Source organism: Pseudopipra pipra, chromosome 1, assembly GCF_036250125.1.
Source record: "Pseudopipra pipra isolate bDixPip1 chromosome 1, bDixPip1.hap1, whole genome shotgun sequence".
NCBI lineage: Eukaryota > Metazoa > Chordata > Aves > Passeriformes > Pipridae > Pseudopipra > Pseudopipra pipra.
This window is the reverse complement of record NC_087549.1, coordinates 81,385,456-81,529,634: the sequence shown is the minus strand read 5'-3', so window position 1 is coordinate 81,529,634 and position 144,179 is coordinate 81,385,456.

Genomic DNA, 144,179 nt, shown 5'->3' with positions numbered 1-144,179 from the left:
CTTCTCATAAAAATTCTGATATTTTCTTCTTGTAAATGTACCAGATGTTGAATCATCTAAGTAGGAGGTTTAACATTATTTATTTAGATCACTTGTCTGTCATTATATTCCCTTATGCTGTACAAGTTTGGAAGTAATAAATAAGTGTTACAAGAAAACAGAGTTTTTCTGAGAAAAGCAACTTCATACTATCCTTGTTCAAATCTTTTACAAAAACACAATAGAATTAAGGGTAGGGCTTTTTTTTAAAGACATACAAATGCCTAAAAAATAACAGATGTATATAGATAGTGCAATTGGATGAAGATGTCTGCTTTTTTTCTGGGATGTTTTTCTATGGCATTTCAGATTAAATGAGTTGATCAAAAGTTTCCGTATCTTAGAATAAAGATTACTGAAAAAAACAAGAGAAACAAAAACCTGTGCATCACTGAGAAAGAAATCTCAGCCACACAAGGTGCGAGGAGATTGCAGGGGCAAGAACAAAGGCTTGTGTTTCTCTGATCTGTGTCAGAAGACTTAGCAATTTTTTTAAGAAAATAGTCATAGACTAGATAATATTTGGAAAAGAATAAGACTATAAGAAAAACTAAATGATGGGGAAAAAGCGAGATATGATTGCTAAAAGAAATTACCTGTCTTTGAACCAAGTTATCACCCTAAATGTTACGATCTTAATAAAATTATAAATTGTTTATTAAAACAATTTTATGTGATAAACTGTGAAAACTGCTTTCCAGTCATTCATTCTTTCACTACTTCTGAGGGGTTATTTCTCATACTGGAGGGTGAGAGTGTGGAGGGGTGGGGGAAGGAGAACACAAACACCATTCCTTTTGTGTTTGACCAGGTTTCTTATTAAATGGAAAATTCAGGATTGGTCTTACTAATTCATCTATAATAATTACTCTACAGGAAATGACAACAGTGAGATTTCCAACAAGGAAAAAAATAAGAAAGGTTTAAATGACAAGGCATGTTTAGAAGAAGATTGACCTAATATTCTAATAAGCACTATTGCCCCAAGATAAAGATGAAAAAAAGACACTTTAAAGATGAGCTCAGCTTTGGGGGGGAAAAAAAAAGGAAAAAAACATTCTGCAGTTTGCACTCAGTCTTTTATGGTCTGTCTTCTAATTTATACAGTGTGAGTTAAAGTTACAAGCATAAATAGGGCATATAATATACCTTTTACAGAACATATCAGAGTTCTCAGGAAAGTAGATTTAAGGCTTATACAAAGATACACAGTAATCTATTTCTGAAATAGTATTCGGTTTCCTTCTTAAAGGCAAATAAAAAAAAAGTAAACAGATATTCTGGAAATGAAAAAGGAGCTTCTCCATTTCCTGAGAAATAGTGTCAGCTGAATGCAAAACTCTCTGCAGAACATAGTAAAACTTAATGTCAGAGCCCCGAATGACACTTGTTGGATGTTCTACACGTACTCTAGAAATATATTTCCCAAATACGACGGTAATGTCAGAAGAGTTTGCCCAGCTAAATATGGTAGTACAGCAGGTATATTGAACCAGATAGGTGCTACAATGAAGCATAAAGAAAACTTCTATGAGAGGAAAATGAGGCGAATCCTGAAAACTTAGAATGATAAAAAGTTGATTGCTATGCTCAGTTTTATGTGGAACTCAGCAGTTCTTAAGGTTATGGACAGTGTGGACCCACAAAGGCTGCTTGCATTTCAATACTCTAAAAAAAATTGTGCATCACAACCTATAATGTACTAATAAAATCTTTTTGCCATCTCTCCCCAGTAGAAATTAATCATCTTATCTGAACATCTAGTATTCATATTGAATTTAATGAATTTCTTATTACATTTATTGAAATATATCTGCAATTCTCTTTCTCACTCTTTCAAACACTACCTCAGAGATATTGGGGTTGAAGGTTTTCTAGAAGTTATATTGGTGTTGTTTTGAATGAACAAGAACGGGTCTTGAATTTCCTTCTGCTAGCCCCAGTAAGCTTCACATAAATATATCAGTCATATATTTGGTTTATAAATTTTATAGTTAGTAGCACTAATTTATTTTTTCTTAATGTTGGTAAGATCTTCCCAGAAATATTGTTTGTGTCTGATTTGTTGATGTCATTCATTGGGGTGTGATCCTGAAGAACTCCATGAGAAAAAATCCTATTAAAATATATGCAACCATTTATGTTATTACGAATCACTCTTTTACTAAGTACTTATCTAATGGGAAGCTTACAGGGTAAGACCAAATCCGCATGAAAAGTTTTTCAGGTAAATATAGAAAATAAAGAACTGAAAATGTTCATTCATGGAAAATGTGAAGCTGCTAATTAACCTATGTAATTAAAGACTGCACAAAGAGCTCTAAATTTGTCACTGAAAAGTCCTTGATTCTCAAAATGAAAAAAAAAAGATTTACCAAACTGTAGATATGTCAATTCTAAAAACATTAGTATTTTACAAATAGATTCTGTTTCCTTTAACTAACCCATGTTCTGATGACAGCACACCGTGGTGTCCATATGCTCTATTTTGACAATAAATAAGGTACTAACTCTTCTTGCTTGTAGTATTATGGCAGATGCTACCCTTCTCATGCATTCTCATGCTGTCTTCAGGGTTTTTTTGTTGTGTTTTTTTTTTTTTATTTGCCTTCAAGCACATATTTTTTCCTTTTTTTTTTTTTAATCAGAAAACTGTGGTTTGAATACATAAATCAGATAAGGAAGACGTAAGGGGCAGGGGAAGGGAAGGGGAAAAGGAGGAAGATAAAATGGATAAGGAAAGTGGAAAGGGTAAGGGAAAGCAAACAGGAAGGATGATGATGACTTAAGGCAAACAAAAATTAATTCCTTAAGCAAGGAATCTCTGTTCTCACTGTAACGCTAACAACCTCTGTAATCTGATGAATACATCTAACAGTGTTTTTTCATGGAAATAAATCAATTTTAAATAACCTTTTGGCCACACTAGAGAATGTGTAAATTTGAAAACCTCCTTGACCATTGTATACTATTTCTGTATTTTCTTCCTAGTACCGCTGGAAAGCCTAATGACATGTGACTCAGTCATTTTGAGGTTTTGGTGGCTTCCTTAAAAATCAAGACTCCTAGGTTTTTGTTTAAAATGTGTCTTTTATAATATGCATAACACTTACGGTTCTCAAGTGTGAAAGCCTTCTTGATCAGAAGAACTGAGGAAGACATGAACTTGGACAAACAAAAGAGATATATGAAAAGATGACAGTGAGGAATGACAAGAAGATAATGAAACATCAGTAATGGTTGATTCAGACACTGGATCACTGACAAAGCTCACTGAAGGCAAGTATAATCTTTCCATTCATTTAAAGGAACTTTTTATGGTGTCCAGGGAAAAAAGGAAAAATGACAATAAAATACAATGTCTGGGAAAAGTACGGTTATATTAACAAATATTGACCAGAAAATTATAAAACTTTTTATAAGAATAGAAAAAAAAAGTTGCAAGCAACACATGCACACTAGCGCTTGTAAAAATTGTTCTAAAATCCTTACTGCTTATTCCATCATTTCATCTGTACCAGTACAATCAATAATAATTGCATTTGGAGTAATATAAGCATATCTTAGCAATGTGGTCACTTCTATAACCATGTTAACCAGAAAATTGCTACTTATCTCATAGAAAGACTGGAAATCCTTTTTTTTTTCTTTTTTTTTTTTAATCCATTAGGCATTAAAATCAAAGAAAAAATCTTCTTAATATCTAGAAAGAAAACATAGAGGAAAAGGTGGAAGAATAGAAACTTAAAATATAATGAAGGGGACATATTCAGAAAAAATTCATTTTATTTTGATACTTCCAGTGGCTTGTTCATTGTGGTTTCTAGAATTTTGCACAATGGTTTGGACTTTCAGAAGAAAAGGAGGAGAAAAAAAAGAAAGCATTAAAAATCTTTTTGTTGCAGTCTTATTTTTAAAATATTATTCACAGATTTTAAACTTTTGTTTATGACAAAGACACCTCTAGAAACAAGTTGCCCATTTTGTTAAATTTGTAATAGACAGATAATATAACTTTAAATTTGTATATGAATGATACCTACCTATAAACCCATAGTGATATCTTATGGAAGAATTAACATTGCAGGAGGTAATGGCAATATTTCTATCACCAAACATATCACACAGCTCTAAATTCCACGGGGACTTCATGAAAAAAGGAATGAAGGGCAATAATACAAAATTGTCCAAATAACGACAGGTGTGTTATACTTTGGTCCCAAGGTGTGATTCCCACCATATGGTCTATATCCTTGTAAAGGGATTTTTTTCCCTCCAGGAGTGCTCCTGAGTGCTAGATGTGGGCAGAACTGGTCTGAAGGCTGACTTCTGGCTGATCAGGTGAGGTAGGTTTTGAGGACAGTCACAGGGTTACGACACAGACAAATGGATGGGGATGGGGCTCCCTGGGGCAAACAGTCACCCCACTGATGGTGCACAGAAGCTTCCATGAATTTGGGATAGCCAGAAAAACAAGGGCTGCCCACACTCCAGAGCCACTTCTACAGGCATCCTATTTTTGCCATGCATCTGAACCACCTCCAAGGATAGAGCAACATCAAAACAGAAGTACATCTATAACACTATAAAGTAGGTAAATTTTAGTTGGTGTCTGTGCAGATGAAGTTATTAAAGAAGCAGTAATAAACAGGTAAAAATATCTCATCCTGAACCTATTGGTACTGTTCCGTGGGAAGGCATCATCAGAGACATCCATGCCCTTTGGAAACTGAGACAGTGTCTAGACTCAGCACAGTAACAAGACAGTAATTCAAATGGCAAAATACAGAATGCTTCTCCTGTAATGCTGTTGAAATCAATTAAAAAATGCAGATCAATAACATTAAATTAAATTGCTTAGGGATTATTTAGAGGCTCCTCTTTTCCCAGCGGTCACATTTTTAAGGACTGTCACAAATTGTTCCAAGTATTAGAAGCATCAACTAGTCAAAACAAATTTATTATTTGCAAATAAAAATGTGCTAAAGTAACAGCTAAGTGCAAGCAATATTAATTCATGTTCTGACAGCTGTATAGCTAAAAGATGAATAGAACTTGTTCTCTTTTTCCCTCTGGTCCCAGCCTGCCTTCTATGTAGAACATTCTCGAAAACTTGGAGCACTTGGGCAGTCTTTGATTTTTCTCAAGGTCTCCAGTGAAATCAAGCTTTGTTATGCTGTCAGAAGTGCTGTAAGAGGTTACTGTAGCCTAATATCTGACCTCTGGCTTGTTGGGTTTTGTTTTGTTTTTTTTTTTTTTAATTTTATTTTAGTCTTTCTAACTGTTGTAGTCACTTGTATTGCAGTTCCTTCCTTCTCCTTATTCTTGGCAGATTGTTTTCCCTACTTATCTGAATCTATGCTTCTGCAGTGCTGCCAACTGTTGTTATTCTTATTATAATAAATATAGGCACTATGGAGTATTTTAGAATCTGTGTTATGAAAGGTTGATACAAGCTGTCAAATTTTCTTCATAATGGATATCATCCTCCACTAATTAAAAAAAGTGCTACTACCTGCTTTTATTTTCCATTGTACTAACACAATTCATGACTATATGCAAAATTATTCTTCCTCTTTGACCCAAGGCAGGAGGGAGAGGAGAATACAGACTAGATACTAGTTCTCTAAGAGTTAGAGACAAGCACTGCTGATGCTGCAGGTGAGTGCGTAAGAGGAGGAGGAGGAATGATATCCAAAACATGACGGACGGTAAGCATTGCCAATAGAATTTCTAAAGGAAGAAATATTGGAATTTTTTGCATCCATGTTTAAGATAAGACTTCTCCTTTAAGATATTTCGTATGTGCTTAGATTCAGAAGTTTTTCTTAAAAGAAAACCTGCAGAAAGTAAAGGCTCTCAAAGTAATTATTTTAGAAAATTTCATGATTTTTTACTAACTACAAGGCTCACGATAGTTTAGGTTTCCATTTTGGATAACCTGTGATTGATGCTAATGGCACTATTTCAATTCTCTAAAGTTAAGCAGCATTTGTACGAGACAGAGATAAATGAATCGAACAATTTTGAACCAGAACCACTGCAAGAGGAGCAAATAGCTTTTAACAGAAGATAACTCCTGCAGTTACTATTTATGAACCAAGATTAGATATAATTCAATCTTATTCCAGTGTCTTGGCACTTCTGATGGCAGGTCCCTCACTCTGGTTCAGATTTCCAGGGGAGTTACCTAGAGGAAAAAGTGCTCCTTCGGCTTCTCATAAGAATTCCTGAACTGTATGTTTTGCCCCTTATCTGGTTACTCTTTCTTCTTCAAGTGTCAACACGCATTACAAATACATTAATTAGAAAGTTATTCTTCTAACTTGAAACTCCTTTTACAATTCACATTGAGACATGATACTATTAACGTAATTACATTTCTACCACTCTAAAATCTCCATTGTACCATATGTTCTGGTGCAGAAAACATTTAATGTACAACACTATCCCCTGGTATTCAGTCTTCCTGTTTCCTTCTAAAGAGCCTGGTAGCATTCTCAGTATCTATACAAGACCTGCTTCAAAGGGTGCCCTCTGAAGTTACATACAGTTTTGTATCTGTGAATATCTCCTGTTTTTTGTAAAACCTTCCAGCTAATTCAACTGTTCTTTCAATAAAGCTTTTCAAACCAAGAAAGTACAGTGTATAGCTCTAAAGTTTTCAGGTGCTTTTTAAGACACCTGTTTGGTTTTGTTGTTTTGTTTTTTCTTTAGAGAGCCTCTGGCTTCAGTTAGGGATGTAGGCCAGCTAAACATTTCACATAGGTATATGCAAATACTTCCTGTCATGAATGCAGGTAAGGCATTCTAAGCGCAGGAAACATAATCCAAATCACAGAAATTCAGATCATTACATTAGGGATTAATAATTATATGTATCATAACAAAGTACTGATAAACTTCTAAATTAGGAGACTAGCCCAGCTACACTGAAAAGCTAACTCTCCTTTTTAAATTTCTTAAGTGCAATATCCTGCCTGTGGCATCTGATACAATAAAATCTAAAACAGGACTCCAATCTGACAGAGCTCTTTTTTTTCCCTTGCTTTTTACAAGCATTTTGTTTTTGTATAAAAGTTAAATGACTTGGGAAAACCATTCTTGCACTTTTGTTTTCTTACCATTTGCCATTTCCTTTTCCTTTTTACAGTTCTTTCTTTAGTCTTTGTAAACAGTATTCGTCAGTATACTCCCCAGATTTTGAGCAGGTTGGATGCCACTAAGCAGCATCACCTTGTCAGAGCTGAAAGGGCTCCCAAGCCATAACATGTTGGATGGTTGGTAAACATAAAACACCAACCTCACTCCACTCTGTAGGCTGTTTCTCACACTACTGCTGTTCACTCAGTCAACCTGCAGGGAGTAATTCAGGGTGAGTACAACTGACAAAGGCTGTGAAAGTAGATGGAAACCCTTTTACCAGGCTGATATTTTTTGTTATTATTACTGTATTTATTATTTCTTTCCTCTCTGCTTTAACAAAACAAGATACTTCCCTTCCCCTACAGCACTGTTAGTCAAAAACAGTAAGGTGAAGGCAAATCAAGTAAAGGTCAGTCCTGTTAACCAGAGAAAAGCCTCAGGTCACTCGCTACCATGATCATAATTATGCAGAGTACCTTTGCGCTAGTTAAAGGTTAAATGACTGGAAAGAAGGTGGATAAATGTGCTGAAAAACAAGGCAACGGAAAGAAATGTAATCTTTTCAGAAGGTTAGAGATGAGACATGGCATGGTTTGTTGTATGAGTGCACAGTAACACAGGGTTGGAGAGCCTTAGAATGCAGCGCAGAAATTGTCCCAACAGTTCTGAAGTAGGACACAACTACTGAGATGCAGAGAAGAAATTAATTCTAAAAAAAAAAAAAAGGAGATTAATGAGTCTTAATATATTAGCACACCAGTCAATTAGACTTGCTAAACTTTATTAGCCAGTGAAAGCATGTTTTCTTTCATATATATGCCTAGAGGACAGATTCTTCCTGGAACTTTATTAAAAGAAGAAGGCTACACTGAATCAAAAATATATGGATTTCCTAAAGCAACAGCTGAGGGGACCGTGAGTTGTCGCCCCATACACAGAAATACAAACAACCTGTTTCGTATTAATATAATCTAATATGTAGATACCCTCCCAAACATGCAAAGGTTTTAGGAGTACTGGATTCCCACACACACAGCAACCCTCACAGAATAACTGTGCGGTTTACTAAAAGTACTGTGTGGGAGAGGGTTATTGTTTGGTTTGGGCTTTGGCGTTATTTTACATTGGGGGGAGATTTTTTTTTTTTAATTCTGTTTCTGCTTCAGTGGAAAAAGGAAAACCTTATGCAATGGCTTCTTTAAGCACAAACATGCCTTCTTTTAACTGCATGCTAATCTTTGTCATGCCTTTGCCACACAACAGACCTTTGTGCTAGAGCAGATTCCTAGTGGGCCAAGGAACATATATGCATCATTTATTTAATCATCTACATGTATTTGTGTGCTAAGAAACCCACCTGACTAGTATCCTCAAATGCCCATGTCATGACAAACAAACTAAAAAGTCTTAATAAAGCTAAACCTACCTAAGGTACAGTGATGCAAATAATCAGAGCCATCACTAGCAAAACAAATACTTCCATAACTTTTCTTCCTGCGCTAGAAGTATTAGGTATACTTGAGATGAGTTGGAACATTAAATTTGGAGATGAAAAATGAAAGATATGGTTTACATAAATTTTTCTCTGCTTTAGTGAAGTGTGAGGAAGTTTAGAGCTGGCTTCCCACCAAATCTCCAAAACTCAGCAAAAGCCTTTTCCCTAACTCCCCCTTTAGGCAAGGAAAAAAACTATAGAAACTGAGAGAAATCGAAACTAACCGAATTATATCAAATGTATATATATTTACAGATATTTGCAATTATATATACAATTTGAATATATTGTACACACAACAGGGAGCTCCTAAGGGGAAAAAAAGGAAAAGGGAGGGGAAAAAACAGGGACAAAAAAACCCAAAACAAATATCTTTCAAATATACACCGTTAATAGAGAACTAAACGAATTAAATACTTCCCTGAACGAGACAGCAGAACTGCACGAAGCACCAACCAACTCCCCATGCCCCCCGGAGGGACCGGAGATAACGGCAGGTCTAAGCAGACAGGTCTGGGCCCATACAAGCAAAGACTGTCTGCGGAGAGACCTGTCACCTTCAACCATCGGAAGAGAGAAGAGCGCGAGCTCTCTTATCTGTGCCTTATTTATATGTTGTGTTACTCTAAAGGATGATATGGAATACTTCCTTAGACTTCTGACCCCCGTTGCTAAGGAAGGCCTAAGAAATCCAAAAGCCAACCCACTACAAAGTGACAATGATAAAGATTTTATCTGTGGAGGGAAAGGAGGGGAGCTATGGAGCTGCTGAAAGCAGCCGAAAGAATCAGATCATAGTCAGCATCTTTGGAGGAATCTCTTCCTACCAGAGCTGAGTAAACAAAGGCTGAGGTGTTGCAGAGAAGAATTCAAGTTCACTTTTCTTCAGTCACCTCTTCTGTTTAACATTTTGCCATTCCCCATTTCGTCACAACTACTTTCTGCATCCCCATATGCTGACCAAGCCATCCCTTCCCAAACATATTCTGTGCTTGGCTTCCAAAAGTCCTTTCCCTGATCAGTACGGCAATGGACCCTTCTCCTCCCTGTCTTCCTGATCTTGTAATAAAACTTAATTATGCTTAAATTGAAGGCAAATCTGTATCTTTAGGTCTATACACAAGCAGTCTAGAATCATACACTTTTAAAGCAGAGAATTTGTGTAGGCAACTTGCACCTGAAAAAATCCCTTTAGGATGAGGCTTCATCTCATTTTTTCTTCTTTTCTTGCAATCCAGAAATTCTGTAGTACTATTGCGGTGATACCTTGTTAAATAGACTGTTGTTCCTCAGAAGTGGAAGAGACAATGTTTTCCTGGTCCTGTTTTCTCCAGGTGATTCAGTTTTATCCTGTCACATCTACCTACGTCTTTAAGTGTAATGTAGACTTGGCATCTATTAAACTGTGATGTGTTTACCCAGTGAATGGCTAACACTCGTAAAGAATGACTACTTGATTAAGTTTATGATGTAGACATGAATTCAGTGTTAGCAGGATGGACATAAAACATTCTATGTAGGTCACCAAAGAGCCATCTGGAGAAATTAAGCCTTTTGATTACTTATCAGCTGTATCACTCTAGGAGAATAGAGTTAAATTATTTTTCCATCTTTAATGGAAATTTATTTTTTTTTACAGAAAAGCATTTAAAACCTGTAATACATAAATTATCAGGGCTACTTTCAGGACATTTTAATTTACTTATAATTTAAATGTAACAATTAAAAAAAAATTAAACCTCTAACTGGTCCTCTTGAGATTTGCATAAACCTGTTAAACACATAAACTGTCTCTCAAATGAATGCTTTACTTTTAAGTTTCTCTTATCCTTCCCTTTTTAAAGTATAGCTCAATCCTGTAGGGAAAAAGAAGTCTCCAAAATTCCTGCATTGTTTTTGAAGATCATTTTAAAAGAGGTTAAGTACTGTTCATCCCTGATAATAAAAATACAGAGCCACTGTTTAAAATGAAATTCAAAATTTTTCAAAAGTAGTTTCAGAGGCTAGTATAAAGGTAGCTTTTCCTTTCTCTCCAAATATGAATATTCCTCTCTTTCTCCCTTCCATAGAGTTGAGGGTTAAGAGTAAGAAGGAAAGGAATGGGTAAGATAAACCAACACTGGCCTGATATGCAGGACTGTCAATGTTTAATCCTGGATTCGTGACAGGTTTAAGTTTTAGTATTTCATGAGCCACATGACTTCAAATGGATGCTTTATCACATTAGAAAGAGGAGAGCCTTCCCTTACTGCGAGAGATGGCAATCCTTCCTAGTCTGGTAGCCTGGAAGATATTTGGTCATAAAATCTTGACACCAGAAAGTAATCTTAGGCAATATTTAGAGGTTTGCACAGATTGTTGTTTAAAACTTTTCTGTCCCTCTCACCCTGTAGAGTTCAATTCAAGGCTCATTTTTGGTCTAGAACAAATAAAAGAATAGCCATAAGATTAAAAAATTTTTAATACAATTCTGATGACATATGCGTCAGAAGAAAATGAACCACAATGAAAATATAGAGGGCTTATTAACATTTATGTTGCTTCATCTTTCGTCTTTGGAATAATGCTGACTTAACACATATCTCAAGGTATACATGAACAAAACCAAGCACATATGCCTAAAAATTATATGCCTCCAGCCACCAGCAGTCAGAAACCATACCTCATGAGAGAGTCAGACTTGAAAGACCTACATTTCAGTTCAAAATTCATTGGGCAACATTTAAAAAATATTAAGATTTCGCATCTCATGCTCAAAAGTTAAAAAAGAAAAGTATCCTAGGAAGAAAAGACAGGGAAATAAATGTGGTAGCAAGAAAAGAGACGAGAGATGAGCAGAAGCAGAGCACAGAGGAAACCAAAACATCCTTTTACTTGTTGACTGGAATTTGTTCTGGAAGCACAAGAAAACATCTAATATGAACCCTTTTGATTTTGTTTTAGCAGTGTTGCTTTCTATCTGGCAAGAAAACTCATCTGTACAGGAAGTCTTCTTTTTAAAAAATGAGGATAACCAGATAGGAACACTAATGACTTTAAATTAAATTTCTGATTAAACAAGAAGCACGAGATACTTCATGGCAAAGTATATTTTATTAAAATAATTTTATTAAAATATGAAACACACACACAAAAAAAGATATTTAGGAAAGTGTTTTCTCAGCCAGAGCAATATATATGATTCTATGATTCTAGCTGCTTCTTTGAAACTGGTTGCTAAAATTGCAGAACAGCTTACAGTACAAATAGTATATATGCATGAAATAATTGATTTGTCCAAACTTGCCAATTTTAGACATTACTCACAAATTAACATTAAAATTCACATGATTCAAGTATTTGTTTCGATAAGAGCACTAACTATTAAATAATAGCCTGACCTTTAGGAAAAATTACATTCAATACCAAAAATTAAAGCCCAGGTCTCAAGATTCAGTCACTAATCTCTATAAAAGGGCACAAAGAAAGCAGAACGAAAGAAAATCCCTTGAAGTCATATTCTCTCATTCTCTTTCAACTATTCTGTGTTTCTGTCCCTAACATTTAATTTTATTTCATTACATGTAGCAAGACTGATTTTCCAACAAACCATTTTGATTCTGCTCATTCATTTTGCCCCCTCTTTGACCATTACCTTTTTATATCCTGAGGTATTTTGTAACAGAATTAATTTTAATTTACTTTGTTTTATTAAGCCAAGATTTTCCAATGTTTCAAGTGTAAGAGAGATGAAATGGTGCTACTTTATCTTCTGAGGTCCAGACATCCAGCAGAACACTCACATTTTTAATAGTGCTGTGTGAAAATAAGATGTTTTTTGGTATGGCATGATATGAATTTTTTAATTGCATTAAATTTTACTTTTTCTAACAATATTTTTTAACATTTCAATCAGTTTAATTTTCTCCTTTGCTCCACTGAAAGGTAATCATAAGAATTTTCAGGGAAGAAAAAACCTTCTTCCACCTGAAAATTCTCATGATGAAAATATCAGAGTAGAACTAAAGTTCTTAATCAATTAGAATCTATTGAGATTTTGATTGTTTTGGTTTTACTTTTTTTAGTTGATAAATTGTGGGAACGATAATATAGAGACAAAAAGAGAATGTATTAATCCTAGATTCCTGTATTACTTTGATAATATGTACCTTAGTTTAGTTTGGTTTGGGGTTTTTTTATGTTGACTGTGTTATATGATACATCACCAGCTCAATTTATTGACATCTTTGTTCTTCTATAAAGATCAGAGGAAGGGAAAAGGAAAGCTCTCATTTCTCTTTACCACCTTTTCTGCAGGTTCACTCTATTCTAGTAAAGACAAGTTTAACTTTGCACCTGGTGACTGTCGGCAAAAGGCCCCAGGCAAGTATGTGCAACAGTCACTCAACAGGAAAATAACCAAACACTTTGAGCAATAAGATCATCAGAGGAACAACAAGGAAGATTGTGATTAGCAACAGCTCTGGTTATCTGTCTGCTATGTGCATTGGTGCCTTATATATCTAATAAAAAGAAGGTGTTAAAAGATTTAAGATAAATTATAAAATAAGAGTATGATTTAATAAGCATAACATACACTTAGAGAAATTATTCAAGTTAAAGTGATTTCATATTAAATGATGTGAATTGTTTGGAAAGGATAGTGTTGTAAAAGAGAAGCTATTCCTTTTTATATCAAGGATGTAACTGTTCACTCTGAAGTCCAATATGCAGAGGAAGTTAGAACTGAAGAAAGTCTGGCTAATATTAGAAAGAGAGCTATCAATATGCTGGAGATGTACTGTAAACCTTGAAACTGGAATCAACTGAACAAGACTTACAAATGATTTCCAGTACAGGATAGTACAGTCATAGAATCATAGAAACATAGAATGGTTTGGGTTGAAAGGGACCTTAAAGATCATCCTAGTTCCAACCTCCATGCTGTGGGCAGGGACGTCTTTCATTAGACCAGGTTACTCAGGGCCTCATCCAACCTGGTCTTGAACTCTTGCAGGGATGGTATGGGCCCTGAAGGATTAAATGAGCCTGCACACACAGAGTTCGATTTGGGGACTTGTCCACTGTCGCTTCTCGGTGTTCCCCTTTTATTCATATTCTCTCACAAACAGCACCTGGTGTTTTTCTTTTAGTCAACCAAAATTCCCAGGATCATCTCAAATCAGTGCCCTGATCCCACACATTCACACTCCCATCATGTGGTGGTTGTGTTCAGCCATGAGAGAAAAACACACGCTTATTATGAAGGCTCGTTACAATGGTTTTCCACTTTGAGGAATAACATTCTCTCTCTCAAAGCACTTAGTCAAGGTTGATCCTCCCTTTGGATTCTGATTAACTAAATGAAGGTGCAGACTAACTCAGCTTGTTCCCACAGGATGGGACATCCTAGCTTCTCTGGGTAATCTGTTCCAGTGCTTAACCACCTTCTGAGTAAAGAATTTCTTCCTAACATCTAATCTAAGCCTGTTCTCTTTCAGCTATAACCATTGCCCCTTGTCCTGTTATTATATTTGTGAATATGGAGGACCCTTCTGCTGTTGGACTACTGAGAGTTGAAGAACAATTGGTACCGCATTGGTGCACCGTGAACAATACCATACCAGCTGGGACTCTGTGGCCCCCATCCATGAGGTGATTCATGAACTAGAGATCCAGGGGGTGCTTGGAAAGACTTTTTCACCCTTTAATAATCCCATATGGCCCGTGTGTAAGTCCAATAGAGAGTGGAGACTGACAGCAGATTTTTATGACCTGAATGAAGTCACACCACCACAGAGTGCTGCTGTTGCAGATATGCTGGAAATTCAGTACCAACGGGAGTCCAAGGCAGAAAAGTGGTGCCACTGTTGACATTGCTAATGTGTTCTTCTTCATTCTTTTAGCAGCAGAGTTCAGGCCACAGCATGCTTTCACTTGGGGGGATGTTGAGTACACCTGGAACCAACTGACCCATGAGTGAAACATAGACCAGCTATTTGTCATAGACTGATCTGGACTGCACTGGAAAAGGGTGAGGTTCCAGAATACTTGCAATACTTTAATGACATCATTGTATAGGGCAACAGAGCAGAGGAAGTTTTTGAGAAAGGGGAGAAGATACTCCCCCTGAAGACCTGTTTTACCATAAGACAAAGTAAGGTCAAGGGGCCTGCCCAGGAAATTCAGTTTTTAGGAGTTAAATGGCAAGATGGACATTATCAGATTCCAATGGATGTCGTCAACAAAACAGCAGCTATGTCCACACCAACCAGCTAACACTAGAGGCTCTACCAATCGAGCTGGCCCCACTCAATCAAAACCTCCACATACTGTAGAAGGGGATAAAGTCCCCGTGGTGCATATGAGGAATGTCTTAGGGAAGACAGTTTGGATTAGTCCTCCCTTGAGCAAAGGCAAACACATCTGTGGGATTATTTTTGCTCAAGGAGGTGGGAGCACTTGGTGGGTGATGCAGAGGCATGAGGAAACACGACATGTACCTGAAGGGGATTTGAGTTTTGACTGAGAACAGTCTGTAATGTTGAATTCTATAATACTGGTTGCTGAATGACACTGCCACTGTATGTCATGACTACCATGGGCAATGAGTACAGATTACTTCAGGTACAGCAGTTGTGAGTTCCTGATGCAGCTTGCAACCACTCTATAGCACACTAGCCCTCCTGCTACAGAAGATAGAACCCAGAGCCATGGACTAAATGAACTCAACAGACAACTTGGAGGGATGGCCATTGGCTACGGAAATGATACCTGTGCTTGTGTATATTTTTATATATATGTAAATGTATATAGTTGAAAGGTATAGGGTCTGGGTATGATGTAAATGGTACAGAATAAGGAGTGGACAATGTCCAGTTTCCACCCCAGACAGAGCTAATTTTTTACAGTAGCAATGAGGGGGCTTGCGTAGGACATGGAGGTTGTTCCATACCAGCTCACATCATTGGTGGGGGTGGCGAAAAGGGACTCTTCTGGGGAGAAGGGATTCCTTCTGGTCAAGAAAACATGGCAGAGGGAGCCTTCCAGTATTGTCTATTATTAGTTTGTTTGGTTTTTTTTTCTGTGTGAATAATTTCTTGTACACTCTGTCACCAGTATTGTTGATGTTACTATCTGTTTTCTTGTCTCATTGCTGTTTCAGGTAAACTGTTCTTATTTCAACCTCTTTGCCTTTTGTGCCTCCAATTCTCAAGTCAATCCCTCCACAGTGGTAAGGTGGACAGGAAAAGGGGGGAGTGAGAGAGAGCATTGTGTGCTTTTGGAGAGCCTCAGTGGGTGCACTGAATTAGACAATATCATTCCTAAACCATGACACCTTGACAAGAAGTCTCAGACAGATCAAAAAGCTTAAAACTGCCTGAGTCATTCTCCTCTTGTTAAAGGAAATTTAGCTACAGAGATGTCCGTGGAAAAACAAAATAAAGGAGAAATGTTATCTAGCAAGTTCTTGTTACTCATCAGTGATGACTTTTTGATACAAAACTCAGATAAACCAATCTAGGTGTGGTTGTCACAAATCAGTTGGAAGAAGCTAGTCAAGAAGATAAAGATGAGAAGGAAGATGGAGAGGGAAGAGTCCTTTGGATAGGCGTGGAAATAGAGAGAACATAGGTGAAAATAATAATCTGGAAATGTAAAGAGTGTGGGACAACTGGTTATACTGCTGAAGAGGAGCTGAATGTTACAGTATGTCACAAAATTGAGAAGGCATCAAGAAAGTGGTGCTATAACAAAAGGCAGAAAAGGCAATACTTAAATACACAAGCAAAGGTGTTATTACCCAGGAAATCCAAAAAGCAATTCATCTACTACACAAGTTTGTAAGATATTGGTCACTGCACTCAGCCTTGGGACAGAAGATAATCTAGAGTACTAGAAGAGGAATAAGAATAAACACATGGTTAGAAAGTGTGACATAGGTATAAAGGGAAGAAAAGCCACAACTATTTGATCTCAAAACAGTAGACTGAAGAGCATGAGGAAAAGCCATCATAACAATTTTCATATGCATTATAAGCTCCTGCAAACAAGGGAGTCCTCTGTGACCTTCCTGAATAGCCCTCTATGAATGAGTGATTCCATGTCTGTGATGAGTAGAATAAGACTTGGGATTCAACCACAGCAAAGGTCATTCAGGTTAGATCAAACAAAATCTTCACAGCAACAAACCACCAGTATGGATTTCCCAGAAATATAACGACTATGTTAGACGAACACATCTGAAATGACAGAGATATATTTGGTTTTAGCTGGCGCAGGGGATGGACAGTGTTACTATTAAGTTATTCTCAGATCTGTATTTTTGTGACTTTTATGGATTGACAGAGATTTCAAATGGAATAAAACTGACTACTATATACATAAAATCTTAATAGATATAGCAAATCTCACTGAACAAAATCTCACCATTTTCCAAATGTTTGTATAACAACTATAGGTCTACAAGGTGCATGTAGTTCAAATAGCTTGGCTGAATCAAAAGACAACCAAGAAATAGAGGCAATTTTGGGAATGCAACCAATGAATATTTCAATTGTAGAAATACATAATAAACTTATGAGACAGAGAGTCTCCTCTAGGGTAAACTATACCTACACAGAAAGGGAATCATGCTGCTCAGGATTATTGAATTACATGGCCTCTGCACCTTTAAACAGGTTTAAAGATGGAATTGCTCTTTGGAAGCTTTTCTACAGATCCCATCGTGCACTGACTTGTTGGCTGTGACTGAGTCTTCATTTTTGCTGCAGTGGAAGCCATAATTCGCTATCACTATGTGCAGTCACTGGTTCCTTGCATCAGTGAACAAGAGAGCAGTCAGGGAAGAAAATGTGACTTCAAAAACACTAAGGGGTTTGAAGTGCCCTGACTTCTTCTACTATTTGTTCTGATGATGTGTTGCCTTGGGAATGCATGAAAGCAATAAACAGTTTCTTTCTCACTCCTGTGATCTGCTTGACACAAAGAGCACTGATTAGCTATCAGGGAGCTATGAATCATATCCCAGTTCTGTTGATCAGTTACTATTCGCCTTAGGGGGAGGCAAGGTGTCACAGAAGTGCTAAGGTACACAAGAAACTTATGACCTGCCCATTCAAACTGCAATATTCCGTCCCTCTCCTATGCCCTGCTTTTGAAACATTCCCTATGCAGGATTCATGGAGTTGGTTCCATCAGCTGTAGAAGTGATAGCTTTTCCACAGGGAGGATGCTTTGGGTTTGCTCCTTTCTGACCCAATTATGCTGTTTGAAGGTAACCGATATGGCTGTATGTGTCTAAAATGTACCCACTGAGCTTCTAACAAACCTTCAAGGACTCTGAGCAGTCAAGGTCTGCTGCTAATGGTTTCAATAGGTAATAGGTCCTCCGTTTTCCTGACGCTTAAAGAAGGGAGAAGGACAGTGAGTGACACTGAAAGAGGATAAATGTTGGTGCAGGAGAAAGTAGATTCACTGCTCTTAAATGGGAAGTGACAGGCCACGGATAGAGGGAAAAGATGTAAAGCGGTCCTAAACCTGGACCCAGCTGCTGCAACTGGCGACATGGGAACACCCTGCTCCAGAAGCAGCTTTGCTAAAAAAAAAAAAAAGAAAAAATGATGGCATAAGGACAGGAGTTCATGGGTACATACTAATAGTTAACAGAGTTAAAGGTGTTATAAGTGCTACAATGTTAACTGTTACCACTGTTTCTTCTGTTATGTGGTGCGTCTCTGAAAATCTCTTATTCAACATTGGTATATGCTTTTGTGAAACACCAAATATCTGAAGCAAAGCAGCTGGGGCATTGTATTTGTTGTGTTTAAACTTAAAAATGTTTTAATAATTTACTAATTAAGTCATAATAAATTGAAGAGTAAGTGAGAAGAATAGAGGACCAATGACATTTTTCATATAATACTCAAGTCCTTTGTACTTAATACTTCGGTTTGTTCTAACTTTTTCTTTATCCCTGCTGTCACCAACATGCATTTTAAAAGCTTGCATGGGATTTATTCTTTTTGTTTCCATGGCAACAATAAGACTGATCCCTCAGATATGGAAATCTCCATTTATTCTAAAAATTGTTTCCTGGCAGAATTTCCTTGGATCTGAATCCTGCAATTGAATATACAGGAATTTTATCCTTACATATATCATGTATATTGTATGTAGTCAAGGACAGAGATATTTGGCTTGCTTCCTAGGCTATTAATTGTACTAGCTGATGGTTTTGTTGCACTTCAATTTCTATCTGGAATTAGGAGTTAACTATTTTGCTGGCCTTTGAACTCATATAACCACATTTTTGGCTGTGAAGCTTATGACATATCTGTTTCCAGAAAAATAAATGCAAATTTCGTTACTCTAACAGAGAAAAGCAAGAGCACATCTGCTATTTAGTGTATTTGACCATTTTATTTGAATGATGATAGACTTTGCATAGAATTGTATCTCTGGGTTTGTGGATTCATCTTCCAATCAGTTATTCAAAAAGTTACAGATGATATTTTTACTATATTTATGTTGGGACCCATTTTATTTTACAAAGCCTTCAATTAATTTTGAAAATCAATAGGTAAAAAAAAAAAAAATCCCTTTGCCTTGCTTGCTAAATGTTCTTATCCTTGATTAAATTTGAAATCAGATAGGTTTGCCTGAAAGCATGAGACAGACATCTGAGTAGAAGTGAAATTAGAGAAGAAATAAATGCTTCTGAGTTTGTGACTACAGTGAGATAAATAACAGAACTAGGGGTGAAGAAAGAGAAGTTCTGTGATGGTGTCTTCAGTGCTTCCCATGGTTAGCAGCTTTGGCTTTTTTTTTTCTATTCACTCTGTACCCTTTCAACCCTTGACACAGTAATAGGTTAAGCTATGAAATGTCACTTATTTACATGGGGGTAAAATATTCAAATGGCTTGCTAAAGGAGCTTAAAGCACTATAATTAACCCATCACAAAATATAATACACCAAAAATGCTTTTTGAAGTTTAATCTACTAATGACACAGCATGCATTAACATTTTCCCCATTTTTTATGTATCATACATCAGTGGTTAGATAAACACTCTGATTGTCATCACTATTATGTCACTTTGAGAGTCCAAGTTGATAACTGCCATTAATCACAATCTCAGCAGCACGGCACTTTGAACGTATCTACCACAGTGCTGACAGCAGTGACCAATAAGGGACATAATTTGTTCTGGTTAATATAAAAAGATGTACTTTGTTGCTTTATATCCACATACTGTTTCAAGCACAGAGAACCTCCAAAAGCCATGAATATTAGGGAGGTTGTTTGTATGCTTTGTACTCAGGATAGTTTTTTTCCCTTAGGAGAAAAAGTACAAATTTATAATGATTAAACTGAGAGTGGCTTTGTTCATGCTCATTCATATTGTATCAACTATGATAAAAGCCCTCTGAGGCCATGTAGTTTCTGACTGAGAGTCAGAGGGAGATAAGCTGTTGCAGAAAAAATAAGCTGTGCACTATCAAATAGTTAGGAAAAAATATCAGTAGTGGGAATATCACCATCAGAAAGAATTTTGGTCCTGATTTAGCAATTTTCACAATATTCTGGCTAACATTGAAACAACAACTAAACATAAATTTCTGAACAAAAGAAAAAATCAACATAAATAATATCAAGCTTCATGATTTTGGAAGCTTCTCTGTCATTTTTTTTCTTTTTTGAGAGGGAAAGGGAGGAACAAGCATCTTTGAACACTGCCCTGATATTCCTGATTTTATAGATTACCTATGCAGATGTTCTGAGCTATTAGATCTGCCATGATTTATCTATAAGAAAGTGTGAGTTCATTTACATGTATTTTGGTAGTTACCTGAATATCCATATACGCAGCATAATTCCCTTAACATATACCAAATTCAATATATATTTAAAATATATTTTTTTCTTGTTCTCTAGCCACTTCAACAGTTCTGATGGAACATTGTCCATTAATATGTCACTGAGGAAGTTACAAACCAAAGCAACTAGACTCATATTTGTCGTATTAACACCATTAGTCAACCATTATTAATATCATTAAAAAAATTAGGGGAGGGGGGAAGATGGAGGGGAAGATGAAATAAAAAGTAAACTCTATTATGACTTTATACATGTTGTTAAAGATATTCCAAATGTAACTTATTTAAGAATTATTACATTTAATACTAAAACTTTATATTTTATAGATATAAATTATCATTCATTTGACCACAGTGTTGATTTAAGATTAATGTTGCTGCACACAGTGTGAGAACTAAACAAAGAAAGTATAAGACAAATTTGCAGGGTTCAGTGTCTTATGGAATTAATTTATGGGATGTAGAAAAAGGCTGAAGAAATAAGTGAAATCAAAAGCTGTTGTCATTGAAGATGTTTAAAATTGAAATATATATCACTATGAATAGAAGCTGACTTAGCCGATATTCAGTCTTCTTATTTTTAGAAAGGATATTAATTTTTTAATTTTTAATCTTTACAGCCATTCTTCTCCAATTTAAGTGACCAACCTTCTTCATAGTTCATTAAAGTGGAACTTTTTATTGTCTTTTGAATGGACCATACTTTTGCCCTAACATAAAACAATAACAATTTTCATAGCCTATGATACTGAGAAGGACAGACTAGATTAGCTAAAGGTCTCTTTCAACCTTAAAGCCTTCTTAGGTAGTAACTTTTTGCTGGAAATGTCATAACAATCCTGTCTGATTACATGATATTAAATTAAATTATATGCTTATTGAAAGCTAATTTGTTTCTTAAAAAGTACAACTAAATGAAAAATATTGCATTAAAAAATATGAGGAAATTTTTAAGCCCTCTCTCTTAGCCCCTCAGGTTTTTAGGTACTATTAGTGACTGTGTTTCTTGAAGGCATATGCTATGGGATATATTTCGTACATGAATCAACTCCCCAAGTGAAGGAAGATATGTAGTTTCTTTACTGAAACAGTTTCTTGGTAAACTTTTCTGATTTCTGATTTTGTGTGTGGGTTTTTTTTGAGGGGGGCTTATTTATTTATTTATTTGGGGGTGGAGCTTTTGTATTCTTGTCATATGGTGTTTTCATTCAAATTCATATCTAGATATCCATTTGTTTGGTAAGATGGGTAAAGTTAGAAAATAACCACAGCTATACATCTCATCTGAGGAGAAAGTGCTAAAATATGTAACAATTCTTAGCTTCTAGGACAGTGTGGTCTAGTGTTAAGTTTCAATTCCTTCATAAGATGACTATTTCCTCCTTGCACAAAATGAGGTCATGCCAATTGTGATGTCTGGCCTGGAGGTAGTGTTTTTCATTCTCCTTAGTGGCAGATGTGTCAATTGGTGGTGATAAAAGCAAGACCATTAATTCAATTCCAAAGAGACTACATGGTAACAACCACTTTTTATATTTCTGTGCTCTTCTTCTGTCTTACCACCTTGCACTAGTTTCTTTTATTCAAGAGCTGATCTTGTAGAAACACTGAGTCAACCTTGAAGTAAATCACATGGCTGCACACTGCAGTATGAAGGCAGCCTTACATGGCACATCCCCAGGCCTCCTGAAGGTTACATATAAATTTTAAAAATTGTTCAGTATTTGCTCCTTGTGAGTAGCCTAATAATAGGATATTCAGGATCCTGTTACAGAGGATCTACTTTTATGAGGAGACTGAAACCATTTTTAACATACTTGTCCTTTAAATGGATGTGGTAGGATATGCTAATCAGTCAGATCAAACACTATGAAGAGGATCATGAAAGGAGAACGGATATTTACCTTTATCTGCTCATTGGATGGATCATCCTAGCAGTGCCATTCTGTTTCATTTTCTTGTCCAGGAATGAATCCCAGTTGTACCAGAAGCAGATAATTAGGTAAATGCATGTAAAATAAATATGAAATAATATCTTCTATGAGTATATAACTTTCATACAGTAAGAAAGGAAGACATTTAACTTCCATATATGAACATTCTGCAGCTGAAATCTTCTCTGCATGCATCAAACTTACTTTTTGAGCTGTGAATTCAGTGATCCTACAACTGAAGACAAAAGTATGGGTTCCAAATCAGGAGTGAATAGTTCGTTCTCTGCCTCTTGCCACTATAGCACAAATTATGCTCTTGGAAAGCAAAAGTAGATCAAATAGAAGGTATTTTATAGATACATTTTCTCCTGTTTTCTCCTGCATTTAAAATAATATTAACTTTTCATTTTTAATTTTGCAATGATCTGAATTATAAAGTAGAAAACATGATATAAAAGGTTAAATAGGTATTGCTCCATTTGTCTTCAGCTTAGAATGCCTCCTGCTTCCATTTTTCAAAAAATTTCCCTTTACACAGAGTTGGATAATTCCTAAATTATTTAAATTAAAGTTCAGGCCCTCATAAATGTGATATTTAAAGTACAGAGTGGGGAAAAACAAAACACAACTCCCCATAAAACTCTCAGAGCAACAAAAGCCTCTTAGATACTGAAATTCTGATTCAGTGTAAAAATATAGTAATTTTATCCTGATGCTCTCTAAAAACTGTAGGTCAAGGAACAGTGAGATTGCCTCATACAAAATCATAAGAAAAATAACACTTTCAAATTTTGCCAAACCATAATGATTTTTGGAAAGCTTTCTGCTTGCATTTGTTTTGACAGCTTTTGAAATAATCACATAGTTGTGATTATGACAGTATTGGGATGTGTGTGGGGGGGTATCCTAATAAAGATATTTATTATAAACATTATTAGTTTTAATCTAAGTTTGTCTACATTCAAAGACATTTAGATGTCTCATGTAAGACTATTTCTAACTTCACTAAAGACACACAATCACCTTCAAGTCCATTCTGTTATGCTGGGTAATTAAGCACAAATATTTGATGTTGGGTTTATTTTAATCCAAATCAATTTACATGTCTGAATTGTCAATGTCAAAAAGTGAAAAATATCTTCAGCCTGTCATTCCCCTTCTCTCTAACCTGAGTGCTGGCAGATTTAGGGAAATCCCCTATCAGTAAAGTCTTGGATTATATAATTGTGTCTCAGGTATTTCTATGCTATCCAGTTTTCTGCACCTTTGGATGCTCTCTCAGAAAAATCCACATTCAAAGGGTGTCTTATAATGTCTTAGGTCATGTCTAAAACCTCTTAGTGTTTCATAAAGATCAAATTAAAAAGTGACATTTTCTAACTTCTTCATTCTCTGTGCGGAAGATTGTTTGAGGGCATCTTAGCCAAAGTAGAGGATTTGGCTCACAGATTTCAAACTCTTTGAGCATTTTGATTCTAAATATTACTATTGGTTTAAATCACGTTGCTTAGAAAGGTGAAGTTTCAATGTACAGTAGGGTTTTCTAGGTGAACATTGTCATTGCCTCTGTGAAAATCCAAAGGGTCGTTTGGTTTTATTTGACTTGATCAGTGCTGTGCATTTGCTTGTCTACTACTCACGCACTGAAAAACAAAACCCTAAATGAAACTTTGTGTGGAAAGCACCAGAATTTAAGATCACATACTGAACTATACTGTTGGAAATTCTATCTATCAAGTGATACACTTCAACTCCCCCCTCTCAGCCACTATTCTTAATATATAGGATCCTCTGCAGCAAAACTTATGATTTTTCAGTGAAACGACATTCCTGTATGGTCATTTCCCCCTAGCCCTAGCAACCTGTTTCTCAAACATTGTATGGTGTTTCACCTTTGAAATAACACATGCTGCAAAGGAATTGAAAAGAACAGGTTTTTGTGTTTCAGCTGCTGCCAACCAACTGCCTATTTTTGATTCTGTAGAGTGTGGTAGATAAAAAGATTATATACCATGTTTTTATTTCTTCCCCTTGAAGTAATCACCATCTGGTAAAAAATGATAGAAACACTTCTGTTTTAAGCAAAGCAGAATACTAGTTTTACTTGAGCTTATTTTGAGATCCAAAGTCTGGATAGGGCTGATAGGGCTGTTGCAAATCATCAAAAATTTAAAAAGTAATCACTAACTCCTCAATTTACCATATATAATAGAAAACATTGTTAAATGAATGAACTTCATTGGCTAGTGTTCTTCTTGGGGCACATATGGGTATTTCTGTACTTCTCAAGTCTCCCTCATTTATGGATGTCTAAGGAGTAAATTACAATCTATGTTACTAATAATGTAGACAACAGAAAGAATAACTTGAAAATGAAAGGTTCAACTATGTCTTTCACTACAGAAATAAGGTATATGAAGCAACCTACATTAATTAACACATTATATATATATATAAGTTTCTACATATATGTATAGAAAAATAGACAATGAATTTCAGATCCCACATTTTCATAAGGTAAAGATAGAAACCAGTGAAGTTATGCATTTTCACCTTTACACATTCACAGACAGTATTATTGCACATATCTTGAGAGCCGAACAAAATTATTCGTTATATCTGAAGGACAAAATAAGCTATTCCTCTACATACACATCTCTCCACAGAAGTTATCTGTGGAAAAAAAAAATCAAATAACTTTTTTCTAAAAACTGCAGAGGAGAAAGTCTATGATATCAACTCTGTCAAGTGACAATAAGTTAAAATACGTTCCTACTTTACTAAAGGATAATGCTATCGCTGCAGCACTCTCAGTCAGAGTAAGATGATTCATCCCATGTATCCTGGAGCATTAGTAGTGAACATCACATGAACAATTCTTCTAGCACTTCAAGTTTTACAACTTATGTTCAAAACTGATGCAAATTTAGCAACAAATACCAGCATTCTGTCTTGAATATCCTTCTATTCTGGGCAGTTATACAGTGACTGATTCTGACCAATATATAATTGCATTGAATACAAATACAAATGTAAAGCTTAAAGAAAGCATAGATGAAAAGACTCATTTTACACAGTGTTGTCCCATCGCAGACTTTATATAATGTCAACGTGACTTATCTTCTTCATCTTGATGCTACTTAGTCTTACAGACATCTATTTTAAAAAAAAGCCCTGATGGAGTAATTAAATTCACCTGACATGTCACCTCTCAAGAAAAAGGCTAATATGTTTCGCTTTCATTGGTAATGAACATGTACTTACAATCCCTACATGCTAATATTAACACAGATGCTTCATTGTATTCGTTCCTCTAAAATAAAGTTCCTGCAAAACTCCAAAATTTACTCCTTCTTTTTCTGAGGCACTGAGATACACACAGAGGCCACATTAAAGCAACAGTATAAAGTAAGATTTCTTCTCCAACCCAGAAACAAAGATAGTTGAGCAAAGGTGCTTTTACAGAAGACTGACAGGAGAGATTGTGGTGTGAAACAGACACATTTCTGATTTCAAACCTTTTTTTTTTCCTGTGGTATCTTGCTCTAGTTGACTAAAGAATGTTTTAACTAGATTTTAAATTACTGTAATTTTCTGTCTTTAAGGGATTTTGGACAGTACGGGGTTTCTATCAAGTCCATCATGGTTAAAGAAATTAAAAGTTAGAGTCCAGAGAAAAGTAGTATCCCTTGTCCCCACGATTCTGTTTAGCACAGTACAGAGTAACAGCAAAAGCTGTCACTGGAGGGCCAAGGCATAACTTTCCAGCTTACTCCCTTTACATTAAAAAACCCCAACCAAGCAACCAACCAAACAAAAAAATAACCCCAACCACACTAATCTGACCACAAAATGTCAAAAAGACTCATAGAGAGCATGGGAACAGAATCAATTCCCATCAGTCACAGAAGGGAAGGTCAAAACAGATGTGTGAATGCAGGTCTTCCTGGCCCTGGGGTTAGCAACACCACTGCAGGAGAAGCCATCCTCTCTGCAAGAAACATCGTGTAATGTTGATTGAACATCTACACTGTAGAACACCTGCATTTTATAGTGTACCATGACAGATTTTTTCACCTGACTTTTATCACAAAAGCTTGATTTTGAAGCCTTTGTTCCCTTTATTATTTGCTTTTTGATTAAACATCACCCATTGTTATATATTCTGAGAAATGGTGGCCCTGCAGTGGTTGTAAATCAATAGCAAGATGTGGAGGAATAGGAAGGGAAAGGGAGAAAAAGAAAAGTTTCCTATAGTTAAGTGAGAAAGAAAGTTAATAAAAATAGGTCAGGCAATTTCAGCCCTTTTTCATATGAAACAAATGGGCTAATCTTAAGTAGGAGTCACACTTTAGGATCTTCAGTGTATCTGAGGCTCATCAGGAAGTGGCATATAAGTAGCAATATAAAAATCCTTTTTCATTGATATCAGGAAGTTTGCAGGATAATAGATTATCCTGCAAAGAATTTGTCTTACATCTGACTTTTACCTAGGATTGAATAAATATTGCTGGGTCATGTACTCAGCAATGATTAAGCTGAAGAAGCATATATGAAGATATCAGATTTTTTTGTAGAACTGTAATCTAAGTGGATGAAAAAAGAAAAGAGAAGGTGAGAGATTTTTTTTTCAACTCAAAGGACAAGCACTTTAATTGTGTACTTCCTAGAAGCAGAACCTTCCATAATGTAATGAAATTATGTTTGAAGTAACTCACTTACAAAGTCTACAAATTGAAGTCGTACTGAAACTCCTACTTATCTGTCTGCTGTAATTAAACTCATCATGCAATTGTTAAAAAAAAATAAAGAAAGTATTTGAAATACAGAAGGAGAAGAAACTTTCAGATTCAGGCAGATAAATAGAAGACATTCACAGTGTACAAAGTTACAATTCAGGAAAGATTTTGCTAGTTCTATTTGGATCACAACTATAGCAACTGTAGCATGTGTCACTGCCTCTAATAGTATATGGGTTTAATCAGAGCACATAGGATGCCAGATGGGACTGGGGGAAGCTGTCAGCAGAAGGAAACTATGCTCTCTGATTTTTGCATTCCTGTGCAAAAAGCCACTATTGTCAATTGTTTTTATCTGTAAAACCAATGCTTTTGTTATAAATCTTGGCATGATATGGGATTACAAAGCCAGCAAGCACCAGATGGCTGAAGAGATTCAGGCCAGATCTAGAGCTTCCTGCCAGCCCTGTTTCAGCAATCAGGACTATGTAGTAATACGTTCCATGTTCAATATGTCTGGGTGAGCAGATGCTCCTCACGTGTAGACACAGTAAATACACTGCCAAAACTGTAGCATGACTGTTAGTACAGCTGCCTGATGAAGGTAAGAAAGAAGATTATTTGGACCAGTGCAAAGCACAACATTGTTGGAGTAGATAAAAGTTGTAATCTGCTATGCCAGTTTTGACTGAGTTAGTAGCTGGTATAGGATGTTTTGTATTTGTGACCAAAAGATTGCTGATAACATAGGGATATTTTGATTATCTCTGATTTGTGCTTACACAGTGTCAAGGACTTTTCTGTTTCTCATCTCATCCCACCAGCAAAGAGACAGTGGGTATACAAGGAGTTGGGAGGGGACACAGCTGGGACAGCTGATCCCAACTTACCAAAGGGATATTCCAGACCATATAGCATCATATTATCATGCAAAGCTGGAGGAACTAGAAGGAAGGAGGCGGCATGTTCAGAGTCGTGGTGTTTGTCTTACCAAGTCACTGCTACTCATGATGGAGCCCTGCTTTCCTAGAGATGGCTGGACACCTATTGCCCATGGGAATTGCTGAGTGAATTCCTTATTTTGCTTTGCCTGTTTGTGTGGTTTTGCTTTACCTGTTAAACTGTCTTTATCTCAACCCACAAGTTTTCTCATTCTTACTTTTCTGATTCTCTCCCCCATCTTGACATGGGGGGAGTGAGCGAGTGCGAGGCTATGTGGGGCTTAGTTGTTGGCTGGGCTTAAACCATGATATCTGCGATCAAAAATTAGCCTTAACATAGGCATTGCTTTGCATGGTAATGAATATCAACACCATGTCAAAACTACTTTAGCATTCATTAAGCAGCTGCTAATATGAAATTATGTCTTCACTCAAACAGAAGAAGAAATTACATTGACCACTGAGAGAGCCGGCTTTTCCCCAAGACTAAGGGCCAAAAGAAAGATTAAAACCACTCCATGGTGAGCCCACCCACAATCTTGTGAGCATTTTCTTCAAGAACATGAAATTGAAGTTACCTAAATCCTTTTAAGGCTCTTTTGCCTCATCTACTTACATGCAAATAAGTTGAAATGAAATGTTTCTATTGCCCTTTTTGTGTTCTTGTGGTTCTTGATTCCATGATCTGTGAGGATAACAGATTATTTCTCTTTAATAGAAACAAAAATAAAAAGTCACTTCTCTGAGAGTCAGGTTGTTGTGCTATGTAACTACATAGTTCTTGACCAATGATAAACACCAGCACAGTGAGCTCCTGTTTATCTGCAATATGAAGTCCACCCTGTAGCTGAAAATTTCTGAGGAACTTCAGCTTTTCCTTGCTCTTTCCTTGTCTTCTTCACAGAACCCCATTTATGCCCTTGTAGATTGCTGTTAGGAAATCTTGTGGGAAAGGTACAATGAGGGTAGAGAAGATAAAGGGAGAAAAAGTACTGAGTACCAACTAGAAGCATCAGCCATGAGACTTGAAATGATTCTTTACTTTTGTGTTTGTTTATTAGAATCATAGAATATTCAAGTTGGAAAGGACCCATAAGGAACATTGAATCCATGTTCCTTACAAGACTACATTAAACCGTAGAACTAAGAGCACCATCCATACACTCCTTCAACTCTGGCAGGTTTGGGATCATGACTATTTCCCTGGAGACCCTGCTCCAGTGAATATACACCCTCTCCATGAAGAACCTTTTCCCAGTATTCAATCTGAGCTTCCCCTGACACAGCTTAATTCCATTTCCCTATGTCCTATCACTGGTCACCAGACAGAGATCAACACCTCCCTTTTCACTGCCCTTCTCGAGGAAGGTGTTGACTGTGATGAGTCACCACTCAGCCTTCTCTTCTTCAAGCTAAACAAGCCAAGTGTCCTCATCTGCTCCTCCTAAATCTTTCTCCATCTTGGTCCTCCTCCTCTAGATACAACCTGATAGTGTGATGTCCTTCTTATATTTTGGAACCCAAAACTGCATACAGAATTTGAGGTCAGGCCCCACCAGTGCAGTGTATAGTGGGGCAATCACCTCCCTCAGTCAGCCAATGATACTGTGCTTGATGCACCCCAGGACATGGTTGACTGTTTTGGCTACCAAGGCCTACTTTTGACTCATATTCATCTTGCCATTTACCAGGACCCACAGATCTCTTTCTGCAGGGCTGGTTTCTATCCTCTTGTCCCTCAGTTTGTATGTACAATAGAGGTTTCCCTGTCCCAGGCGGAAAAGCCAGAACTAGCTCTTATTAAATTTCATACAGTTGGTGAATGCCCTGCTCTTCAGTCTATCCAAATCTCTCTGTAACATCTCTCTACTCTGAATGGAGTTAACAGCTCCTCTTATTTTAGCATCATCAATGAACTTACTTAAGGTACATGCACCCAGATAATAGATAAAAATATTAAAGAACTTTGGCCCCAAAACTGAGTTTTGAAGAATACCATTTGTATCTGGCTGCCAGTCTGACGTAATGCCATTTAGCATCTTTCTTTGAGCCTGGATCCATCAACCAATTGCTCACCTAATGTATTATGGACATCAAACACATTTAAGCGACACATCCAACTAACAACAAGCTGTTTGTTTCAGAGGTTTCTGAACTGAGCAGGCAGAAAGAGGGGAGGCTGTTTCATGTCCCCAGATATAGTCAGAAGTAATACTGAGTGCAAAATTTGATAGATACAGGCACACTGTATCCAATATGCACAAATATACAGAGCTGGCAGCAAAAATTAAGACAGAAAAAAACCATCATACAAATACAGAAGGCAAAAACCAACTAATCCCCTTTTGTGGCCATTCAGGATTAAGGTCCATTAGTAAGAAACATATACATTTATAATGTGTGAGTATCCATATTATATATTTGTATATGTCCTACCTACTAAGAAGAGTAGCTGTCCCAAACCACTCAACTTGTCTAGCAGTTGCTTCTTCTAGCAGCTGACTCTCAGACCACATCACTGTCCCTGCTATTCAGCACAGATTTACGGCCACTCCAATAACTGGCTCCCAAGTGACTCATCCTGCTCTCTGAGTATCCCAACTTGATCCTGGCTGGTGATCATGTGCTGTCATACATACACACATAATGTGCACATACTCTGGTCGCTGCAGCCACTAACACCACAGACAGACAGGCCCTGGGCTTCTGAGCGCTGGTCCCATGACTGTTGCCAGTATTTATACACCTGTACACACACATGCACAACAATAGAGAGTCTCACAGTCAGGAAAAGAGCTAGAAATGGCAGTTAAAAAGAAAACAGGATGGACTATGTTTATCAGGCATAGAGCACATCCAGACCAAGATACTGCTCACCTGTTTATACATCACCAGCCTCTTTCGTAATTTTATGCCTTTGCCCCATGCTTGCTCCTGGCCAAACACTCTGACTTTTCTTGCTTGTGATTCTTCCTAATGTGACACCTGGACACTGATGTCTATGGATTTTTTGGAATTTTAGCTTTTTGTAGATTTTAGAAGTAGCTGTATTATATCCCTTACCCTTAGCACAGTAGTTTACATATTTACCTGTGGTGGTTTGAGACCACCACAAAAATCCAAAATCCAATTTCCAGGCTTCCCCCACCCCTTCCCAATATCTTATCTCAACACCAAAGAGAAATTTTCAGGTAGACATGTCCATGGGGGAAAGGGGAAGTATATACATTTATTTTACACAAATAAATACTATACAAGCTAAAAACAACTATATATATATTGTTACACATTTCTATCAGTCCCTTTAAGACTCTCCCTTTAGCTTTAGTTCAGGAAAAGCCCTTAGGCTGATAGGTAACGCAGTCTTTCTCTCGTGGGAGTGTTCAGGGAACCGGAACACTCCCCCCCCACCAACCTCCAGCTGTTTGCTGAAATCCTTTCTTCCTCACGAAGTCCAAGAAGATAGCTCTGAGTCTGTCCTCCCTGGTTCTGTGTCAGTCTCCGCTGTGTCATTCTCTCTCTCACTCTCACACCTCGGTTCGTAGGCTGCTGCAGTGTAGTCAGCTTATCAAACATCCTCCAAGTCAGTTTTCAGCTGCCCCCAGTCAAACCTCTGTAGGGCACCCACTGAGCCTCTCTCTGGCCTGTCTCCAATTTCGCCTGGGGTTTTCTCCCTGGCGCCGAGCTGCTTTCATTATCAGCCTGTCTTCTTTGGCTCAGCTTCAAAATACTAAGCCTTGCATCCACTCCGACTAACAGTGAGAGGGAAAAGCCCCCGCTCAGCTTTTGCTACAGGTGTTCGGTCCAGTTACGAACTCTGGTCCAGTTACGAACTCCCGAGCTCTGCAGTCGGGCTGGAAAGGAGGGGGGGGAAAGAGGGCCTGGCCTCCTCACAAGGAGCTTGGCTCTCTCTCTCCCTCTTACCTTCAGGTGTTGTGAATCCCTTCCTTCACAACACACACTCACTCCAACGCTGCCTCCAACCCTGGCTTAGGCAGAGTTGTGGGATGCAGGGCCCTCCTTCCCCGCCAGAGGGGGAAGAAGGAGGCCCTGCCACTCCTGGCCTTCTAGACCCACACACAGCAGCAGACACAGACTGATTGCCAACAAATTCCACCGATTGTGTTTATATGATTTTTCAGCAGGAGCGAACAAGACAAACGGTGATGGGCCCTCCAGGGAAAACTGCCCTGGCACCCAATCACCTCTGGGCCTCCCCGCTTCCAGGGGAAGCAATCTCAAACTATGACATTACTCAACACTGTTACCCCATTCCATATCACTCCCTCAAAATTCCATTAGCTTGTTTAGACTTCCCTCAAGGTAGGCCTTCATTCTGTTTAACAACATCTACACCCTGGCTTGAACAACAAGATACCACACAGGCAAAGCGACCTTCAAACCCAGAACTTTGGAGAAGCTCCAAGGACTGGACATGCTGTGATGAAGAGGAAGATCAGGAAGAGGGGGAGATGATATACTATCCCAGAGCCCCCTGCCTCAACTTCCAGAGGGGTGTGCCAGGGGAGGATCTGGGAGGTGGATAGATCTGGGATTGGTTGGAATAATACCTTAAATTGTGGAATCCCGTGGACACGGGAGGCTCATCATATGTATTCCTGTGGACCTCAGGCCTGAAATTAAAGGACCTACTCTCTTTATCTTATACAGTAAATTGGCCCGGAATCTCTTTTTCTGCGGTCTCTTAAGGCAACACACTATTGCTGAGGCTCTCCTAGGACAAATCTAAGAGGATCTAGGGCTCATGTCCCTTATTGGAGATCTCCCGCTTGTCACTGTGCCTCTGTGCTCCTTTCTGTGTCAGGATGTAACTTAAATCACATAAAGACACTTTTTAAACTTAAAAAATACAGGTTTGTGACTATAGTGATGGTTTAGCAAGTCCAGACTAAGACATGTCATAATCCTATAATCATTTTAAAGAACTTATCATGTTGCCTGTGTCTCCAAGCTGTTTAACAAAGCTACTATCTTTTGTTACCACTAGCTTTAGCCACACTTGGTAGGAGATGTGGAGATACTGTGGAAACACCAGATATACTCTTTACCTAAAACCAGTGTAATACATTGAATTTCATACAGAAACACACTTGGACATGTATATGCTAATCTCCTTCAATAAACAACTGAAATGTTTAAGACAATATTTCTCTTGTGCATTACATAATAGTACAAGGAATAGCACTGTTTCAGTAACAAGTTCAGAAGGGAAAAAAGTCAGAAAATCTTATTGGGTTCTCTTTGCAACTAAGAATTAAGCTGTGAGGGTCTCCACTCATTCTTATCTCCTGCAAAAAAGTGGAGATGATATACTATCCCAGTGATGCTTTAATAAAAAAGGTAGCAAGTATGCATATATTCCATTTAATTCATCATCTTCTTTCCACCAGAATATAATTCAGGAGGATGAATGTCCTGTTCTAGTCAAATGAAATATCATTTACAAAGCTTCTTATGTACCTTATCTCAAGGGACGAGGCTCTTGCAAGGAGAGGCTTTCCGTTGATTAAGCCTTAGAATATTTAAGGACAAAGACAAATGCATTTCATGTATAATTTGCATTACCAAGACTCAGAGAAAATCCAGAGTCTTATGTGGCTTAGCTAATACCTAATGCAAACAAATTTTAAAATTTTCATTTAATTATGTGATTATTCCATACTAGGAATTAAAAATTCCTAGTAAACTAGACTAAAAGATGTGATTGGTGTCTTGTTCTTATACTTTAAACAATCCATGTATGTTCAAACATTTCATACTATAAAGTATGAGGAAGCATTTGAGGCAATAGCACAGCACAATGTATGAGGAAACATTTAAGGCAATAGCACTGCACAATGTAGGTGAGACATAAGCCAAAGATTGTAATCCTGATTCCACTGACACCTTCACGTCCAAAAGATCTGAAGCTTCACCCAGAGCATTCAAGAGTGACAGAAGGTCTTTAGCATATGCTTTTCAAAGTATCATATGCAAGTCATCACCACACTGTCATGTCCTTGGTTATCTTTTTTTTTAAACAGGTCCCACTTATGAAGACTACCAAAAGGTAATGGAGAGGAAATAGCTCCCAAATGTTTAATGAAATCTCTCTTTCGTGGCCCTGGAGACCTCTAGGCTTTCCAACAAGGCAGTGGCATTCCAATGGCAGAACATTTCAGAGAATACAGGGACCCTGCTATGACACATCACCCTTCCTGTGGGCCCCATGCATATCAGAAAGCCTACATATAAACAGCTAATTACAGAGTCATGCCCAGATATCTCCACTGTTCATCTTTACTGCTTCTCAAAGTTCCCACTAGCTAGCCTCAAATCTGACTTCCTCTCATTTTACAGAGGTACAGCATTTTTTTATTAAAAAGCCTTGACTGGGCTACATGTTTGCATAAAATAAGTGTCATCCAGATGTCATCCATCCTATTTCCTTCAGGAAAAAAAATGTTAAATAAATAATTATCGTCAGTGTTGTGTAGCCTCAGGGAAATATCTCCCATAGTTTCTCATTGAATTTGGCTTCTTTCTAGTTAATTGGAAGAAAAATAAGTGTCTAATACGTTTTTTAGCAACAAAAGTGGCTTTACATTTCAAGAAGTTCATACAGCATGTGATTACACTCCTATTTAATTAAGATTATTTTCCCATTAGGGAAAGGATAAAGCATAGAATGTCACCATGATTCAGAAAAATAAGTGCATCAAACTCATACATATGGATCCTAGAGCAACATTAATGAATCTTTACAATTTTTTTGAGAACCTTAGTGCTACTGGACTAATAGCACCTTGTTTAATCTGTAGTTCTGGAAGTCAATGGACCAGTGACAATTTCTACCAGCTGGGAACATGGTGCACTGTGTTCAAATTATTGCTTTCCATATCTAAACTACTGCCAAAATATATCTATCAAGAGCTTATGAAATGGTTTCAGATGATTACTACCACTCACAAATATTTTTAGGCAAAACTAACAAAAAGGCAATGTGACAATCATTGTTTGTTCATGTTAAAGAAATAAAAATTCTTTCTGTCTAATCTGTCTTTTAGGGAAATATTCTCAATTTCTATAAATCATTACAAATGCTGGTTAAGATGTATTATTTATGCCCTTTCATTTCTGCTTGGGCAATTTTGAGTTCAATTGTCCTTGATTTTCTTAATCTCACACATCAGCTTTTCTCAAAGACTTTTTTTTTTTTTTTTAATAATGGTACACTTGTGTCGTGATCATCATGTTGAAAAAATGGGCCAAAATATGACACTGATCAAAAATGCATTCCATGTTCAGGCAATCTCAGTGAATGAGAAAATTTTCAGCTGAACTGATGCTTACTTATATATCAGGAGATGTTTCTAATGCAGAACATCAACAAAGAGAATTGGAGAAGATGACGACAATCACAGATTACACTCTACAGCTTCATACAGAAGGCATTGCTGGTTCCATCGGCAGCAGGTTGAGAAAATTAAAGAGAAAGAATTGAAAACTGTAGCTTTATGTGCATCTTAAAAACTTTACAGTGGAATAAGTCGCATGACACAGTAGGAGAGCTTTGTAATAAGTACAATTTTTCAAAGAAATTCTGGTCTTAGCCTTAAAAACATTTGTATGTGTATCAGGTAAACACTGCCTATATCTATAATAACAAATTAAATTATGATGAGTCTTTTTCTATACATAGGAACCCAATCATTTAAGTTGCTAAAATAGTTCCTACCATTGTGTTGGCATAAACTGTCCCAAAAAATGCCCAAGCATGTTTAGAGAATTATCACATACTTTCATGCATTTTGTTTGCAGACATTTCTTACCTGTGAGTACCTTCTTTTGGATAGTTTATTGGGATGAACATGGGCTATTACCTGTCAGTTCATCTCAGGAAATGGCTGCTAGCATATTACATTTAATAATATGGTCATACACTCTATATTTCCTAATTTGTTCTTTTTCTTTCATCCTCAATTCGTCAGGGAGTAATCAAATGATCAACCTGTGTGTGTGTACCTGTAACATCCTATGATTTTCCACCAAATTCAAATTAATTATCTGAATGGCAAGTAAATCCCTACAAGTTTAATGAAAACTGAAAAAATCAGTAGAGAGGTAGGACATAAAAGTGCCCCCTTTTAAGTAAATATCAGCATAAGAGTTTACCCATCAGCGACAATGGAGAATCTGAATAACAGATCACCTTTAAGAAACACATTCATGTCAAATTTGGCTTCTTTTTCCTTTCTGCGTGCTGAAATGTTCATTGATTATTTGTTTCGGTATCTTTGAAAGAAGTAGATTTAGACTCTCTAATGTTTAATTCCCCATTTCATTCTCTCTCTCTATTCTTACCACCTCCAGGCATTTCCATCTCTCACACTGTTCAGGATTATTTCCAAATCAAGACATTCTTTGAAATTCCAAGGGAATGGCATTTGAGGGAGCTATAAGCTAATAACTAAGCTCTTGTGTAGATGGTCCTGTGGTAATTTAAGGGAAACTGGCAATGGCTGAGTCATGATTTACCCTTAAGCCAAATGGCACTGGTAGTCTCTGTTCTGTTCCAAACAAAGGGACTCAAATCTGATAGTCTGGGCATCCTAGTTCACAAATTATTCTTTATGGATTTTCTCTCATATCACAGAATCATAGCATGGTTTGGGTTGAAAAGAACCTTAAACTTCATCTAGTTCCAACCACCCTGCCATATCAGTACAACATCCCCTTTCACTATAAACCAAGTTGCTCAAAGCCCCATGCATACTCAGGGTCTATGAATGATGGAATCACATATAGAATGAATAAATAGAAAAGATAGCAAAAGGCAATCAACTTCATTTTGCTGTCCTAACTTCACCTATGTTGATCCTGAGAGACATTTATCTGATCTATTCTTAGAGATCTTCAGGAACAGAGGCTGCACAACCTGCTATTCACCTTTCTATCACCAGTGTTGAGTAACTTCTGAAATGCTTTCTGAAGTGAACGTCCACATTGCACTGTGTATCCTGGAGAATCTTATTGTTTCTGTCTTTCAATTATTAGCTCCTCAGAACTGAGTAACTGATTTTACTGGATATATTCTGTCTAAAGGATATTATAAATATCCTTAAAGGATATTATAAGTATCCTTTAAAGTTAGTAATAATGGGACAGTCATTATATTGTTATAAGTCCTGAGTAACTCCTGTAAATTTGCAATCAGAGAGCCATAGAATCTTTAAGGTTGGAAAAGATCTTTAAGATTACCAAGTCTAATCATCAACCTAGCACCATCAACATGTTTACTAATAAATCACATCCTCAAGTGCCATACTACCACATTTTTTGAACACTTCCAGGGATGGTGACTTTACCACTTCCCTGCTTAGTCTGTTTCAATAATTTACAACCCTTTTCAAGAAGAAATTTTCCCTAATATCAAACCTTCAGGGGAGTTTTAGGAGCTTCCCTAAACCTCCCCTGCTGCAACTTGAGGCCGTTTCCTCTTATCCTGTCACTCGTTACCTGGGAGTAGGAACTGACACTCGCCTCACCCCAGCTTCCTTTCAGGTAGTTGTAGAGAGCAATAAGGTCCTTCCTCAGATTCTTTTTCTCAAGGTTAAACAACCTCAGCTCCTTCAAATGCTCCTCATAAGGTCTGTGCTCCAGACCCTTCACCAACTTCATCGCCCTTCTCTGAACATAATCTGGCACCTCAATGTTCTTTTTGTAGTGAGGGGGTGGAACTGTTATAATGATTTACAAAGGTATAAATGAGAAAATATAGTGGCCTGAAGCTCTTGAATATCAAATTCCTTTCTATGCAACTACTTGAATGCATGTTAAGAAAACATGTCAAGAAGTTATAATTGCTATCAAAGTGCTGGTTTTTACCTAATTTACCTCGCTTTAGCTATTTGCTGTGAATGTGTTATCTATGGGCCCTTAGAAAAAGAAATTAGAAATGCAGATACGAAGCAGCGCAACACTCACATTTTGAGGAAAAAATACATTCAAACTGCATTTACTTTAGCCTCTGTGGGACGTTGAGATACTTGTCAAAGCCCAACAAGCTTACTGAGCTTCAATGATTCATAGGATTTAAATTAATTGCTCTGGGGAAAATCAAGTGTGCAGGAGACCCCACATGTCCCACCATCTAATTAAACGGATCTTTCTTCTTGATCATCCTCATGTGAATATGTAATAAGCCATCAGACCAGAATCATTTTGTTTACATATCATCTGCCAGTCAGGAAGATCAATGAGAGCAAGCACTTTATATTTATCTGTTGAATATGTTGCATATCATCTAACAGATTTCTTTATGAAGACTTGGATCTTCATACGCAGGCTGAGAAGCCTGGAGCAATTCTGAATTCTCTTAAGATACCATTTTCAACAGGGAGATAGATGCCCAAGTTAAAATACTCTAGGAAGATTAATTTTTGGACATAATAAACTGTTATATTCCATAGAATTATTATTGGTGTAGTCATGCTTCTTTCCAGAATTAGATATCATAAAAAATATTGCTTTATGCACATCCATACATGTAATAAAACCTTTATCTTTAGCACTATATTTTTAAACATGATACTATCAACGTCAGCTGTTTAACTAAGTGAAAGCAGACTATTCTCCAGCCAAATGAGATAAAGTAAAGTCATTTTACAGTGCCAGGGCAGTAGGATCTGTTCTGAAACAGCACTGCAGTAAAAAATTTTATTAATTTCATAAGTCAGACCTATATACATTAGCATATTTCTCTGTGTTTGAAAACTGTGGCTTTAAACTATTTAGAAAAAAATAGTTTGGGATAGGTCAGGAAGATAACAAATCTAATGCAGAATTTCATAAATTTCTAATTTTTTATTACTTTCTTATTTTTGATGAATCACTGTACATGGAGCTATGAACAGCTAATATTATTTGTTTTTGATTGCTTCTCCAACTGCCTTCCTATTTCAGCTTATTAGTTCAACTTTATTTCTGATTTTATCACCATCAACAGACTTTAAGCTGGTTTTTGATACTCTCCCCTGCTTTTTATATTCCCCTTTTCATATAAACAGGAGTTTTTCTCTTTCCCTGAACAGCCAAAATTTTCTCAAAGGCATGGAAATCCAACAAGTGAGGCCTCTTTTGAAGAAACTACAAAGGATTATATGAAGTATGAATGATACTAATTAGATCCTGTAACTTTAAAACAGTTTGAAAATTCGTGAACTTCTAAAGGCAAAATAATCTTTCTTCCTAGTTTGGCTTTTAACCCTCAGTGATTACTCTTTATTCTCTGCCTGAAACCAAAGAAATAAGTTCAGATGAATATACACATTATTTAGCATTTTTACTGGGGAGAAGTGCCAGCACTTTGATGTACACTATTGTTAAATTCTTTGCTTTGCTTTAGAAAATGTGACTTTTACACCAAACCTCTATTCCTGCTCTATATATCTTGCCTTGTTTCAGCATAGAGACTCAGCTAAACCATAGAATTTTTTCATTAGTAAAGAAATTTCTTTTAAGGGTACCTTATATTAATATCATTCAATAAAACAGGAGTTAAACTTACACATTTTTTCATACAAAACCAAAAGTATTTGTTCTCATCTTCTACTGGAAAGAGGAATTCTCTGACCTACACTAGACAGACCAGACTGGATGATCAATGTTCCCTTTAAAATACCTGTGCATTTGAGAAGACAGCTGAACTCAAGATATCAAAAGGCAAGGAAATGGTACAAATTAAAAGAGGAAAAATTTAGGTTAGATATTAGGAAGAAATTTTTTACTGTGAGTTTGGTGAGACACTGGAACAGGTTGTCTAGGGATGTTGTGGATTCCTTGTCCCTGACAGTGTACAAGGTCAGGTTGGTTAAGGCCTTAAGTAACCTGGCCTAGTGGCAGATGTCCCTGCACGTGGCAGGGTAGGTTGGGACAGATGATCTTTAGGATCCATTCCAACCTTTTAACATTCTATGATTCTATGAGTCTATGAAATATGTAGAATTAATACTTATATTAAAAATAATAGCACATATAGTCCATCAATGCTTTACAGCAGTCAGCATGAAGCAACGAGTCTTGGTGTCCTTTGGTGTCTTTCTGTTTATCTTCAGAGACTGATCCAGTTTACAGGATCAATCCAGTGACAGGCATTTATGGGCAAAAATGCACAGTAAGGAGATTCAGGAAAAATTTCCCCAAAATAAGAAATATTATATGACCATTTATGAAATTCTACATTATATCTATCTTCCTGACCTATCCCAAAAGCCTTTTATTTCTTTTTTAAATAGTTTAAAGCCACAATTTTCAAACACAGGCAAATATGCAATCTTTTTTTCCTGAATATCTTAACTGCACATTTTTCCCCATAGGTGCCTGTCCATTAAACTGGATCACACTCTGAAGATATATGGAAAGGTGCCAAGACCCATTGCTTCGTGCTGACTGCTGCCAAGCATTGATTGAATATAATTACTTTTCTCCTTCAAGTTAGATTTCTGACATCTTCCTAACAGTTTGCTCACTTAGTGCCACTTCAGAATCTGTATGACAAAAATGCATAAGCTCAAATACTTTTCTAAGTGTGTTTCTATTTCATGCTGCAGCCAAAAGGGAGTGAACAACAAAAGAAAAAGCAGCATTACCACAGCACTACTCACACCATATCTGAGCTGATAAAACCTGCTGAAAAAATGTACAACCTTCATACAATAACATATAGGACTATTTTTTCCAACCCAAAATTTTTAGCATCTGCTAAAAGTACGTAATGTAAATCATACTCTTGGATTTCAATGTTGGAAGATGTTTTTGGTAGCTCTGAGTTTCAGCTGCAGAGCCATTTATTTCTTGACTCTTAAATTTAGTCTCAACTGTGCCTCCTTTAGTGACTTCTTGCTGCTGTGACATTTTGAGTAAAATTTAACTTACTCTCAGCTCACTTCTTTTGATTTGGAACCTTCTCATATTACCTACCTATCTGATTGATTGGGTCAAAGTATCATCATTTTGCCTTTGCTATTCCAGTCCTCATTTGCTGATCTGAAGGAGCCTTCCAAAATCCCTATTTCACTAGCAGTCTCCTTGTGCATGAATCGTACTGGAGAAAGTTTTCCTTCTTCAAACGATTCCTAAGAGCATTGACCTGTGCTGAGTCCTATAAACTTCTGATTAACCTTCCTTTCAGATTTCCATTTTACTGTAGGCTTTTTTGGTGTCTCCATATTGGACCTGGCCTTTTGTGCTTACAGATTTGATCCGAGCAAGCGTGATATTACAATATGACCCCCACAAAGGACAATATTTAACAACAGTATTGATTTATACAAAAGAATTTTCATTCATTTTTTTTAATAACTTACTCAAGCTAGCAAAAATCAGAACAAGTATTTCTGTCTTTCTTACTCAATGTTTCTTCTAGGTACAGTTATCAAGATACACCATCATGACTTTGGCATTCTCAAACAAGCCAGACGTTCCATCTCCCTGCACCTGAGCTAGAAATGCCAAAAGGGTCACTGGCTCGTTCGTCTACTTCATGTTCATGATGAAGGTGAACACCATGAGGGGAAAAAAAAAAAATGGCCACACAGCATAAGTTCAGCTTAGTAAAAATTCATGGGAGAATAGGCATTTGCCTACATTTCCTGAACTGTGACTCAGATTTAAGGCCTAACAGGAGCCAGTCAGCAGCACTATAAAAACAGCATGCCCTGAAGAAACCTTGAAATAGAATTCAGTAAATAAGAATGTTGAAAATGAAACAGTTAAAGCAATTGAAATGTGTCAGTAAACCAGAAAACAATTGACACTAGGCTTAGAACATCTTATTATGCATGATCATATCCCAAATAACAAAATTAATTTTACACATCATGCTACTGCGTTTAAGTCAGTTACTGGTTGGTAGGTAGGAGGAACTGATTTAATGTGCACAGATTATTTCACAGATGTTTACTTAAGGGTTTTTTTCATCCTCCTGCTACCAGCTACTCTCAGACAGAATATTGGCTGTGGGTTAGATCCAGTAGGGCAATTCTTATGGCCTAATTTAACAAACATTAATTTATAAATGCATTGGATTTTTATTTACAGAAATTGAGATTAAATATTTATTTAAAGTTTTACAATAACTTTGCCATGGAGGAAAGTGAGGAATATTAAATAATGGCATGTAGCACGAAACTTTTAATTTACAACTCTAATCTAACTGAATACTATTTTTTCATTTAATTTCAGAATTATGTGAGTATAAAAAATCAACTTTGAGCTCACACAGTTTGTTTTAGAAGTGGAAAATATATATCCAGAGAACTCAGTGAAATGGTATCTCATTGTGTAGATACTCTACAAGCAAAGAAGACAGTCTCTGACCCAAATAGAAATATACACTACAGATGGAGGAGAAAATATGACTGCAAGTTATTTAGTACTATTATTTAAGTAAAAGTCTTGCCAACAGACTGCTAATCTTCCTTGAATAAATTTGTTTAATACTCATATTACTAGAGGGGATTAATCATATACTTTACAAGCTGCCTCTATAAAACACTGTTGTACACTTTCTCTATTCAGATATCTTCCAGCTCCCTCTTATAGTGCAAAAGCATGAATGAAAGGATCCTAATTACATAGTTATCACAGCTATGGAAATAATTGACTCTTTGCTTTATGCTGATGTCCCAGCTAGGGGGACAGAGATGGAAGAAATACTAATGGCATGTGTTGGGGCCACCAACCTGGTTTAAGTTTATTATGGCCATTTCCAGCTCTTGAGGGCAGGTTTCCCTCCCAAAGCAGTTACACCTGTGCAGCCCTGGGTATCTGTCAGATAGGATTTGACTGGTTATGCACTTAGAACCTACAAACCAGATGAAGTCTGACATTCACTGGTCTAGTTATAGGGTCCAACTATAGGTTCTGAGAGGTCCCTTGATCACCTGCATTTTTGATTCTAAGTCACGACTTTCCCAGAGATAGTACTAAAGGATCTTGAGTTTCGGTAACTGTTATGGGAAGATCTGTCTAAAGTTGTGATTCTTTGGGAAAATAGAGTCAAGATTCAGTGTATAAATGGTGAAGGGGATAATTCAAAAGAGATTTCTGATATCTGGAGTTTCTCATTGTGATGTAAACTAATCTATATACATTAAAATAATTAAATACAGAATAAAACTAAGTGATAATATATTATCGACATTGCAATAATAAGTACAACCCTTTATTACTGATGAGTCTAGCATCACTCTTTGTGATATTTTGTGTATGTAGAAAACAGAAGAGTCTTTATCTCTATATATTTTCCTGTCTGAGGAGAAAGATAACATAAGTTTGTTTTCTATAATATGTAGAATTTTGCTGGGTATATATATGCATAATCCTGTGATCTCAACTTTTTAGAGTGCCTTGAAAGTTCCGTTATATTATTTCAGTATTAATTGCAGTATTTCAATTAAATTTGATACTGAAGAACAAAAAGTTTATATAATTTGGTGATATTGATCTGGTAATTTTATTTCTGGTTTTAATCATTGTCAGCATATGACTGCCTTTATTATTTTCAATACAGGGAACAAGCTACTACAGTAGACCATGAATCAGAGTGCGCATCTAAGCACAACTAGAATGTTGTCTAATGTTTTGGCCAGAAATGCATAAAAATTAGTAACATTGGGCTCTCAGAGTTATTCCTCTCCCTTAAATGTTTATGTATGTTCAGATATATAAAACATATATATAGATATATATAGAGATGTATATATATACATATATAGATATATAAAACATGTTTAGGCATATAAACATATACTTATATATATATCTACACTTATATATGCAAAAAATCTATACATGTAGTTATATGTAAGTGTATATATAGTTATATATATGTACACTTATATATAACTGTATATATATGATACTTTCAAAAAATACACAATCCTGAATACACTGAGGACATTTCAGATTTGAAGATGTCATTTGGAAAGTTACCGGTAAATACCCAGATGTTACCTTCAATAAGAATTCAGGCATTAGTGGCAGTCTCTGACAAGATTACAGGTACTGAGGTTTCAATGGAAAAAATAAGACACATCAAACAGCTTTGTCCTATCATAATCTGCTTGTTTGTCTCCTTAATTTAGTCTAGCTGTTGCACTATATCTAAGATACAAAAATATAAATAAATAAATTCAAACTTAACCTGTGTTGAATTTAGGAAGATTTTGGATCATTCTGCTGGCCTAATGAATACTTTCTGTTGTAAAAATTTGAATTATGGAAATACTTAGTGGAAGATTAAATAAAAAAAAAATAAAGGCTTGTGTTTGGAGTGTATAACAGAGGATGAACACCCTTCACATTTAGAAGAGAAAAAAAATACTTAAAAGATATGATTGTCATACATTCTGCAACTCTGTAGGACTTCTACCTCGTGATAGATGTGTAGCCCTTCTGAAAATCAGAAAATAAGGGAAACCTGGTGTGTGTAAATTTGGGCTTTTGTGGGTTTTTTATAGTTTAATTTTGAAACGATACACAACATCCTTTGAATTATCAGAAGTCAGCTAAAAAAATCCACTGCCCTTTATCTCAGCCTTTCCTCCCTTTCATTCTAATGCTTTGATAAATCAGACTCATTTAGAGACCAGTGGGAAAAGTGGAATTCATGAGGACATCTCTTTATTTACAATCCCACATCTTCACACCCTGGCAGCTCAGTGCCATTCTTCAGAAATAAGACAGCAAAGAACAGATTGATTTTCTTTTTTAATTGCATCCCTGCCAAGACCCTATTGGCAGGAAAACAGAGGTATGGACCCAGGGTTTTTTAGATGCACTGATACAAGGCTATTTGTCAGAGATCAAATCTCCAGTGAACAGCTTGCTGCATCTTTTATTTCCAAGACTGTGATAATAACATAAAATTGATGTTGCATTGGTGTGCACTGAGACAGCAAAGAAAATTGCAAAGATATTTAGAAAAGTACAGCAAAGGACAGAAGGAGAAGAGGAAGGAAAGCTGATGTTTTTAAATAGCTTAAAGACAAATGTGTAATACTTTTCAAAATATAGTGCTGAACAATATGCTTTATCAGGCACAATGTAGCAAAACTAATTTGTGAACAGCTATACTGTTGATTTGTTTCTTCTAAAAGTTTAACTTTCTGTCTGTAGAATGGGATTTCAAGACATTAATGAAACTCTTCACACAGAGAAACATGGTAAAAAAAATGGTTTTCTAGATTTCAAGTAAGATGTTGCCATCTTTACCTAGGTGAAAAAAATCTACCAGCAAGAGTTGTTTTGGAGGGGATGAATGACTAGGGCCTCTAATTCTTGACAAAGTTTTCAAATAGAAAAGAATATTTTTAAGTTTCTTAAGTATTATTATAATAGTTAGAGCATCTTGTCAATCTTGAGAGCACTAGAAAGCCAAATGCCATGTTCCCTGGTTGCTAGCATTTATGAAACATGTAATTCCTCTCAGGTATATTTCATCTCTCTTTTCTCCCTTCCATCTCCTGCCCTTTTAGAAAATGGAGACAACTGAAACTCTCACTTTCTAAAGTATGTTATAACTACTATGCCATATTTCTAGACCACTAGACTTCCCTCTCATCTACTTTGAAATTGTGCTGCTGCTAGTTCACAATACTAATCTCAATGAGTCAGAGAAAAGCAAGCCTGGAAAAGCATCACTACTGTTCCCAACTTCAACTGAATTGCTACAAATGCAATTACAAATCTCTAGTCATGTTATTGTATTCAATACCCATGGTAGGTTTCTGTACATCAGGAAGAAGCAGAGGGACTGTAGCCCAGATGTAAAGAGCCAAAGGCAATAAGAAGTCTCATACCTCATCTCTTTTTCTGCCTACTCTACACTCTTCCTTTTGTCCAGCTTTCATTCTACAAGTGCCACTTGATGCCTAGTGTGTACTAGAAAATGCTTATTTTGATACCTGTACCTTAAGACAACAAAAATAGGACCATCTCCTAGTTAAGGGACTTGCTGTTTTTCTGAAGGAAAGATTTTATATTGCAAAAGTAAGATTTTCCATTGTGTTGGGTTCGAGTGACCAGGATTTGGTAGCAGAGGGGCTACAGTAATGGCTTCTTTGAGAAGCTGCCGGAAGTTTCCCCATGTCTGACAGAGCCAATGCCAGCCAGCTCCAGGATGGACCCATCGCTGGCCAAGGTTGAGCCAAATAATGATGGTAGTAAAGCCCCTTGGAAAACAGATTTAAGAAGGAAAAAAAGCTATTGCACAGAAGTAATTATGGCCAGAGAAGAGCAGAACGAGCATATGTGAGGAACAGCTCTGCATACACCAAGGTCAGTGGAGAAGGAGGGAGAGGAGGTGCTCCAGGCTCTGGGGCTGAAGTTCCCCTTTAGCCTATGGTGAAGCAGGCTGAGCCCCTGGAGCCCATGGAGGTCCACGGGGGAGCAGACATTCACATGCATCCCATGAAGGAGCACCGTTCTGGAGCAGGCGAATGCCTAAAAAATGTGTGTGACCCTGTGGGAAGCATGCGCTGGAGCACAACTTGAAGAACCCTGGAGAGAGGAGCCCACACTACAGCAGGTTTCCTGCTAGGACTTGTGACCCTCTGGGGGACCCATGCGGGAACAGTGTGTGTGAAGAACTGCACTCTGTGAAAGAGATTTCATTGGAGCAGTTAAAGAACTCCAGCCTGTGGGAAGAACTCTTGTTGAGGAAGTTTGTGGAGGCCTGTCTCCTGTGGGAGGGACCCCACGGTGGAGCAGAGGAAGGACTCCTCTCCTTGAGGAGGAAGCAGTATCAGAAGCAACCTGTGATGAACTGACCATAACTCCTATTGCCCCACATGGAAGGAAGAGGTAGAGAACTGGGAATAAAGTTCAGCCCAGAAAAGAGGGAGAAGTGGGGTGAAGGTATTTTAAATATTTATTTGAGATTTGTTTTACTTCTCATTGTCCTGGTCTGATTTTGATTGGTAATAAATTCAATTAGTTTTCCTCAGCTGAGTCTGTTTTGCCTGTGACAGTAACTGGTGAGTGATCTCTTCCTAGCCCTTATCTCAACTCATGAGCCTTTTGTTATATTTTCTATCTGCTGTCCAGTTGTGGAGGGAAGTGATAGAGTAGCTTTGGTGGCCAGCCAGGGTCAAGCCACCTCACCCACTAAATGTATGCACTAATACCAACCAGGTGTGCAAATGCAGGTGCACACGCACACAAACCACACATTGTCATAACTGGCGAATCAATACGGGCAGATGTATTTTCTCAGTCCCCTTCTATAATCATGAGGACCACTGAAGCAAGGAAGGGGACAATAGAACACAAAAAATATTCAGGAACTGTCATCTAGCACCTTGAGAGCTTTCACATGCTTACATAAGCAATTAAAACGTGTGACAGCATTGCAGATATGATCCCTTCAACTTATAAAAATAAATCAAAAGACAGATGAGTATTTGACCTCAAATACTTCAAAGATAAATTAAAAAGACAAACTCAGAATATTTAAAAAAAACCCACTAAAAATGCTATTAGAAAGGGGTCTGCATGACCTCAAGATTTTGAAAGATACCTGTAATTCACTTTAGTCCAAAAAGTTGTCTTTCGGGGGGGGTATGTTTTTCTGGTTTTCTTTTTTTTTTTTTTTTTGTGAAAGCATAATGAGTCCTTGTGATTTTGTTTTACAATACTGTCATTAAAATTCATGAAAATGCAGACAACAGGTGCCAAATGTCACCCATATTTTTTCACAATCTCTTTACTTCAATGTGATGCAAAGTCAAAACCATAGCATATATGATCCAGTTAATAGCGGTCCTGCATAACAAAGCTGACAACTTATCGGTGGATCATGAGTCCCAGAGTGGAAACACAATCCTCTATGAGTTTTCTGACTACAGAAAAAAGCTCTTCAGAAATACCAAAGTATGCTTTAGCATTTACCCACTTATATCCTTCTTTTTGTTCTGGAACAAGGGTTTTCTGATTTTTTAAAATATATTTCTTCCTCTTACTCAGCTTCAGTTAAATTTCATTGCTGCAGACAAATTGTCAGGTCATTCAAGTAGTGAAAGAACCATGCTGGATTCAAGATCTAGCTATTTGCTCAGGGAGCCTGTCATCACTGATACAAGCCTGAAAAGATAAGGCGCCCATATCAGATTGAAACAATCTAGGGAATCAGATTTAAATATAAGTGTACAAAATAAATTGATTAACTCTGACTAAATAAAGATTTTATATTACTCTGATTATTTATCTATTTTGATAGGCAATTAAGTAGAGAAACCCCAATAAAGAAAAATAAGGACAAGAAGATGGTTACCTAATGAGTAAGAACTTTTTTTTTTTTTTTTGTCATACAGTGGAAATAAAATCAACTTGCTTTTCACACAAAATTAGATTTTCTAAAATGAGAGCTACACTCAGTATTTCAATTCTTGTCAAAAGCATGGCTTTCAGAAATGTTTGCATTATATTCAGTGCATCAAGAAGCTCTATTTAAAAAAACAAACCAAACAAACAAAAAAAAAGCTTTGTAAAAAAGGTAACCAAAATGATTGTCCCAATTTTAACCTAGATCTGATTTGGTGAAGTACCTGAATATTGTCTTAAAATCAGTGTCTGGAAAGTAATGTATTTCAAAATAAAATTAATACTGAATTCCACTGAGGATAGGAAGAAATTCTTTGTTCTAGTGGTGTACTTCACTGTTCAGCATAAATGAAAGTAAACCAAAACTGAGTCTCAGCTGGAATATCTTCAAATACTACATTTCTTAGTTCAGATGAGCAAATGTTTTAGTTTTACCATATTCTCTGACATATCTTGGGTAGGTCAGAGCACTATTTATAAGACAGTAGAACATAAAAGAGATTCAGAAACATCTTAATGCAAAGAAAACATATTCTCACCTTCATAATCAGGCTTTGTAAATTTAGATTTGTAGAGATTTCTTTAAAGAGGAGTCTGTTGAGCCACATTAAGAGATATCTATGAGTGAGACAGCCATGAATGTTCTCATTTTCTCTCATTTCCAATAAAAGAACATCTAGTTACCACAAATCATTGCTTTATATTGTAGACAAACTCTCTTCACCGCAGGATCTCAGAGTTTGTGAAATGTGTTACTTTTCACCTGGACATATTGTAGTATCATCTTTCTCCTTCAGCTGACATTGACCTAATAACAGTAATCCATGATCCCAAAGCAAATTTGAGTGGAAAAACTGTCCTTGTCTAGAACTATTTTCTCTGTTGGTCCACAAAACATACTTATGGCAAACTGTGATTAATAAGCACAAAAACTGACAAATAATTAGCATTTAGAGTTTGAGGTTTATAAAATTGATTCCTTTGAAGTATAAATGTTTTTTTTAACTTATTAATTTTCTATCCCTCTAGAGATTTTGGAAACTATGTAGGTGTCTCAGACATTGCTGTAGAACTGTGGCACCCACCTTCACAGACATTAACTGACAGTCTCATCTTCAACTTCATTAGCAAAACTTTATTGTGGTAGCTCTGCAGACCTCATAATTCAACAAAGGAAATTGTAAGATAACAGTTACATTCCATATTGATTTTGATGAGAATTGGATCAGACCTTGACTGTCTGGTAGTTAAAGTCTCATTCTCATTACATACTTTGTACCTGGAGCTCAGTTAGTTTCCTTCCTTTATTGACTTACAGAGGCTCTCACAGACTGTTTAAACATGAGTCAGCAAATATGTCACAATAAGGTACTTTTCACAATGCTTTTTTTGGCAGACATAAATCATAATGTTTAATGTTCCATACCCTTTTTATTTTAATTTTAAGTTTAAAATCTTATGCTTCCTAGGTAATACATCACAATTGTATTAAGAACTGATTCAAAGTCTACTGTGGTCACTAAGATGCTTTCCATTTATTTCATTAGTATCTGAAATGGGTTCCTAATCCCAGGTTCTGTGTAATCTTCTTTTTTTTGTGAACAGGCTTTCGAGGTCTCACTTACAAGAACTTTTAAACATGAATATGAGGTAAATGCATTAAAAAGGAGATTGAGATGCATTGATACAAACTGGACATGAAATTACATCTAAAGAAAAGTATTGTGGAAAGCATATTCATGAATGCTGGGAAAAAAAAAATCTGCATTTATTTGAAAATGCACTAATGTAATTTTTCCCTGAAGGCTTTTTTCTTTTTTAAAGCTTAGTAAATCTGAGCTATAACCTATTTTTGAAAGGACTTTAAACAGTTAAAAGTCCTGAATAGCATAATTATCAGAGTTGAAAGTGTGTTTAATCCCTTTTTTTTATGAATGAAGTGGGCTTGATGGATTTCCTTTGATTAAGCTCTCCAAATGGCTCAGACAATATAAATATTTTGTGAACCTTTCCTCTATTATGTTCTTCAGCAGGTAAATTGGGTCACTAAATGTTTCCAGAGCTATTACACAGAGAAAAAAATTTTGCAGCCAGTTTATTATCTCTTTATATCAGATTATATTCCCTTCTCCACCAAGATGAACTGACCTCAAGGATCCTTCTTATTAATGGAAACATCACAAAGATAATGAGAAATGTTATTTTGATGACATAACCTGGAAGAAAAAAAAATCCAAATGTAGATCTGAAAGTGGAAAAGGGAGACTAAAAATTACTAGGTAATTGAAAAAAAAATCAAAATGATTTTTTATATTTTTGGACAATGCTTGTGTGTGCCCACGAAAATGAGCATGAGCATCATTTTTTTCAGCATTCAACCTATTTGGCCAGGTGGAATTTGATGCCAGGAGGTCTACAGATACTGTTATAGAAATATTTTGTACCAGCTGTGTACTCAATAAGTAGCCAACACAAAACTTTACTTTTGGATTTGTCATATACTGTGAAAGATCTTTGACTACAGCCAAAGTTATTTCCCTGATTCTTTATTTTTTTTTTTAATTTATTTAAATCTGAAGAATTTAATTTTTAAACAGACACTGGTTTTGTAATCCAGTGGTTGGCTTGGGGTTAAAGTGTATACCTATGATTCAAGTGCACTCAGTAGGTACTAAAGCTAAGAATTAAATTATAAATGCATATATTTGAATAGAAACTATCTATAATAAAGAACATCAACTTCTTTATTTAGATTAAAAATATTTTAATGATAAAATACAACAGGCAAGGTATATATCTCAAGCATTTTAGGACCACTTAAAAAATCAATTAGTGTGTACCATCACGGGATTAGCAATTATGTGAAAATGAGTAAGCAAAAAACTATTTTAAAGAAAATCTTAGATGGTAATACAGAAGAAGGAATAATTTCTAGCAGATTATATGTTAGATAATGAAATTTCTTTTTCTTTTTGTATAACTTGTGAGCAAATCACAGTTTTCCCTACTAAATTGTTAATTCAAATGTATTCAACAAACGTCTTTTTAATTTTTTTCTCTTTACAGATCGTACATCTTCAAGATGCACCCGTTGATTGTGATTGACCCAATAAATCCAAGTAAATTGCTTTTTTTTTCACTGACCGAATATCCCCACAAGACATTTTCTCTGAGATAGTAAAATTCTGGGAAAATCTTCAGATAAATATAAGCTCTTAGAGTTGCATTTAAATGAATAGCACTGGCATAGTATATATATATATATATATAGATCATCTGGCCTTTGACTTTCAAAGGCACATGTATGCTTTTGGAAAACTTGCTTTCTAATATATTCCTGGAAATTAAACACCAAAATAAATCTATGTATGGAAAAATTACTTCATTATACTATTTAAATAGCATTTGAGAGTTTTTTTCTCTCTCTTAATGAGTATTGTAGAATTTTCTCTTTTTCAAGAATATATTTTAAATTTTGTCTTGACTATCAGTAAGAAGAAAATAATAGCAAAACCTCATATATCTAGTGTGTGATTTCCTTTTTATTTATGACACTTCAATAGCAAAAACACCAGGAAGAGAGAATGAAGGAAGGATGGCACCTATATGTTCTTTATTCAACCACCAAAGATAACCAGTAACTTGATAAACTATTTAATTCTAATTATATTTTTCTCCATTATACCACAGAGAAAAATGTTTTAAAGACAATTAAAATCAATGTATGATTGTTCATAATTAAATATTACTTTCTTCTTGAAAAAAGTCATCTCAGAGGCACATTAGTCAATCAACAACAACAACATATAAATGGATTAGTAACCCTTACAATCAAAGGCGCCTACTATAATGAAGATAAATACATTACAGATACCTATTTTATTAGATTCTTCTCATATGTTACTGAATTCACAGTAACTCACTACTTTTATCTTGACAGAAGCTGCGGCCTGATTTATTTGACTTGTTAAACACTGACATTTGATGTGCAATTTATATCTGCTAAACGTGCTTGAAAAGCACAGGCCCATGTCCTGGACTATGCATAGAGCAACCATTTTGTACAGCAGAAAAAATGCTGTAAGGGACAAATGAAGAAATCACAGGTAAACATTATGAATTTAGCCTTTAATAACTTTTCTTCTTTATACTTTTTTTTTCATCAAGATCAATATAGTTATGAAAAACATGCAGAATGGCATTCATATCAAACACAAGGTAATGTTCTGTTTTTTTAATAAAATGTGAAGGCATATCTTCAACCTACTTCATTTTCTATGTTATTGCCACTAGAAAAAGCATTTAATATTACTTTTCCTCAAGCAATTATTGCAAGAGGAACTATGTTTTTCATTATAAAGAATTTACTGTCCATCCATCTCTGTGAGTCCTAGACTGGCAGGTCAGTTTTTCTTCTTAGTTAGCACACTACGTTATAAATGGCACATCTGACAGACATTTAGCAGAACTACATCCAGCCCACCTCACCTTCCCAGGTGCCTCTGTATGACAAGTATGAGTCTCTGGAGGGAGAAGGCTCATCAATGGATGATGTGGATGACTGTCCATCTATACCAGAGGTGTTGCAAGATTAGCTCGACATCACAACCACTCCTTTCTGAGGGGAACAGAGGGTCCAATATTTCTGACAGACCCACCTCTTAGGGAAGTCTGATGACTTCCTGGGGCCCAGGTTAAGGATATTACTGGGAAATTTCCCAGCCTGGTACAGTCTTATGACTTTTATGCATTACATTATTCCATGTGAGTGGCGATGAAGGTGCAATGTGAAGTCCAAGGGCCATCAAAAGAGACTTTAGGGGCTTGGAATGGCTGGTAAGGAAATCTGGAGAACAGGTTATTTTTGACTCTGTCCTTTTAGTTGCAGACAGAGACATTGGAAGAAATAAATGAGCATGGTGTTGGGGAACGAAGGACTGAGTGGGAGGAATTTCAAAGATGGAGAGAAATCTACAGCCCCGAATGACATCCTTTACACCAAATAAGACATTCTCACACTGGATTCTACTGTACACCGGAAATGACACTTATAATGGACTGGACAGTTATTCTCAGTTGTTCTCTAGTTGATGTTGTATTGTTATGATGTTGTTTGTACCCCAGTTGTTGTTTTAAATTTTTCACCCTCCATATTGTCTTCTCCCTTCCCTCAGAGTTTTCCCGCCTTTTTCCCCTGTTTTCCCGCTCCTCTGCCTGCTATTGGCCAGAGTTTGCTGCAGTGCAGAGGTAGCTTCCATTGGCTCTTTCCCTAGTTACGCCCAAACTCCTCCCCTCCTTACCCGAACATCCAATCACCTTTTCCCCTGAAGTTGTCAATCCCAAGCTCCTCCCCAGTTCTGGATCCTTCCCTAGTCCAACCCTATATAAGTCCCTGAATCCCTTAATAAATTGGCATTGCACCCCGAGACCGTCTACTGTCCTTCGAACCCCTTTCGCAGTGCCCGATCCCGTTACCTTTCCCCCACGGGTCGAGGCAAGTGGCGCCCAACGTGGGGCACAGTAGAGGTCTCTCGTATCGAGAGAACTCCTGCGCCTTCGCTGGACTCAAGGATCCTCAGGAGCGAGGATTTCTCCGCCGACCCTCCCCTGCACAGCGGACGACTACGGGCATCTCCTGCTGCCGCGTGGGTCGCGCACCGGACAGGTGAGCTGCGGGGGACATTCCCTACACCTGCACCCCACACCTTCCCCAGCAACAAATTTAAACAAAAAGGGAGGAATTACACCAGAGAGTGTCGAGGAACCTAATTAACACCATGGGACTCACACTCTCCACCTCCCAAAAGTATGTTTACAGACGCCTCAAAGACTTTGTAATTGAGCACGGTCACCCTTTAGACAAAAAGTCAGCAAAAGCCCTCGCTAAATGGCTTGACCGCCACGGCCATCACGTCAATGATAACACCACGTTTGACAAGTGGCAAGCCATAGGTTTCGAACTCTGGCGAGAGAGCGGCAGGGGTGACCGGCTCGCGAAAGAGGCGCTTATCGCCTGGAGGCTTATTCTGATGGTGCTACAGCACCAGATGATGAATAAGAACGACAGCAGTAACACCAAAGAAGCTGTTTCCTCCAAGTTTACTGAAGAAAAGAAATCACACACGGACACGGAAAAAGACTCTAAATATACGGACACGGACACTTGCACCACAGATAAGGACACCGGGAGAGGGAAGAAGAACATCGGACATCACACTCAAGATGGCGGGAGGGATTCGGACAGTGATTCGCGAGATGGCGGGAGGGCAAGAAGAAGGGACTCGCGGCGTTCGCGAAATGGCGTCGAGGAGGCGGGGCCCCGGGGAGCGCGGGAAAGATCTAGGCGGGAAAAGCGGAGGCGGGCTCTTGTAGTTCCACCCACTGCGCCGTCTCCGCCCCCGTATCGGAGCCCCTCCCCGGACACGCCTCCCTCTACGCCATCTTCCGCCACTCCAGACTCCTCCCCCGATCGATCCCCCTCCCGGAAGTCGCGCGGTGCAGTGGGCGGGGCCAAGGCGAAGGCCAAGAGGGACATCCGCCAAGATGGCCGCGCCCATAAGGCCCGGGCCACCGGGGCCTACTCCGCCCGCCGACACCCCACCTCAGATTATTACTGGCCACCATACTCCCCGGACGAGACACCAGACGCTCCAGACATCTGGAGCGAGTTCCGAGAGAAAGCCGCATCCGCTAGGGATGCGGAATTCCTAAAGGCCTTCCCTGTATATTATGAGGAAGGAAAACCACCGGAGTGGCGCCCCATCTCATACCCCATGCTTAAAGATATCAAAAAAGCTATAGTGGAGTATGGGTTGGGTGCGCCCTTCACCATCGGTCTAATGGAGTCATTCTTTCTAGCTTATACTTTGATACCTTTTGACATCCGGGGAGTGATGGGAGGGCTGCTCACGACGGTACAGGCCTCAGCATTCGAATCGGAGTGGAAGAAACGTATTGTAACCTGGGTGAACGATAAGATGGAGAGGCGAGGTATTCCCCCGAGGCAGGCAGTAGACATGCTTTATGGTGAGGGCGACTACACGCGCAGAGGGGATCAAGCTCGATTGGACCCAAAATTATTAGATAAATCAAAAGAATTGGCCTTAGACGCCCTGAAGAAGGTGGCCGATGCATATGTACCGACCCCCTCCTTCACGATGATCGACCAAGGCGTCAAAGAACCTTTTACCGATTTCATAACCAGGCTTAAAGAGGCTATTGCCAGGCAGGTACCTCAAAAAGAGTGCCAAGAAATTTTATTTAAAAAATTAGTTATCGAAAAGGCCAACGAGGACTGCCAAAGAGCATTAAAGCTCTTAAAAGATCCCACTCTGCTTGACATGATTGAGGCGTGTAAGAATATCGGGTCGAACTCCCATAAGGCACGTCTAATGGCTGCCGCATTTTCAGGACCAAATCATTGTTTTGAATGCGGGGACAAAGGGCATTTCAAAAAACATTGCCCTAAGTTATCACAGTCAACGCCCAACCTACCTAATACCCTCTGTCGTAGGTGTGGGAAGGGACGGCACTGGACCTCCAGTTGCCGGTCCCTAACCAACATTAATGGCGAGCCTCTCCCGTCGCGTCGTTCACCCCGGCTACAAAAAAGGGTTACGTTTTCGTCCATGCCGGACCTCCGGTCGGGTGAGTGTGGGCCGTCGGGAAACGGGGAGCTGAGCGCTCGGGGGAGCGCGATGACACCAAATGCCCCCCATGTGCGCTCCATCCTGCGCCAGTCATCACGCCCAGCTACCCCGTAACTCGGCGGCCGCTCCCTGACCCGGTCCCCATAGCGAAACAGTGTATTCCACTCCCTTGGGTAATCCTGTCCGTCGTACATCCTTCCCTTCACTTAAGCTCGTACGAGCAGCTCGCCAGGGTCGAGCCGTCGACCGCAGTCGACCCTGACGCTACTTACCTCATAACCTCACATCTTTCGGCAGTGGATAAGGGAATATTAGTAGTGCCTTCACTCCTGACCGGACTTACAAACACTAACATCGCTGTTTGTCTCTGTGTTCACACTCCCCCAGTACAACTAGAGGAACACTCTCCCGTGGCCAAGATGGTGTCCATGGATGACCTGCTGCGCGTGCTGTCTGCAGATGAGGAGCGGAGAAGAGAAGACAACAAAGAAGTGTTATGGTCGACTACAGTCGAATCTTCTCGCCCTCTTCTAACATGTTTAATTTACTATTCACAGCCCAGACGCCCGCAGCGGGTCAAGGTGGAAGGCCTCTTGGACACGGGAGCTGATGTAACTATAATCGCCTCTAAGGACTGGCCGCACGGATGGCCCGCGACAACGGCCTACGTGCAAGTCAGCGGCGTGGGGGGAACACAATATCCGGTCCGGAGTAAAGAGGTACTAACTGTCTATGGGCCGGAGGGCAGACCAGCGTCCCTCCAACCTTATATCTTGAATATTCCAATCACGTTGTGGGGACGGGACGCGATGGGGCAGTGGGAGCTCTCCTTGAGAACCCTGTCCCCAGACCAAAATTTTTAGGAGGGGTCACTGAAGTGAAGCAGCTCCCCAAACTGAGCTGGAAGACCGATGTGCCAGTTTGGGTGGATCAGTGGCCCCTACCATGCAAAAAGCTGCAAATTCTCAACGATTTAGTAGATCAAGAATTGGCCAAAGGACACCTGGAGTCTTCCACCAGTCCCTGGAACACTCCAGTGTTTGTCATACAAAAAACCTCAGGTGCCTGGAGATTTCTTCAGGACCTGAGAAAAGTGAATGAAGTCCTGGAACCAATGGGAGCCCTCCAGCAGGGAATGCCGTCACCATCCATGCTCCCTGCTGAATGGCCCCTAGTGGTTATTGATATCAAGGACTGCTTCTTTCAAATTTATTTAAATTCGGCTGATTCGGCGCGATTTGCTTTCTCAGTCCCAGCTATCAACGTTTGTGAACCCCATCGCAGGTTTCAGTGGAAGGTGCTTCCCCAGGGGATGAAAAATTCCCCAACACTCTGCCAGATGTTTGTGGCAGAAGTGTTGCGTCCGATTCGACAACAATATCCACAATCAATCATCTTCCATTATATGGATGATGTTTTGATTTGTGCCAAATCCCAATTGGCTGTCGACAGAACACTAAATTCAACCATCTTGGCATTAAAAAATAACGGATTGGAGATATCCCCTGAAAAAGTTCAAAGGGAATCACCTTGGAGGTATCTTGGACTCAGAATCACAGAAAAAACGATTCGGCCTCAATCTGTTGAAATTAACAAAAGAGTCCAAACATTAAACGACCTCCAAAAACTACTGGGCGCGATCAATTGGATCCGGCCTGTGCTGGGGATCACAACCGGAGATTTGCACCCACTATTTGAGCTGCTTCGCGGAGACGCTGACCTGTCCTCCCCCCGCCATCTAACACCAGAGGCAGTCAGTACCTTATCCATTGTCGAAAGAAAAATAACAGAGAGACAATCGTATAGGAAGATGGAGGGACTGCCATCTTCCTTAATAATTCTAAGAGAACAGCGACAACCATTTGGCCTTCTCGGCCAATTTACTGACGGTCTGAAAGACTTCTGTCTGTGGGAGTGGATGTTCCTCCAGCACCAATTCGGAAAGACGATCACCACCGTCGCAGAGATGATTAGTAAAGTAATATTTAAAGGCCGCACTAGATGCCTAGAGCTCAGCGGTGAGGAACCAGATTTTATCTACCTCCCGCTGACCTCTGAGCATCTAGATCAACTGCTGCAAACCTCTGTCGATTTTCAAATTGCTATCGAAAGCTACCCGGGGAAAATTCAGATACATCTCCCGGCGTGCCCATTTATTCAGCGATTAATCCAAATTCCATTAAAATTAAAAATTGTACAATCAGACTTACCTATAAAAGATGCTAAAACGGTATTTACCGATGGCTCAGGGAGAACCGGCAATGCAGTAATAATTTGGCGCGAAAATAACAATTGGCAGTATGATATCCATAAAGTAGAAGGTTCTCCCCAAATCGTCGAGCTTTCAGCAGTTGTGCGAGCCTTCCAAATTTTCTGTGGTGAACCAATCAACATTGTTTCCGATTCGGCATACGTTGTTGGTGTGGTCAAACGTATCGAAAATTCTTATTTGAAAGAAGTATCTAATCAGAGTTTATTTAAATTATTAACCAAATTATTGTTCTTAATCCAAAACAGGCAATTCGGCTTCTTCGTTGTCCACACCAGGTCACACACCACTCTACCCGGTCCTGTGGCGGAGGGAAACCAACTTGCCGACCATCTGGCAGGTATGGTGGTTACTCCCAATTTATACCAGCAAGCCAAAATATCCCACGAATTCTTCCATCAGAATGCACGATCGCTAATGAAACAATTTGGCCTTAAATTATCTCAAGCCAGGGAAATTTTGAAAACGTGCCCTGATTGTCAGGTTATCACGCCTGTCACCCCGGAGGGGACCAACCCAAGGGGGCTCTCAGCGCTGGAAATCTGGCAATCAGATGTAACGCACATCCCTGAATTTGGAAAACTAAAATATGTGCATGTGTCCATCGATACTTTTTCGAAGATGGTCGTAGCCACCGCGCATACTGGTGAGAAGAGCCGTGATGTCAAAAAGCACTTTCTGTCCGCATTCGCGAGGATGGGTGTCCCGAAACAGGTGAAAACAGACAACGGACCCTCCTACGTGTCTGCGGACACGAAACGGTTCTTCGAGCAGTGGGGAGTACACCATACCACTGGGATCCCTCACAATCCCACAGGACAAGGTATAGTGGAGCGGGCCCACCAAAACATAAAAAATTTGCTTAAAAAACAAAAGAGGGGGAGTATTGGCCTCTCCCCCCAAGAAAAACTAGATAAAATCATGTATGTTTTAAATTTTTTGAATTTGCTGGAAGAACAAGAAACTCACTCAGACAGAAGTCCCATAGACCGGCACTTCGGATCAAGTGCAGTTAACTCATCCTCCCAAAAAGCTAAGATCATGTACCGGGACCCGCTGACAGAGACATGGGCGGGCCCTTTCCCCTTGATAACGTGGGGGAAGGGCTACGCTTGTATTTCAGGTCCCGACGGACCAAAGTGGGTCCCGGCGAGGAGAGTCAAAATCCATCGCGAGTGAGCTACGCAGACAACATGCATCTGTTGCGCTCCATCATCATCGTCGGCACAGTCATCCTGAAGCTCGTCCCTCTCCGCGATACGTCACCTCTGCGAGAGTGGATGAGCCAACCAGGAGAAAACCTATGGGTAACGCTGGCTAAGGCTACCGGCACGGACACCTTATGCCTAGCCTTAGCCAGTGCTGGTAGTCCATTTCGTACGTGCCTAGTTGGAGTTCCCATTACCCCTGCGGAATGGGGCTCCTTTGTTACCCAAACAAGAAATAAAGGGGTGGGCCCACTCAGTTCCCCCAACCTCGCCCAGACGATATCAGCCCTCACTTTTATTGACATTCCTTTTGAAGAAATTGATTTATTAGGTTCGCTCCCAACCACCGCGTGTGTTATATTTCATCGCTATACCCAACCTGTTTTGTTTACCCCCCATAATGTGACAGCCAACAACCCCCTGTATCGCGAGTCCACTTCGCCGTGGTGCAATGGGTCAATGGTAACAACCATCCCTACAGAGCATGTTCCTCGGAACATGAAGCTCCCAAAGGGATATTTCCTATTGTGCGGGGATCGGGCGTGGCCGGGAATTAGGGCCTACCCCGAGGGAGGGCCCTGCACAATAGGAAAGTTGGCCCTGTTTAACCCGGCGAAGTTCCACTTGCAAAATCAATTCGTATTCCCCAAGAACAGAGTTAGAAAATCCCTTTCCTTTTCTATGGGAACGCCCCTTCGTTTCCCCGGGTCCAAATCTATTGCCCCAAAAGTCAAGTCTGAACCCCAAGTGATTAATGCACCAATTCGGCTCCAAAATTCCCTCCCTGCACCCCATGTGAATGTTGGAAAGCCTCAATATTGGCCCACTCCTCTGCCCTTCCCAGAAGATTGTGATTCCAACATTCACATATGGTCCAGGGTGAAGAATTTCTGGGCGTCCTTCCCTATCCCTGGGATAGGGACAGCACACGCCCTCTCTTTGCTAACGCACCTTGGTTGTTGGCTCACCAAGGAGGCGAATGCGACCACCCAAGCAATTGAGGGCCTGCTAGCGGACACCCAGAAATTGAAAGAGGTAAGTTTACAAAATCGAGCCGCCATCGATTTCCTCCTCCTGGCGCACGGTCACGGGTGCCAGGAGTTTGAGGGCATGTGTTGCATGAATTTCTCGGACCATGCCGAGTCAATCCACCAAAGTATTGACCGATTGAAGGGCCTGGTCCGAGAAATTCGTCAAGACAAGGGCGGAGGACTCGATGACCTCTTTGATTGGCTACAGCTACCAAATTTACCTAGTTGGACCCGGAAATTAATTATTTTATGTCTTATTGCTCTTTTTGGTTTAACCTCGTTATGTGTTATTTTACCTTGTTTAATCGTATTTCTGAGGAAAACACTGATATCGTCTGTGACCGCCAACATCGTTGCCGCTTCTCAAACAAACAAAGAAGGGGGAGATGTTGGGGAACGAAGGACTGAGTGGGAGGAATTTCAAAGATGGAGAGAAATCTACAGCCCCGAATGACATCCTTTACACCAAATAAGACATTCTCACACTGGATTCTACTGTACACCGGAAATGACACTTATAATGGACTGGACAGTTATTCTCAGTTGTTCTCTAGTTGATGTTGTATTGTTATGATGTTGTTTGTACCCCAGTTGTTGTTTTAAATTTTTCACCCTCCATATTGTCTTCTCCCTTCCCTCAGAGTTTTCCCGCCTTTTTCCCCTGTTTTCCCGCTCCTCTGCCTGCTATTGGCCAGAGTTTGCTGCAGTGCAGAGGTAGCTTCCATTGGCTCTTTCCCTAGTTACGCCCAAACTCCTCCCCTCCTTACCCGAACATCCAATCACCTTTTCCCCTGAAGTTGTCAATCCCAAGCTCCTCCCCAGTTCTGGATCCTTCCCTAGTCCAACCCTATATAAGTCCCTGAATCCCTTAATAAATTGGCATTGCACCCCGAGACCGTCTACTGTCCTTCGAACCCCTTTCGCAGTGCCCGATCCCGTTACCTTTCCCCCACGGGTCGAGGCAGCATGGGCTATTAATGCATGGCTTGGTGGCTGGTGTCACTGCCACAGATGTGGATTTTTTGATAATGGGACGGCCTACACAGCACCAAGCCTGCTTATGTCAGATGGGATTTACCTTCCTCAAAGCAGGAAGAGGGTCTTTGCTCACAAGCTAGTGGGGTTCATTAACAGAGCTTTAAACTAGACCTGAAGGGAGTGGCAGATAGTATCAGGCTTGCTTGTGACAAGCTGTGGAATCAGAAGCCAAGGTTAGAGGGACGTAGTGCTAGCAAGGGCTCTCAACCTATTGCTCTGAGATATGTTGGGTACACTGCAGTACTTGAAGTCCTACAGAGATGAACCAGGGGCTCCTGAGGTAGTAGGAGACAACCAGTGAAACCACACGAACACCAGTGAAATACCACAAAGAAATTAAGGTGTGCTTCCCTAAGAAAGTGACGCATCCATCAGCCTAGCTGAAGTGCCCCTACACCAATGCACATAGCAAACAGGAGGAGTTGGAAGGCACTGTTCTGCTAGAAAGCTGCCATTATTGAAACTTGGCCTTACTATTTTTGAAACTTGGTAGGATGAATCCCATGAATGGAGTGTGGTTGTCAATGGTTGCAGGCTGTTCAGAAGGGATAGGAGAAGAAGGAGAGGTGAAGGGGTTGCCCTCTACATCAGCAAATGGACAGTGTGAAGAGCTGTCTCTGAAGAACAGCTGTGAGAAGGTTGAAAGCCTGTGAGTAAGAATCAGAGCCTAAGGCAACAAAGGGAACCTTGTAGCTCCTGATCAAGCAGACCCTATTGATGAAGTCTGTTTGCTCCAGCTACAGGAGGCACTGCACTCGTAGGCTCTCATCTGGCTGGGGGACTTCAGCCACCCCAACATCTGCTAGGAAAGTAGCACAACGAGCTGTAGGAAATCCAGAAGATCCTTGAAGTGCATTGTGGATCACTTCTTAAGCCAGATAATAGACAACCCTACCAGAGGGGATGCGTACTGTACCTGATGATCACCAACACAAGCGAGCTAATCAGTGACGTCAAGACTGGAGGCAGCCTAAGCTGAAGTGGTCATGCTCTTTTGGAGTTTGTAGCCCTGAGACTTATGGATCATGTGAAGAGTAAAATCAGGACCCTAAATTTTACAAAACAGTAATTCCACCTGTTGGAGAAGTCAGTAAATAAGGACACTGGGAAACTGCCCTCAGGGATAAGGGAGCAGAACAGAGTTGGTGTATCCTTAAGGATGCTTTTCATAGAGTGCAAGAGCTCTTGGTGGTCATGTGTAAAAAATAAGGAAAGGAAAGCAAGAGACCAGTGTGCCTGGGTCAAGGCCTGCTGGTCAGACTAAAAGGCAGGAAGGAAAAGCACAGGCAGTGGAAGTAGGGACAGGTATCCTAGGAAGAATATAACGCTGCTGAACAGTGTCTAGGAATGGGGTCAGGAAAGACAAAGTGCAGCTGGAGCTGAACTTGGCAAGACATACAAAGGAAGTCTTCTACAGGTATATCAGATAGAAAAGGAAGGTCAAAGAAAGCGTACTCTTTGATGAACATGACTATCAAACTGATAACAATGGATGAGGAGAAGGCTGAAGAAGTACCAATAATTTTCTACCTCAGTCGTCACTGGCAACCTCTCTTCCCACATCTTTCGAGTGAATGGACCTCAAGGCAGAGACTAACAGAGACCTTCCACAGTACGAGAAGATCACCTGAGGAATCTGAAGTTACATGTCTATGGAACCTCACAAGATGCATCCCAGAGTCCTGAGGGAATTGGCTGATGCAGTTGTCAAGCCACTCTCCATGATAATTAAAAACTTGTGGTAGTCAGGTGAAGTCCCAGGTGACTGGAAAAAGGGAAACACTGTACCCATTTTTTAAAAGGGTAGAAAGGAGGCCCCTGGGAACTACTGACCTATTAGCCTCAGCTCTGTGCCTGGAAAGATCATGCAACAGATGCTCCTAGAAGCCATGCTAAGGTACGTGGAGGACAGGGAGGTGATTTGAAATAGCTTGGTTCCACCAAGGGCAAGTCCTGCCTGACCAACCCAGTGGCCTTCTGAGATAAAGTGTCTACATCAGTGGACAAGGAAAGAACTACAGATGTTACCTATATGGACTTCTGTAAGGCCTATGACACAGTCCCCAAAAACATCTTTCTCTAAACTGAAGAAATACAGACTTGATGCATGGACAGTTTGGTGGATGAGGAAGCAGCTGGGTTTTTGCATCCAGACTAGTGATCAGCTGCTCAGTATCCAAATGGAGATCTGTGACAAGTGATTTCCTTCAGGGGTCCATACTGGGACCAGTACTGTTTAATACCTTTTTCAAAAACTTAGAGAGATCAAGTGTGTTCTCAGAACGTTTGCAGACGACAACAAGATGCGTGGTGCAATTGACATGCCTAAAGAATGGGACACCATCTGGAGGGACCTGGGCCTGGAGACTTTAGAAGTGGACCTTTGTGAGGGTATAAAATGATCAGAGGGATTGAACACCTTTGCTATAAGGAAAGACTGAGAGAATTTGAGATTGTTCAGCCTGGAGAAGAGAAGGTTCTGCAGCCTTTCAGTATTTACAGGGGACCTATAAGAAAGATGGTGACAAACTTTTTAGTAGGGCCTGTTGCAATGGGACAAGAAGTAATGGCTTTAAACTGAAAGGGAGTAAATGTTCACTAGATATAAGGAAAAAAAATTATGATGGTGGTGATGCAACACTGGCACAGGTTTCATAGAGAGGTGGTAGAAACATTCAAGGTCATGTTTGACAGGGCTCTGAGCAACCTGATCTAGCTATCTCTGTTCCTTGCAGAGGGTTGGACTAGATGAACTTTCCAGGTCCCTTCCAACCCAATCTATTCTATGATCAGGTGATTTTTTTTATAGTCTACTCTTTACTTTGTGGGCTTTTTTTCTTTTTAATTCTCAGAATTGTTTTCCAGATTTACACATGAAATTCTGCCTTCATTGAACCTATTGACAAAAAATTTCATGTTTTTTTAAACTCCTAACTTTAAAACATTTGGGTAAATAAAACAAATTAAATGAAACAAAAGTTTTGCCATTTGTCATTGAAATGTTGATGAAAATCTGCTTTTAACACACTGTTGAGCAGATATAACGTTGAGATATTTCACAGAGATACCTCTGCCTCTACATCTTATAGTATTGTTCAAAAGAATTGTTTATTTACTTAATTTTACTTAATTACCGAAAAGATATTTATGGAAAATAGTTCAAAGAAAAATCGTCCCATAGTTTACAACTTTCTGATCTTGAAATAAATGTGGCTTTTAGAGAATGAGAAGTGATTGGGCCTCTTTCAGGGAATTGTACAAATCAGTTTGAAAAGGGTACAAAATTGCCTCAGAGAGATATATGTCTCTATCAACTTATGCACCATATTACCTTATTTCACTGTCCTGAAATTAAAGAGTAATCATCTCACTTTTGTCACCTTGACACCACTCAGTAACTTCCACTTTTTCTTATGAGCAATACTCTTTCCAAAATACCACCAAGTTCCTTACCATGTTTGTCATGTCTGTCAGGGAGACTAGTAAGTACTGAACATTAGCATTCCTTGGATAAATTTGTAAATCCTTCTACCCAGGGTTCTCCTAGGCCTTTCTTTGTATCATGACTATTTTACCCTTTTAAAACAAAAATAAAAACTACTCTCACAGAGCTTTGCCTAATTGTAAAGAGAGAATTGTAAACTGTTGGTATAAAATTATTCTGTTTGTTAAATTTAAACACAAAATGCCTTTTTTTTTTTTTAAATTTTGTTTCAACCTTAACACATCTGTTTAGGTACTATTTAGTCACTTCCTTTAACGTTCAGTGATTCATCATTTAAAAAGTTATCCTACTAATTCATAAGTTCATGAAAGCCCCTTAAGATCTGTATTGTTCAGTCATTCTATGAAAAGTACATTAATAAATTTATTGATTCAAGTTTAGCACTTAGCTAAAGGACATTTTATAGCGCTGACAATATTTCAATAGGTCAATAAAATAAAGAAATACAGGGTAAGTCAGTCAATAACTTCAGTAATATCAATTTGTTTGCATGCCAAAGCTTCAAATCAATCAAACATGCATGCAAATAGCTCTATTAAATTTAATCTGGATTGAGAAGATACTTAAGCATATAATGAAAATTGAAGCTCTTCTTTAATTATCTGCATAAAGTGCATCACCATCAGCATAAAAAATACAGTTAATGGTCTTTTTGTAACAATTAACTGTTTAACCAATGGTAATAATACTAAATTTTTTTTAAGATTTAAGGTCCTGATACAGCCAAGTACCTAACTCCTTGTCTAACTTCAAGCAGAAGCATAGCCTGGTTTAAGAAAATACAGTAAGCTATGTAGTGTTAAAAAAATGAATGCTAAAAAACTCACTGAAATATACCTCATATAATGAAGGAATACACGTTCTTTCCTATAATTATGTATCTTGTCAATATTCCTATAATTATGTATCTTGTCAATATGTGAAATTTAGAAGACAAATATTTAACCACTACCTGAATGTAGACTTCAATCCTTCAGGTATATCTATTAGTTCAAACCTGTACCACTGGAAACCTAGCAGAGAAGAACTTTTTAACAAGCATTTAGGTGGGGAGAGGGCAGGAAAGGTGGAAGAGAGGAAGAAAAAGTAAGATAAAGAAAGAACACAGGTCTACACCCTTTATTCCATTATCTGGTGGTAGCCTGACTAGATTTTGATTTAGTATAATTTTCATTCACATTTTGAAGTGCAGTTTCCTGTTTACACTGACTGTGTAAATCTAGAGTGGCTACTTATTTCTATCCTGACAACTATTAACTAGTTCTTGTAGTTAGATGGACTTCATGATACCTTGCCTTGCATATACACTGTAACAACTGCAGGATCAGAAAGAAAAATCCTGAGCAAAAGGGTCTGTTGAGCTATAGATTAATCCAGGATTTCAGTACCTAAGAAGTGGGGAAACTACTTGCATGAATCACCTGAATCTCTAATGTGCATGTGCTCACAAAAAATTTACAAAATATTTTGAAGATGGGAAATTGGCTTTCTAATTCCAACTTATTGAAATTTTAAGTGCATACATATAATTAAATATTTATTGGATTGAAAACAGTCTCATGTAAAGAGAATTACCCTAGCTTTGTAGTAGAAGGAGAGACCTGAGTTACACTCCCTTTTCCAAGGAATGCTTACGGTTTTCATATTAAAGAACTTCATATTAAGGTATTATTGAAGTAAAGGAATAGAGTGCAATTCTTATTATTTTTTTCTTACCAGAAGGCAATACAGTCATACTTATTATCTTTCTAATTCAATGAATATTTAATTATTTCATGCAAAGCTGAAAACTTCAACAAGAATATGGCCATCCTTATTGTATTCCATATCCATAAGTACTTGACTATTCTACTCAGCTGTTGCACTGAAGGAAAAGATATCCATAGAGATGCCCACAAAAGATGTGAGTGGTGCTTCACTCTTTCATGTTTGGAAAAATATTTTACCAACTGGATTTTAGTACAAAAGCATGTGATATTGCAGTCTTGTCTTACATTTTTTGTAAAACAAATACTAGATCTCAGCAGAATTTAATCCACATAACTCCCATGGAGAAAAGTGCTTCTTTCCAAAAGGGTGTGCTATTTTGTGGGAAATATGTAAATACAATACATAGATAAAACAGAAAATATGCTCTAGTCTTCACCAATTTCAATTGGTGACTTCTTTCTAACCAAATATTTTGTGATTCCATTCAAACTCTTTCTTTGCCTTTTTATTTATTTCTCTGGATAAGATGGAAAGGATATAGTTTCCTCAAAGCACTACAAGATCCAAACTCTGCATAAAGTGCTGTGTAACTTGACTTTTGCCATTCTGTCCTCTTCCTTATAGCACAAAAGACGTTTCTTTCAATAATAATAATATCAAACATTTACTGTCCTCATAAGCTCCACATTCAATTTCTCAGTAGTTGAGCTTACACTGCAGATGTAAGGTACTCTATAATGTACCTCAAACCCCTGCCTTCCAGGTGCACACTGCGAGTTTCTTAACTGGATGTGCCCCTGCTTGTCCTGGTTATTGGGGAAGGATATCTAGATTCAGAGAAGAGATTTGATTCTGACTTGTCTCTGTAATAACCTCTAGGATCTACTAATAAAGCTACTTAAATAAAAAGGCACAAAGAAATGGCAAGAAAGAAGAAAAGAGATGAGTTGAAGAAGTGCAACTGTTAATAGTTATGGAACTGATAAGAATTGTCAGAAGTGCAGCAGCTTACTGGAATAGATTCATAAGAAAAATTACATCTGTTAATGAGGATTACCAGTGCCACTCAGAAAGGCAATGAACAGACAGGATCTCTTTCGCCTGCATATTTTCAAGAAGAGATTTACCGTTATACTACTGAGGAGAAAAAAAAAAAGTGAGTTAGTTATAAGACTACAGTACATGAAAAATATGCCACATGTTACACTAAAGGTGCTTAAAGATAATCATGTTCATGTCACTGTTTCAATGACCTAACATGGAGGAAAACCACTACACTGCATAGTCTCCATGACAAAAGCAAAGCTGAACAAAGTATGTGATGCTTCAGAAACCACAAAGCAGTGTACATCAGCCAGGAGGTGACATATAACGTTTGATATAATGGATTGGATTGTGAGCACAGTGAATGTCTTCCTAGAAATGGAGACATGTGGGTGACTAGCCTTTAAGATATTTGTGCTGAACCATAATACATCATGAAGTCTTCTAATTTTTCTCAGTGTTAACTGATGGATTACTAAAACAGAAATTTCCTTGTGTGATGATCACCATTTCATGAGGATAAAAGCTATGGTCTTATTGTTCTCATAAAATTGTGTCTACATTTAAAAAACCACAATTGTTCCATTCTACATATGAAAATATGGATCCAGGATTAAGTTCCAAGTGACATGTCAACAGCATCACTTTCAAATCTCTCTAATTTAGAAAGAGAAAGAAAAAGAAAAAAGGTGGAGCACCTTGGTTAGCACACCTAATCAAGCTTAATTTGATTTTTTTTTCTATTCTGGATAACTACCAATGTCCTATATTTGGTATAAACAGCACTACTGAATTGGACCATAGCAAACATTAAATGGCTTTAAGCCAGAGAAATCACACATTTATTACAACTTTTTCACATTTTTTATTCATAGAAATTGGAAAACTTATAATCATTTGGGATGTTAGGTTAGTTGTATTCAGTTCTCTTGCTACTGAAAGGATATAGTGTGATATGAAACATCTCCTAAAGCTTTTATTCAGTATACAGACTAAATGAAGTGCAATTTTGTGATAATTACCTTTAATAATACAAGCTACATAAATTTTCAATATCAGTACACCATACTTCAGTATCTGAAGTTTTGATGACAAATTAGATCTACTTTTAATATGTTTTAGTCTGTAAGATCAAAAGAGGACTCTCTGGTATATCTGAAAGTTCAGGTTTCTATGCTTACTTATGTATGAGCATCTTCAAGACTGATTGCAGCAGTGGAAAAAAAATCAGATATAATGACAGTATAACTGGTGACCTAAATTTTATCTTTGCAGCAAGATATGCCCTAACTGATTATTCCTGAACTAAATCATAGCTAATATCTGTCTTCCATGCCACAAAAATGTTAACACTTAACACTGCTTTGATGTTCTTACATGAGTAAGAGTTCATTAAATATTTACTTAAATTGTTTTCCTCTGCATTCTAAATTTTTGAGGATGTTACATTTCCTGGATCCCAAACTATCTTCTAATAAAAGTAAAAGGTCTTCAAACTTATCTTTCTATACAGTTTAGAAATTGTTCACCACAGAACAGCTCCTGCTTACGACAGACTCATTTTTAATGACATGTTGGTAAAAAATTATGGATGTTAAAAGACTGGAAAACTAGGAGACTTCACAAATGCCACTACCATAAGAGACCTCACTAGTGGCTCAGATGAAAGAAATGGGATTCAGTGCTCAACAGTTTAGCTTTCTGTGTTCACTCTCCACTCCCACAGGTACAGGGGCTGAAAGTTGGTTTTGTCCTCTTCTTTTGCTTACATCAGACTAGTCTCCATTTACCTTTGGAGAAGTAACAACAAGTGACAGCCTAGGAGCCTGTTTAAAATACGGATCATATTCTCATTTCTAGCTGTTAATTATATATATTAAAACTTATCTAGCAAACTTTCTCAGTACTGCTAGCAAAAAACAGAAGACTTGTGCTTTATTTTACATCCACTCATTTATTAGAGTATCTGATTCTTAGACATGATTGTCTTTCTGGGGACATTTAAACATTTGACATTTAAAACATCAATTTAATTTCAAACATTACCTATATTAAATTTAATTCAAGATAAGACAATTCTCCTAACTATATTCTAGTGTTTTTATGAGCATCAGTAAAAGGTAAAAGTATCTAAGGTGAAGTTGTAATTTACCTCCATCTCATGTAAACCTGTTGGATGCCTGATTTGCACTAATTTCTTGGGGAAAAAAGGCCAATCAAACAGTTAGCTGACATTAAAGGAAAAGCAGATAATTCAAGTTACAATTTATGAGATGTGACCTAGAAGCCACGTAAGCAATAAACTTAGATCCATTAAGGCAACTTTTTTCCCATAACTGATATTCATAAAATAAGAATTTTGGCTAGTATTTTAAACACACCTAAAGACTTAGGGACCCAGATCACAGTGAAATACTTCATCTCGAATATAATGAGATTTAAATCCCTCAGGCTGTTTTGGAGAGCTTAATCTTGACGTTTTATCTTAAACTAGAGTAATTGAATATATAATACATGTTGCCTGAAGACATGATAGTGCTCACTCTAGTTAATAAAGGTCTTCAGCCTAAAAAAAAAGTACATGGATTATTTAAGGACCAGAGGATTGTTATCTTTCCTTACTGTATGTTAGAAATATGCATTAAACTTCAACTGGTTCTGTGCTTCAAGTATAAAATTTTAAGAGGTTTATCCAAATATTGACAAAGTCCTTCACATAAAATTGAAATGCTACAACATTTCTGGGGGGAAAGGTGGATTCTGATTAGAAAAAAAAACCTGTTTGCTTGCAAAGCATGCCACTTATCATACTTATCATACACAGATGGAGATTCATCATTTTCAAACAAAAATAAAATATAGCCTGTATCCAGACTGACTGAACTCTTGAGAGGGAATCCTTTAACCAAGAGTTTAATTTTGTTAAAAGTATTTCTTTATCTCCTGAATTATATTTTACTTTTGTGATCAAAAAGAAATTTCAAATTTCTTGGGCAAAACTAACTACCAAAATGAAAAGCAAAACTCCTAGCAGTTTATTTAGCAATTTAGTCCCTAGAATTCAGTTTCACAAGAACCATTCATTTTTGTAATGCCCCTCAGCCCCAACTCAACTCTTTTTGCTTTTACCAACACTTGTATAAACTCTACAAGACGTTTAGGAAAATGTTTATACTTTGGTTTGAATCACAGGCAGGTGCAGGACTGTTCAAGGACACGAGGAAATTAGCACGCAGAAATGCATAGTATGATCGGGGGAAAATAAGACTCAGAGAACACTTATGTTGTCAGTAATAACTTGGCCTATTAGCACGAAAACTTTTTTGTCCTGTTAATTCTATACCAAGTTGTTTGTCTTTTGTGCTATTTTCTAATCTAGACAATCATGTTAAAAATTATTAACCAGGAATAAGTCTGCTAGGTTGCTTTGTCACTATCTGTCTCCTCCTAGAGTGGTGTGTCATAATATATACCTTGGGGATTGATTCTCTTCTATAGAATCATAGAATCATAGAATGATTTGGTTTGGAAGGGACCTTAAAGACCATCTAGTTCCAATTCCCCTGCCGTGAACAGGGACACCTTCCACTAGACCAGGTTGCTTAGGGCTCCACCCAATCTGGCCTAGAAGACTTCTAGGAAACGGACATCCACAACTTTTCTGAGAAACTTGTTCCAGTGTCTTGCCACCCTCAGAGTAAAGTTCTTCCTAATATCTAATCCAAATCCTCTCACAGTAAAGTTCTTCCTAATATCAAATGCAAACTCTCTCACAGTAAATTTCTTCCTAATATCTAATCCAAACCCTCTTCCAGTTTAAATCCATTCCCCCTTGTCCTATCACTTATAGGACACTTACGTGGCTTTTGACAAAATCCCACACTGACAACATCAACTTTGTGGATAATGAACTCCAAGCTGGCTTTTCAGTCTCATAGTGAAATACAGTAATCCTAGGGTTATTTCTGATGGGTTTCTTGTTTGTTTGTTTGTTTTGCTAAATTGATGTATCTGCAATAGTGTTTCATTAGAATTTACAGTATGCTTTTGAAATGAACCCCATTAATAATACCTACTGTGTTTTAAACCATTTTATAGAGAAGTCTTGGTCCATACAACCTGTTGAATTTATTATTCTTTCATCCTTCTGGATGAAACTAAACAATACAACAAGGTTTAGGAGATACCCTAATGTAAGCCACCTGTTAGTGGGTGTTAATCCCATGGTACCAGACTGGAGGTAGAAAAAAAGAAGAAAAAACCCCCCAACATGTAGATTAATGTAAAAATGGTGAGTCCTCAGCACTGCCTGGTTTTCTCTAAAAACATTTTGTGTCATACTCCCTAGTTACTGCTTCACTTAGATCTATTAATTCCATAGATGAGCTATCATGCTGAGTAATGTTCACATCACATACTTAAGAAAGTGGAGAAAAGAAAAAAAGAAATTTAATCTAGAAAAATTGATAAATTCACAATTACAAAAAATCAGAATCATTGTTGCAAAGGAAAAGCATCAATACGAAGAAACAATTAAGGCAGATGTAAAACCAATCTGTGATGCACAGTTTATAAAAGTATCTTAACAGAAGAAAATGCCTCCATGTAACAGTATTCTCTGTTTTTCATCAGTATAGAGAAAATTCTTGTTTGGAAGTAAAGATAATTCTCTAGATCAAAATCTCCTAACATTGCTTCAGTCTTTTTTTCCATATTTCTGCCTACTTAAAGACCAGGGAACTTTCTTGGCAAATTACTCTTATTTTATTTTTTTTGTTTTGAAACAACATTTTTAGCAAATTGGGTTGTGACGACAGAAATATTACAGAACAGCAGCAAATCTTGAAGAGTTTGATCATAGCAAAGACTGGTCTTGAATACTGCGTTTACCAGTATGGAACCTGGATGAGAAGGACAGAAAGATATGTGATCAAATCAGTCAGTATGCACATGCATGTGCATGGTAGTAGTTGTGTCATATTTAATGATGAATGTACAGACTGCCCAAGGATTTCTAAGAAAATCTCTTCAGCTTTCCTGTTGCTACCCTGTTGAGGTCTGTGATTCTTAGAAAGAATGCATGAACACTGAAACAGCATGGAAAATGATAAAAAACCCACAAGAAGGCATTTGACAGAGTGAAGAGAACTGTTAACCAAGACTGCACTACAGAAAAACTGCTATAATAAGAATGGGAGAACGCTTCAGCAGAGTACTGAAGCACAGCGAGAAGCCCATGTTGCTTAGACCCTTGATATCTAAAGAGGAGAAAACACTCAGCTGTTAGAGGAGCTTCTGCCTGTGGATTTTTTTGAAATGGAACTATTCCACAATTAAAGGAGGTGGATAAGCACTTTCATAATGAGCTATTAGAAAACCTTTAATGACACTTTTTAGAAGTGCTGTTGATGACTTTACATCTGCTATGACACATGACACTTCAAGGCGTAAGAACAAGGAGAGTAAGACAACTGAACAGTCAAAAAGGATGCCACATATATAAAGACACAGCCCCTCAAGTAACACATAGATGCTTACCAACTTTTATAAAAGTCTTTGAATCTTTGTCTCGAAATCTGAAGACAATTTAACTGTATTCAGGAGTGGAATAGTGTGGGCTGGGAAAAGAATTAAAAATTGCATTTCAGGATTTATCAGATCACAAGAAGGAAGACACACAAAAGATCATTACCCTTTTAAAGTATGATAGGAAGAAATGGATTTATGCAAGTCTGAATTTTGCTTAAATAAACATTGATGTAACCCCAGAAGATTTTAAAGTTAGTTTCACAAGCTGGATAAAGTCTGTATATCTGGGATCAGGTTGGCTGAAACCTAAGCACAGACTAAGCAACTAATGGTGATGTTTGACAGCTCAGTTGCCATATATAGAGATTATAATTAGGTGTGGTAAATGGAAAGTGACTGATTAAAGAACAAGAACCTACAACCCATTGAAATTCCAGACCTGATAATGAAAAAGGGCAACATCATATTGAGTGGTGTTGCATAGCTACTGTAATGCCACATTTCTTGAGATGGTGAATATTTCTAAAATACTCAGGAAATGAAAGAAATATTTTCCAAGTGTCTGATGTGAGAGAAAAAAGGCATATAGTATATCACCATAGAAAGTGTAAATCTGAGTACCAGGTATTATCTACTGGTCACTCAGAGAGCAACAGGAAGGGCAGTCAGCATAAAGATGCCTGATACTGATGGCTTAAGCAAAATGGAAAATAGACAGTAGCAAGTTGGTGATATCAACTATACATTATTCCAGAGTCCAGAGAGTAGGGTAATAAGTAAAGATATAAAGATGAAAACCTTGTTTTCTGTTTGGAGAAAAAGCTGTCAGGCTAAATTAACTTTATAAGTTTTAAACAAGAGTTTTAAAGCTCTTGTACTGTATTGACAGCCCTTTAAAGGGTTAACCTTTGCACATCACACTGTCAGAGGGTTGGTTGTTGGTGTCATTTGTGCAGTCCCATTTGCCAGTACTTTCCTTCTTCCATTCTCTGGATTTTTATCTTGCTCAGTTGAAGTCTGTCAGTCAGCAAACATGCTAGGACTGAAACTACCTTTTGTACCACACGGTTACTCTGTCTTTGAAACACTTGGCAGAGTGCTAGCTTATACTTGAGCAAGGTTTAGAACTTCCACACCATACATCACAAGTACAACTTACCCTTCATTTTACTTATATCAGTTTGAGTAATAAATCACAGCTCCTTTACTGAGACAGAACTCAAGACCATTTTCTCATTTAATAGCTTTCATCCGTATGATGTTCTATATAATGGATATCACAGTACACTAATGAGTTTGCCAGCATTATCAGCAGATGTATCATCATTTACATAGTTTCTTTTTATCCCTGGATTGACTGTATGAATGTATTAGTTTTATAATTTCTCTTCACTTATAAAGGTAAAAAATCATGGTTTGTTAAAAATATTTTGAAACTTTAATATAACAATGTTCTTAGTGTACAGTTACTATTATGTTTTCGCATTAGGAGTGATATATAGAATACTCACTACTTGTCTAAGGAGAATGTAAACATACACAAAATTGTTTAATTTTAAAAATAAAATTCAGAACTGATCTACAGAATATAGGACGACTTCTATTTTATTCACAGATAGCAATGACCATGTCAGTAATGCATTATTAAAAATTATAGATTGAATCTATAGTATTTTTTTATAATTATCTGATGTTTCTGTAAGGGTAGAGCACAAGATTTTTTTAATGAAAATGTAAGAAATACATCAACGTATTTTAAATACAGAGAAACAAAGAAAGAAGATGGAAGACAGATCTTTTGTAGCAGACCTTCAGACAAGTTTGCTTGATTTTTTAAATGAAAAAAAAACAAACAAAAAGTTTATGAGGATTTGCAACATACTTTCATTACTGTAAATCTTTTGCTTAAAATTGCTATCAAAACTAGCATTAAAGATGGTATGCTTTCACTGGCATAACCTGAGTGAAGACTAGAACTAAATGATCTGTGAGCCAAAATTCTTCAATACTCGCTGAAAACATCCTGTAAGAACTACAAAACAAATGATTTTAAGCATTGGTGCTCTTGCGAGGTACCTTGATAATGTTTTGAGGTTTTGTGTAAAACTTTGATTTCCACATTAAACATAAAGACAGTGGGGAAAAATTGTACCTCTGAAAAAAACCCAAAACAAGCCACAAACTATATGGTACATAAAATTCTTTGAAAATTATTTCCAAGGTTTCTTATTACTTTTGTTTTATATCAGCCACAGAGACTGATGCACCTTCAGCACAGCAATACACTCTGGCTTCCATCTCCTACAGACTTTATGCATAGTCAGCTTTATGCACTGTGAATGGCTTCACTGTTTTTTCCTCTATGTAAAGTTGTGCGCAAATATGTTTGGGCAATCATGGCTTTAGGATATATTGTTACATAAGGGGGAATCTACAGCTATAAGGATTCATACTATCTTTTCTCACTTTCTACAGCTATTAGCTATGAAGTTCCTACCTGGGCAAGTAGATTTGGTAAGCTTTTTCTTGCATGAAGACTGTGATACGGGAGACAGGGTCCCTTTACTGGTGCCTCTGATTCAAAGAGGTACTTAAGTGCTTATATTTAACTTGAGATGGAATTTCAGTGGTTAACACTAGGAGAACAATTTGTCTCTGGACACTCAGTTTTTCCTAGACAATGTAGTCCAGGAAACTGGAATTGATTTGTCACACATGTCCAAAGTGCACAGGTCACTGTGCAAAAAATAATTCATGAGGTAAGAGTTAACAAGCAATAGAGGGACTCCAACTCTGCAGTCTACTTAGTGTACCCCAACACCTACACTCATTCAGAAGAAGACTTCTCTGAACTACAAAGCTACAAAGTCTCACACCTTTCCCCTCCCTGATAACTTGAATCTGAGATACATGCTTCTACTCAGGAATCTGTGGTTACTGCTGTAAGCAGTGGAATTTGACATGTATCTCAGGTTTGAGAAATTGATTTTTTGAGTTAATGATCTACTTTCCAGCAGTGGCATGGCTAACCCCCTGTGTTTTCAACATAGAATAGAACTGTTCTAAGGACTTATAGTAAAAAAAAAAGGCAACAAATGAAGAGCATTGAAAGGTTTGTCCTTTGCAATGAGCTTTGCAAAGAACATTAAAGGGCTGGACAATCCAATTTGGGAAAAGAAGGCACAGTTACAACATGCCTTATGTGAACCTCATCATGGTTTCCCCAAGAGACTTCAAATTAAGCAGCATCTGCCTTCTGTCTTTTTCAAAGGCAAGGGAAGGAGGTAATGCAATGATTACTCAAAGATAGCCTTTCTTATTATTACCTAGCAATATTTCACAAAGGTTTTGGATGATACGTTTGAAATACCACAAAGATGGTTTCTGCTTATTTGCAAGGTAAAATATATATGGAAAATGGTCTTCATACCTGAATTTCCAACTGTTCCACTATAAGGATATCATCTTATTGAGAAAAAATGTTATCCTATATATTAAATTGTCCTATCCATTGATTGTTCACTAAGAATTATCTAGAAAACCAAACTCTACAAAAAAGAATGGTATCAATCACAGTCAAATCCTACACTTGTTCTTGCACCAGTAAGTCTAAATAAAGACACACGTCTCTGTCTTAATGACAGAGTCTCCCTCTTGAGCAAAAGTAGCAAAATTAGAAAATGCAATGAGATAGACCAAAAAAAAAAAAAAAAAAGCTAATTATGATTTTGTTGTTCAGATAAGAGCACACAAAATAAATCATAATCCTGTATTCTATCTCATAAAAATCCATTTTTAACACATAAAGAACTGGCTGTTCCTCTGTTGAGAGATTTTTTCCTATCCTTTGGTAGTAAAATCCTCTAATTCCTTTGCAATTTTGGGGAAAAAACAAGGTTTTTCAGTATTATAAATATATTTTTTAGATATATGAGGGTTTTTTTTAGTTTCACCACACATTAAAAGATTGCTAATAATATTCATATATATATATATATATACACACATAATATATATATATAATACAAATCTTGAAACACAGTATCATTGCCTCCAGATTTATTTTGGCTATCCTGCTAATGTGACTCATGGAATTTTTTATGGCATCATGAGTGTAATCTGGGATTCCTAGAGATGTGACAAGTTTATAGACGACTGCCCATACAAACAATATATGTTGGAGAATTAGAAGGAATATTTGTAGAGCTGGACATTTACCTTATTCATCATATTGCAAATACTCTTCTTATGACCAGACATCTCTCAGCTTAACTGCATCCTTCTTCCTTTCCATTCTCTCCATTTACATCTTTTTCAATCCCAGACCAGTAGATGAGGTTGAACATACTTGACTGAGTACATATACTGACTATTTCCTCTTGCATTATAATTTCATCTTCCTTCAGGGACACTGAGCGTATAATCTTCTTTTAGTGTGGCTGATTTGAGGAAAAAAAGAACAATTTTTTTCTCTAAAAATCACTGAGTTTCTTCAGTTGCCTAGTCTGCTATCAGGAGAGCAAGCACTTTGAGAAAAGAGGATCAAATTTCACCAAGCACTTATGACCTTGGTTAAATAGAGTTGTTTACAGTCAGGATCTTAATTTTCCTTTTTATGCCCAAAGACACTACCTGAGCAGAGGGTTAAGTGTATATTGCAGACACATTCAATGTCATAGTTAAATAAATAAATGCTCTAACAAAGCTTTTATAATTCAGGGAGAGAAAAAAAAAATGTTGGGAGGAGAAATCGGTAGAGAGGTGAAATTATTTGTTCAAGATACTCTGGCTAATTAGATTTACAGCCACGCACAGAAACTAGTATTTTGAGATTGGCACGCGAGACAGTAGATATTACTATCTTCTTTCAGGTTGCTTTCACATATAACATAGGACAAGCTCACTCACAGCAATTCAAAATATGGAGAACAATGCCAAGATAAACTTTATGTTACCTCTGCAAAAGTTGACTATTCCTCCATGATCATGAAAGATCTGATCACCAAAAAATCACAGTTGAACTGCAATTCTTTGCTGTCACTTGCATTGCATTTATCAAGCTATTTATCTCCTGCATGAGTTTTCCATTACCACAAGCAGACAGCTTCTAAGAAGGTATTTTAAATGAAAGTGATATACATTTAAATACAACATTTTTCTGAGAAGTAATTTACCCTTCCTTCTTTACTAGCCATAGAATTCAATAGTTCTGAAATCCTGTACATAATGAATGCTAACCTCACAGGGCTAAGCAATAATTGCCATTTTTCTGTCTTAAAGATTGCAGCTATTATTTATTTATTGTATAATAAACTCAAGTTGTCATTCACCCCATGACCATGCCACCAACAACCTTTTTTTTCATAGTAGAAAAGAAAACTGCTCAAGGGATAGCTTTCTATATGCAAATTACATGAAAGCTATTAAAGGAACAACTGCTCACAATGCTGAAATATTGAGGATGGTGAGACAAATGCCATGGAGGACAATCACAGAATCTAAGCTCACTTTAGTGATCTCTGTCTCAGATTTTACTGTGACTCAAATCTACACTGAAAAAGCAACTCTACTTTTCATTTAACTGTGTTAGTTAGCCTTCAGCATCTTTCACTGTCTTTTCACATGCTTCATTCCTGACTTTGACTTGTCTGAAGAACTGGAAAAAATTACTCAGACCCATCCCTTCAGGAGGTGACAACTTAAGTCCTGATGCTGCAGTACACTCTGGCCCCACAGTAGTGGGGCAGGAGCTCCTGTTCCTCTGGAAAATAATCGAATCAGCAACTTAAAATCTGTTGTTCAAAGCCTTTCCCCCCCACCTCGGCTCCCTAAAAACACACAAACATGTACATACACAAAACTGCATGAGGTATCTAGGTTTTTTCATGTATTCTCAGAGTCATCACCTTGGGAACTTGTGAAGTGATTGCTTTAATCTTTTTCTGTAAATGTGTGTTTATCTATGTGTATTTTAGTATTTCTATGCATAAGAAAAGTAGTGATTTTCTATCTCTAAAAGAAACTATCAGTGTGCCATTTTGAAGAAGAACACTTACAAAAAAGAAACCAAGCAACAGTAATCTCAGATTCTGCACAGAGACTGTACAGCCACTTAAAAACATACTGAGGGGCTTTAGTATGTTTTCTGAACTTCAGAGATGTATATAATATGACTATTTCATAGTTCAAATAAAGGCAATTGAAAGAAGCAGACCAATAGTAAATTCTTAATGTTAATAGGCCTTTAATTCCTATCAAACAAATTTTTTACATTTTTATATGAATATATGCATTTTACATCTATTGTTTAAAATATAAGAATTTAATATTAAAAATATTAACTTTGGATGTTAAAATTTAATTATGCCAATCCTAATGCTGTAAATTATCTAAATACTGGCCTCATAATTAAGTAACGAAATAACTAAATAATCTTTAAAACTTTCAACTTCTACCCTGATTTTCATCAACATTGAGCTGAATTCCCAACTGGATCCAAGAATATCCAATATCTTACAAGACTATCTGTTTATGTCTGAGATTTAGGCACTTGGATAAATTTCCTTAAGTAATATTGATATTAATTTACATTGATGAAATAATCTTGCTTAAGAAAACATTAATTCATCAAACAGAGCATAAGACCTCCACTTACTATTTACCTAGTCATGTGTAAGGAAACTCATTCATCTACTGAAGTAAGCATGTGATTTAGCTAGGCTAATTAAATTCCAAACTGAAGGACAAGTCCCTTTCTCCTTTAGGAAATTCTGATGGAAGAAAACTTCTTAATGCAAAATATCCCTCTGAAAAAGATTTGACTGAATCTCTTGGGGAAAACACAAGAAATAGTGAAATTCATTGCTGAACAAATGGTAGGTTTCTCCAAATTTGCTCTTCCAAGCCAAATTTAAATCCCCACCTCTGTCTATGGAGCACTCAGCATTCACGATTTCATCACTCACCTACGTTTAAGTTTCTGACTGGCTTAAGATCTCTTGTCAGTGCATACCCACTGAAAACCAACTCCCCAGGTCGATTCTCCTTATAGTAATTTATGTCAACAGTCTTCAAGGAGATCCAAGAAAAGGCCATTCCTTTAGACTTCAGTGTCCTCAATACTGTAAACTGTTCAAGCTAGAGAAATGGTAATGCATGGTTTTAACTTCCACCTCACCATTCCTGCTCTGAAGATGTGGGACCCCACAAGGAACAGTTTCAGGGAGAAAAAAAGAAACAGATTTTTCTAAATGATGCAGTCAAAATGGCACTGTTCTTTTCAGATGTTTTTTAAAGACTTACAGATTTTTCTGTTGTATTGCATTTTAAGTGTAGATGTATTATTCTTAAAGACACATACGGATAATTTGCAACACTAAGGTCACAGACCAAATTTCATTATTGAATTAAAAATTCAAAGTGTTTTAGCCTTCTATAACCTAAAGAGCAATGTGACCTTCAGGAATATGAGAATATGAGAAAAGTTCACTCCTTAGCATATGTGCTTTCACAATAAGCAGCCTACACATGATAATACTCCAAGTTCTGACAAATGATAAAAAGACTGATTATTGCTCTTCCTCTTTCTTCTTTTCTTACTGATTTGGTAATGGTAACTATTCAAATGTCTTTGCATGTTTCATTGTCATCATTTTTAGCTTTTTCCTATCCCCCTTTTTGAATAAGACTGTCCTAATTATCTAGTGATGATGATACATGTTCTGAGACTGAAAAGAGAGAGATCTGAGAGCTAAATAAATCAAGTCTCCTTTAACAGTGACTAGTACTGATACAGGCTGTGAATCATATATTTTGCTTCAACAACCAGCACTGGGTTTCACTTCAGGCTCTCTTTAAGGTGATTGTCTTGCAGTTTGAAGCAACTATGCAGTGGCCAGCACAGCACACAGTCATTTCAATATCAGAATATAATTTAAAATTATCTTTCACATATTCTACCTTTTTATTAAAAAAAAACTCCCCCCAAATTTTATTCCTTCATTATTTGGCAAACCTAAATTATTTTATTTAACTCTTCCTAGTAGCTGGGTATGATAAAGTTATTTGAAGCATCCTAGCTGGATATTAAGGAGAGATGCTTTGACTTTATATCACTTCAGGCAGGGGCTGAAGGTAGGAGTAAAATCTAAACTAAAAAAATTAAAGTCTTTCAAATTTATAAAATGAGCCTTTGTCCACTAGTGGGTATTTAGTCACCAGTAGATCTGAAATTCAAAAACACATGTGGGAGTGCTCGCCTGGTTCACCCTTAGCAAGTGGCCTGAATAACAACATTTGTTAAAATAGGAATATGAATATAAATGATATGGGTGAAATGAACACAAAGCCATCTGAGCAGGAGTTTACCTAAACCTAATCATGTGAGAGGAATGCAACCATCAGACAGATCAAACAGTAACCTGTGAACTACAAAGAGACTTCTGAAATGAAGTCATCTTGAAAAGATATATATGTGTGTGTGTGTATAAACAGGATGGAAATTGTAATACAAGGAAGAGACTTTGGACTGACAAAAAGCAGCAGGCAGCCCCTGCTTTGACACTGGTGGCAACCATCCCATTACAGTCTCTGCCTAGAGCTGAAGGTGCAGCCTCTCTGTGGTCTTCAGGAGCAGCCTGCACACAGTAAAGGCAGAGAGGAGTCTGAGGGGAGACATCATTGCAGTCCGCTGATCTCCTCTCTGGTGACCAGTGACAGAACCCAATGGCATGAAGCTGTGCCAGAGTAGGTTTAGGTTAGATATTAGAAAAAGGTTATTCACCTAGAGAGTGGTTGGGCACTGGAACAGGCTTCCCAGGGAAGTGGTCACAGCACCAACCTACCAGAGTTCAAGAAGTGTTTGGACAATGCTCTGAGGAACATGGGGTGACTCCTGGGAATGGACCTGTGCAGGGCCAGGAGAGTGATGATCGCTATGGATCCCTTCCAACTCAGGATATTTTTTTTATATATATATATATTATATATATATATATATATATACACACACACACACATACGGGAGATCTGGAGACACACTATCTTTAACACTGCTGATGCTTTTGAGAAAGCACGCAGGATCACTCTTGAGGAGAAAAGACAACAGAGAAAGAATAGTACCTTGCAGAATATACCTCCTAAGGAGTCTTTCTGCTGTGTCTTTTGCAACTGGACGTGCCTGTCTCATATTGGCCTTTGTAGCCACCAATGCACTTGTAGCAAATGTGGGTAGAACCCTTCCCAGATCTTTGTTCGTGAAGCCTGGCCATGACACACATACACACATACACATACACATGCACACATATGTAGAGAGTGTGGGGTGCAGCAAGCAGGGAACCAACATGTGGGGCCGTGTGTGTTGGAACTCAAGAGGTGTTCCCTTGCCAGCACGTACATCACCAGGTGGTAGGAAGCCGCAGAAGTACACACAGAGCTGGAGCATCCCAACCTCCCAGAGGAGGGCTGTGCAGTTGGGGAATCTGCTCTTTCTGCACAAAAAAGCGGATTCCTGGTAACACATAGGGCCTGGAGTCAGGCAGGGAATGTGAGTTAAATTGCGTGCATTGTGCATGATTAGAATATTTTGAGATTAATTATAATTAATCTTAATGCTCATAAATATGCTCATAAGTCTTTAAGTCTATATTAATATTTAGTTAGTATCTAGTATCTAGTTAGTATCTAGTATCGTGGGTTATCTGTTATGTTACTGATACTGGTCCTGGCATGTTGTTCACTTATTGCCACTTAATTACATTTTGTTAAGAAATCAGTAAACTGCTTCAATCCTAATCTGGTTTTCATTACATGAGCTGGGCTGTTTTTCCATAAAACACACATGAACTACCTAATTCTTAACATTTTTGGTAACTATTGAAATCTTCCTTTTGTGGTTGTGAGGGCAAGAATTTCAAATTAGGCACAGTTCATATTAAATTGGCTTGCATTATTTCTGCCATTTGATCAAGTGAAGAAAGGCCAAAAAGGAAAAAAAAAACTGATCAGAGACCTACAAAATCAAGATAGGGCTCTAAGAAAAGATTGGAAAAAAAAACCAGGCTATGTAAATGAAGAAAAAGAAGACTAATAGAGAGGATGATAATATTTTCAAATATATAAAGGCAGATATTAAAAAGCAGATCGCATTGTATTGCTGGGGGGTAAATAAGAGATTAAGTAAACTACAGGAAGTACCAAATCAGGCATTAGAGAAAAAGCTCTTCAGGTTTTTTCTTCCTTTCTAAAACATAAATGAATTCAAATGAGTTCCTGCAGAATTTGTAGTTTCTCTGTCTTTGAATGCCCGTAAGAAGAGATGTCAGAACAGGGGTTGATAAGGTATCCTAATGTCCTGTCCTTCTCCATGATTTTATGCTACCATATTATAGAAGGTTTCATCATAAGACACAGACTCTGAATGTGGGCCCATAATCAGGTAGAATAAGACTGTGTTCTGAACTTAAGCTGCAATGTACACAGAGGAGAAGATGGAAGACTGCAAGGTGGGGTCCCTTTAAGGAGTCCTGCACAGCTGTCTGCTGTGGCATAGAGATTTCCTCTAACAACAGATAAAATGCAAGGCTTGCTGGACTGTAGTCACTGACTAAAACATTATGCCTTCTGCCTTCCTTCCTGCCCTACTGTAGGTTTCCATCCCCAAAACAGACTCAGCAGAACTGAGTGTCTGCTAGTATCAGACAGGCACATTGATGACAATGCCCACCTTTCTCAGCAATTTATTCAAAATCACTGCATTGTGAACGACAATGGCTGAGACAGGAGCAGATGTTTACTCTGCTTACTCTTCTCTGAGGGAGAGACATTTTGGGTGGACAACTTGGTGCAGTAAAATTTTACTGCTCATCTCCTGAGGTGAGCAAAATGTCAGCCCAGCTTATTCATCAAGAATCCTGACATTACACTTTTTACAGTTGTGAGCAACTGTATAGCATTTATCTTCTGTTTACCTAATCCAAGGTTCAGTTCTGAGACCAGTGGGCACTCTATTAAAGCAACTGGTGACTCTTATGTCCTGTGAAGCAGGACTAACATTACTTCCTCTCCTGTGATCAGACTGTGTATATATATATATATACATACACATATATATACATACATATATATATATGTATATATATATCATGTTCTAAATGAGGCAAGTACAAATAATGTTACCATACACTCATATTTACACAGAAACAGATAATGTGAAACTGGGCTTAATGTGGCATTTTTAAAGACTGAGTGCAATTCATCCTGTCTGAGCATTAGGAGAAAATAGGTAACACATATATTTATTTGCCAGCAGGCTTTACAATTCTTTTTTTTCCCCTGAGACCAAGAAAGTTGTGAGATTCACAGTTTTTCTATTCTCACTCTAAAAAGTGATGTTCTTCTATTAAGAAAAGAAAAAAACTTATTTGTCTCTTCCTTGCATCATCTTTTTTTATCTCTACCCCTTCACCTTGGAAATTATTTACTCTCCTTCCCAGCCTCCACTTTTATCTCAACTTTAGCAGATAATTTCAGACTTTGTCCATATTGAGTCCTAGCTTTCTCTCCCTCTATGCATTTTTACTACTGTGTTTTTCTGTCTCTCACTCCCCAAGTTTCTGATCACCACCTTTACCCTCCTGCAGCTTTCTTACCTCAGTCTGCTTTGTCCTTCTGTCCAGTGGGAAGATCTGCTGAGGTTAAAAGTGATGGAGATTTCAATGCAAATGCTCAAAATTAGAGTGGGACAGAAAAGACACAGGTGTGTTTCAACAGAAATCTTTTTGAATACAAGATTTAAGCATATGCAAACTTAGAGAAACTTTATAGCTAAAAGTTATACCACCAATCACATCTAAACTATTTTTTTTTTTTATTTAAGCTGGGGTAGATTTTCTTGGAGTAACAACATGGTCATGCCTGATTTAACAACACTTCTCTAGCTCAGAACATTTGATCCTTAAAACATTTAACAGAAAAGGACAGGATTTGCTCTTTAAATGAACAATACAAAAATATGAGAAAAGCATTTCTTATAATGCTACTGCCTTGTCATGCCTCTTTCTATAAGCTTGAAACATTGTAATGAATATTTACACCAAATTCAACCAAATCCTTACTGAGAAAGGAAAATTGCATATAAATGCTTACAAGCTTTTCAAATGAAAGTAAGCTTTAAAGAGAAATATTTAATAACTTTAACAGTACTTGTCCAACCTATGTGAAACACCATTTATTGTGGGACCATTTGTGTCCCTAATGTGGGACTATTTATCTAATCAGAGATATCAAAATCAGGTAGTAGCGATGCATGACTCTCATATTCCAAAATTAAGATGGGCAAAGGCAACTTCAGATTTTCCATGACATTATGGACGATCTGACTCATTTCAACAGGTCTGTGTAATGTGCACTCATACACTTATGTCTGCCAGTGACATTATCCTTCTGAGATCAGTAGCACTGGTGTCCATCAGTTGCTAGTAATTCATTTTTCCCATCTCACTAGACATAGTTTGTATTCTATAGCTGTTCTCTGTCACCTACAATAAATTATTTCCTATCTCTACTACTGACTTAGGACTGTTGGATGTGTTCAGGTCTAATTTCATTAATGCAAATCTCATGCTGGCATGTAGGAGGGAAGAGGTCTAATAATATTAGCTAAGGAACTTACATCTGTTTCTCTTTGCTAATGCTATCTGGCATCTATAAAGGCAAAACCAGCTGACATACACGATGTTAACCTTATTAACTTTTTTCGAAGTATATCCAAGGAGGAAATGTACATTGCAGAGTTATTGCCTTTCTTTGTATAAAAAAGCAACAATCATTGTGATCCCTGTTTTATTAGATAAAAAAACTAATTTTCAACTCTGCTTTGCACAGGAAATTTTTAACATTGACACTCACATATTGAGTATCAATTTATTGATAAGAGTACAAATAGTAAGGTGCACAAGCTTTGATTCACAAAGGATTTCTTTGATGGGGGCAAGAAGGAAACAGAAGGTGAAAAACTGTCTGGCACCCTTAGCACCAACATGCAAACTGTAGACCCTGAGAGCCTCCACTAAAATGTTGACCTGATGACAAAACCAACTATGCTCCACAAACAATTCAATTTACAGCATTGTCAGGTCTCTAAACCCAGATCCTTATTATTTCTGCCAACTATGCTTGAAGATAGCCTTAAGTCATCTATAAAATGGAAGGAATTTTATTGTCTTAGACTAATCTCAGTCTCTTGGTGAGACAGGTAGACCTAGCAGCATTATAATGTGTATCTCAAGAGTGTTTTACAGACATGCTTCTTGACACTTCCTTATGTAGCCTGATACTCAATTGTGGACAAGAAATTTCTAAAGCAGGGTCAATGGATGGGATATGCTAGCTTTCATCTGGTATTTGCCCTTTGAGAACCTTCCCTATTTCCTTAGAGGTGTGTACACAGAGTGAAATGACTTTTACAGTGCAGCACTTACAAGAGCTATTTCTTTTTGTAGAAGATTGCTGAAAGAAAAATAAAGAGGCATCTAATTACATTTTAAACAGTCGATGAAATATTTTTCTGTACTCTACTTTATCTGCGTGCACTTTCATTCTTCAAATATAAAAAAAATCATCTTGAATATGTACAGCTATTCAGGTACCCTCTATAATGGATTTCCAGTTTTATTATTAGTGAAGGTCATACAAGAGTTTTGCTTTACCCAGTTTGCTTCTAAAATATTGAAGGTTAGAATTTTCCCATCTCAGAAGTTCAAGAACAGCACACCAGGTCCAAAGAATACTCTAGTCTCATTAATTAATCAAGTCATGTCACAGCAGATCTTGTTAATCCATCCTCAGAGAAAACTCAAGTGATGTTTCAATTCTCTATGCAAGAATAGACAGAAGAGTGAATAGTGATAGTGTTATACAATTACAGAAAGATGGGCAGCATTTGAAGACACCAGAAACTAAACCAATTTTTTTCCCCCAACAGCAATTAAAAGAATTTTTTAGATGTTATCTTTGTGAATTAACCTATTTAGATGGCACTAGCAAGAACATATTTTGATGATAAGTATTGTAAGGCGTTAATAAATTTTAGAAGTCACGTCATTGTATAAAATCAGACAGATTCTTTTGACATCTTTTATCTATGTGAAGTCACAACAGAAAAATGCAGGTTTTCACGGTGTACTAGGAGAGCAACAATGACAGTATGCAGTAATAGCTGTTATATGACTTTTTCTTGGCTAGTAGCAGCTTTTATTCTCTAGTCCTAAAAATAATCAAATTGCTCAATCCAACAATCAGACTTATAGAGAAGTGGTCTATTTTTTTACAGGATAACCAAACATTTAAAGTCGAAAATTTACTAGTAATACTCCTCATTTAGTCAGATTGAGTATATGGCTTCTGTCTTGAGAGTTAATGAACTCCCTTGCCCAAATGCTAGTGAAAGTATGAGCTCTACACAGCAGGTGAAAACCCTCTCAGAGGTCAAGGGGATTATGCTGATACTTCATGTTCAACATGTTTAAATAAACAGCTGAGCTCAGTGACTCTTACAGCTCAACGACTTACAAAAACAGTGCTTGCATATGGATTACATATGTTCCTTATAATAAAGGAAAGTAGGAACCCTCCACATTTAACCTCATAGATATTATGAGGATACAAAAGTTCTTCAGCTGGATCCATGGACAGGAAATAGTTTTACTTTTTCTAGCCAAGCTGGCTGTTACAAGTTAGCAATAAAGGAATATGTTTTTTCAGATTTTAAGATCAGATTTTAGAATCATTGTCCTACTCACATCTCAAGATCTCTGCCCAGATATAGATGTTCTTTCCCAACCTTGCCTGAGGCTCTTCTGATAGCTCTGACAATTACATATGAAGTTACCCCTCAGACAGAAGAATTATGCATCTGCAGCATGGGTCTGATCCAAAGATCTGTGAAAGCAATGGAAAAACTCCACGTGGTGCCAGCACTTGTGGATCAGATCCCTGAATTGTTAGTGATAAAGCACCATATAAAATGTCAGCCCCAATTAAGCTATGGCAAAATTCCCACTCTGTTGGGTCAGGACTGCAACTGTAAAATTTTTTCAGCTATCTATACTCCATAGATTCCAATTACTTTCCAGCTCAACATATCTAGAAAAGTGAAGCTTATTTGCAAGATTAGTCATCCTTTTTTCCACTAGTCCCAACACTTCTAGCACTACTGTTGTGTAAATTGATTTCCTCTTTCTTTTTCATTTTAGTTACTTTTGCCTCTTCTTCGGGAACAACAGTCAGTATATATGTGTGCTCATATTTGCAATTATGTGCTCTTTCCTTAAGTTTGCATCCCTTCTTGATATAAGTTTCACCACTGTCTATGCAACCTAGTTCTGTATTCATAATTTGAACTCCAGAATTTCAAATCACAGATTTTAATATAATGTGAATATTTATATCAGAAGCACATGCATACTAGTTTAATCAGAGATCAGAAAAATACACCAGGGGATTTATAAACAATGTCTTATGCCTTTCCAGATGAAAGATCCTGTGGCCAAGGTTTCAGATGATACCTGCAGACATGGCTTCAGTAATTTCAGTCACCTCACTAAATGAGGATCTCTACTTGTCCTTATACAATTCGTTATGGGGTCTATATGGAATTAAAACATGGAGAAAAATAAGAATCAATAACTATCAAACTGAATACCTATGAGAAGGTTTTGATGTTTGGATTTAGTGAAGCAAGCTAAATTTACTGCAGAGGTTCCTACTTCTAATCTATACTTAGCACATCCTTTACACTTAAAAGAACCACCTTACCTGCTCCTGTTTAGAATAAAATCTCTGTTGCAACTAGTTAATTAGCTCACTTAGGCACTCCATTTTAACATAATTATTTTTTCATCCAATTATCTTATTCCTAAGTCTCCATTAGCAGGTTCAGAACATAAATGTAGAGTCCCTTCTCAGGTTCACTGACTGCCTAATCTCCCTGTGCCAGGTTATGATCCTTCCAGACCACACCAAAGCCTCACTCTGGAGATTTCCCACAGAAATGTTGAAAAATGGAGACTGCAAAGATCCATGCTGTAGCTGTGGCTGAAACATTTTCCCATGTGATTAGAAATAAGCAAATGAGGATAAGCTGTTGCCAGACTGAAGAATATTCTCCCCATGACAACCCTACTGACTACGTTTTACTATCACACACATTTTTTAATCCTACAGATAGCCATGCCCCTGCTCTCCAGCATCCTCACTGTTAATTGCAATTCAGTAAACAGGCCTGGCAGTATTGCTTATTTTTCATCAACAATTTTTCTGCATCAGTACATTCATACTTTTGCATTACATACCTAATTTTGCACTGCACTTGCATGACAGCTTCCAAAGACTTCCTATGAAGTCTTCCTGTGCCTTCAGACTCAGATAGATTTCTTCCTGCCAGAGGTTAGAAGGAAGCTGTGAGAGATCTAGACCATTCAACCTCAATTTACAGTTGAGGAGGCTGTATGATGGATTTGTTTTTCGTCCAATCCCCACTTCCCCCAACCAAACCCTTTCCTTCCTCTTCACTTACTTCTCAGAGCTCTGTGCACCCATATGATGTACATAGAGTCTCTGTTTACAGATGAAAATCAAGAAAACTATGGATGAGAGGAGACATTTGTAGTCTGCACCAAGATGTATACACTTGTCTTGCTTGTGCATTACCTAATTGCTGTTTTCTATTCTGAAATTATGAGGAATGGCCCAATCTCACTGGCCCTAGCACAGCTTTATGCAGTCATTTATCAGCAGCCCCATACTGGAATGATCTCTGAAATTCTCTTAAGTACCATGCTCCCATGGCATTTAAATGTACAGACACCCTGCATAGGTTCACATAGGTTTATGAAGTCATGACTAAAAATGCATCCCTAATCAGTTAATGCTTTAAAGGTAGACCTGAATTTCTTTATTATACATCAGTATTATGAAGATTGCAGAATGACAATTTAAAGCATGCTATATCATAAAAATTCAAGGCACCATAAAGTCCTTATAGGAAACCCAAATAACCTGATATTTAAATGATTTTCAGTATATATTTTAAAAATACCTCTCATCCCTACAAAAAGAAATATTGGATGAAAATTCATGAGGATCAGTGGACTCTATTTTTGGAAAATTGTTAGTAATGAAATGAGAAATATAAAGATAATGTAGAAAACATGAAAATGAACAATAAAATCCCAAAACACTTGCTAACTGATATTCACATAGTAGCATTTTTAATGAGTAGTATCTAAAAAGAAATCTAATCTTTCATAGAAGAATGGAGGATTCATCAAGGAGATGGTAATCACAACCACTCTCTAGGTTTGGATTTAGATTTCTTCCCTTCCACCTAGCTGTTACATTTATGCACTGGTGCTAACTATAAACTACAAAAACAGGAAAACATAAAGAAGTTATTTCCACATTCATTCTGCTGGTTTATTGATTTTCTCTATATCCCCTACATCTCACATTTCACTTGAACCATTTGTTTTAGATTTTAAAGGAAAAGCCTTCCAAACAAATTAATTTAATTAAGGCTTTAACATGTCATTGGCTATTCAGTATTATATTAATCTCTGTGATCCTGAAGTTTACAAAGCAAGGGTATGGGGTCAGATCTTGATTGTCCTTCTCACACAATTAGTTACACTGATTTTAATGGCACTGTTAACATTAGTAAAGCTGGCAAGATCTGGCTTCTTACAGCTGCCAGCCTGCCTTTCCAATGAAAAGTGTTGTGATTCTTCCCTGTTTATAAAAGCAGAGTTTTTTAAAAACTGCAGTTACAATGTTTTGCTCAGGCCCTTCTTTCACTGAGCCAGGCATTTTGAGGGAACCATAAAGTTCTTAATATGCACATTTTCAGTCTTAGCAATTTAATCAGAGCATTCTAGAAAAACAGCAGGCATTTTTCTTGTCTGAGCAAGCTCATCTCTCAGAGTTGTATGCTTATAATATGATTTTACTTTTCCATGTGTCAAATTAGCCATTTCATCAACACTTACACAGCAGACCACTGTCAGGTATGCATGCCAGAAAATCATACAGTGATTCCGTTTGGTGCCTTGCACACTTGCTGTGTTCGGTGCTGCATCCTTCCTTGTGCTGTGCAATGAAGTACATACATACACAGCCTGGGATTTAATTTAATGTTCATCATTTATGTTGAAGCAACATGCAGAACTAAGTACTCTGAGTGAACTTGAAATAGAAGAGAGCAGTCACAGTCCCAAAACAGAAAATAAAATTAATGGGATGAAGCACTGTCTACCTAGCATATCTGTGGATCAGAATGTGTTGTCCACTGCAGAAAGCAGACACTCAGCCCTGTCTCCCGCTTTCTTGTCTTTACCTGAAATGGGGATAGAAAGAGAATATCATGACTGTAACTCTGTACGTGTGAAAAGATTATTTGTTATGCTTCCAGCTTCTAATGCCACAATGAAACAGCAGCTTCAGCTCTGGGCTCTAAAACCTCGAACCCATAAGTTTGCATTAAATGGCAATATTGATCTCCCTGCTCTGAGAGGCAGAATAAGAGCATTTTCTGACCAGCTTCCTCTTGTGAAATGCAGTGACCAGGTGCACCCCTGTGCCCTATGGCCAGATTTTGAAAAGAAGCAAAATTAAAACCTCTTTTGCTTGGCTTGAGTGTTAGCTGCCTTTTGTACTTTATATGACTGTAGCCAGCTTTCTCTCTGCTTGAAAGGAAATTTGGTATTTTTGAAAATAAAAAGTGACATTATTTCAAAATGTTTTTCTTGGCAAGTATAATGAATAAAAACAACCCTGTAACAAAATTAGAAGCAACATTGTGAAGCAAATGTAACAATAGTTATAAAAAGACATTTATGCAGTTCATAATAAATATGAGACCAAAAGTAATTACATTATATATACAATGCAAGTTTTTAGAATAATATTTTTAACATTTATCACCCACATTGATATTATAGCATGATTATTTCTACAGAGGTCAGCCTCCCTGAAAATGTGCTTATGTTCTCCTTAAAAAACTCATGTATATTGGAGAAACATGGCTTTTCAAAAGTGTTTTTAAAGTCTAGAGTATAGGAGAAATGTCACAAGGAAAGATTCCCAGATGCTGGTACTCATTGCAGCAAGATTTGGTAAATGTAATTACCTAAAATGCAGTGCTGGTTTGCTGAAAAATGTGTAACATTGGAGCACAGTTAATTAGCACAGAAAAGCTCAAGGGGCTTCATACTAATTTATATCGCATGAGTAATGAGAAACACAGGAATAAAAGACTTCTTGGGTCACTGTCTACACTCCTGTGTGATCACAGACAATTAAATCATCTAATCTTAATTTAAACTGCACTGGGTAAGTCCTTTCAATTTCTTGGTGAATCACTGGCATTTTCTCTTCAGATATGATTTCCCAGGCATATTTGCACCCTTTCAATTTTCTGAGGTGTCTCTGCATTTACAGAGTAACTTTACTCATGGTCTGTTTATATATATTTTCTTTTAAGTCAGTGCTGCCCTTTAAGCTTCAAAAGATCTTTCCTTTCTAGTGCTTTTCCCTCAGTGAACAGAAATAAATCATATCCACTCTCAGTTTTTTGTTTTCTATGACAAACAAGCAATGTTCTTTTAGAGTTGTCCCAAGGGATGGACTTTCCATTCTCTTTTTATTTTAGTGGACACTTTCTTAATCAATTCTATTTTGAAACTGATACCTTTTGAAGGGAGGTGGGTAGAATTTTAGACAATCTTCCAGAGGTCTGATCAGTGCTTTGAACATCTTCAAGACTCTATTTTCTTTACAGAAAGGCCTCTCCGAAATGCCTAAGAACTGTATTTACCATTTCCATGTCACATCACAATGATAACTCAAAAACATTCAAAAATTGAATTCCAAGCATTGCAGTTTCCTTTCTCCTTAATTTCAAACCTGTAAAGTGCTGTGGTATAGCAGATGCTCTTCTCATTGGTCCTTAAATGGATAACTGCACTTTATATAATTATATATTTCCCTTTTTTATTACTTCATTTCATAAGGTCCCAAAATATTCTAGTTCTACCTTTATGTTTGCAATGGTTTTCAGGTTCTATGATGAGAAAATTTTGTTAGCACGCATCTATCTTTCTTTTTTTCCTTCTAATGTTGTAAATTTAAACATTTAATTCAATCAAATTAAAAACTAAAATATTTTTAGATGTATCTTACAAAAACAGTCCCTCTCTATGAGTAACCACCCTGTAACCTGTGACGTCTCCTGCCACTAGAGTCATTACTCCAATTAATTATTTCTGTGGTTGCTTCAAATTTATTTTATACCAACTCCTAAATTCTTTATCTTTGCTAGTGATTTCCCATGAGGTCTTAAAACACTATACAGCAGTCCCAAAAGAGTAGGCATTCTGTTTAAGTCTGGAACACTGGTTATCAGTAATAATGTCAGGTTACACTGGATCTGTTTAGGCAAGCTTGTGTTGCTTTCCAGCTCATTTTCTCCCAAGCCATTAACTATTCTTTCTTTCAAGTATCATTCTAAAGTCCTGTATAATGGTAAAAGCATATATAAAATATTTTTTTCCTTAAACAAAATATCCGGGGTTTGTTTTTTTTTTTTCAGACTGAGAGTACAGTCCCTGACTTGTATGAGTTTTTTAAATTTTAATTATTTCTCAAATACATGGTTTCATTGCCATTATTTCACTCTTTGAGGAATAATTTACATTGTTTTAACTTAAGCATATTAATTGCACTAAGTTTTAATTTAATTCATCCATGTAAGTATTTTCTAGCTATTGCCTTTTTTTTTTTTGTTCCTCTGCTCATCATAACTTCCATAATTGAAGAAAGGCATTAATTTAGCTCTGAGTCATAATGCTGTTTCCTTGACTGCAACTTTGCTGCATGGTGGCCTTTTTCTTCTTCTCCTGTTTTTCCTGCAATTTTATAAATAACCTTTTCATATTTCTTTATGAATATTTCATATTTCTTTTTTATATTTCCATACCTTGGAAAACATAACTATATTTTCCCTGATTTTGAAAATAAGCAGTTGAGATCAGCAATTTGATGAGGTCCCCTTTGAAGCTAAAAGCATCAGAAGATGTAAATCCTATTTGAGGTTTTCCAAGGGGTTTGCAGTAGCAAACATGCCAAGCAAAGAAGCTAGATCTCTCTCCTTTAAAAGTATTACTTACAATCACCTGGTACCACCTATTTTTGAAAATTGTTGGTATTAGCAGCAGGAAATGAAGGTGTAAAACTGCAGTGAGCATGTAAAACTGCACTCATGACAAGGCTTAAGGAGCTGGCCAGGAAAGGGCTACAATGCAGCGTCACTCAAACACAGCTAAGTTTTGAACAGAACATGAACACAACTGTGCAAATCATACAACTCTGCAAGGATCACAGTGCTGTGCAACAGTATCTTACTGTGACAGACATCACTCATATGTGCTTCAATTTGTCTGGAACTGAAAGATTAGGTCTGGGAAACTTTGAAGGGTTCCCTGACTTAAAGAGCTCTATCCTATTTATTAGGCAACAGGAACGCACTTGACAATTCCAGGAAAAGGCACATTCAGTCATTTGTACAGGTCCTTCATGATATATTTTCCACCTCAGCTGATAGTTTGCTTCTGCACAAATGAAATCATTGCTTCATGAGTGAGTTTAGCACTTTTTTTCCAAAGATTAATTTCTACATTTTTTTAAAAATTGTGAAACACAACCAGATGCTCTGGGCCCGTCAATAAGGAAGGTTTATTCAGGAATGTGGACCATCTAGCGGCAAGGATTTGCCTTACTAATAGTAAGATTCCTACTCCAGCTCAGGGTTAAAACTTATCTGCCATGTTGAAAGCTGAGCTTTTCAATCAACTTAAAGTGTGTATGGTATTGATCTTGCCCAAATGGTTTATCCTGTGATTCTATTCCGGAAAATAATGCTATTTGTCTCCTCAAGTCCCCAAATCAAACCTTCAGACCAACCTCTGCTTTCATTCTATTGTCTCCTTCTCAAGAACTTTTGGGGAATCAAGAGGAAAGGTTGCAATTTGTAATTGGCATTCAGACAGAGTGCTTTGATAAACAGCCTTTCCAAAGAGCTAGAGAGTCCGTAATGGTTCAGTATGGCATAGACCCTAGTGTGATGGTGGTTCAGTACCTGTGTGCATGCATGCATGCTCTCCAGCCCCATGATGGGTGGGATGAGGCGCGGGAGACAGGAGAAAAGGTTTTAGTGAGAAATCTTTTTCTGGTAAGCAGACCACCTTTGGAGATTAAACAAATTTCTCCATCAGGTAGAGGGAATTCCTGTGCATCTCTGCACTGCCTCTTTGCACATCTGCTAGCCAATGCCTGCAAGGCCACTGATTGCAGCGTGGCTTCAATAACCATGGAAACCACAATCTGGCAAACCTTCACTGCACGCAGGTCCACCCTTTACACTATCTCCTACCTGGGTCCTGGCCCTATGATTTTATTTATTTCTGTGAAGAATACTACTGCATCCTGCACATCACCGAGGTATCAAAAGACTCTGGTTCCCACTTTGCATGTTTATTTTTCTTATTCTTTATTCCAAGTACTGATTTTCTCACAATATATCAGTAATAATTATTACTCATCTCAGCAATGACTATTTCAGCTTGCAAATACGGTCTCGGAAAAAAGCAGAATGATATTCTGATTTAAGGACCCCGCCAGCAACATTAACATTACTGGTTTGCATGAGTAATATGAACATCATCTTTTTTAAAGGACTATATTTCTTCTGTTGTCCTCTGGCAAGGCTATACATTAAAGGAGAAAATGTGTCAGAACACCTAAAAGACCTTTTTGGAGATTTATTATGTTATATATGTTAATGGAAAAAAACAAATTCCATAAAAAGACATTCACATTGATTTGTTATATCCAGCATCTTCAAAGCCAGAATGAGGATTAAAAATATAAAGCAAACAACAAATAATTTAGTTCTTAGAATTTCTACACATACTGTCTTTCATTACTGAAGTCTTCTGTCACTTTCTTTAACCAGAAGCAAAATATCTAGGTTACACATATTTGATATCAATTTCAGTGTACTTCAAATGAAACTGACCTGAAGGCTAACAAAAGGAACACTTTTTGACTGATCAGGGAGCGAAAATGTGTGATTTAACTCTTTGTTCAATGCCAACATTTTTCTTTTTTTACCCTTAGTACAAGAGTCTTGTAACATATAAACACACTTAAACATAGGATGAAATACCTACTCTGCTGAAGCAATCATATAGCGGCTATTGTTTCTACATCTTCTGTCTCTACTCTTGTCATTCTTTTTGACTCACACTGTTGTCTGTCTTCCTTTAGTTTCTTCATTAGTTCTCTCCTTCCCCTGCTTGTCTTTGGGGATAGAGCCTTGGGGGCAGAGGAGAAATTGGTCAAACTGGGAATACTGTAAACTTGTGCTTGCAGCCTATTGTGCCAGAGCCAGTGAGCTCTTTACAGAGACTTCATTCACTTCCATACCATTTTGTTCACTCAGCTATTGTTCCAGTACCCCATTTTCAAGTCCTGCAAGAATGAATCCTCCACTCGTCCCTTCCTCACTATCCCACCTCTTTGTCAATTTACTTCTTCCACTGTGACCAGCCCTAGAAGATAGACATGAATGCAAAAGTCAGTTCTAATGAATACTGATTTAACATACTTTCTTTCCAGAAAAGTATAATTGCACTACATTCCATGTTTTCTGAAAAAGGTGCATGCAAAGCTTTGCAAGATACAACACAGGACAGATTAATAAGGCAGCCCTTAAGTTTTAAAAATTACATATAAAACAACCCATAGAAAACAACGTAAGTTATGTGTTTGAATCTATCTTTGTTTTCAACACGCAGGAAAACCTCTCCTCTGTTCAGTGCTAAACAACTGTCTTTATTGTCTACAAGTCATCATAGCCTTTTCTTTAGAGATCCACAGCATAGAAGCAAAAGCTGTGGGTGAGACAACAGCGAAGACACTACACAGATAGTGCCTTAAGACATTTCATAATGAAGTCAAATTAGAGAAGTAGTTCTTTTGACAACTGTAGACCTGAAATCTTCCAAATAAGACAGCACATTCTCTTATTTTTCCCTCATACAAAAAAAAAAAAAAAAAGGAAGGCTTTCTTTTAAGGATAAAATCAGTTTCCCTCCTGAGCTTACAGACAACAGATTTTTTTTTTTTTTTTAATTTACTGGAAGAATCAGTGTATGATTGAAATGGGAGGAACAGGTGGAAAATGTAATACCTTTTCCTATGAATATAAGTGCAATCAGTTGGCTGTCGTACTCACATCAGTCTTTTGCAGTAAAAGGCATAAGCAAAAGGCTTCTTCTGCACATAAAATTCAGGATGAACAGAATTACTTTGTTACACCATACTTTTTCTTCCATATACTCTGTATCTATAAAGGATCTGCAGCAAATATTCACACTGCTTGAAAGACAGAGGTCATTTTTAGTGTAATTTAGAGATACTTGCACTGTTTTCTTTAATCTTTTATAAACAGCCTTTAGATCAAAAAATTTTAGAAAACAAAGACAAAGACATAATTAATTTTAAGCATTTTCTGGGAACTCACACTGAGGATGCCTTGCTCCCTACCTTAACTTGGCCCATTGCTCCCAAGCTTCATGGAAATCAACTCTCAAATCAGGTAAAACTTCATTATAGCAAATATATTGATTTTCATATCAGAGTCATTCAAACTTAGTCCTCTCCTGTTTTATAGCAAAATCTTCTACATGGTAAAATTGCATTAAATTTCATAACAAAATCTTTATCTAGGTTTCTGAAAGCTTGCTTAGAGAACAAGAGACAGCTGGCTTTCTGTATGGTTTTGGTTTCTTTACTTTACCTGTTATTTCACTCTACCATTGTGTAACTGGCCAAAGGTAAGGAAGGAATCTCTTCTCTATATTCTCAAACATTATTCCCTTTAACTTTCCTATGCCCACACAATGTGGAGTACAGCCCATGATAATACCACCAGCTTTCAGCTTTGGGTTGTTTGCTCTTCTTTAAAGTAACACTGACCCACACTGCTATTTCATGTAGAAATGCCACTCTAATCCTGTTGTTCAAACAACTAGAGACTGTTGTTTACAACTGTACTCTTTCAGAGACTTTTCAATACACTGAAGAGTGTACTTTTTCATGCCAATTTGAACTTATTTCTCAGTTAAGAATTCTCATTTAAGGGATAAAATTCAACAGCGATTGCATTTACTCAATTAAATTATCCAATATTTTATAAAAATTCACAGAAAATAGTATAGACTTCTGTAACACCCCCCCACATTTTTTCTTGACAAACTAATAATTTCCCGCTCTCCTCCATATCTCCCAAGAAAAGTTAGCATTTTCTAGCCAGCTAAATGCTTAAAAGGTTCACAATTTCACTTTTATGTATCACTTAACTTCATAAGTCAAATACATCTTAGCCAATGATAAATGACCTGGTTTAGACCTCACAATTTCGTCTTCAGAACAATGCATACAATGCAGTATGTATTTTGTATAATATCCACTAAAACAAATGGCATGACTTTTCCTTACTTCAATGAGAAATCTTTTAGATTTTTTTCTGGATTCTTCTTAAATTTTTCAGAGGAACCGAAAACAATATATATATTACCATCTGGACACCTTATACATAATCCATCAACGCATGATTTTAGAAGGGCTGTTTCTAAGCAATTACATTGTTTCTTCCAATGGAAAAACACCCAAGATAAAATTATTTTTAAACAACATAAGGGCTGAACTAGAGAATAATTTATCATCAAAGTAAGTCTCTGTAAAGTGTGGAAAGAAAGTTCATTTAACACTGACTTAAATGTAAGGGAATAAAGGTTCAGGCTCACTCTTTTCCACTGACTTTTGTACAAACCTCAGAGGTCACATGGCTTTCTGTACAAACCCATTTCCCCTTAGGGTTATGAGAATAAATATCTCAAAGATTGTGAGGTACTCAGATACTACATGGAGAATGAAATGTAAGAGGTTTGAGAAAGTAGTCTTTAGAGGAAGAACACTAAATGCAAATCACCACAATGTGTGGGTCTTGAGTAACGCAATTTTTTCTTAACCCAGAATTATTTGAGCAGGGAATTTCAAAATCAGAGGAGGTATCTGAGAAAGGAATGTAAACTAGTTAAGAAACTATGTTTACTTTGAAAGCCTACCTCTTGTCTTGCAGTTTGGATTCAGTATCTAAGTGCTGACGTTTCCTAGGACTCAAACTTTCATTCTTGTGTAATGTCAACTGGCTAAAACAGCAATGAAACCTACAGTTAAAAGAGATACTTTCCATACTATTTTTTGTCTTTACTCTGCAACTTGAACATTACTTCTCACTAAAAACTAGCTGCCAATCACATATTTACGATTACAATTAGGATTGGCTTATTTTTGTACTAGTCAGACATAAAATGTCATGTAGTGTTAATATCCAAACTCCCGATCTTAGATTGCATAATAAAAATGTTCTTATTATACAAATATAAAACTACATATAACTTACATACCAGATAAAATATATAGATTTTTTAAAAACAGCTTCAGTGCCAAAATTTTAGTAGCAGTTTGGAACAGATGTCACCATCTGGATACCTTCACTAGTATCTCTATGAGACCATTTAAGTCTCCTGATTGGCTTTACACAGAAAGTAATTAGAGTGAAGCACAAGGGATAAGTTCCAACTGTGTTAAATTTAAGGTGCTTTCCTTCATTAAACTGAGAAAAGATGATTAAAAAAAAGGATGAAAAAATGAGCAGACAATTTTAGTTTGATGAACACCTCATTTTCTTCCTCTTCACTAAACAACAAAAATCTGGGTTTTTTTTTCATTTGTCAAGTATCCATAATTTTTCCTTTTTTTTCTTTATGCGCTATTAAAAATTTTCATTCAATCTTGACTTTTTGTCTCTGCTATATTTTCAGTTGGTGTAATACCTCTTTTCTTTTATTTATTTATTAGCTAATATTTCCTAGGATATAGGTCAGCTTATTTTCCACTTTCTTGATTTAGAAGCAGAAAACTCACAATAAGTATTGTAAAGTGGAGACATATTCAGACAATGTAAAATAATGATTAAGCTGACCTTATAAAAAAGGAAATCTAAAAAGAAAATTAAAAAAATAACAGCTACAGTTTTGAATATGATTGTCTGGAAGAGCCAAAGGTCTCTTCAGTTTTTCAATGTAGCAGAAAAAAGGAATTGCAAGTTTTAAAAGAAACAAATTAAGAGCTTTGGGCACAGACAACAACACTGTAACAATGTATTCCACGTAAAAGTTCTGCACTGGGTTTTATAACCTCAGAATACAGTACATAGGTAAAGATGAAATTGCGTACAGACATATCTAGAAAGACCCGCACACATACATACACAAAAATATCTATTTTCTTACATATGTGTTGTTTGTATATTGGTTTTTTTAGAAAGAGTGGCCTATACTATTGGTTGTCCTTAAAGTCCATTACAGGAAGGAAGGATCACCAGCTGTCTTGTTTCATATATCTTTCTCAGCAGTATGTTTTCCTATTTACCTTACATTTCTTTAGAGCACAAGGTGTGAATTTTCACAGTGTCTTGCTCAAGGGTCCAGTATTTTAAATTATGTAAGATGCATTGCCTGACTTGTGCATTCCACAGAAGAGCTCTAACAGCTCTGATGGTCTTTCTGCATTTCTTTACTTATTTATATATTTTCTATTTGGAACTTGGTTTAAATTTTCTCAGTTTTTTCTTCACTGGAGTACAAATGGAGGTGTAATGCATTTCCAACTTGTTGCCTTTCATTTTTAATTCTTGAAAGCTTTGAACCCAGTTCTATAAAACTGCAGTGTTTTGCAGTTATCAGTGTTAGACTGAAACTAGAAAACCAGTAATCATGAATTTATAGAACTTTGTTGAAAAGATAGGACCAATACAGTGTTTTTATCCCGGAGGAGACAGAATGCTTGGGAAAAAAAATTGTGAGGGTCCTGTAACCAAATGGTATTTTGCCTTTCACCTTCATTCCAAACTTGCAGGAGTCCCTGTCAGTCACCTATATCATGCTGGCTACACTAATAAAGAAGCAGAAGGTAACAGTACTTTCTGGTATTCACTACAAATCTCTCTCAAGCTAGCCAGTATGACAAGCATAGTCTTTAAGGTAATAGTTCAGTACACAATGATTTCAGTTTTGAAACATTTTAGCTCTTTCTGTTAAATATCTTATCACAATTTGCTGGCAAATCATACTATGTTTTTAAGCCAGTGTCAAATCTTCTTCACAAATTTTAGCAAAAAATTCACATCTCATTGTCTAACAAACACTGATGGTCAGTGACTACTGAATCAGTTACGAATTCCTGATATCTAGTAATGCTAACAAAACATTTCTTTCCAGTATCGAGATAACTACAAAAGTAGAGATATACATTGATTAAAATTTCGAAGGCTGAAAGATCTGTCCAACAATGTATGTCATATCAATTCAATTAACAAGTGTGGACAACTTCCCTATAGATGATGTATAATGTATATGGGCACATGTACAAGACCAATGGTTTACGATACTGTAAAAGAAACACATCTCAATAGGTGTTCATCATGTGTGAATATGGCACATTTGAACACATTGCAGCCTTTTTTTTTTCTGGCCTTTTGTTGCAGTATCTATAATTTTGAGTCAGAAGGCTGGAGGAACAAAAAAATACAGACTGCTTTTAAAAATTTTATTTTAATCCAGTTATGCAGTGTTTCATAATGCTCTATTGATGTTCAGGCCTTTGATCATTGATCTGAGCACAATTAACAGTCACAAAATCAAAGTCAGAAGACAGGGATAGAAAAAATAAACAGTTAAAAGGACTGATGCCAAAACATTGGTAATAAATAGTCTAGAATGGAATATTAATGAAGTTTGGAAGGTTGTTTTAGAAGAACTGTACACCACTGCACCACTTGAGAAATACAACCAAGCTGAAGGTAGTGAAAACACTAATTCACAGCAAACATGAAGATGATAAAGTTGTCACAGTCACTAGCACTACTAATAATTATATGCCAATGATTATCGTGCTTCTCTGGTACAGATTTGATTACAACTAATTGGCAAATAATTACTGAATTAGAATTAAAAGTAGAGGTAGAAATCAAGGCTGAAGATTCTGTCAGTATAAAAGCAAAGTAAGCCTAAATTTTTTAGTTATAAAGACAATAGAAGAGACATTAACTAAAAAAAAAATTGTCAACTAATTTTTTTTTTTTTAATACACAGCCTGCTATTTTATAGGTGTCTTCAGTTCAAACCATTATATTTGAGTTGCAATACTGACAGTCACACTTTTAATTTTTAACACTTCAGAGAAACTATGCATTTTTGTTTGCCCTGTTCATCTTCTGTGATCACAATATATTATTATTAAGACTTAAACCCAAAGAATTACAAAATTTAATGTTAGGTTGTAATTACTCTGCGTTACATTGATTTTCAACCATCTGGACTTAAAATATCTTGCTTAAGTCAGTTTAGCATTATTTTTTAATGAAAACACAGTACACTTTTGAAATAAGAGACTTCTGTCAGTGACATAGTGTTATTTTCAGCTTCTTGAAACACAAACAGTATTACCGATTTATTTCAATCATTTCCCATAATGCTCAAAGTAGTGGAGGTAGATAGACTCATTATTTTTGTGAATACAATCAGTAGTAGGAGTACATCTATCCTCCTCTGAAGGAAACAAGGTTTCTCTTGTCTGGAGATGAAGACATTTTCAAATTAGATCAATTTTTTCTTATTGCCTCAATCTGTTTCCCTTCTTCTGCTTTCTAACCTCAGCTACAGCAACTAGTCTCCAAAAAAAAAAAAAATCACATCTTCCACATTTATTTATACTCATGACAGAAACAACAAAAACAGCCAAAGCAAAACCAAGCAACGTATATTAAACAGCATAGTCAAAATGAACTTCTTACTCTGCCATGCTATGAAAGACACATTGGTAAAAAGCGGTATAAGGAGTCCATAAGTTGCAATTTCAATATGTGCTCATTTTTCATTTGATGTGTGCTTTGACAACAAAGAGGTTTTGTCTGGACAGTCTGTAAACTGTCCGTACCATTTATTATGTAAATGATTTTGTCTGTGTGTTAATTTCACAAACATAATAAAGCCTACTACTATATTTTATAAATCCATATTCTTAAGAATAGTCTTATTTATCTTTTTTACCCATTTAATTTGCTTGTTCTTATTTTTTTCCCTTGCAATTCTAGCTACGTTAGTTGCATGCCGGTTACCTCCTTTCAGGAGATGAATATGCTCCCAGACTGATAGTCAACCTTTGTAAACAATATAAATATATGTGTAAAAGTTCCAGCTATAATTTATTCTTGCAGAATGATCTACAATATGTTTTACAAGACAGCATTTAAAGTCGAATCAACATGCGAAGGCATTCAGCAACACGCATAGGCAAACATCCACAGAATCACATCCTAATCTGCATTTAACATTCCACTTCTTATTCAGGGTTAAATAAATTCTGAACTGGGAAGATGATCTTCAATTTTTTTTTTTATCCAGCCCATAGTTGACACACGTATATATGAAATAAACATGTACTTCATCAGCGTCTCTAACAAAACATAGTAGGTTCATCTGGTCCACTACTAAACCGGAATGCATTCAGCAAATAAGGCAGCCAGGCTGACCTTGCAGTACAGCTACTTATGGGACAAAACTGAATTAAAATACGGATGAGAAGTTCATGGTAGAGAAGGATTGGAGTTCAAGGTAGCAAAAATAAACACATGCCATTGGTACCTGGGCAGTTTAGAACAAATATTGTGAGTAAATCCATCCCAAAGGACTAACAATTGCCCTCCTGAACATTTAACCTGGTATGCAAAATATATATTCCCAACCCATTAAACAGCATTCTCAATAAACTGCCAATCTTTTGATGATTTTCGTATTCATTTTTTTGGTATATTTCTGGTCTGCTTGATATAGTTTTGTATTAAAGAGGAAAGGAGAACCGGTGAGCAAAACTGAAAGGCAGAAGACTAAGATAACGCTCGGTCTCAGGCAAGACACCACTTACACAATCCAAAGCCCATTGAAGATGTCAACAGAAATAGTCCCATTAATTTCAACAAGTGCTGAATTCAGCTTGTTTGAAAATTATTCAGTTCTTTATTTATGGTAGTAAAAGGGAAGAGTACCAGCTCAAGCCAGAGGGAAATGGTACATCATCTTCCTGTCATGAAGGTAGTGAAAAAACCGCAGCTTGCTTCATCACACTTCTCAGGCTGCTACAGAGTGCTGGAAAGCACACAGCAATACACAAAGATCACCCTTCAACACCTGTTACAACACCAGATTATCTAAAGAACTTTATGATTTACTTAAGTGTGAAACAGACTCTTGGGGCCACTTTTATGGAAAATCCCAAGGCAACTGAAAAACTGTGTTTGTTTGTTTCTGTCTGTGATAGCCTTTGCCACTGCTGCAATATTCTCCCTCCAAAGGAATGAGAGGTCTCAGCTAATAATGCACTTCTGAAAGATGATACTCCAATGAGAAGGCTCAGCCACAGACAAGTATAAATGGAGTGTAGAAATTTTACAGGGGAAATACATGCTTACCAAAGAAAAAAAGCAAAATCATTTACTAAGTGACAACCAAAGTTGATGAAAGCCATTTCCACAATATTTCATAGTTGCTATTACTGATAACACATATGTAACTGATATACATCTTAATCACTAATGTGTTTCTTTAAAAAAATGCACATTATGTACCATCACCACACAGGTTATTTATATTGTTGGATTGTGCCCCTATTTCTTTCCTTTAAACAAATGGTTCTTGTGCTTTGATACCTCCTATTCATTGTTACTGACTTCTGTTTTGCAACCTTAGAGCTGATAACAAGTGATTCATTATCTCTGTCAGCAGAAGAGCTCTAGTCACTATGACTTTGTGACTCCTGTGTGAGGGTCTGAGCCAGGATGGCTTTGTCACATTGCCAGAGTTCCCATATAAGGCTAATCTAATGTGAAGGACCTCAGATTTTCTATGTGCTACTTGCTTCCTATTCTTTTCCTGTGATTCCATGCATTTAAATAAATCATCCATATTTAGTGACAGAAGTGCACTAATGATCCTTTTCCTTGCCAATATGTAAGCTGAGCCATGCCAATTCATGCCAGCTGAGATACTGCCTCACACTTTAGAAGTTCTCAAACATATTGTGCAAAGCTTGCTCATCTTTTATCTATGGAGATCGTATTCAACCCTAAGAGTCTCCATGGCTAAATACGAGTTGTTAAGACTGTACAACTATAATATGTACTCACATATGTACTTATATATGTACTTACATGTTTTAATGTGAGTTTACAGAATGTCAGCATAGAATCACAGAATGATTTAGGTTGGAAGGGACCTCAAAGATCATCGAGTTCCAAATCCCACACCATGGACAAGGAAAAATAGACCACGTTGCCTAAAACCTCATGCAGCATGGCCTTGAACATTTCCAGGGATGTGGCATATACAGCTTCTCTGAGCAACCTGTTTCAGTGACTCATCACCCTCACAGTAAAGAACTTCCTCATAATATCTAAACCAAACCTACCCTCTTTCAATTTAAGGTCAATCCCCCTAGTCCTATTAACTTCCAAACTTGCTCTTTGATGACTAAAAACTTTGAACAATGAAACAAAAATAAATTGCAGACTACTGTTCCTTATTTCTGTTTTGTAAAGCAAACCAAAACATGATTGGCATCACAGAAATTTACAACATTTCAAATAACAACACCAGGATTTTGGGGGGAAAAAATAGATGGTCATAGAGCCCTCTGAAGTTAAGTACTAAATTAAATTGTGTACTGCATTGATCTTAATTTTGTTTCTAAAAAAAGAAAGATGAGAAACCATTAGGAATATTAACATTCTCTTTTTATTTCCTGATGCTGAAAAGATGCTATTTTTAGAGAGTTTCTGAATGAACGAAATAACAAAGCTATGAAATGAAGGGGGTTTTATTATGGTTTGGTTTTACTTCTTAGCTAAAGGAAATGAGTGTGTTTAAATGTACTGCAATGGTCCTGGAGTATAACTAAAAGTCAGAAATACCTAGGTAAAATTAATTCATAATTTTAATTATAATTATTCAAAATTTATTTAAAAAAACATCCAAAACTGTTCATATTGTTTTCCACTTCAGTCTACAGGACATAAGGACAGTTTTTCTTCTGAAGATGGAATATGTAACATTACAGTCAATTTACACTTTGTTTTACATATATTTGTGTAGACTGATACATATTTATACTTTCTGTAAGTATGTAGGATGTTTTTTAGAATAAATTGTAATCTTAGTATTATACTACTGTAATGAAAAAGGCAACAGAAAGTCAATATGAAAATAATAAATAGATCAAATTGAGTTTTAATTTTAATTATGTATTTTAAACATCCATTTTGGTACATTTCATAAATATTCAAGAGACTTGCCAGATTATAAGACATGACTTCTGAATAATAAAGTATTAAAAACACATTAATGAATAAACAGTTCACTATACTGCAGCTTCATCCACTGTTATTATATTGAAACCATAATAAAAAAAAAAAAAAGTGGCAATATTTCAGCACAATAAATAAGTATACTTAAGGCCTTGCTTGATCTCTCAGTTAAAAAATTAAATAACAAGATACATTCTGTGGCTAACTTGATTTATCCAAGTGTACTATTTCTGAAACAGAGACCACAGATAAACAATCATCTCTTTCAGCAGTCTCAGTTTCCAGCAAAATTCTTTGTTTCTGTTAGGCAAGTCTGTTGCAAGCATTGGCTTCAATGAGAAACTAAAGTCTCTCATTGCTCTCCTTATAGAGATTCACATTTTCTAGGTAATAAAAACTAAAAATTACATTGTCATTGGAATTGTAAATGTCTTTCTACTGTGAGAAAAAACAGAAGAAGCCCATGCAGTCTTGTCATACATTGATAATTCTCCCAAAACTCAATTAGAACCAAATTAAGCTAGAAAACTTACATCAGCAAGACTGTTCATATATATGCAAACCACCAGTGGTTGTTTCTGCTTACTCTCTTAACTGTCAGGTATCCTCTGTATTTTGTGAATTATGCAAATCCCCCAAAAAGTAACGGTTGAACCACTAATAAGAAACAGGACAGACTTTGCTGGTTTTTTCCTAAAGTTACGGCACTTGTGCAAATGTTCATCCATATCATAGCAAGAGCAGATCTTACCAAAAAGTCTAAGTGCAAAACTGGAACCTGCCACCAAATAACCAACATTGCCTTCTCCTAAGCTCTCTTCTTCCCCACGTTAAGCAAACCTCTTCAATAGCCCCACAATGCTTGTGGCAACAAAGCCATATAGCAACTCAGAAGATTACTATTTTGATCATGCCTATGTTACAAAGTAGTGTAGTGCAACAGAGGGAGGGGTATCGGAGAAACAATTGGTGCTGAGGATTTAAAATCAATGCTGCATAGATATGGGGGTGGGAGGATGAAGAAAAGTGAGAAGGGTACTTCAGACTAGCTCCAGATTGGCTGGAAGAAAAGAATTCCGTGAATAAGTTGAAAGTCACCAAGCTCATTCCAGAAATGCCTCTTTTGCTTTAGATTCATGCAAAAAGCAAGCACTGTTCAAGCACTCTCAAATGGTTCTGTGATGAAAACTAAAGCCTAGTAAGTGGGGACATCCAGGAAATCAACTTCAGCAGGACACTCCTTGGTGAAGTTGAATTACTCGTCTGGATCCACCCCTAGCAACAGTTTGCCAAACTCTGAACCACTCAGCAACTCTAGGCCGGATGCCAGTCCCAGAGACAATAAACCTCTCCAGAGGTTTCTTCTGACATCTGGAAGAGCTTCACTGCTGTCCCAAAAGCTGAGTAAACACATGAACTCTGCCTTAAGCCCAACCTAATGAGTCCACTAGAGAAATGCAGCAGTTCAGGATGGAGCTATACTAACAGCTACAATGCTTATGAAGTTTCTCTCTGACTGACTGAATTTGGGTACACAACTGTCTGTATTCATTCATGTTGAGGTACCCTAACAGATGCAGGTAGGGAAAGATTCAAAAATCATAAGATAGTATACATATACATAAACTGACAGACTCCCTTCATGGTGACACAGAGACCTTTATGATATAGCTCTCTTTTGTTTGAAATTATCATTTCATAGCACTACTCAAACAGATACCATGCCACCCCTGGAGATGAATAAAAAAGGAAGAGCTATGGATAAGGTTTTAAAATAAAATATGAAATATGAAAATTCTACATGCTAACAGCATTTCCCAGGCAATCACTTAACTATTTTTCAATCTGCTTCAAAGTTTTTAAGCATTGGATACTCTCAATTTCCACAAAATAAAAGAGAGATGTCTCTCAGTCTTCTTCTACTAATTTTAACTAGATTACTCATAATTTCACGCACTGAGGATTCCCAAAAAGAGGGTACAGTGCACAGATTTGGTAACAGTAGGAGATCAAAAACTATGAAGTCTTTCTTGGCATCTTGAGATCTAAAAAGTCTTTCTAAAAAACTGTTTGAGAACAGATTTGTCCACATGAGATTTCTTTAGACTGGAACATTTTGTCAGACACGTGGATCTTACTCAGTACATGAGAGAACAATATTGGCTTCAACGATTGCGCAGATTTACTTATGTTTATTCTGGATTTGTAGCTTCAATGACTGTAATGCCAACAATACAAGTGTAGTTTTTTTGTTGCTTCTGAAAAAAACTCTCAGATTTATTCATCTTTTTTAATGTTATTTGACTAAGGAGCAGATTGAAGACACTGACATAATTATGATGTAACATCAATGAAAATCAATCTCCAGGAAAAAAACACGTTACTTTTTAAAATAGGAAAGCAACTTAAAAAAAGCTCTCAGAAACCCATGTTGTAACTTGAATTTTATCCATCATGTCCTGATCTTCCCAGATGTAAAAAAAAAAGTTCATCTCTGCTCCACTGATTCATTGTGTATAAAAATGACTGAGACATAAGATGGCTTCAATCCTTATTGCAGCCAGAAAAGGCCACATAATGGAGTCTTTGCTTAGTCATAACTTGAACGGAGGTAATGAAGTTAATGAATGAGTCATCCTGAACTCCTCATATAATCTGAGGAAAAAGAAATATACCTCCCCTGGTGAGCTCGAGTGTAAACAAGGTAAATCAGTCTTAAGGCACCTAGCTCTGTGAATCAGTTGTGGAATATTCTCAGGGAACCTTTCACGCTCATTTCGGTGTTCAGGCTAGGAGAAATTAATTCTAGCCTAAGACCACAGATGAAAATTTTTCTGCAATCTCCTGACAGACATCTAGATGTTAACCAAACAAACCCTCTGTATCTCCTTCCACAAGCAGTCAACACCACCAAAATAACACCATAATCCTTAGAAGAATGCCATTTATAGTGTTTCTTATTCTCTCATTTTTTAACATCCAAGTTACATTAGATTGCATAATGACTTGCTTTCACAGGCAAGAGTCAAGAAAATTCTGAAATTTTGGCTGACCTAAACGATGCAACTGATGACCATGAAAGAAATTTTTAAGTCTAAATATATTTTTAGTACTCTGTCTATTCTTGCCCTAAGTGCATATTTAACTAAAATGAACAATCTGTTGCTGCATAGTATGTCATAGTATCTATCCTCTATGTAGAAGCCACCTGTACCTGGAGATGGAAATTGCATTTATAACAAAAATAATAACTATGCAATGCAAGACAAAGCATCGCCGATGACCACTATATAAGATTTTTTCTCATGTTTCATCAAAAACTCCTCAACTGTTTATCTTCAAAATAAAAAAAATTAATTCCATGGTATGGAAGGGGTCTGACAGTGTCAGTGAGTTGACTGCTTACTTCAAGCCAGAGATATCAACTTGGCTTTGTTCTCCTAAGTTTTTTTCCCAGTTTCAGGTGCAATAAACTCCCTGTATTATGATGATTTCTTTTGAAGTTAATCAGTATCATGTACTGCAGAATGCTACATGTCAATTTTGTAATGCAGAAAAGATAAAAAAATATGAAGTAAAGACTTCATAAACTTACAGTGCTTACTGCTTGGGGAATACTCAAAAATCACTTCAGAAAGCACACAATTAAATAAACATGATTACAGTTCGCAAGAATGTAAAGCCTTTCTCTATTTTCCAAAAGAATTGTGAAACTAAAAGAATCGCATCTGATGTAGTCCCTGAATTAAAAATAAGTTACTTCAAGAGGAAAACTTTCAGCTATTATACTCATCAAGATAAAGACAAGAGTTGCCCACAAAGTGAACACAGGAAACCTCATTTAAGAAGTCAACTACTGTTGCAAAGTTTTACATGAAAACTGAGCAGTCTGTCCATACTGCATATTCTTGACATGTAAAGTTCATAACACCTGACATTTTTAAATCATTATAAAGGTATAGATTTATATGTTCTACAGTATGAGTTCTGGAAAGGCTGTAACTTAAGACTGGAAATATTTAGGCCATTTTTATATATATAAAAGAGCAAACGACTTTATACAATGTTCTGCTGCCAACTGATATTTTGGAGTCTGTTAAATTTCAGCAAGAGTATATTTTAATAATACATGTTTAATATACTAAAGATATATCCTCAATTCTCTTTGTGCAAGTCATTACCTAGTGAGCATTAAGCCTCAGATCAAGCCCTCATTCAAATAAATGGGAACTTCAGGGAAGGATCCATTTGCACATCCAGTTATGTACTCTGTGTCTGATTTTAAGCATGTGACTTAATGGAACTGACCTGCTCAAGGACAGACACCAGCTAAAATACCATTCTTGACCAGAGACAACAGCCATAAGAGCGAAAGTGTCACCCTTACTAGCAGAACCTGCTCCCCATAGTATAGACAAGTAGTAGCATGCTGCAAGTTATTATTCATCATCAATTTATGAACAATGTATCATGAATTGTTCTCATATTTTTTATTGATTGCAACAGATGTCACACCACGTAATAGTGTGTTAGTCAAATGTATAAATATATACACTTTCTCACTGCTTGTAGAACATAAAATCTTTATTCATCAGTATTTACAGGAATATCATGGGTAATGCTACAAACTGTTACTAGCTGCTAAAAGAGAAATCAGGGTCATGAGCAAATGTGCAAATGGTCATTAGCACAAGTAGCAGAGAAACCAAGGCAAATAGAAGAAGCACAAATTATGAATAAGTCACAACAGATCAATAAAGGACCAAAAAAGGAAGCTTTGCTGGTGATTAGGAAAGGAGTTTGAGGGGTGAGGAGACTGCTTTAAGAATAAAAAGTGGAAATAGTATTTATCATAACCATACAAAACAAAAATAAAAATGCATATTTTGGAATATCTTTCCTCGGTAAAGCAAACAATTCATGCTCTAGTAAGAACTTTTTGACAAGTCCAGTGCATCTCCATTTCACAGAGACAAACAGCTAGTCTAAGCTATTTATAAATCCTGTTAGGATGACTCAAGAACAGAAGGACTTTGCTTTGAAAAGACTAACTAATGCAATTTGAGTAGGATTTAGACCCCAATGCTTGCACTTATGTAGCCAGCATTTCATACTCAAACTTTCTTCTTCTGTACAGGATATGTTGCCCTCATACTTCTTACTTTTGAAAATCATCTGTATCTCAAGGGAGTGATCATGAAACTAAGGATAAAACCACAATCATTTATTTAAAGGAAGGAACCTCACAGCAACTTGTTCCTTGCGTGAATGCTTTTACTTGTGTCTCTAATCTAAAGTCTTTATTACACACTGTGCCCTACATCTGGGCCCCAGCAGGTTCAGAGGTACAACTGGTATTTGACCTGAATAAATGTTACAGAAGCCTAATTCCAAAAGAACACAAAAATTAACTAAACCAAATCACACAAAAACTAAATAGATTACTAGAGTAAATAAATTACTAGAGTAATTTAAACCTACACTTAAACAAAACATCGTGAAATTATCTTTTTTTTTGTAGTTGTGTTGCTGATTAAAGTGAGGGCAGATTTTTTTTCCTATTATATTCCCCCTCATACATTTTTCCATTTTCAAGTTTTTTTTAAATATATTATATTTATCTCACATTAAAACATAATATAATATAACTTCTGAGCTGTTATTTCTGAGTTAAGACTTTGCATGCATACAGCAAATAAGATTCCACTTGGACAGAATTACTGAACGCCTTAAAATTTGTCAAGCATTCTACAGAAACAGCTAATGAATACTCCTACAACATTACAGAGACAAATGCAAAACAATGATTTTGTCTTTTGCAAAGTTTACAGAAAGTAATAAAAGGAAAGAGTGAGAAAGAATAATAAATTAATAATAATGCTAACAGAAATATTACATTATTTTTAAATTATTATATTTCTAATAAAATTAAATCTGAAGTTTCAATGGTAAACTGTATGCAGTGCTGGTGGTATGTAAACAGCTAAACATTGAAAAGCATCTAACACACTGAAAGATCCACATTGCTACAACTTCAACAGTTCTTAGTTTATATTTATATAGTGCCCTGGTTGCAGAGAGGAGGGTGAAGCTTATACCCAAGTGGGTGTGGCCAGTTTGCTATTTTATACTGGGGGGATGTGGTTTCGTGGGGAAGAAAAAAGGAATGTACCCTCTGGAAATGCACCACTTTTTCTCCCTCTCTTCATTAGGGACTTGCTGGCATCAGCCCTGCGGACGCCATCCACTGACAATGACGCCCATCTCCTTCCCATTCTTCCGAGGTGTGGCTCTGAGATGTGGTCCTGAAAAACAGTGAACATGGCTCCAGGACGTAGTTCTGAAAGGAAGATAGCAGTGCCTGTGTGAGAGACATCTGTGTGGAAACGAGCCCCAGTGGAGCGGAGCAGTCAAAAGTAGCGTTATGGCACGATACAGACAAGCTGGCTTTTGGGGTTTTGTTCATCATTGGTTTTCTGCTGTCTCAGGCTCAGGGACAGGAGAGATGGCTGTGGGGAGCACCTGCCTGTCAGTGTAGAGTCATGACGGCCGATAAAGATACAAGGAGTCAGTTATGTGAAGAAAAGATGTCTGAATTGTCTTTATTTTCTCATCTGCTTTTTTATAACCCTTGCTAGCAGCAAGCAGTATCCTTATTTTAGGTAAGCAAGCAACAACGTTTTCATTGGCTAGGTTCTATGGGCAGTACATTTGGCAAAGCTCAAGGCCTTATTGCAGCTCCCACATCCTAGGCCTACCAACTTTACAGTCTGCCTTTGTTTTCTCCATTAGGGCTGCGTACTGACTTCCTTATCATCAAGGATGCACCCGAAAGTTTGCCCAGTCAATATCTTCATCCTGGGAGCTAATAGACCCACTATTAACCCCTTCACCTGCCAGTGGAGCTCTGTGCAGGAACAGCTGCCATCTTGTCTTTGTCCCACTGGTCATGTGGAACTAAGTCAAGGTGGTGAACACCTCTTTGTATGTAAAACACCTTCTCTTTTGTATACTTTTATTATTAATATTGCTGCTGATACTGTGCACTTCTTATTCCATTGCTGTTTGCTTTCAATAAATTGTTATCTTAAACCCACGGTCTCTGCCTTTGCCTTTGCCCCTCTGCCTCTTGACAGAGGGAGGTAGAGGGGAGGGGAGTGGCTTATTTGGAGTTTAATTTCTTGTTGGTGTTAAACCACCACATATAGCTACCCAAAATATGTGAAATCTTATTGGAATAATTAATCTCTCTAAAATTATTAAACATTAGTGTAAGAGAGATACACAATCCATCATGATAATAATAATAAATTCTTAATTAAATAATCCATAATTCATATATAAATAATAATTAAAAAGAAAAGTATTACCACTGACAGTATTATTCACTTCTGTCAATTATTATTTCTCCCTTATTTCATCTGCATCTTATCTCACTCACATTCATTAGTGTTACAACCATACTTCTGTTGTTAAGTCAGCTTTAGTGAGCTTTTTTTTTCATGAGGCTACACACCTGGTTGTGTCCTGATATGGTCAGATTTAGAATTTGTCTGAGATATTGGAACAATTGACAACCAAGATTAATTTCAGTAAAGAGGAAAAGAAATTTTATATATATAAATATATATATATATAATGTAAAGTACACAATGGAATAATATAAACATAAGTTTATTAATGTCTTCATACTTTTAATCTGGTTTGTAAGATCAATATTATTCATCTTTAATCTTCTCAAATATATTTCTGCTATCCTCTATGCAGTCAACTGTCATCCTTCAAGCTGAAGAGAATTACCAAGAAAAAACCCAGAGATCAACACCGCTTCCGAAAAATCATTTACTGTTTTTTTCTTGAGTGATTGCAATACAAGAAAGCTTTAACAACTATATAAAGAGAGATGCCTCATTCCTACTATTCTCTAGCTCATTTTTACAGAACTCATCACATTCCCAGGAAGTATAAAAGAGAGAGAAAGTTGTTCTCAGTTTTGAGGAGTATCATTAAACATAGTTCTCAGCATGCACAGGTTAATTTCATATTTGCTGCATGCAAATTTTAGGCAAAAATTAATTAAATGAACAGACTTAAATGAACAGATCTAAATGCACCAATTTTGATCAATCGTTCAAGGAAAATATACATCTTTTTCCACATAGAAAAGGCTGATTAAAAGGTTAAACAACAGACTCTCTTCTGCAGTGCCGCAAAACCACAAAACCCAATTTTTTGTTCTCTAAACAGTTAATGAACCTTATGGTTTAAAAACGCTTCTAAAATCGGACATATGACATTTTTTAAATGTCATATCCTAAAAGCACAGGAGCAGGCAATTCCAAATATTTTGGAAGTCAAGTAGGCAAGGCAGAAGGACATCTTGGCTAAGAAGGGATCTCCTTCTGGAGCTAAGGTAAAAAAGGAAGGTGTATGCCCAGTTGTAGCAGAATCGGATGACATGGGAGGAACGCGGAGATGTTGTTCAACACCATAGGGACAAAATTCATGTGGTCAAAGCTCAATTAAGAGTTGAAGCTGACCAGGAATGTAGAGGACAATGGAAATGACCTTCTAAAATACATTCATAGCAAAAGGCAGATCAGAAAAAAACTTGTCCTCTTACATAACAGAGATGATCACCTCATAAGTGGAGACATAGACAAGACAGAGATGTTTAATCTTTTTTTTGCCTGCAGTGAAAGTTCCAGAACCTTGAGCTTTAGGACCAGGACTTTGAGAATGATAAACTCCCAGATAACCCTGAATTTGTGCAGAATTTCCTGGTCCAGCTGAATCCCTGTGAGTTTATGAGGCCTGATAGGATTCATCCAAGAATACTCAAATAGCTGTCTGATGTCATCACAAGGCCTCTCTCAATGAGTTTTGAACAGTCTTGGGAATCTGGAGAGGTCTCAACTGACTGCAATCTGGTGAACGTTGTCCTAATTTTCAAGAATGGCAAGAGGGATGACCCTGGAAAGTACAGGCCTGTCAGTTTTACTTCAGTGTCTGGTAAAATTATGGATAAGATTATCCTAGGATTTATTGAAAAACACACAAAAGACAGCACAGTCATTGATCCCAGCCAGCACAGGTTCATGAGGGGAAAATTCCTGATCAATAAATTTTATTTCATTTTACGATAAAATTACCCACCTAGTTGATCAAGGGAAGTTAATTGATGCAATCCTTTTGGATTTCAGTAAAACTTTCAATACTGTCTCTCACAGTGTCCTTCTGGAGAAAATGCCCAGCAGACAAGCAGAAAAATATGGCTGGCCACCAGTCACTAATGGGGTTCTGCAAGGCTCCTTTTTATGCCCAGTTCTCTTCAACATCTTCATAAACAACTTAGATGGAGGACTAGAAGTTATATTAAGCAAGTTTGCTAACAATACTAAATTGGGAGGAGCTATTGATTCTGTAGAGGGCAGAGACACCATGCAGAGAGACCTAGACAAATCAGAGGGCTGGGCAATTAACAACCCTGTGAAGTTTAATGATGGCAAGTGCCAGATTCTGCACCTGGGACAGGGCAATCCTGTACATACAGACTGAGGAAGGAGAGGCTGGAAAGCAGTGCTGCAGAAAAGGCCCTGGGAGTTCTGATCAATGACAAGCTGAATATGAGTCAGCGGTCCTCTGGCAGCCAGGAGAGCCAACCATGTCCTGGGGGGTACCAGGCAAAGCATCGCCAGCTGGTCAAGAGAGGGAATTGTCCCTCTCTGCACTGTGCTTTGTGCAGTTTTGGGCACCACAACATTAGAAGAATATAAAGCTATTAAAAATCATCAAAAGGAGAGCTAAAAATATGGTAAAGGATCTAGAGGAGCATCTGAGGTCATTTGGTCTGTTCAGCCTGGAGTAGAGGAGACTAAGAAGAGACCTTATATCAATCTGCAGCTGCCTCATGTGGGGGAGTGGAGGGGCAGATACTGATTCAAGGGAATGACCTGAAGTTTTGCCAAGGTATGTTTAGGTTAGATGTTAGGAAAAGATGCTTCACCCAGAGGGAAGTTGGGCACTGGAGCAGGCACCCCAGGAAAGTGGTCGTGGCACCAAACCTGTCAGAGTTCAAAAAGCATTTGGATAATGATCTCAATCATGTGGTGTCATTTTTGGAGTTGTCCTGTGCAGAGCCAGGAGTTGGACTTGATGATCCTTGTGGTCCCTCCCAAATCAGGATATTATATTTTATGTAAAATAAAAGCCTAATCTTGAAAATATTTCCATGCAAGAATTATTTATTGAGATAGACTGTTCTGTTGAAATTAACTGGGCACATCTGTAATGTTATCCATGTGCATAACTGCTTATTAAATCATATACACTGCAAGATTAAGCAGGTATCTGCATACTATCTGAAATTTTCCCAGATAATATTATTTCCAGCTGAGGTCACTGAATTTCTAGTTCATTCACTGATGCTTTTAAAAGCTGTCACACTGATGCCTGCAACAGATTCTTAATCATAAAAGGACAAGAGCCTGTCATTCACATGGCAAGATAGCAGCCCTCTATCAGATAGAGCACTATACACACATACATATAATATCCATCATCATCATCATAAGATTGAAAGCACAAGAATCAGCATTAGCAAAAGCAACAATATTAGAGAGACCTATTACTTAAAAAGGATGATTTCAGGCAGGTAGATTAATGAACACTGTCAGTGGTTATCAGTAAAGCCAAATGGCATGGCCAGCAGAAAGTACACACACACCCCACTTACTCCATAAATGACAGTAGTGTATCTGGAAGGGCCACTGCTTTAGTATAAAGTGGAATGCATTACTATATTCCTGCTCCACTCTTTTGTTAGTTTTGTTAGTCCATTAACCAAACAGGATAAAAAACAACACATGGGGGTCAGCACACTTCGAAAAATCACCCTCCTCTTCACAGGGCATACACCAGCTCTTTTTTTTTACCAGTTTGTTTCTATGTAAAAATTTACCTTCAAGGTAATAACAGAAGTATCTCAGGCTGAATTTTAATTTAGACATATCAAATGTAGAAATAAAAAATGATACACTGAGAGAGAAATTTGAAATGCATTCCAAATCTCATTGAATGCAGCAGGTTTGAGCAATATGTTCCCTTAGGCTCTTAAAATCCTAACCTGCAGCTTTGGGTCACATTGTGAGCATAGAATAAACTTATATAATTGCTGTAACTTGAAGAGAAGGGGATTTTTTTTTACTTTCCATATGCAGTGCTATTAACCTTGAAGATAAGACAATTCAGTGATTTACAGATTTGATAAATGTGACGAAAGGTCATGTCTCACTTCTAGTATTTTCTTATTGAAACATAAGAGCACGAAACACACAATGATATAATTTATAATAATGATAAATGGTTTTTTCATGTGGAATGATGTTCCAAGGAAATACGCTTCAAAACTTCCCACAGGAAACCATTATCTTCTAAATATGCTGTCTACCTCTGTTCATTGCCATTTTACAGGATATTTAAATTTATACATCTATATACTCTAGGTCTAAGAACCTGCTTTCCTGCAAGAAATTTTATATAAAATTTTTATATAAAATTTTGTATACAATTATAGTAAGAATTAAAATGAAAAACGAACATTAAAAAAAAAAGAAAATTTGACACATACTTAGTTGTTTTCAGTATTTTAATTTCCCAGAAGTTTTGGAAAGACTTCTTTCTATTTCAAGGTATAAATAACTTCTAATTCAAATTAGCTACAGATAGGGAATTGAATGCTAACTGTGAGTAAAATATAATTTCACATAATTTTCAGTTCTTACTCCACACCATAAAAGAAAAAGAAAAGACCCCTCTGGCCTGGAAATAATATCCATTGATCTTTTGTGTAAAGGAACATATTTTGTAAAGTTTAAAGAAAATGTTCAGAAATTCATCTTATCTGAATGATACCTGAGCAGACTGGGCTATCTCAAAGTCATGGTTCCATTCCTAGGGCCTCTCCAAATACTAATTATATTTGCTCAGGATGGAGCTGAGCATGGAGAACCTACCCATTTCTGAATGCTTACTCAACTGTTCTAGTGGAAAGTAGAGTGGGAACAACAGAAAAAGAAGATAAATTGGTTACCCCTTTTTATACATCTAAGATATAATAGACCTGACACTTCTATGAATTATACTGAAAAACAGTTTGTCAGTTTCCAACAGCTTTTAGTTTGTCATAGTTTTGTAAATTTGCTCTAAGTGTGAAAGAAAGAGCCATTTTCAAACCACTGAATTTACCTATGGAAACAGTTTATCTTGCTCTCAGATTCTTATTTGAAACTCAAGTCCACAGTCTCTCATTCTCTGGAACAATGAGGCTAGCATACTGGACAAAGTCCCTGGCACTCTATAGAGTGTTGTATTGACATAGCTATAGAGAACTTGAAATAAGATTAGGAGAATATTCCAGTCGCAGTGTTCATGGGAAAGCAGGCCAACCACTGCTGTAAGTACTGTTTTGTTAGAAGAGGTGAATTCTGGCACTTATAATAGTACCTTATCATGCAGGGGAAACACAGGTTTGGGAACCTGTTTGAGTCCACTATTAAGATGCATACTTTCCAACGTGAAGCTGGAAAAACACCCTTGATGCATGCTATCTGCATGAGTGGTGTTGTGATTCCAAACTCGAGCAAACAGGTTGCTCTACACATTTCTGACCACACTGCCTGTTATGGCGGAAGCAAAGTCCAGTCAGATACATATGAAATGTCTGAAATAGTCTTCTTTCTATCTGAAAGAAGAAAAAAGACAGAAACAGTCTAGTTATCCTCTGAAGTTTATCAGATTAGACCAGAGGAGTAAATAGCATATACTCGTAATAAAAATAACTAACTCTGTTAACTAGAAACTTGTTTATGCCATTTGATTAGGAGAAAAGTCACACTAACACAGAGAATGTTTAGTATTAATTATACTGTGACTTATTTATTTTAACATTTTGAAAAAGAAAGCTATTCTTTTTCAGATGCATTACTAGCCTTGTCTACTGTAACTGAATCTTGGACAAGCTGTAAAAATACAAAATCGTGTTGAATACAATTAAACCATAATTATTGTGCTTACAATAATTTAACCCTCAAGCTAGAAGCTGTTTTCTGTTTTTCCATTCAAATTAGCCCAGAGAAGATAATCGGGCATACGTTACAGCTTGAGCATCAAGTCATATGAGAAAAACATCAAAAGAAACTAAAATCTACTAGAGAAAAATCCATGAAAACAACTAATCTTTCTTTAATTAAACTTTCTTGGTTGAAAAACAAGGACACAAACAACAAACTTTAACAAAATCGGGTATTTTTATATAAGCAGATGGATGAGAAAAAGAAGAATTCTAAAACAAAATGTACAAGAGATACAAGAAAAACAGAACAATTTTTACAATGAACTCAATTTATATATTTTTTTTCTAATATCACAGTCAATTCAGAGAGGAAGATCTCTGGAAACTGCAGAATTCACATTTATTTTCTTTTTCCTTTCATTTTACTAAATAGCCTCTCCAGCATTTATATTAAACAAATAATGTTAGAGGTAAGAGTAGTGGAATGGATCATCCTATGAGAATGAGCAAGAGTCATGCTAGCTTATTGTCTTAGACAATAAATCTATCTTTTTAATCCATATTTTCCTTCCAATTATTGCAGAGTTGCTAAGACCTTGACTGAGCTACTGTTTACATCTCTTCACTAATGTAGTTTTGCAGTTTTTACGTAGGTAACCCACAATTCAAGAGGAAGCTTTCTCCTATGATTTGACACTGTTGAACAAACAGAAGCCTCTGCTTGAAAAGGGATTACATAATAAAATCATATTTTCAACCAAATAATTAGAAAACTTATATTTACTTCAAACTTCTTCCTAACTATATAAGAACATAAAAAAGGACTCACTAGTAAACCAAAAATTCTGACAAAGTGCCACCTATCAGATTCACAAGACTTTCTCAGGGCGAACTCATAAACATTTCTTAGCATTACAGACATGAAGTCATCACCCTTATCAAAAGCTTCAGCAGCTTCACTCTCCAAAACCAAAAGCTTTGTTATCTTGAGGTGAAAGACAATATGTCCCATGGCATAAAACACAGCACTTTAAAAATGTATCATTGATGCAAGTCCCCAATATCCAATCCATTCACAACAGCTCACTGGTGTAGCACAACAACAAAAAAATCTGGTCTGAAAGGTTTGACAATGTAATCATTCACACAAAATATAAAGCAAATAATGCATCTGAACTTCACTACTTAGCTATTTTTCTGACTTTATTAGCTCTTGAATTGAACTAAACATGCTGTGTTGTTCACTATAGTTTTGAAACTCAGCCCTTAAAAAACAATCTAACTAGTCGTATAAAGTTTTGATTCCTAAAGCCAAAAACAACACTAAAATTTTATGAAAAATCTGTTGAGTTTTTGCAGCATGGAAATAGATTTTGCCACTGTGTGTTAAAGGTGATAAACTGGCAGGTGTTAAGCGTATGTTTGGAAGTTTTCAGAAAAAAAACATGCTATGATGGAAAAACAACACTATAATCATATTAACTGCACACTATAATCATATTAACTGCACCAATGTCTTAAGTATCTCTTAAGTACGGCAATTCTAAAAGCTAATACTGATTTTTTTTTCCAAGAAGCCTAAATATGAGATGCCCAAGTTCCATTAAATATCAGTTTAAGCTCTTTTGAAACAGACACTGAACAACTGCTTGTTTGAAATACTCATTCTCTTCTGAACATGTTCAAATCAGAAATAGGAATACATTCTTCTTCTCATAAACCCTACTAATAGCCCTCAATTCCATATACCCATGTGAAACCTTCATGAGAAGCAATGAAGTCCCTGAGGCAAAACTGGAGGGAGCAGCTACATGGTATAACTTGCTTTCTGTACCATGATGCAAAACTTACATAGCACTTTCTGACAAAGGTCGATGGAAGCTGATGCAGTTGCCCCCAATGACAGCACTGAGGAGGTAGCTCAGTATTTTTCAGAGAGCATCAGATGATGGTATATATCTTTAATATTAATGTTTTCTTTTGCCTAAATATCTACACTAAAATGTAATAATATTTCTATTTTAATTTTGTCTCAAAAAAGTAATTTTTACATATCTGGCAATTTATGCTGAGGAAATAATAATATTTAATTTGCAAGAGTTTTCTCTAACCTTTTATCTTGCTATTACTTGTTAATATTCCTGAAGCCTGGAACAATGAAAACAATCTGCCAGACAGCCACAGTACTACAACAAAAACAGTCCTTCTTCACAATAAGAATAACAATTTCAGAGTATTAAAATAAACCTAAAATAAAAAGGTGACAAAGCTTAGAGTTCAATGTAAAGAAAAAGACAGTGACTGCTTTGTATCCATACAAACACCCTCATAAGAAACATAACTTTTGCTTTCAGCTGTTTGTGCCAACAAAGAATTTCTAACCGAAACACAATGACAGAGAAGGAATAGCTGCTTACTCGGGAGCTGTTGAAGTAATTGTCTTGGATTATTCTGCAATTTATCATATGATTCCAGCCTTCAAACTGTCTAGTGTATATGTGTGAGGATACCTACAGACACATACCACTCAGAACAAAGACAAATGAAACCAAGACACTGTGCTCCAAAACTTTGATCCTTATTTCCGCAAGGAGAAACAATTAAACAACAAAACCTGCCAACACAACTTCAGGAATGCTTTTTTATGGTGGAAAGGTTGATATGCAATGCAGGTATTGTTGAAGACATTGCAGATGCATATAATTACTATTAACTACCTGTGAGCATCTGAAGTACAACACAGTCAGGGTATTTGGAATTCTCAACACAACTAGGAAAATGTTTTCATTAGGAAAACCACAGATATATCTAGCATTAACAAGACTATCTTCAGAAATGAAAGCAGACTAGAACAAAACTGGGTTATTTTACAACTAATAGAAATCCTCTGCCTTAAAAATATTATTTTAAGGAAATACCCTTGATATTTTGAAAGAATGCACATGGGGGGGCTATACTGAATTCTTCTACCACCTTAAAACCTGCTTAGAGGATGACAGAAAGTTCATTATCTAATATAGTTACAACAACTCTAAATGTTCAAATATTCTTGAATTAAAGAGAACTTTTACTTCTGCTAATGGAAAAGCTGTATTTCATTCATATATTGCCAAAGTTTGTGGCATCTATAAATTATGAATATACCGATCAGGACATAATTAATATAAACGTGCCTTAAACCCAAATGCAACCATACTAAAATTGTGCAGCTAACAATAGCATGCATTTTGAGATATTGTGATTGCATAACCAGCCAAAATTTTATTTAAGTATATGAGCAAAAGGGGAGAAGGCAGGTGGATGCAGTTGCAGGTAGGAGGCATCTAAGTAACAAAAGTTGTCACACAAAAACCAGACAAGCAAAGGGAGTGAAAATAGGCAGAAATCCTGCTGAAAATTCTGGAAGAACGATTGGCAAGCAGAAGCAAACTAAACAAGTGGAAAAGCAGGCTCCCCTTCTAGAAAGGAGCAATGGTATAAAAACATCTGTCAAAGAGCTCCTAACCTTGATCATTCAGGTCTCTGAAAGTAAGGAACACAAAGAATTGCAGCCATCATTACTAAACCTGGCATTGTATAGTCAAAGTTAATTTAAAACATATATTTTAAAGACTACTTATTTCATAAGTAGCAATCATGTTCAATATTGTGTAAGAATGAGTAGGCCATGAGCGGGAAGTATATTATTTACAAGAGAACTTAGTAAAATTCAATTTTAAAGCTTAAAACTGGCCAGATTTTTCAGTCTGTAAATGCTCCTATCCCAGAGGTCTCTAATTCCCTGATACAGACATCTATTCAGTTGTAAGACAGCATTCACCTCATTGCTACTCAAATTACTCAATTTATCATACGAGCACCACAAACTTAGGTCAGATTGGCTCAATTTGAAAAATTCCCAAAAATGTAACATTTGTAGAATTATAGATTGTTGAGCTTTTTCATTTCACACATGCTCCTTCTGACCTTTTACTTTAGTTTAAATAAAATTTGTTCTACATATATTCACACTTTCTATAGCAAAGCAACTGATATCTAACAAGACAAGTTGCCCAAAAACTTTTCCAGAAGTTTCACCATTTGTCTTACATCTTCAAAAAGCATTGCATCAGAGCACAGTAAAGGTCTTCCTTTACCACAGCTTCTTCTGTATTAACTTTGTTAAGTGCTAGAATATGCCAGTAAAAGCAAAGTAGGTAGTCACAGAATTTAAACAGAAAACCAAAGTATTCCTAATAGAAGAGACAGTAGCCTTCTTAAGAAAATCAGTACACAGGGACAAATGGATCACTCACCATTTTTGGTGAATCTCCCTCTTTCTTCAGCTCTCTCTGCACATCAAGACAATCTCTAAAGGATGTCAGGGTTCTGCTTTTAAGACTGACAGATTCTGTTGGCTTTCAAATATGTTTGGGATGGTGGTTCTTTTTGTCATTTATATTTTGTCTTAATTTACATTTAGCTTTTTTGATCTGGTAGCTCATTATGCTGTTTTCACCATCACTATGCAAAAATGGGGATGAATTCAACCAAGTGAAAGGCAGTCAAAAAAGCGTGCCTATTTTATGTCTTAGACTTCCTTTCTGCACAGAACTACTTTGGTATTGTTGCCTTAAAATGCTTAATGCCTCAGAACTTATATTGTCTGAAGAATTTTGTCATATAATCAAGTTTATAACCTCAACAGAAAAATCCTATCAGACTGAAAAATGTAGTATTTATAACTTCAAGAAATTGTACTAATTCATTAAGATTTTCTAAAAGTTTTTTCTTTGATTACCTTGCTACTGATTGCATTTATAAAGTACACCTCTTACCCAGTATTGCAAAACATACACTTCTACTCCTGTAACTATTTAGCAAATGTTGCATCATTTTATTACAGAATTTTATAACAGAATATACAGAGTTGGAAGGGAGCCACGAGGATCATCGAGTCCAACCCCTAGCCCTGCAAAGGACTCTTTAAGAGTCACACAGTGTGCCTGAGAGTATCATCCAGATGCTTCTTGAACTCTGTCAGGCTTGGTGCTGTGACCACTTTCCTGGGGAGTCTGTTCCAGTGCCCAAACACCCTCTGGGTGAGGAATGTTTTTCTAATGTCTAATCTAAACCTCCTCTGAGACAACTTCAGGCCATTCCCTTGGGTCCTGTCACTGGTCACCACAGAGAAGAGATTCATGTCTGCCCCTCCTCTTTCTCTCACAAGGAAGTTGTAGACTGAGATGAGGTTTCATGTCAGTCTCCCCTTCTCCAGGCTAAACAGACCAAGGGACTTCAGCCACTCCTCATATGGCTTCCCGTCAAGGGCCTTCAGGGTCTTCATTGCCCTTTGGACTCTCTCTAATATCTTAACATCTTTCTTATATTGCAGTGCCTAAAACTGCACACAATATCCAAGGTGAGGCTGCACCAGTGCAGAGCAGAGTGGGACAATCCCCTCCCTCTACCAGCTGGTAATGCTTTGCCTGATGCCCCCCAGGACACAGCTGACCGTCCTGGCTGCCAGGGCACTGCTGACTCATATTCAACTTGCCATCAACCAGGACCCCCGGGTTTCTTTCCATGGCATTGCTTTCCATCATCTCATTCCCCAGTCTGCATGTACATACTTCTGCAATATCTTTTGGAAAACATCATCCCTGGTATATCACAGTTGTAATGAATTTGAAGCCCTCTTCACAAATGCTTTATTTCAGATAGAAACTATTAAGCTTCCACTGACTTCAAAAACATGTCAAAGCTAATACACCTCAAACCTACTTCAAACAGTTAAAATGTCATCATGACTTGTACAGTATAAAGTAGTATCTCAAATTTCTGTGGCAAGAATTGTGTCAGTTGTTCTAGGTTCAGTGATGCAGGTAAATGAAGCTGTTTCACCAAACTCTCCTTTTCCACTTTGCTTCTTACTCATGCTTCAATACAACTGTGGTTCCCACCATGGTCTTCAATGCAATTCCCTCTCAAAGAGAAACCACAGATAGATTCTCTGTTTCCTACAGGTAACACTGGAGAAAATTGATATATACTGAACTCAGATGGGCTACATACTTTTCTGCTGAATTCAACAGATCTTAGAACTCGGCAGGGAGCATGCCAATTATTTCAAAAGAAACCTGTGTGTTGCATAAACCGTAAATTTAAATGCATGGCAAATATGAATCTACATCCTTTCTCTAGAGGCTGAGGCTTAGGAAGTATCCTCATATGACATTAATATTTCTGTCTTTCAAACATCTTGCTAGTATCTTCAGGCAAAGAGGAAGAAACAAAGATCTAATAATAACAATTTTCTTTTTTTAATAGGAAAAACCTTTGTGCTGTGGAGAAAAAAAAAGCCTTATTATACACCATAAAAGAAAAAGAAACTCTCCAATTCATCTTAAAGGCAATAACTCTAAGTAACTGAATGTTGAAATGTGTTTTCTTCATTCACACGCTAATAAGCCTAACTGAATATACTCAAGGTTTTTTCTGCTCCAGTCTCCTAAGAAGTTTTTTTCACTATATGCATATCCTGTTAGCTGTCTGTTACAGTTATCATATGTTAGATATTTCAAATGTTCACCGCACAGAGAGTTCCTGCAGTTTGTTAATCTTTTCAACCAAGATATTAAGGTCTCTAAACAGGCTTTTAAGGATGTTTTGAATACCTAAAAGGTTTTCTACAGAAAATCGCAAAGCAAAATAGAACAAAAAAAAAAAAAAAGGAAACAAGAAAGAAAACAAACAACCCTCCCACATTTTAAAAGAATAAAGGCAAGCAGAAATGAGTACCTAGCAGTTAAGATATGAAACAACTTCTTCAGTTTCAGAGTTTTTAAACTGTAGTTACTTCAAATAAAATAGTTGGATTGGTGTCTCAACAAAGGTAAGAATATGGTTGTCACTAAGAAGAGCCACTGGAAAAGAGTTTAGTACAACCCATTTTACAGCTTATTTACCAGATGTGACCATTCATCCCCTTAGTATGAAAGATGGAGGCTTTACTCTTTAGCTGTAATTTTCTCTGAAAACAGCACTCTTGCTCACTACTGTACTAAGCTTTTCCTGAAAAAGAATTTTTTAGCATGAAGGGAATAAAAAAATAACAATCTGCTGTTTATTTTGACGCACAATACACCTACCAGTCAGTAAGACCTTTATCAAAGTCTCAAAGCAATCAAAGAGCTATCAAAGAAAGTTTTAACCGTGATTCAGTTTTCCCCATTCATCTCATAAGAAGTTTCTACAGGAAAGTGTGTCTTTAATGCAGATTTTAACTGTCCTTTTCAATGTATCCAGAAAGGGAAGATATTGCTTGCTGCAAACATCTGAAGGGTTCACAGGTTGAATCCCCATAAATATATCTAACATCTTTTCTAATTTACAAAAGCACTTGGTTGGACTGAATAAGATAAGGGGAAATGGCCTCAACTTGTGCCAAAGGATGTTCAGGTTGGATATTAGGAAAAATTTCTTCACTGAAGGAGTGGTTAAGCATTGAAACAGGCTCCCCAGGGAAGTGGTGGAGTCATCATCCCTGGTGGTCAAAAAATAAGTTGACGTGGCACTTCACAGTATGGTTTAATGAGCATGCTAGTATTTGGTCAAAAGCTGGACTCAAAAATCTTGGACATTTTTTCCAGTCTTAATGATTCTATGATTTTAAGTCATTTTACAGTTAAAAAAAATATCTCCTAGGCTAGGCCTCGCAGATGCACAATCAATGCATGGAACATGAGTTCAAAGACTTATGAGTTCAAAGTTCCTTGCTGGTAGTACCGCCATCACTTCAGATATCACTAAGAGTTTTGAAAAAGCCAAGGAAGTATTTCTTCATCTTACTAGAGTCCAATAGGCTACAATAATATTATTTTGCTCAGGGAGAAATAGTCAACAGGCAAAAGCAGACAGACTATGAAGTTTTCAGATGTTTACATAGAGGATGGTCTGACAGAGATAGATAGGGATAGGGTAACCATCAAAATTAATTTAACTCAGAATGTTTCTCAGATAAAGTCAAGGCAGCTCAAACTAACAGAGAACATAATTGATTCAACAGTACCAATAAGCTGCACTGTTGTTCAGTCATAAAATAGGCAAGAAATTACATAAAAGATCCGGATGTTACCTGTCAACAACAGCTGCCCAAGTACCTCATTTGGCTGAGACAGTATCAAAAGTTAGAGTTTTCTTCTCACTACCTACCCAGAAATGGCTGGAAGGCATTTGAAGATATTACCATAGAGACCATTGAAGTATATAGCCCAAGAATGGCATATCTTACCCATTATAAACAGAAGCTCAGGTAAATACTTAACATTGTTAAATAACTATTTAATTCCCCTATTTTACTTTGAATGCACACTCATAAAAATAGAGACTATACCTACAGAAATCACTGCTGGATTTTTAGAGACTTTCCAGGGAGAAACAAACTCTGCCAAAGTACAATACTCAAGAAATTAGTCTATTATGTTAGAGTAGGTTGTAAAAGCCCATATGCACACCTACAAAGAAACTCTACCCTGGCTGCTCTCCAGTCCATCAGAGGAACCCTCAGCCCATATCAAGCCCATCTCCAGAAGATGAAAGGCACCTGGATGCAAGGCAGGAAGCCAATATGGGATATTGTGTCCAGGCCTTTATCAGGGCTGTCCCAGAAGACCCTCAGACCCATTGTCCAGGTGTGAAACACATCCTGATGAGTAAAGCAGGAAGTGTCCTGCCAGCTGAAGGTGTATTGCTGCCTAGGGCAGTGGGACACATATTGAGATTGCAAAAGACATATTACAGGATGATTGGAGGTGGAACCAAAGTCAGGGAAAGGCATGGACTTAGGCAATTTGGGAAGGAACAAGTGTATGGAAAATAGAGAGATAATGGATAAAAGGGGCTGGTTGCTTGCAAATAAATAATGTGATGATCACTGTACTTACCTAACTACATCCTGCAGTTGAACAGCTCTATCTATTGACCTTCTTTCTAATTCTCTTCCTGGGTGAGGGATATATTCGTGTGCATGTGTGTACTGGAGGGTCTGAATGCAGTAACTGGAGGGTCTGAGCGCAGTAACTGGAGTCAGATTACAGGTCAGAGGGCTCATACATCTGTGATGTCAGCAACTGCAGAGACTAAAATGAGAAAGTTTAATACGAAAAAAGGGGTATTCTGGTGTATAGGGGCCTATACACACACGTACAGCACCAGCTACTGAAACAACAGAAGGACTGGATGCCACCAGCTGGACTGAGAACACAGGCCAATTGGCCTAGGTGCCAACTGGAGACCACAGTGAGTGAGATCAAGTGCCAGCCATCAAGTGCCACATGTCCCATCTTGCGGTCATAGCCCCACAAGCCCATGCTGCCAGCAACTGCAGCAAGAGCAAGTTCTAGTAAGAACCAATATGGACCAGCTGGGAGGTGTGTGATGCAGCCTGGAAACCAAGTTGGGGCTCATGTCTTTAAAGTCAAGAGCATGAGAGGAGCTGCCTATCAAGGGGCATCAGGGCAGTCCTAGTCAGCTGCCAGTGAGACCTGTTGGTGTAAATGTATATGTATATGTATATGTATATGTATATGTATATGTATATGTATATGTATATGTATATGTATATGTATATGTATATGTATATGTATATGTATATGTATATGTATATGTATATGTATATGTATATGTATATGTATATGTATATGTATATGTATATGTATATGGGTTGAAACCACAGGGAAGCTGGCTACTGGAGATGAGATGAGCCCCAGTCAGCTTTAGCAGGGCGTGACCACGTGTGTATGTGTGAGTCATTTTGAACCAGCAAACGAAGTGGAGCTGCAGCTCCAAGAGCTTATATATCCAGGTACCAGACAATGGGGAGACAATGTCTGAGGTCAGCTGCTGGTAAGATGAGAGTTGTACATGTATTCTCTGTACTAGATTTTCACCCTGATCATCCAGAGACAGGAGCAGGATGAAACCATTGCCTGCATTGATGGTGTGTGCATGTCCAATCAATGGAGCTAGCTGTAGCCCTGTATGCATGCATATTTGTGGTCTATACCTGTATTCTGGCTGGATGGGCCTGCTGTGAGTAGAGTTTCAGCCTCACTGCTGGCTGGACCTGGGACATGAAACTGTGCAGCAGTTTTGCCTCTCTTGGTCTGCAAGATCCAGGGCAATATATTTTCCCCCAACATCTTCAAAACTAGGTAAATGCAGTTGGGTAACTAACAGTCACAGGCTGTTAAGTAGATTTGGAATAATTCTCTCCCAAGATTCTGGAGAACACAGGGGAAATAAAAGGCAAGGTAGTTGTGAAAAGTATATGTAACACTTTCTCCAGTATTGTCTCTTCTCTTTTTCCTGTTACTCATTTTTAAAAATGTTAAGCTGTATTTCAGCACTGTCTAGGAGAACCATAGAAAAAGATAGGTTATTTCAGATTGCCCATTAAGATATTACTGGCCCATTTGATTGAAATGGTTTCTGACTTTATTTGAACACAGCAAATAAAATGGTTTTCATAAGTCAACCTTTCACTCACTGAAAAAAACCCACAACCAACCCCAAACAAACAATTACATCTAGATTTCTGGAATGTGGACATTTACTTTTTTGTGGGAAAAAAACCCAAACATCAACAGAAAAACTGGACAGCGAGTGATCGTCTTCATCGGAAGACATCCTGTTATTAAAGAAGGAATCAGGGATGCTGACGATATGTTTGTTCCAGAAGCACTTGCTCAGCCATTGTGAATCATCCAATAAGGTATTAAAAACTAGTCTGCTGAGAAAGCTGATTCACATATATATATATATATATATATATATTCCAAATCTTTATTTAAAAATTCCTTGAAACATTAGTCACAGTGAGCATTATTAGGGCAAGAAAGTAGTGCAAAATAAGTGATTTCATAGGAAAAAAAAAATCTGCCTTGTGGAACAAAGACTATACCAGTAGCATGGATCACCAAATGTAATGTATCCTACTGAATTTATCAGTAAATTCATAGCATGACAGAATCATTGAGGTTGGACGGTACCTCTGGAAATTGCCTAATCTTGCCCTCCAGCTCAAGACAGGGCTAGTTAGAACAGATTGCTTAAGGAATGTGTTCAAATGTCTTCAAATATTTCAAAGGATAGAGACTCCACAAAGTCTCTGGGCAACCTGGTTCAGTGATTGAACAACTTGATAGCAAATTTTTTTCTTATGCTTAAAAGAAATTTCCCATGTTTCAGTTTGTGCTCATTGCCTCTTTTCTTTCAACTGTGCACCACTGAGAAGAGGCCATAACTCTCTTTATTAGTCTCCTTCACCATGTACTTAAGCAAATAGATAAGATCCCTTCAAGCCTTCTCTTCTGTAGGCTACACAGTCTCAGCTCTCAGCCTCTTCAAAAGACAAGTATTCAAGTCCTTCTATGATTTTGTGGACCTCTACTATACTCACTCTAATAAGTTCATGTTGCCCTTATACTAGAAGACCTGGATGTGTCTTGCCAGTGCTGAGGGGAAGGGTTATCTCCCTTGACCTGTTAGTGCTGCTCCTCTTAAGGTAGCACAGTAAATCACTGGTCTACTTTGATGCAAGGGCATATTGCTGCCTTATAGTCACCTTGACCCTTACAGTCAAAGGACCCTCAGGTTCTATTCCACAAATAGTGTGGGCTGGGTCCCCATTCCACACTGCCGTCTGGTGTTAGTCTTTCCCATATCTTCATGAGGTTCCCATTAACCCATTTCTACAGCCTTCTGAGCTCCATCTGGATGGCAGCGCAAACATTTGGTCTATTAACCACTCTTCCAACATTTGAATCTTGTGCAAGCTTGCTGAGGGTGTGCTCTATGTTATTACTATATCTTTAATGAAGATATTAAATAGTAATGGCCTTGCTATCATCTCTGGGGAACACTACTAGTGCATGACTGGCCTATAACTGGACTTCACAACACTGATCACAGCCTTCAGTCAGTTTTCATTTTACCTCACTATCTATTTATCTAATCTGTACTTCATCAGTTTGTCAATGTGGATGTCATGAGAGACACTTTACTAAGGTCAAGATAAATGACATTCACTGTTCTCTTCTTGTCCATCAGGAAAGTAATTCGGTTGTATAAAGTCACTAGGTTGTTCAGACATGATTTCTCCTTTGTAAATCCAAGATGACAACTCCCACTCATCCTCTTGATATGTTTGGAGTACCCTGGCCTTTTCCATGTCCTTTTGTCTTCAACTCCCCTGTCTCATTTAACAGGATGCCCACATTTTTCCTAGTCTTTTTTTCTGACACATGTAAAATCTCTTCTTGTTGTTGTTCATGCCCCTTGACATATTTACCTCCAGATGGGCTTTGGCTTTCCTAAATTCATCTCTGCACATTCAGAGAATATCTGTACTATTCATCCTTTGTGCCCAGATCCTTCTTCTAACTCTTCTATGATTTCATCTGATGTTTGAATCTTGTCAGAAGTATCCATGTAGGCCTCCTGACACTATTTCTTGACTATAAATTATTACCTCCTAACATACTAAATGCAAACTGGAAAAAAGAAAAAGAAAATATAAAATGAAACGCATGTTATAGTTACTGCTAATCAATGCAGTCACAGCAAACTTGTATATCAGCTCTAGTGCATGGAGATGAATTACATGTAAAAAGGAACCTTCCTCTTGTTTTTATTCTCTTTGTAAAACAGAGTCTGCATCTGATTAATTACTGGTCTTGGCCCAAATTCTTGGCTAGTATTTATTCACACAGCTCCACTGAAGACAAAGCAACTACTCCCATTTGTACCTGCTGAAAATAGAGCTCATTAGAATCTTTTTTACTGTTACTCATTAAATTAGAATATTAATGATTTCTTTCCTGTTAAGGCATTAAGTATCTGTAGATATTCTAAATTCTTACCTGGTATACACAAAAGTCTAGGTATTGTATTAGTTTAGTAGTTTTTATCACAGAAAAGTAATTTTCTGAAAGATTCTCTCTCATTTCAATGGAAACAGGTGAAGAACTAGTGAAACCATGACAATTACTGCCCCCCCCACTCCCCCCACACACTTTACCCATAAAATGGGTAACGGGAAGTAGAAAAATTTATGTGTCACAGTAAATGCTCGATGGACTAAATCATATTTCTTCACTGAAATGCTGAGCAGAGAAAGGCAATCTAACAAACAATCAGCACTTGATATTTCTTATAGTATTAAAAAAAGGAGTTTTAATCCATAACAATGAGGAAAAACACATCGCTTACAAAAGGTATAAGAGAATATCATTGCATCAACACAGAGAAGACAAAGACAAAGGAACTAACTATCTAAATCTCATGGGGCTTTAAATATTTTTAGTGTCTGGTTGAAGACCATTTCTCACTGCTATACATCACAGTAAAAAAATATGAGTACTTTTAAAAATACGGTTTGTTTAGATAATATTACTGTCTCCATGTTTCTCAAGTGAAAATGCCTCTAGTTTTACATGGACATTCGTTACAAATCTCAAAGTTTTAACTTCTATTTTTTTTGGTCAGAAAATGAACAGTCAACTGAAAAATACTTTTACTGAGGTTCAGCAGCACAAAACAAGATAGAAACTCCCAATAAAACTTGACTACAAATAGTCAAACCCATTTGAAAATCCTGATTGACAGACAAGGGAAAAAATTACTGCCTCTCAAGGATTAACAAGATTAACATAAAGACCAAATGATAGACAGATTCCATCTAGATCAAATCTGGAAAAACCTTCCAAATACCAAGAATATGGTAAATGTAGAGCTCAAGAAGTTTTAATGAAACAGTTGATATTACCAACTTAGAAAAACACTGAAGGTCACTTCTGAAATAAATATTTCCAGTCTTCAAGATTACTATTTAATGCAAAACTAAAATTGCAAGAATGGGAGTTAACTACACTGTTTCAATGCATTGATTAAAAGAAACTACTGACCCAACTCTAAAATACTAGTTAGAAAAATTGGAATTTTTTCATGTTTACCCTATTTAATGGGAACACATAAGGTTAAAGAGAATTGGAAAGGGGCAATTATAATGCTTACAGTTTAAACAGTAAAGGAAGAAATATAGATTTATAGAAGAGGTATCCTGCTTTTAAATTTAGGAAAGCTTACATGGGAAACATCAGATTATCAATAAATTTTTGAAAATAAGAAGCAACCAAAACTAAATTTGGATGCATTAAAGTCAAATAGTATTCAAGTTTTTGGGTGACAGGGCAAGAGATCTGTTTAAAAATAATAAGTGGGAGACTGCATATATTGTGATTTTATGTAAGGATCTTGACACCATTTTACAAGGCATTCTCAGATACAAATTAAGAAAAAACAGTGTAGATGGCATAATTACATTTTATGGCCTGTAGCTCCCTTCTGTAATGTAATTCTTCAAAGGGCCTATATTCAGTCTGGTTATGTGTAGTGTTTCAGATAATGATTTGGCGGCTGATATAAACACTGTACACATTAAATTTGCAGTTGATGGAAAAGGCTGTGATGGTTTGCAAGCAAGTTGAAGATCAGAATCAGAATTCATAATGTTTTAAGAACATTTTTTTTTCCACTAAAAATGGTCTTAGAGGAAACTGAAGAGTATGCATCAATAAAGACAAGGCAAGGTTTAACACATAAGTAGGAATAATATTCTAGCCAAATACAAGGTGGGAATAACAGTTGTTCAGAAAAGATCTTTGTGTTTATAGTGGATCATAAAACTAAATGTTACTCAAGTATATCATGATGCTACAGGAAAGACAAACTTCATACCAGCATGTACAGTCAGAAATCCTGCTCATGAGGCATGCAATTACTGTCTTCACTTTCCTCAGTGCTGATAAGGCACCAGATGGAACTCACTGTTCAGCTTTGTGCACTGATTGTCAGGAACGATGTGGACCGACCAGGGAGAGTTCAGTGGAGGTCAATATGAAATTTGGAAAGAGGAATGAATGAGGTTTGTTTAGCCAAAAGAAGGAAAGATCAGGGTGGCTATTACTACATCTTCCAGACACAAAAATACTGTTGCACTGAAGAAAGAGGGAACAATCTTTCCTTAATTTTGTTAATGAATAGAAAATAATGAACGGAAACTATAGAAAAGAAGAATCAGGTTAGACATTAAAGCAAAATTCAAAGACAAAGGTACCTGGGATTGTCTTCATATTTGAAAAATGAATCGTACATAGGATTGATGCATATTGTCTTCAGATTCCTTCTCGTCCTATTTTGGCACATTCTGTGATGGTTGTGAAACATGGTCAGCTGAGAGGAATGCTGGAATATCAAGCAGGAAGAATGAGCTGATTATGATAACTGTAAGAAAGAAATGGAATTTAAAAGCATTCACAGACTCTTGAATTCGGGGACTAATAGGAAAACCTTCAGTGACAACCTAGAAATTCACTATCTGGAAATGAGATGATTAAAAAGACCGCTGTATGTTTGGTAATCTTAAAGGGTCTTTCATCATAATTTTTTGCTTTGAAAAAAATTGCTGTCTTTTAATATATACTTAAAGGTTTCTTTTCCAGTACTATAAAAGCCATTTTGAAAGGCCCTTGTGATAAGTTCCTCTTCTAGAGAACTGTATGTGGTATCTCTTGATTACCCTTAATATAAGAATTATTTAGTTTTCACTTTGATACAAGCATAGAGTGACTACAAATATAAACAGAAAAATGGAAAGCTATTGTTACCACATGGTCTGAAAGTAGTTCTTCTGTACAGTATTTACCAGACTAAGAGCTGAGACCAAAAATAATTGGGTTAAGGATCGTAGAAAAGTTTGGATTGAAAGGGACCTTAAAGATCATCTGGTTCCAGCCCCATTACCATGAACAGGTACACCTTCCACCATATCAGGTTGCTCTAAGGAAACAAGGAAAGAATTAAATTATTTATATAGTACTCAGGAACAGACAGAGATTAGATCATCAGCAAACTTATGTCAGAAGTTTTATAAAGAAGTTTTTATCAGATGGATTTGCAAAAACAGTCAAAAAATTTTACTGCTAATAGGAGAGGCAAAAATCCCCACAATACAACTTGATGTACTTCTGACAGACAATGGTTCAAAATAATAATTTTATTACAATCATAAGATATTTTTCAGCCATACATAGGTATACATAATTCATACTTTCTGTCTACTCAAGGACATACATGCATAGAAATGTAAAGGAATAGATCTTCTTCACAATAAAGGAATTTTAAAATTATTTTTTTATATCTATATAGACACAGTTTCCAGGTTTAAATTACCATGACTATTGACAGGTCTCATTTGATTCCTAAAGGATTGATGACAGCCTTGTTAATCAAGCAATGATGTTAGCCAAGCAGTTGTCTCCTTTTCCAATTCACCTCTCTTTGCTTGTTGGTTCTGTGCCATGGGATGATAGATAGGGTTAAAATTTAGAGGAGACTAAGAAATCTGCAACTCCCTGGATGGAACGCAGTTGACATGCTCCCAATACAATAATCTTCTGCTCAGAGGCATGTAACGGAGCATGGAACCAAGTGAAAACTATGTGGCCTCCCTCCATGCAAATCCCAGCAGAAAGGGAAAACATTGTGGTACTATTGAAGTTTATGAGACCATACAGTACCTGTCAGACACGGGAGAATCAAAGTGTTCTGCTGCTAAGTCAACAACAATGTTGAACTACCTCCTCAGGAGCCAAGCCATAACCACTCCCCCCAATAAGTATGGTGAGAGAACTTTACACCAATCAGAAATAGAAACTATTAATGACTAAAGTCACTCAAGCTGCACCTAAACATAAAGAAATAGTATAAAAATAAGTTAGGGATAGGGGGAAAATCAGAGAAGACTCCACCAAAACTACTCAGGTCAGTCGACAGGCTGAGCTTATCTTCTCCCCCCACCGGGAGACCTTGGGTAAGAATTATACTCTGTGCATGTTAAATGCTGCTTTTAGGACTAGAGCTTGTGTTTGGGTTTGTCCTATAGTATATTAGTAGATGCCTTCGTATTAGAGCTTGTGCTTGCTTAATATATCGGTAGATTTCTTTAAAACATATTTTTGAAGCCAGACCCTATCACTGACAACTTTCAAACCTTATTAATCTGTCACAATTTGTATTAATAAAGGGTGTTATTCTGTGAACTGTTAGAGTGAGTCCTCTCAGTTGCCGGCAGTGGAAAACACCTTGGCAAGGACCCACTGAGGGGTCTTCACTCTGTTGAGCCCCGCCCCGACAAGGGCAGCTGAAGCACTCTCTGATCTTGTGAATCTGTTGGTGAAGGGTCTCCTTACGAGTTGCTGACAGACTGTCAGACACCAGGGTCTCAAGTTTCCTGAGGCACTGATGGACAAAAGTCTATAAACACCCCCCCTTCACATATGCTAACACTGTTTAGTTTCTCATTCATTCAGTATTTGAAAATTACATCAGTTTCCTCCCTAATTCATCTTTCATTCATGAGCACACTTCAAATTAATTTTTGATGCAACTATCTTAAAATAATTGCTAGCTTTCTGCTAAAAACCTCAGTGAAAATGGTACAGAAGCAATGTAGATTAGAGAATAGCTGAATTACTGACCTTCAATGTGACAGCAATGGATTACAAATACCTGTTTCTTCTCTGTGTTTCACAAATGGTAAGGATTACGAGACATCTGTTTTTTCTTTTATACAATCTGCAGATTCCCATCACTTAACCAACAGAAAGGAAATTTGTGATCTTTTTCTTTTTTATTATTACTCATTTGCTTCACTATAGTTTCAGAGGCAAGTTACAACTGCTCTTCTAAATCAATTCAAGCCATCTTTTAGTCAAAATAGGATGATTAGATTTTTTTTTAAATAAGAATTTCACATGGCCAGTCTTCATTATTCCTGGGTATTTCTTCTAGTGCTTTGAAAAACATCTGGGAGTAGAGCTCTACATTATAAATGGGCTTAATCTGAACCAATATGAAAATAGTATTTTAAAATTTCATACTGTATCTCATAAGTCACTCAGAGAAAACATTTTTGCACTTTCACACCCTCATTATGAATAATGTAAAGAGCCAATTAATAGAAAATGTTCTGAATTATGAAATAGGATCAAATTAAAAATGCAAAATTAGAGAAAAACAATGACTGCTTGTTTTAAATTCCCCTTCCAGACAGGTAACCAATTTTTAACTACATTTGCGATCCACATTTGATCTATATCTTTATCTATCCCTATGGCTAATGAGGAACAAATTCCTTATTACTCATGAATGACACTAACTACCACTCTTGCTCGAAAGAAGAATATTACAATTTACATTTAAATGAGATTTGAAATGTTAATGAACAGAGCCAGTATTCTAATTATCTACACAAATACATTAAATTAAGGTGAACTTTACTGGATTAATTACTTCAGAATCATACTGTAAGTTTGCCCAGCAGCATTAATGAAGAATAGTTTGGTATTTGTAGGATAATTCCCAAAAACTGGGGGTCAGGAATGGACCTAAAACAGTGTCACTATCTATTTAATGCCATTTGATAAGAGGGAGATGGTTAATCATTATCTTATGCATACAAAAATATTTTAAGAAAACACTTCAAGAACATTTGATATTGTCTTTATGTACAAGCTTAGATTTAAGGTGTATTTCTTCCATGTCCATCTGGGTCAGTTGGGCTCACATGGACATGGAATTTTGGCCTTTATCTGAATTTGCAATGCTTAATTTCCCTTTGCCAGGGTTTTGTTGTTGTTGTTGTTGCTTTTTGGGGGTTTTTGTGTTTTTTGGTGGCGGTGCTGTTGATGTCAGGTTTTCATGGTTTGGCTTGGTTTGGTATTTCTTTTACATAACTGTCATTTAAACATTCAAGAACGGGATGGTAAAGAAATTCACAGGAATAATTGGTGAATACAATGTAAAGATGCATTTTTTTTCCATTTAAAAGGCCAAATGAACACTTTTTTTCTTTTCTGACCAGTCATACTGAATTTACTGCAGTCCTATCCTTATGTCAGAAGAAACTAAGAAATATTATCAAGTTTTTCTGACTGAAGAAAACATTTTCTTTATTTATATTAGCAAACCCAGGAAAGAAAGTTGGTATTTTATTCAGAAATATCATTCAGCTCAAAACAATTGTTCCTCAAGTTTTTCAATTTTTAGTCATTTATTTCAGCTGTTCTACATAGGCAAATTACAGATATCATAAAAGGTTTGAGAAATTAACAACAAAAAAGAAACCTTCAGCCAAGGCTAAAAAGACAACAGTTTGTGACACTAGAAAAACTTTTAATAACTTCTTTTAAATAACCAGTGCTTTATTTCCTTGTTTTATGTGAAAAAATAGTTAGTTCTCCAGAAGGATTTAATTGAAATAATTCAGTAAAAAATATAGCAGGAATGTAGTAAAATGACATCTCAAATTTTGCATGATAGCTCAAAAGACACTTAAGAATACCTTAATGTTCAATAGTGTAAACACACGGAGTTGGTGACAAAGAACAAAGGCCAAAGAGATTTAATATTTGTATTACACAGCACTAATGAAAGAACTCATTATTATATTATTAATCCATATTATTTGATATGTTGTAAATTATAAAAGTATGCATACATACTTTTGTAAAGCCCATAGTGTTCTATTCTTTTCCATACTGTTCTAATTCACATAATAAAAGATCCATAGCCATATTAAATAGCAATGGAGACATAGGGTCCCCTTGTTTAACTCCCACTTTTATTTGAATTGGATCTGATTGTTCATTTTTAGTGCCAATTTGGGTGTAGATATTTTTGTACATATTTGCAATCAAATTAATAATATGAGTATCTACACTCTTTTGCTTCAAGCCTGCGATAATGTGTTGATGGCTTACTGTGTCAAAAGCCTTTGCGATGTCAACAAACACCACTCCCAGCTCTTTGCGTTCTCTTTTTGCATTCTTTATAAGAAGTTGTAATAATTTTAAATTTTCAGAGCAGCCTGGCAATTTTATAAATCCCCTTTGTCTAGGGTTTATGGGGCACGCCTTTGCCAGCCTAGCCGTCAATATCCTTGAAAATAACCTTAAAATTACAGACCCAATAGTAATGGGTCTCCAATTATTGATGTCATTGAGATGGTCTGGCTTAGTTGATTTAGGTAACAATATAGTTTGGCATCCCCGTATGGATGCTGAATGGCATGAATGGATGAATCACTTTCTTTGATCACTAGTTTTGATACTAAAGTGATTTTCACAACTTTGACACTTCTTTCTGGTGATACACATATGTGTTTTCATACTATTCTTCCACTAATTTAACAGTCTGCTCAGAAATTCCAGTTCCATTGTTGTTGCGTTTCTTGCTCATTTGCAGCATGCTCTTTGTTTCAAATTCAGCAGCAATTTCTGATGCCTAGAAACATTTTTCACACTGAATAAGGTCTTACAGAACATTGATATGAGTCATTGATACTAAATTATGCATAGATTTAAACTCCCATCTGAGTCTATTTTTTTAATCATTTTTACTATTACTATCTTCTGTTTCTCTAAGAAAGAAGTTAAATAAAGAAATAAGATTAGAACAAAAGAAGCTCTCAAGATTCATTTTTAAGAAGGTTAAAAGTTCAACGTCTCCAGGTAGACTAGGTCAATACCACTTGCAGTATCCAGTAAATGAGCTTTGTGAGAGGGTAGCACAACTGCTGATGATTAAAAATTAGAAAAATACTTGCAGATTAACCGTTAATTACTTACAGCATTTGGCTCAAATGTTTTCAGATGAGAGTTTTCTGCCCATGCTAAAATAAAAGGTAATACTGGCAAAAGAATTTCAAACATTTCAGTGAAATCAAGATTTCTGGGGGAAATCCTTAACTGACTTTCTATTCCAAGAAGAAATTTCTCATTGCCTTCAGCTCACAAAATTAACATAAAATGCAAAATCCCTTCCTCTCCTTTATATTTCTGTAAACAACATCTTTTGTGAACACTCTGTGAACTCTGGGTTATAATATGAACCAGGAAACTACATATACTGGAGCAGGTAAAGGGCCAGACCTCTTGCTTCATAAACAGTCTGGACAGTAATGGTAATCTTTCTTAAATATTGCAAGTCTGAGTGAAAATGTTCTGTAAAAATCCAGAAATCTTGCAAAAACTACTGATTTGCAATTAAAAATTAAAAGGTACATTGATGAGGAATATCTTGAAAAGGATTCCTCAAAACTGAGCTTTTAAAACATCTGAATTCAACAAATTAGCCATTCATATCCATATTAGGCTAATAAACCACCTTGGTATGTCCAAATGAAACAAGATGGAATACTTTTCATTTAGTTTTTTGGTATGTGATTTTAAAGAAAAATGCACAAGAAACAAACTACCCAGAGGCCAACTTCTGTTTTGATGCAAATCTAATGCAAAATACTCTGTGAAAGGAACGCTTACTTGTTACTGAGGTTAGAAGTAGAATAAAACCCATTATTTCTCTTGCTCTGTGTGGTTTATTACTTTTTTTTTTTTTTCCCCACCATTAGCCCTTCTTTGTACCTCCACTTCTCTTCATCTCTCTATATTTTGATGTTTTAGTCAGGACCACTTTAGTCTTAGACAGGAAAAAACTAGAACCAAGTTGTATCTGTCTCTCTTCTTTATCTTGTCTCTGAAAATTCCCTTCCAGTGAAATACCATTTTCTGGTTGGACTGTATTCTGGTTTTAGAGTATCTCCATATTTTGTTTTCCATGTATAATTCATAAGCATTTCATTATTATTTTTGTTATTATTGCAAACTTTTCAAACTTGTCTCCTTTTCCTGAACTTCTCTCAATTGTGTAAACAGATGGCACTAAGCATATGACAGATTATTTTTCTTGAACTTTCAAAGGCTATGAAGTATATTTGAAAAAACTCAATACATTTCTTGTGTTCAGGATTTTATTTAGACACAGTAGGTGCTATTATCTTCAATATGTATATGACCTGTACACATGATCTATGCAAAAAATTAAATTTGACATGCACAGGGGATTTATACTTCATATTTACATCAAATTACACTGTGCATATAATCACAGCAACCACTATCAACATGTTTCTTATCAGACTTTACACTTTTAAATGCTGCCTGAGTGTCTAGGTATCATCTTTACACCAGAAACCTCTTTCCAGGAAATTTGGAAAACTAAACCAACTTTTAAAATTCTTTCTTTATGACTGCTCGCAATTAAATTTAAGAATTCTTTTTTAAGGAGGTATAAATGTATCACTCTGTGCTCTAGACTTTCCATATAAAACTGAAACTACTCAGCTGAAACAAGCCACTAAAAAATCTTTCCAGCCAACAAGGTGAAATGAAACTTTTAAGTCTCTCAATGTCAAGAAAAAATTCTGCAAGCTTCAAAATGGCAATGTTTCACATGAATAACCTGTTGACAGAAAGTAAATTCACAGTATAGTCATTGATTCTTGTCATCTTCCTACAGGTCAAGAATAGTCCCATTTCTATGACTTTCCCATGACTAGTTGCAAAATTGGCTATAGGAGGTTTCATTTCATTTGTATGAAAGCAGGTTTCTGAGTTACCCTCATCCAAATATTATCCAAAAGAAATGTTGGAGTTCAGGTAGAACTGTCATATACAAAAGTACAATCTCCACAAAACATTAGTGTCAGTGTCTGTTACGTACGGTAAGTGAATTTTAACTGTTGTTTGCATTTTTCCTGTGATACTCCTGTAACTCAGTGCAGGAAATGCAGAACACAGTTTAATATTTATCTAAAACAACTATGGGCTTTACAAAGTATGAGTTGCTGAATGATGCATACAGCTCCTAGGTGGACAGAAGCACAAAACAAAATGTTTTGTATACCTATTGCTATTTAAAAAAAAAAACAACTTCAAATTGGGTGTGATGACTAATAAAAGTCAGCATTATCCAATGACTTTCTGACCTTAGTTCTGCTGAAAGTGTGGAAATAATATTTGCTAGTTTTTAACAAGTACCTTCTCTTATCCAAATACTACATACCTGATGATAATCCCAAGACACGGGTTAGAGTTGTACCTTTTCCAGTGAAAGAGTTTACTTGCTTTATCTGCTAGAACTATTTGTACTTCACGGGCCTTGCATAAAATGTAATTGCTCATCACAGAGGGGTAGTAGACTCTAATGATGAAAATCTGATCATTAAATTTGAACTGGGTCTGGCTAGTATGCGGTTAACTTTCTTCACAGCAGCTCACATGGTGCCATGCTTTGGACCTGTGACTAAACCAGCCTCAAAACACCAGTGTTTTAGCTGTTGCTGAGCACTGTCTGCACCATGTTAAGGCTTTTTCTGTTTCCCACTCTACCCTCTCCATGAGTAGGCTGAGGGTGAGCAAGAGCTTGGGAGGGTACATACTCAGGATAACTGACCCAAATTGACCCATGCCATATTCCGTGTCACGTCATGCCATGCTCAGCAATAAAAGCTCAAGGAGAAAAGGAAGAAGGGAAGGTGGTGGTGGTGATGACATTTGTCTTCCCAAGCTAGCTTTATGAATGCCGAGGCCCTGCCTCCCAAATGGTGTCTGGACATTTGCCAGATGATGGGAAATATTGAGTGAATTCCTACTTTGCTTTGCTTGGTTTGTTCAGATTTTACTTCACCCATTAAACTGTCTTTATCTTGATCGATGAGCCTTCTTGCCATCTTATACATTCTTCCCATCTCAGAGCAGAGGAGGGGAGTGAGCGTCTGTGAGGGTTTGGCTGCTGATCGCAGTACAAGGCAAATAAAATAAACTTGAAAGTGTATTTAAACAGAATTCATTTCACAAACTTACAAAATTGCATACTATCTTGTCCAGAGATATCTGGATGTATAATCATGTATATTCATCCCAGAAGCCTTTTGCAAGCAGAAACTTGCTCTAACTTACAGGAGCCAGTGGGCTTTACACAAAATGCCTGTGGGCCCCAGAGGAAACCAGGAGCAGCCTGGAAGCATCAGACTGATAAGCTATAG